This window comes from Sceloporus occidentalis, unplaced genomic scaffold (assembly GCF_023333645.1).
Source record: "Sceloporus occidentalis isolate IW3139 unplaced genomic scaffold, rSceOcc1.0.p SCAF_1, whole genome shotgun sequence".
NCBI classification, from domain to species: Eukaryota; Metazoa; Chordata; class Lepidosauria; order Squamata; family Phrynosomatidae; genus Sceloporus; species Sceloporus occidentalis.
Genome location: NW_028316981.1, coordinates 300,569,732 through 300,713,910, shown reverse-complemented (window position 1 = coordinate 300,713,910; position 144,179 = coordinate 300,569,732). Strand labels below are relative to the sequence as shown.

Genomic DNA, 144,179 nt, shown 5'->3' with positions numbered 1-144,179 from the left:
GTATACTAAAGATCTTCGCCAGATGAAGCGGGCTGCGCAACGACTAGAGTGCTACTGGCGGAAACACCAGAACTTATCCGACAGAACACTCCATGAGAACATGTTACATTCCTATGGAGTGGCAATCGATGCAGCAAGGAATTGCATCAACAGAGTCCCGTCCAGCAGAGCTGTTCAGGATGGTTAGGGAATTAACCCAAACCCTGGCCACCCTGAACCCTTTATTAGAACCAACGATAGCCTGCTGTGACGCTTTTAACGACTTCTTTGCTGATAAAGTCTCTCAGATAAGGGCTGATCTTGACACCGGCTTTCTGACAGAACCTATAGTAGAGGCATCCAGTGACTCTGGCAGCAAGGTTATTCTGGATCATTTTGAGTTTGTGAGTACCGAGGACGTAGACAAGCTCCTTGGTTGCGTGAAGAAGACGACAGGCCCTCTCGACCCTTGCCCTTCTTGGTTGACCGCTCAGGGAGGAGATGCTATAAAAACCGCACTCCATCTAATAATAAATGCATCTCTTCAGGAAGGTATAGTTCCATCATCTTTGAAACAGGCAATAGTAAAGCCTCTTTTGCAGAAATCTTCTCTTGATCCCCTTTTAATGTGTAATTACAGAACGGTCTCCTTATTACCATTCTTGGGCAAGGTGATCAAGAGGGCAGTCGCTTTTCAACTCCAAGCTGTCTTGGATGACACCGATTATCTGGACCCATTTCAAACTGGCTTCAGGGCGGGCTACAGAGTTGAGACTGCCATGGTCGCCTTAGTCGATGATCTCCGTCTGGCCACTGACAGGGGAAGTGTAAACCTGTTGGTGCTCTTGGACATCTCAGCGGCCTTTGATACCATTGACCATGGTATCCTTCTGGAACGTCTGAGAGATTTGGGTATTGGGGGCACTGCGCTCCAGTGGTTCCGGTCCTATCTCTCGGGGAGATTCCAGATGGTGAGGCTTTGGGACAGTTGCTCTCGTAAAAGAGAGCTTACATCAGGCGTCCCTCAGGGCACCATCCTGTCCCCCATGCTATTTAACATTTACATGAAGCCGCTGGGAGAGATCATCCGGAACCATGGAGCTCGGTGTTATCAGTACGCTGATGACACCCAGATCTATCTCTCCATGTCTCCGACTGATATAGTGACTAAGGTTGGCACCTCTCCTCTGGATGCCTGCCTGGGGTCAGTAATGGGCTGGATGAGGAAAAACAAACTCAAGCTGAATCCAGAGAAAACAGAGGTACTCATGATAGGTCCTCCGAAACCAGATAGGGAAATTTGCCATCCTGTCCTGGATGGGGTTACACTTCCCCTAAAGGACAACGTTAGCAGTTTGGGAGTACTCCTGGATCTATCTCTACAGTTATCATCTCAAGTAGATGTGATGGCCAAGAGTGCTTGGTACCAGCGTCGGCTGATATGCCAACTGCGTCCCTGTCTGGATCGAAAGGACCTAGAAACTGTAGTACACGCACTGGTAACCTCTTGTTTGGATTTCTGTAATGAGCTCTACATGGGGCTACCTTTGTATCAGGTTCGGAAGCTTCAGTTGGTTCAAAATGCTGCAGCCAGATTGGTCACGGGTACAACTAGGTCGGATCATATAACCCCCGTGTTAAAATCTCTTCATTGGCTGCCAATTCGCTTCCAGACCCAGTACAAAGTGTTGGTCATTACCTTTAAAGCCCTACATGGCTTGGGCCCGAGTTACTTGAGGGAACACCTCTCCCTATATAATCCGCCCCTCACCCTTAGAACAACGGGGAAACTCCTACTTGAACATCCTAAAATGAGACTGGCAACAACCCACCAAAGAGCTTACACAGCGACAGCGCCTACTCTTTGGAACGCTCTCCCGGAAAAGATCCGCTCTAGTGGTACATTGGAAGCCTTTAAAAAGGCTTTAAAAACCTATCTCTTCCACAAGCATACCCTCCCAACTCTTTTTAGAGAAATATTCCCCAATTAGATTAAGATACTTGATAGCCTATAATTTTGACTACTTAATTTCTTATTTTAGATAATTTTATTGAATATTTATTATTGTAATTGAATGTTTTAACTGTTTTTATACTGTATTATGACATTTGCCATAATTTTACCTGATGTGAACCGCTTTGATCTCGAGGAAAAGCAGTATATAAATAAACAGTTTATTATTATTATTATTACTCAAATTGGTGGTCCCTAAACCAGAGCCAGTTCTTGAGCAGTTAGCTGCTAGTCCCTCGCAAGTTTCCAAGCATGGAAAATCAGTTATACCCAATGAACACAAATTTTATAATAATTAATAATTTGTTTTATTTATATACCGCTATTCCAAAGATCATAGTGGTGAACAGCAAGTAAGCTAATTATGCTGGTCCTTGGCACACTGGGGGGAAATAACAACCTGTCCCTCACATCAGATATCTGAGAAGTAATATTCTACACAACATCCATTCAGATACTTAAAGATGATTGTCCCAGTCTTCTATTCTCCAAGCTAAACACACCCTGCTCCCTTAGCTGCTTCTCACAGAACTTGATTTTCAGACTTTTTACTCCTCCTCTCAGTTTCCTGCTCCAGAGAAAAGACATAACACTTAACTCATAGAATTGTAGAACTGGAATCTGAGATTCAATCCATTGCTCAATGTAGAATCCACAAGGCAGGATGTAAGTACAGCATCCCAGAATGATGGCCATCCAACTTCTACTCAGATGCCTCCAGTGAAGGACAGTCCACCAGGTTGTGTAGTAGGGTGTTCCACTGTTCAACAGGTTTTGTGGTAAGAAAGTTCTTCCTATTTCCAAATTAAAATCTGCTTCCTGACAGTTTCTACCTACTGGTTCCAGTTCTCCTTCCTTCTGGAACAAGCAGGATCATCACTTTTGTTTGTATCCTTTCCTAACCAGAGCATGGAAAAATTATTTTTGGGGATCACCACTCCTTTCTAGTTTGCCTGGTGGTGCAGTGCCCTGGTGGCACCATGGTTAAATGCTGGTACTGCAGCCACAGGGTTGTGAGTTCAGTCCCAGGTGACTCTTAAAGTTCATTCAGCCTTCCATCCTTTCATAGGCTGGTAAAATGAGTACCCAGCTTGTTGAGGGTAATTAGTTCGCAGATTGCAAATGGCTTAGAGAGTACTGAGTTCACTGATAAGTGGTATATAAATACACATGTTAGTGCAATAGCTATTCTTTAGTTCACAGACAGCTGTCCAGCTTTGGTACCAGTGGAAGGTGGGACAGTCTTTTCTGTTTCATAGACTTCACTGGCCAAACTAGACTTGGTAATAATTTTATGAACAGAATTAATATAAACATTTGAAAATATTTTATTATACCTAAGTGACTTCAGTATCACAGGGAAAGAGGGAGTAAGAATGTAACCTTCCCCTCTATACCTTGGAAGAGCATCGGTGGTTTGGGTGTTGGGCTATGACTCTGAAGACCAGGATTCAAATCCTCACTCAGCCATGAAAACCCACTGGGTGACCTTGGGCAAGTCACATTTTCTCAGCCTCCGAGGAAGGCAAAAAAACAGCAACACCTGAACAAATCTTGCCAAGAAAACTGTGATAGGTCAGAAATTACTTGAAGGCATACTACCATAATCACAACTATTCCTATACCAAAGATTGCAAAATTATTTTAAAGTAATTTGTTACAGTTATAGGCCTGTTATCTGAAGTATCATCAGGATTTTCAGACCCTTCCATTTGCAGTTTTCTCTCCTGCCAGAGAAACCTGCTCTCAAGAGATCCTGGCACTTGGATGCTGGCTTTTCAAGAGATAGAGGAGATTGTCTGCCATCTGCTTCCATTCTTCATTGGCTACTGGCCATAGTACCAAGACACCAACAACTTGTTAATTACTGTTCAAATGTATAATTTTTTTAAAAAAAATAACTTTTTATGTTTCTGTTTCTCAAAAATAACTAAAATAGTTACTTTTAATTGTTTTGAATGATCTGGATGCTGGAATGTACTGGTCTGTGCAGAAAATACACCTCCTATCCATCTCACAGTCACTTCAACACCCACAACAGAGCATTAAGCCAGCAAAAACAGGCAGCGCTGGAACCACGTGGTGCTCTTCCTCCACCATTTTGTGAGGCTTTATAACATTGAATGTAACCTTAAGAACTTGCATCTTCAAATCCAGCAAACATATTCATGGGTAGCCATGTTGGCCATGCAGCAAAATACAACAAAATACAAAATGCACAAAAAAGCGATACTTTTATTGGACAACCAAAAATCCACAAATATATCATGCAAGCTTTTGAAGATTCTCTGGCTTCTTCTTCAGGCAAAAAATGTTTAAAAACATACAAGAGAAGAAAAGTGACCATGTTAGAGTTGCAAGCTTACATTTCATCTCGGGGGTTCTGTTGTCACTTAAGATGGAGAGAAATCTTGATGCAAACAAAAGCCATTCCCTTTATTGACCATGTGGGGACTAGAGCCAAAGGGTAACAAAAGACAGGTAATAGCATTTCATTAGCAACAGAAAAGGAACTTCCCTTGAGACCCAGATTGACCCTGTCCTGTGTGAAGCTACCTGCCCCTTTCTTAGACAGAGAACACTTAATTTCTCAAGAAGACTCTGTATTGCTACATCTGGGAAAATGTAGGTGCTGTGTTGGAAAACTTGCCAATTCTTTGTTGAAATTCAGTGTTGAAAGGCAACCTTAAGGCACACTTTGCAAGCATGAGTAAGGGAATCTGAAAGGACAGGTTACAAAAAATATAAGGTGTCATGACAGACAAAGAGTTTCAATAAAGGGGAAAGCCAATGTGAGGTAATGGTCTGAGCATTGCACTATTACTCTGTAATAGTGCACTATTACTCAAATCCCCACTCAGCCACGGAAACCCATTGATTGACTTTGGGGCAGTCACATGCTCTCAGCCTTAGAAAACTCCATGGGACGTTTGACTACGGTCACTATACATCAGAAATGACTTGGAGACACACATCAAGCAAGCATTGTTGCTGTCGCTGTTGTTGTTTCACAGCATCCCAAATATTGAGATCCAGGACTTTTAGAGATTTGTTGGGATATAATTTTTTGTCACCTTTACAAAAAATAATTATACTGTATGTTTCCAAGTGTTACAGAATTTCAAACAGATCTGCCTATTGATCAGGCTTACCACATCTGGAATCTAAAATCAAATAATATCCATTTTTCAAAAACAAACTACTTGCCACTTCCAGTGTTGTTGGGCAGGGGGGAGGGATTTGTGTGGTTTTTTTGTTGTTTCATCACTTTCAACAGTCTATTGACACCCCTAGAAAAGGCCTGAACAACATGGTGGTAGGTAGGGGTCAAAATTAAAATAAAATAAACTTCATTGGGCCATGGATATTAATTAAAACCTATATAATAAAGGAGGAGGCCAAGCAGTGGAAGAGCCTTGAAATCTTTTCACATCCCTGCAGGCCTCCCAAAATCCTTTGGCAAGCCACATGCAGCCCCTAGGCCATATGTTGTGCAGGCCTGTCCTAGAAGTTCCTGGGAGCCTATGAAGCCCTTAGAAGGTCCTTCAAACCCACTGTAGCGGCCCAATCCACCTTTGCAGTGATAGGTACATTATAAAATTGGAAAGAGCATGGAGAAGCGTCCAGTAGAGATCAGGTTCAATTGTTTACTAGGATTTATTTACATATTATACCTCAGCAACAACAAATATAAAGTCTTACACAATTCAAAGATATATCACAACAAATATATATTAAAAATAGTAAAATATCCAGTTCAGCATATATGGTTCTGACAAGAGTTACTAGCATCATCCTCAACCAGCAAAAAATTAATCTCTGTATATTATTTATTACATTATTAATAAAATTAATGTTAATAATGATGTAATAATAATACATTATGAGTGCATAATCTTGTTGTGATGTTGTAATCAAATACATTACAATGGGTCCTTGGTATCTGCTGGAGTTTGGTTCCAAGACCAAAAGTAAATACCAAAATCCATGGATGCTGAAGTCCTATTATATACAATGGTGTAGTAAAATGGCATCCCTTATATAAAATGGCAAAATCAAGGTTTGTTTTTTTATCTTCCCCCCCTCCCCCAATATTTTCAAGATATGGATGGTTGGATCATGGATGCAGCATCCATGAATACGGAAGGCTGACTGTATATCATGTCACTGGTGACAATGGAAGGAAAGAAAGGCAAAAGGGCTATGGGTGGTTGAATCCATGGGTGCAGAATTCATTAATACAGAGGGGAAACCGTATTTTCAGCACTGAACAATGGATGAATATGTACTGCAGAAATAATGCAGTTTGGCATTGCTTTAACTGTCATGGCTCAGTGCTATGGAATCCTGGGAATTGTAGTTTCTTGTGGCACCAGAGCTCTTTGAGAGAGAAGGCTAAATATCTAACAAAACTACAAATCCCAGAATTCCATAGCATTGAGCCAAAGCAGTTAAAGCAGTACCAGTCTGCATTATTTCTGCAGTGCAGATTCAACCAATATCTCACAGGCAGCATTTGTACGGTATGCACACACACACACACACACACACACACACGTATGAAAACAACCACAAACCTATATATATGTTTCAGGAATGACACATCTGCAACCCTAATCTGGAAGCTTGAATGACTAGTTGCTAAATATTTTAAAACAGAACATCAATGCATCTCTGTTTTCCTCTATTTAGAACTGACATGCCTTCTCATTGAAGCATATGTTAGACAAAAAGGAACCATTTCTGGACCCATAGACTTTAGACCTTTAGCACTGCAAGGTCTACTTGAAAGTGTTAACAACATAGTTTTCTAAACTACCACCCTAATTACAAGCTCACCTTTATATTAAACTTTTGAGAAGGTGGAAGCCTGAACATTTTGCTTATTAACTGAAATATTCAGTCCTGTTTCTTAATAACTCTAATAAATATTAAAATACAAATAGAGAGCCTACATGGCATAGTAGTATGAGTATTGGACTATCACTCAGACGACCAGGTATCAAATCTCTGTTTGGCCATGATATTGCTACAAGTTTGGGGACCACTCTGTTTGGGGACCACTGCTTTAAAGCAGTGAAGAAATGGGGTGAGTGGAGTGAGGCTTGGTGGAAAGAGAAACAAGAGGCCCCAGGTTTTCTTTTTAAATGTTCTTTAAAAAAATTCTTTAAAAATGTCAAATTTTACCAAATTTTCAGTTTAACCACATGAAACTACATTTATATGTACATGTAAATAAATTAGAATAGTAGAGTTGGAAGAGACCACAAGGGCCATCCAGTCCAACCCTCTGCCCTGCAGGAACTCTCAATCAAAGCATCCCTGACAGATGGCCATCCAGCCTCTGCTTAAAGACCTCCAAGGAAGGAGACTCCACTACACTCCGAGGGAGTGTGTTCCACTGTCGAACAGCCCTTACTGTCAGGAAGTTCCTCCTAATGTTGAGGTGGAATCGCTTTTCCTGGAGCTTGTATCCATTGCTCCAGGTCCGGTTCCCTGGAGCAGCAGAAAACAAGCTTGCTCCTTCCTCAATATGACATCCCTTCAAATATTTAAACAGGGCTATCATATCACCTCTTAACCTTCTTTTCTCCAGGCTAAACATACCCAGCTTGTTTCTCATAGGGCATGGTTTCCAGACTCTTCACCATTTTAGTCGCCCTCCTTTGGACACGCTCCAGTTTCTCAATGTCCTTTTTGAATTGTGGTGTCCAGAACAGGGACACAATATTCCAGGTGGGTCCTGATCAAAGCAAAATAGAGTGGCACTATTACTTCTCTTGATTTAGGCTATCTGTATGACAGTGTAATTTAAAGATGTAATAATTTTAATTTTGCTAGTTGTTTATGTCACAACTATCACTCTTACATTCAGTGATATATGGGAATTTCAATTAATGCATAACATTAGTACAAAAACCATTACTAAGGGTTCTGTACAGTACAGTATGGAAGAAGGTCAATGGGTGGGCAACACCATGTATTACCTGACCACATGAAACCAACACTAGTGATGCCACTGCACCTTACCAACCTAGGCCACCCAGGCACCAATCAAACACAGATGCATGTTGTTGTTGTTGTTGTTGTTGTTGTTGCTGCTGCTGCTGTTATTTCTTACCTGCCTCTCCCCATGGGTCATTAGTGTTGCTTGGCACCAGTTTCTTCTTTATGACTGAAATAGGTAGCCCACAGAAGCAACCCAAAATATTGTGTTCTGGTATGTTTTTTTCTCTCCATCTTTAAAAAGTGTGTGTGTGTGTGTGTGTGTGTGTGTGTGTGTGTGTGTATATATATATATATATATTGCCAAAACCATCTCTGACTATTCCTTTCCTAAGAAAACTCTATAAAATTCAAGAGGTCACCATAAATCAAGAGGCAATTTGAAGACACATACACACCCAAGAGCATCCTGTTTAATGTTCCATACACACATACAGTATATATATGATAATACATTCAATGCAATATTTAATGCATTATATTTACTGTGTGTGTGTGTGTGTTTGTGTGTATAATTGATAATACATTCAATGCAATATTCAATGCATTATATTTACTATATTATATATACACACACATACACACACACACACACACACAGTATATATGTGTATATATAAAAGTGATAATACATTCAGTGTATTACAGTGCTACAGTGACTAAGGACGGCATCTCTCCTCTGAATGCCTGCCTTGAGTCGGTAATGGGCTGGATGAGGGAAAACAAACTCAGGTTGAATCTAGAGAAAATGGAGACACTTGCCATAGCATCCTTAGGTCTGGGGAAGGAAATTTGCCAACCTGTCCTGGATGGGGCCACACTTCCCCTGAAGGATGAAGTTCACAGTTTGGGAGTACTTCTGGAACCGTCTCTACAGTTGTCATCTCAAGTGGATGCCACTGCCAGAAGTGCTTGGTACCAACTTCGGTTGATATGCCAACTGTGTCCCTACCTTGACCGAGGGGAGCTTGAAGCAGTGGTACATGCTCTGATAATTTCTCATCTTGATTTCTGTAATGCGCTCTACACGGGGCTACCCTTGTATCAAGTTCGGAAGCTGCAACTAGTGCAGAACATGGCAGCCAGATTGGTTACCAGATCTCGAGGTTTGACCATATTTTGAAAGACCAATTTTGAAAGATCTTCACTGGCTCCCAATCTGCTTCCAGGCGCAATATAAGGTGTTGGTTATTACCTTTAAAGCCCTACATGGCCTGGGCCCAAGTTACTTACGGGAAGGCATCTCCCTATATAATCCGCCCCGCACTCTTAGAACAATGGGGAAGAATTTGCTAGAGCTAACAACACCTAAATTTACTTCAACGTCCCAAAGAGCAACATCCCAAGATTGTGGAATGATCTCCTGGAAGAGATCCGTCTTACCACCTCCCTGGAAACCCACCGGATCTCCTGTGAAATATAGATCTCCTTCCCTGTACAGGATGAGAGCATTCTGCCCCACCATTGCTTGTGAAACTCTGTTTTTATTGTTGTGTTAATTGCTGTTTTTGCATTTTATGAACTTGTTTGTATTATTGTATTTTAACTGTATTATATTTGATATTATGTTGTAATCCTGCTTAGATCCACCCAGGAGAGGCAGGAAAATATTATTATTATTATTATTATTATTATTATTATTATTATTATTATTAGCATTATATTTACTATATTAAATATTATATATATATAATTGATAATATAATCAATGCAATATTTAAAGCAGTATATTTCTATATTAAATATCATATATATACACACACACACACAATTTAAATATATCAATATATGTGTGTATATAGTCAGATAGATAGATATTAAAATAATATATATTTTAATAATATTAAAATAATTAACTTTGGAAACGTATTTTTCATTTGATGAGCAGCTTCAAATTGGCCAAAAGGCTATTAAATGGTTAACCGCCACCTTTAACCAAGGAAACATTGCAGTGTGTGTGTGTGTGTGTGTGTGTGTGTGATTGAGAGAGAGAGAGAGAGAGAGAGGCTAGTAAGCTCTCCCTTCCCTCACCCTGAATGAGATCATGCCATTTGTTTTCTCTGGACCCACAGCTCTTCCAAACAAGAGGCCTATGCTAATAGAAAGGCCATGGCTTGGCCAGGCCTGAAGGTGCTGACCTTTGCTTCCTTGTGCCCTGGGAGGCAAAGGGTGAGGTGGACACAGGCTGCCTATGGATAAAGGCAGCTCATTAGATCATCACCTCAGAGATGCGCCATTGAGAGTGCAGCAAGATGCACTGGGGAGACTTCCTAGAATGCCAGTCTTCACAGCCAGACCAACACCAACACCACTACCCCCCCCCCCCCCACACCTCCAACTGAATCTAATGGCAGTGGGAGTGCTCTTCTTGAAAACATCAGTCCCAAGTAGGGTTGCCAAATCACTATCAAGCAAGGACTGAGCCAGTCAAGTATAAGTGGGGTCACCTAATGCCACAAGCAGCTGTTTGAAAATTGGCAACATGCACTTCAGCCTTTCCAGACTGCAACTCCCATCACATAGCATGCTTGCTAAGGCTGATGGGAGATGTAGGTGAACACACCTGAGGGTTGCAGGGTCAGGAAAGGTTACTGTATTTTGAAAGGGCAAAGAGCTAGGAGGAGGAAAAAAGAAAAGGCCCCAGTGAAAGGCCCACACTAGTACAGCGCATATATATACACACACATAAGCATACACATATGCAAACATGGAAGCATGACAAACTGAGAATCCTTCTGAGAGCCTCCTTTTGCATAGTTAACTGTGCTGCTGCATTATCCATGCAAACAATGCAAAAAAGAAAGAGTTCTTCCTTCAGTTTCATTTTGATCTCTGTTCACTTTTATTGGTACCTGTCTTTATTTTTGTGAGTGACCTGAGTGAATGGCTGAATATATATATTTTTATTATTATTTAAAAAACCCAAAACACTCAGAACCTAAGACATGGCCTTTATTTCCTCCCTAAATCAAGACCATGAATTTCTGATCAGGAAAGAATCTTTGCAAAGCGTTCTGTTTTCAGGATTTGAATGGGGGAATGAGAAATTGCATTTGGGTGCTTCAGCAATCAATTTGATAGAAATGAACTGGATTTGAGAAAAGAGATGCCAGGCAGAGAGCAACAGTAGTCAACATTCATAAAACACACTTGTTCAGAGGGCTTCAAACTACAAATCCCAGGATTCTGTAGGATGGAACCGTGACAGTTAACGTGGTTTCAAACTGCATTATTTCTGCAGTATAGATGGACCCTAAGATTGTCCAAACATTGTAAGGGCTGAGAGGAAATAGATATGTTCCAAACCCACTTCACTTTCTAACCTGAGTAATTATTTGTTGTCCCAAATAAATTAAATAAATAAATTCCTAGTTCCTACCTCATAAACAGACTGACTCCATGCATCTGAGGAAGTAGCTACAGTCTAATCTGCACTGCAGAATATAATCCAGGTTGACACCACTTTATCTGCCATGGCTCAATACTGTGGAATTCTGGGATTTCTCCTTTTGTGAGGTATTTAGCCTTCCCTGACAGAGAACTCTGGTGCCACAACAAAAAAGCATTGACCCATGGCAGTTGAAGTGGTGTCAACCTGGATTATTTCTGCAGTGCAGTTTAGGCCTAAATCTACCAAAGTTTATGCTACAACTTCTTTCACTCAGTCCCTTTGCACACTGATATCCCAGACTGGATTGGGTGATTCCTGCTGGGCCAGGAAACTCACTGGGTGACCTTAGGGCAAGTCTCACTCTCTCAGCCTCTTGCCAAGAAAACCCACTTATGGTCTCCATAAATCAGAAAGGACTTGAAGGCACACAGCAGCAGCAACAACAACAACAACATGTCCCAGACTAACAGGGCTAATGTCTCTGAAGCCAGGCTGCCTGTTTTGGAAAGAGCTATCTCTAAATTAAGGACTAGCCCTTATTTTAAGAAGAGCAACAATTCTGTCAAGATAGCCACTGCACCAAAGATTCAAAACACACTGCAGAAATCATCCATTTTGAGACCTGGCTCAAGGCTAGGAAATTCTAGGGACTGCGGTTTTGTGAGACACTTAGCCTTCTCTGTCAGAGAGCTCTTGTGCCACAATAAACCACAATTCCCAGGATTCCCTAGCACTCAACTAGGGCAGTTAAAGCAATCTCAAAGTGAGTGATTTCTGCAGTGTGTTTTGGACCCTAGTTAAATCTGGAGAGATCTTGCCACTTGAGAAAGTAAATCTGACCCTTGATGAACACCACACCTAGCATCCTGCTACATACAAGTACAATTTTAGAAAAGAATTGGGGGCAGGCTGATTCCCAAACCCCCCAGTCTGACATACTCAGAACAGTTGGAACACAAACCTACTCCGATCCATGAAGTAAAAGGGTAGCTTTATGCCTCTGCCTTTCTCTCAAAAGATCTATATATTCAGCCAGCTCTTCTATTTGGCTGAACTATCTACACAGGCTCAGCAAAGACCTCGATGGAGAGATGCAGATATATTGGAAGCACCATTGAGCAAGCAGATCTGTGCAAGCCAAGCGGGGGAGAAGGTGTGCTCTCTTGGCAACTCTTTGGACAAGTCACACTCTCTCAGCCTCAAAGGGATAGCCATGGCAAAGCCCCTCTGAAGAACCTGGGCAAGGAAACCCCAGGATAGGGTCGCCATAAATTGTAAAGGACTTGAAGGCACACAACAAGAAGAACAACAACAAGGCTTGATTTCTGGAAGGTTTACTCCAAAAGAAGCTCCAGTAGATTCCGTTTCTTGCACCAGATCAAGGCCTGTTTGTGTGTGTGTGTGTGCGCGCGCCACCCACTTCGCTTCGCCTTTAATCCGGATCCTACAAGCAGGGCCCCCGATTCTCTTTCCAGAGCCAGCTAACCTGAAACCAATGTGGAGAGATCTTGTAGCACCTTTTTGAGACTACTAACTGAAAGAAAGAAGTTGGCAGCATGGAGCTTTTTCTAGACTTCAGTCTACTTCCTCAGATGCATTTGGTGACACCAGCATGTTCTTTCTTAGCTTTCTGGAGAACCACCTGACATTTTCTTTTTTCCCTTTCTGGATTTCGCCGTGGTTCCCAGAAGTCGGGGGTCGTCCCCTTGTCCTCGGGCGGCTTTAAAATGCAACTGCGGTGCGCAGAGAGGAACAGTTGCTTCATCCTCCGAAATATAGGACCCTTGGTCTCTTTTCTACAGCTCCTTTCTTTCTTCCATCTGGACCGAGGACAACAACCACAACATCTGAATAAATGTAGATGGGTCCAAAAACACAGTTCCAGACCGCTTTAACTGCCCTGGCTCAATGCTAGGGAAAATCTAGTGTTTGTGAGACACTGAGCCTTGCTTTCGTGCCACAATTGCCTGCAGTTCCCAGGATTCCCTAGCACTGAGTCAGGACAGTTAAAGCGGTCTGGAACTGGATTATTTCTGCAGTGTGTTTTGGACCCCTGTCATATATATGTGTGTGTGAGAGCGAGAGAGAGTGTGAGTGTGTATGGTTTTTAACACCTTTCCTGTGGGGTTTTGAACTGATGAAGAAGCCAGTGGAGCCTGGAAAGTGTATTTTGTGCACTTTGCTTGGCCCCATAAAGGTATCACTGTTTGGTGGGTTTGGTTTGTTGTTGGACTTCCCTCTTCTTTGTTAGGCGAGGAGGAGGAAGAAGAAGAAGAGGGAAAACTCCATCTCTGAGGGAGGCCTCCATCCACAAGGAGCAATTGTGAGTTTGGGAGACTTAGTTCAGAGGATGGCACAGACATTCAGAGGATGGGGCAGGCAGTCGTCCTCTCTGGCCCTTCAAGGGGGAGGGTGTCCCTTTTCTTTCCTAGCTGCCACTCAAATAATAATAATAATAATAATAATAATAATAATAATTCCTAACACCTTCATTTCTGATTCTTTCGGGAAATCTGACTTTTAACAGACAGCTGGTAGCTTCCTAGGTTCAGCTCTCCAGCAAACTTTGGTCCTGGATCTCTTTCACTCTTAGTCAGATCCATTTGTGGCTCCTTTAAGGCTCCCCCCCCCCAAAAAAAAAAAGAAGAACAAGAACTTACAAAGCAAAAGAGCTTCGATGCGCACTTGAAGCGCTGCTTTCTACAGAAATATTTCCTATTGAGATCCAGGAAGACAGATCTGAATAGAAACGTGTCCAGCCTGAATTCAACTCCAGATTGTTCTTTTAAAAACGTCCCATAGGAATAAATCCCAGTCTTCTTCACTGGAATCTGAAATTTGGTACAGAATCCCTTTTTGTTTTTAAGTGAAATTACCTTTTTCGGCTTTGCTTTTCCATCATCCTTTGTCCACTTATTAAGGCAAAACTCTGGGACTCAGGTACCAAATATAGATAGATCTGAGGATTGCTTAAGAGGTTTAGGGAGAGATCTGAGGATTGGTCTGAGGCCGGTTTAAGAGGTTTAGGGATCGAGTTGAAAGAAAAAAAGGGAGCAGAGATCGAGGAGGAAAAGCCGCCGCAGCTCCGTTTTTTCCAAACGCGTTTAAATTAGACATCTAATAATTCCGTCAAAAGTTACTATCGTTCCATTAAAAGTTACACGTTCTTTTGTGGAAGGTCAACACTTTTGAAATACTGACGTTAGAAATTTTGAAATGTTGAAGTTCCAACTTTTTTAAAAAAAATCCTGACTTTAAAAATAATAGAAAGGAATATGTGGGTTTTTCTGTCTCTCCGAAGATGGAGGCAGCTCTTCAAAGGCGGCTCTTTCTCCCACAAGAACAAAACATTTCCCTAAAAGAATGAAGGGGGGGGGGGGGTAAAAGAAAACATTTAAAAAGTTCAAGAACTATGGACTTGGGGGGGAAATTAAAGTATTTAAAGTAAAAGAATAAGAAGTTTAAGAACTAGGGACCTGGAAAAAATTGTAGCATTTAAAGTAAAAATTAAAAAAACAGTTCAAAAACTTGGACCTGAAAAAAGAATTGAAGTATTTAAAGTAAAAATTTAAAAACTTCAAGAACCTGGGACCTGGAAATTTTGTTTAAGTATTTAAAGTAAAAATAAAAAAGTTCGAGAACTTTGGACTTGGAAAAAAGAATTAAAGTATTTAAAATAAAAAAATTTAAAGTTCAAGAACTTTGGACCTGGAAAAAAAAATCAAAGAATTTAAAAAAAAATTCCAGGTCCAAAGTTCTTGAACTTTTTATTTTTATTTTTATTGGTGAAGATAAATCTTTATTTATTCTGTTTCTGATTTTCCTTCTTTCTTCTGGGACAGGACGAAGAAATAGAGGAATCGGTTAAATTTAGTCATGTATGGGTTTTAGGGTGTTTGGGAGGGTTCCCCCCCCCCCAAAAAAAAAGGCCTTCCACCGGGAAATTTCTTTTCCAAAGGAGCAATAAATTTAAAAAGAGAGAGAGAAAAAGAGAGAGAGGGAGAGAGAGAAATAACACTTCCGTTTTGGAGAGTTAAATTTGTCCCTTTGACAATCGACAGCAACTTTTGCCTCCCTTTTGAAAAAGGCAACAAAAAAGATTTCACGCCCAACTTGAGCTGAACAAAGAGATCGTGCCTCGGTTTGCTTCACACAAACACACACACATATATATATATATATATTAAACTGGAGGTGGGTCGGTTGGAAGCCAGAGAACTCAATTTGATACACACTTTAAAAAATATTAAAATTAAAACTAGAGAGAGGGGTTAGGAATGTCTACTGAGATCCGAAAAGATTTCCAGGAAGAAAGTTAAGAGAAGAAGGATCTCTTTATCTCTGGCTGCAAGGAGAAAGAAGGGAGTGTGAAAGAGAAGGCAAAAATTAGGGTAGCCATAAAATATGTTAGATGGTATAACTCTATACTACAGTTCCTGAAATTCCATAGTATTGAATGAAAGTGGTGTCAAACCGGATTCTTTCTGCAGTGTGGACGCAGCCACAGTGGCTTAATAAGATACAGGTTAAAATCCGACTAGTCGTAAAATTAATGCTTTTGATGCGAAGTGCTGGGTGGGATCTAAGAATCCAGCATCTAACTTTGGGTTAGGATGGTCTCCAAATTAAAACATTCAAGACTCATTTGTCTTACGTTGCGTTATATGAAGTGTCATCCACCGAAAGGAGTCTCTGTGGTGCCCAGTATGCTTATTTATATGTATTAATGTCACACCTGGTGATAGGAAACCTTTGCCAGCTTCCTAAAGCCGCCTCCCTAGCCTTGGCTTTTTAAAAATAATAATAATTTAAAAAACAGACTCTGATCCTTTTTTAAAGGAGTCACTCGGAAATATAAAACATAAAAAAATACAAAATATAAATATAAAAGAGACTGGAACCAACCGGTAGAAGAAATACGCCGGAGAGATGCCAAATGGCTTGAGACTCTGGATGGCTTCAGTTTTGTGGGGATGAGTTAAAAGAGACAACATTTCTTCAAAGATTTCTGTCTTTTTTCCCCTTTTCCTTTCTTTCTTTCCTCCCTTCTTCCCTTCCTTACGTTCTTCGCTTCAGATCTGGAGGTCCTAACAGAATTGCCTGCAAAGGGAAACCGCATTTCGCGACATTTCCCTGGAAAGTGAAACTACAACTCCCAGGCTATATTCCCTCCCAATCTTTTTTTTTCTTCCTTTCTTTTCTTTTCCCCCTCCCTTCTTTCCTTCCTTCCTTCGTTCCTTCCTTCAGAAATCCTAACATTTTCTTTCCTGGAAAGTTAGGATCTGGAAATCCTAACAGATTCTCCTCCGTGTATGCAAAGGGAAACCACATCTCGCGACATCTCCCTGGAAAGAGAAACTACATCTCCCAGGCTGTTCCTGCCTAATCTTTTTTCCCTTTCCTTTCTTTACTCCCTCCCTCCCTTCTTCTTTTCCTTTCCTTTAAATCTGGAAGTCCTAACAAATTCTTGCCTGCAAAGGGAAACCGCATTTCCCGACATCGCCCTGGGAAGGGAAACTACACCTCCCAGGCTGTTCCCTCCAAGTCCCAAGTCTTGTAGGCCGCCTTGCCTGGCCTCTTTCCAAGGATATGTACATCTTTACTTGTCTCTCCCTTTGCTCCAGCCTTCCACTTTCACTTCGTATGTATTTTATTGTGGTGCGAATACCAAAAAATGGTGTAATTTTGTTATCTGGCGGCTGCGGCGTTGCGCTGCTCCCTTTCCTGTCTTTCTCTGTTCTTTCTTTCTGTGTCTTTCTTTCTCTCTTTCTGTCTCTCTTCCCCACATTAAGCATTTCCAACTCTCCCCGAAGTCCTCTTCGGTGGGTTAGAATAGAAACAGGATTAACTTTCTCTGACCTTAAGAGAAGGTGACATTTTCATCTAGCGATTCCCAGCAACAGCCGCGGCGGCAATGGCTGCAGCAGCAAGAAAACAAGAGTCCTGGAAAAAAATGAAATAAAAAGAAGAAGAAAAGAAGAAAGGAGGGAGGAGGAGGGGGATCCTGGGCTTTGGGAGTCGAAGCGCTTTCGCAAAACAAAAGGTGGCCATCGGGTTGCGACAGATAAGATTGCCCCCGACACACAAGGAGAAAGAGAAAGACTGAAAAGGAAGAAGAGATGCCTTTCCAGGAGGAGGAAAAGAAAGGGGGCCAAAGGGAGAGACACCCCAATAAAAGGCCTTTGTAAAAATGGGGTGACTCCCAGAGTTATTGCAAATCTCCTAGGATCTTGGAAAGTAGATCTTGCAGCACTTGCGAGGCTCAACGCACTGCAGAATTAATCCAGTCTGGTTTCGCTTTAACTGCCCTGGCTCAAGGCTAGAGAGTCCTGGGAACTGTGAGGCACTGAGGTTTCTCTATCAGAGAGAGCTCTGGTGCCACAATAAAGTACCATTCCCAGGATTCCCTAGCCCTGAGCCAGTTAAAGCGGTCTCAAACTGGATTATTTCTGCAGGGTGTTTTGGGCCGGTGACTCAGAAAAGGCTCAATGTCTCACAAAACTACCATTCCCAGGATTCCCTAGCCAGGGGCAGTTAAAGCGGTTTCGAATTGGATTATGTCTGCAGTGTGGTTTGGACTTTTAGTCTCAAAAGTATTACAATGTCTGGTTTTACAGATTAAAACGGCTATATCTTTGAATTCAACCTCGATAGTACGTTGTTGTTGTGCGCCTTCAAGTCCCTTCCGACTTCTGGCGACCCTATCATGGGTTTTCTTGGCAGGTTTCTTCGGAAGGGGGTTTGCCATGGCCATCCTTTGAGGCTGAGAGAGTGTGACTTGATGTGTGTGTGTGTGTGTGTGTGTGTGAGAGAGAGAGAGAGAGAGAGAGAGAGAGACTTGCCCAAAGTCACCTCCTAGGTATATATTTATTTGCAGGCAGGTAAGCTAATTCCAGCCACCTTTTTTCCTTCTGTGCCAAGTCCTGTCCTCCTGGCTCCATTCAGTGGGAGCAAAAGCCTTGTCCCAGCAAGAGAGGGGCCCTGTCTACCACTCCCCCTCTCTTTCCTTGGTGGGTCACATCTAAGTCTCACCCCTTCCCGCCCCAACCCTTCCTCTCCAGATCCACCAAGTCTACAAACTGTGGCTCTGGGTCCTTCTACTTGGAAGGGGGTCCCTCAGATGTATTCCTCATCCGCATCCTTCCTCTCCAGTATAAGTCTTCTCTGGGCCCATCATCTCTGAACGACCCTCCCCATCGTCCCCACCACCACCAAGAAAGCCTTCTCCTCCTCTTCATTCTTCTTCTCCTTCTCCTCCTCCTTTCTTCTTCTTCTTCTTTCTCCTCCTCCTCCTATTCTCCTCCTTTGTTTCTTCCTCCTCCTCCTCCTCTCCTTGTTCTTTCTTTTCCTCCTCCTGCTCCTCCTCTTCCTCCTCCTCCTCATTCTCCTTTTACTTCTTCCCCTTCCTCTCCTGCTCCTCCTCCTCCCTTCTTCTTTCTCTTCCTCTTCCGTTTCTTCCTCTTCCTCTTTCTCCTCCTCTTCCTACCCCTCCTTTCTTCTTCTTTCTCTTCCTCCTCCTCTTTCTGCTCCTTCTCCTCCTCACTCTTCTTATTATTTTCTTCCTCCTCCTTTCTCCTCCTCCACCTCTCTCCTCCTTCTTCTTCTTCTTCTTCTTCTTCTTCTTCTTCTTCTTCTTCTTCTTCTTCTTTCTCTTCCTCCTCTTCCTCCTCCTCCTCCTTTCACAACCAGGATCTCAAAGCCTTTGGAAGGTTTCTGACTCTCTCTTGTCGTGGGACTAGAAAGCTCTTCCTTTTCCCCTTCTCCTTCCTCCTCTCTTGGAGGCACACTCTAAGAAAGCCTTCCTCTGGGCTGAATGCCTGAATGAAGGCAGGGAAAGCAAAGGCAGGCCACTTTCTCTCTGTGGGTCTCTGGTTACTTTTCTCTGCAGGGGCTCCAGGTCTTCCTTTGGGGGCTCCTCTGGGCCTCCCTGCCCGGCTGGGGATGCTGGGTCGGTGCTGAAGGGGCCCTTGAGCAAAAGCCAGCCACTCCTCAGGGCCAAGACCCCCCACGCAGGGCCTGCCTGCCTGCCTGCCTGCCTGCCTTCCTTCCCGATTCCCACTCCTCCTCTCCTGTCCCTGAAAAGCAAAGGAGCAGGACTTACCTGGCAGAGGGGGGCCTGGGGCCAGAGGGGCTGGGGGCTGCTCTTGTTGCTTCCAGGCCGGCAAAGAAGCAGGGCAGCCCAGGCAGGGTCCGGGCCAAAGGCTGGGCTCGCTTAGCCCGGCGAGGTCAGCCGCACCCTCCGAAGGGATCAATACCCGGCACAGATGGCCGGACTCAAGGAGAAGGAGAAGGAGGAGAAGGAGGACCAGAAGGATCAGAAGGAGCGGGGAGGGGCGGGGGGCGGGGGGAATAGCTCCCCAAACTTCAGGCAGGCCTGGGCTGCAAGCAGGAGCCCAAAATCATCCCAGAGGGTCTCCACTGCCAAAAGGAGAAACAGAGAGAGAGAGAGAGAGAGAGAGAGAGAGACCCCCAAAGAAATAATAATGGTAGCATTTTTCCTCTTCCCTTTCACTTTATTCTGGAAAGATAACGATTTGTACCTCGCTGGGTTAAACTGGGAGGTGGGCTTCTTCCTATAAACATACGCACACTTGTTTATAAGCACACAGGTGTACTTCTCATATATATATATATATATATATATATATATGCACCTCTCATTCCATAACGTATTTTCATATAATATATATATATACATTTATATATGTAAGCACTTCTCAATCATCTATATATGCACTTCTCATTCATAATATATATTCATATATATAGTACCTATATAGGTACTTCTCATAATATATATTTATATGGTCGTGTGGGTGTAAGCACATATACAGATGCACTTCTCACTCATAATATATATTCTCATATATATATATATATATATATATATATATACACACACACACACACACACACACACACACACACACATTACTTATATATAGAATCATAGAATCATAGAGTTGGAAGAGACCACTAGGGCCATCCAGTCCAACCCCCTGCCATGCAGGAAATCCAAATCAAAGCATCCCTGACAGATGGCCATCCAGCCTCTGTTTAAAGACCTCCAAGGAAGGAGACTCCACTACACTCCAAGGAAGAGTGTTCCACTGTCGGACAGCCCTTACTGTTGAGGTGGAATCTCTTTTCCTGTAGCTTGCATCCATTGCTCCGGGTCCTGTATAGGTACTACTTATAACATATATTCGTGTGTGTGTGTGTGTGTGTGTGTAAGCACACATATGTACTCACTTCTCGTTCATAATATATATTCATATGTATGTATCTGCATATATACACATGAATATATAGTATGAGAGGTACCTATGCATAGGTGTATATGCAAATATGCTGCGATAAATACACATACATATGCCTAGGTACATCTCATAATATATATTCACATGTGTGTATGTATATAAGCACATATATGTATGCATTTCTCATTCATAATATATTTTCGTGTGTGTGTGTGTATGTGTGTGTGTGTAGCACACACATATATATGATCTACTCATTCATAATGTGTATTAAAATGTGTGTGTAGACACTTTAGATATAGCTATAGCTATAGGTGTAGATATAGTGCATACGTATTGAAAGGGGTGCAGCTCAGGTTGAAGCCCTTGCAGACACAGGAGGGGCATCGATCCTCTGAAGGGGCTGCTGCTGCTGTTGTTTTCTACGTGGGGCTCCGCAGAGAAGAGGCAATGGCCTTTCAGTACAACCTTGGCTCCTCCGACGAAGGCACAGAAATTCAGCCAAGGTTTGAGAAGGGTTTACACTGGGATGTCTCCCTCAGCATCTCCCTCAGCAAGCAAGCAAGGCAGCCAGCAAAAAGGCAGAACTAGATATTTCTCATTCAATATATATATATATATATATATATATATATATGTATATTCATGTGTGTGTGTGTATCTATATATCTAGAGAGAGAGAGAGAGCCAGCGTTCGTGTGTATATAGATGGGTGTTTGCACACACATACACAGATCTACACTATATACCTTTACAGCTTTACACCTTTACCGGGTTTTGCTATATTATTGTTGTTGTTGTTATGCTTTATGAGGTGGTTGCGAGAAGATGGAAGAGCCTTTCCTTTGTTGTTGTTGTTGTTGTTGTTTCCATTCTTTCTCTGCAAGTTTCCTCTTACAAGAAAATCTTTGCTTTTTAGGCTGCGTCCGCACTGCAGAAACAACCCGGTTTGACACCGCTTCGACTGCCCTGGCTGAATGGGACGAAAATCCTGGGCACTGAGAGTGGAGTTTGTTGTGGCTCTGGGTGCCACGACAAACTACAGTCCCTAGGAGTTTCGTACCATTCAGCCAGGGCAGCCGAAGTGACGTCGTTGTAAGCCCCACAGAGTGAACAGGCTTCCCGCCTCGGTTTATTCTTTCCTAAGGATCTGCCTTAAGTCGAGTCATAATTATTTATATATTGGGGGGATATATATATGCATACTTGATTCGAAGGAGGAAACGGTTGAGTTTAACTCGCTCCTACTGAAACCAAAGGGATTTCGGGCAGCTTAATAATAATAATAATACTTCTACGGGGAACAGAAAAGTGAAAAAGCAAAAAAAAAACACACACACACACACACACGCTTCTCATTCATATGTATATATTCTCATATATAAATAGACACTTCACATTCATTTTATATATATATATATATATATATATACACACACACATCCATATATATTCTGATTCATTATATATATATATATATATATTCTAATTCATTATATATATATATATATATATATACACACACAGACATCCATATACTGATTCATAATATATATGCATATATATTCTAATTCATAATACATACATATATATACATCCATATATTCTAATTCATTTTAGCCACACACACACACACACACACATACACACACATATATATATTCTAATTCATAATATGTGTGTGTGTGTGTGTGTGTGTGTGTACAATATACATATCTCTGCCATCTCTGCCACTTTTCTGCCCAAGATCTATACGCACACACACACACACACACGCAGGGAGACTCTGAAGGCTCTCTTTGGGAATCGACTGCTTGCAAAAGGGATGCTGCAGATGGGTTTCAATTTTTTTAAATAATAATAATAATAATAATAATAATAATAATAATAATAATAATAATGCCAATATAATAAAAATCCAATCCAATCCAGAGAGGGCTTCCTAACTCCCCGATGGACTGTGTTTCCAAAGGGAAAAAAGCTTTGGTCCGGGCACTGCTTTGCTGCAACACAAAGAGAGAAGCTGGCCTGGTTTTCGCCTAGAAACCGATTATTGATCCGGAGGTGGGAACAGGCAACACACACACACCACACACACACCACACACCTCACCTTTAAACCCTGGCCCACGTGATCCAGGATGGCCGGGGACGGAAAACAGGTTTCTTTCTGCTGCTGAAACTCTTGCCTCCCAATCCTCTTATTATGAGGAAACCTATGGAGGAGGAGGAGGATCACCTCTCCCTCTGACCCTTGGCTTTCTCACCCCAAAGAAAGAGGGAGGCAAAAAGGGGGCCATGGAAGTAATAGGACCCAGCGTTTCCCAGACCTCTGGTTGGTGGATAATCCTTATTTGATTATATATAATAGGCAATATGTTCCATATATATATATATATATATATAAAATTAAAAAACGCTACCCACCAACCACAGCTCTGTAATATAATATAACATAACACATATAATATATTTCAGAGCTGTGGTTGATGGGTAGTGTTTATTTAATGTTATATAGCTCTGCAATATATATATATATGGGTGTGTGTAAAATATATATATATATATATATATATATATAGGCAATATGTTCCCAACCCACCAACCACAGCTCTGCAATATATAATACATATCTATATCTATATCTATATCTATATGTTCTTCATATATATATATATATATATATATATTAAATAAACACTACATATACAGTATATTCCAGATCCAAAGTAGCTTTCCGTTTCCCTCCTTCAAAGACAGAGTTTCAGGTTGTAAAAGTTTCAGCCGTGCTTCAATTTTTTTTTTTTTTTATATTTTAATGTGATTTTATAGGGTTTTTAGACGATTTGAATTGTTTTACACGTTATTGTAATTATTATTTTTTTAACGTGTTTACTCTGTGAGCCGCCTTGGGTCCCTTCTGGGAGAAAGGCGGCATGGAAATGCAGTAAATAAATACCTAAAGAAGGGGTTCAAAGAAGGGGGGCGGGGGGGGGGCGAGGTGTGTGTGTGTGTGTGTGTGTGTGTGTGTATATATGAATACATTGTACATTAAAGTTTATACATTAATATGGCCTCACACACACACATGTATAGTTTTATATTTATACAATTGTGTGTGTGTGTATAAACTTATATAAATAAAATGTATAAATATAAAACATTATATATATATATATATATATATATATATATAGTATGTGTGTGTGAGAGAGAAGCCATATTAATGTCATATGTAGCCATATGTGTCAGAGCTCTTGAGATCATTTGGAATTACTTATATATAATATATAACATGTAAAGTAAAATCTATGAATAAAATGTATATATATATATATATATATATATATATATATATATATTGTGTGTGTATATATATATATATATGAGAAGCCATATTAATGTCGTATGTAGCCATGTGTCAGAGCTCTTGAGATCAGTTTGATATATATATATATATATATAGTGTGTGTGTGTGTAAAGGAAGCCATATTAATGTCATAGGTAACCATCTTGAGATCAGTTGGAGTTACCTATATATAATATATAATATATAAAATAACATATATAAATAAATGTGTGTGTGTGTGTGTGTGTGCATCAATGGGAAGCCCTCTTAATGTCATCTGTAGCCATGTGTCAGAGTTCTTGAGATCAGTTCAAGCTACTTTATATAATATAATATAATATAATATGTCTAAATATATAAATATAAAACGAGAGAGAGAGAGGATCTATGGGAAGCCGTCTTACTGTCCTCTGTAGCCACGTGTCAGAGCCCTTGAGATCAGTCGGAGTTACTTTCCAGGAAACGGGTTTAGGATGGCCAAGCGTTACTAATCCTAGTTAATCGTTTCCCTCCGCTGGCGTTGGCTCCCAGCCTCCCTTCTGTCTCCTTCGGCAGGGACTGCATTCTAAAGGGCTGATGAAATAGCCAGGGACGGGGAATGAGGGTGCGGGGCCACATTGGGGTCGGCCCTCCTCATCCACGGTGTCTTTAGCCACGGATCCAAGCATCCACGACTTGGATCAGTGTATGGGACTTCAGTTAAGGAAAGGCCAAAAGGACCCACTCATTCTGGAAAGGTGGCCTGAACTAATGCTACCCCCCCCCCAAAAAAAAAAATCCACAGGGAAGGAAACCCATTGAGGCCAATGGACCCTCTTTTTTTTGCCCTATTAAAGTTTCAAAAAAACCTTTCCATTTGCTCTAGAGACTTTTTCTTGGGGTGGATGGCTAGATAGATGGATGGATGGAGGGATGGAGGGATGGATGGATGGATAGATAGATGGATAGAGGGATGGATGGATGGATGGACGGACGGATAGCTAGGTAGATAGACAGATAGACAGATGCACAGATAGACAGACAGACAGACAGACCGATAGATGGATGGATGGACGGACGGACAGACGGATAGCTCGATAGAAAGATACACAGATGCACAGATAGACAGACAGACAGACTGATAGATGGACGGACAGACAGACAGACAGCTAGATAGGTAGACAGATGCACAGATAGACAGACAGATATAGGTCCAAAACCCATTGCATCAATAATCCAGCCTGAGGCCGCTTTAACTGCTCTGGCTCAGTGCTAGGGAATCCTGGGAATTGTAGCTGCGTGTGGCACCAGAGCTCTCTAACACCAAAGGCTAAATGTCTCACAAAACTACAGCTCCCAGGATTCCCTAGCATTGAGCCAGGGGCAGCCAAAGCATTCCCAAACTAAATTATTTCTGCAGTATGTTGGGGCCCTTAGGTTGCATCTGCACTGCAGAAATAACCCAGTTTGATGCCACTTTAGCTGCCATGGCTCAGTGCTATGGAATTCTGGGAAGTGTAGTTTTGTGAGACATTTCTCCTTCTCTGTCAGAGAGCTCTGGGGCCACAACAGTTCTCAGAATTCCCTAGCATTTGAGCCTTGGCAGTGAAAGCGATCTCAAACTGGATTATTTCTGCAGTGTGAATGCAGCTGCAGTCTCTTCCGAAGCCACATGAGCAGCCTAACAGAATGGAGTTTATAGGTCTGCTTCTGGATTCATGTCTCAACCGAGTCAAACCTCTCTGATTTCCTTCAGTTTTTGTTTTTAAGAAGAGGACGAAAAATAGATCCATATGAAAATTAGATCCAAAACACACTGCAGAAGTAATCCAGTTTGATACTGCTTCATCTGCCCTGGGGCTCAATGCTAGGGAATCCTAGGGACTAGAATTTGGGGAGTCATTGAGCCTTCTCTGTCAGAGAGCTCTGGTGCTACAATAAACTACAATTCCCAGAATCCCCCAGCATTGAGCCAGGGCAGTTAAAGAGGTCTCAGACTGGATGGTTTCTGCAGTGTGTTTTGTTTTTGGACCCCTGAGAAGCAAGTGGTCTGAGGACTAGTTGCTTGAGGATTTAAACTGACAACTTGGGGGAGTCCAACTGCAATGAAGTCCAAAATCCTTGCAGCCTGATCCTAACCATATTCTCACAGAGAGACCAGGAATTGTGTTTTGAGTTCCAGAGGAGGGCTTACTCCGCCACCCAGTTCTTTGGGAAACCTCGGTTTACAAAGAAGGAAACCTTTTTCCATCTATTGATCTTTGGAGATGGATCCTTGTTCTTTCAGCCTCCAACCTTGCAAATCCTTTCCCTCCAAGGATCTGATCTCCCTGCTGTTGCATCCCATTGAGCTCAATGGCAGTGACTCCAGAGCAAAGGTTTGGCACTTCAAAAAGTCCTGTTTCAGGACCAGGAGTGGAAAGATTGTCGAAGGTCTTGGGATGCAAGGAAGAGAGGTCTTGCCGTTTTGGTGGTTCATCCTTGTCTTTCCCTCTGGCCTTCCCCAGCGCCCCCAAAAGTGGGGCTCCCCCCCCCGCATCCCTGCCCCCTCCCCGCCCAGGAGGGCTTTCTGAGCCAAGTTTTCCCGAACAGCTGGAAGTGGTTGGAAGGGCCGGTCTTAAGGAGACCCCCCGCTCTTCCTTTGACAGCTGATCAAAAGAAAATAGGTCACGCTTTCCCAACTTAGGTCCCCCTCCTGCCCTTAATTACTGTCTCTTTAAACAAAGGCAACATCTGCGCAACCTCCGCCTCCCTCCGCTTGGCAGGCAGCCCCTCTCTGCTCCCAGGGAAGGAAGGAAGGAAGGAAGGAAGGAAGGAAGGAAGGAAGGAACCTGGGGGGAAACGCAAAGGAAGGAAGGAAGGAAGGAAGGAACAAATCTGGGGGGTATACACGAAGTAAGGAATGAATCTGGGGGAGACACAAAGAAAGGAAGGAAGGAAGGAACAAATCTGGGGGGAAACACACAAACCCACACTTTGTTGGGCTTATATGTGTGTGTGATCCAGAAATGGGGAGAGAAGAAATATGTTATGTGTGTGTACCAGAAATGGGATCAATAGATAGATATTCTCCCCTGATCATTTCTGTCACGCACACATGTATACATATAAATAAATCTGGGTGTACACACACAAACACAGACGCACACACTTTGTTGTGTGTGTGTGTGATTGTGTGTGTGTGGCAGAAATGGGGTGGGAAGATGATAGACAGACAGATATTCTCTCCTGGTCATTTCTGACACACACACACACGGACACGGACACACATAAATAAATGCATCTAGGTGTACACACACAAACACAGGCACACACGTCTTGTTGTTCTTATATATGTGCGCGTGTGTGTGTGTGTGCGCGCGCGCCAAAAAATCCAATGGAAGAATATGTGTGTGTATGCATACACACACAAATACACACATATATATTCTCTCGTCATTTCTGGCACACACACACACACACACACACACACACACACCCCTATATAAGAGCCAAACAAATAAGGATCTCTCTGCTTCCCATTCCCTCCTTTCCCTGTTTGCATTCATTCCCTTTCCCGCCTCCCCCGGGGGCTTAACGGTAACGCCCTTAATAGCAACGCCGTTCCTCGTTATTCCAAAGGGAACTATCTCAGAGTTAAGGGTCCCCCTGATCTCGCTTCGGCCCAGCCAGAGGCATTGAAATCTCGCCTGTCTGGGGAGGACAAGGCCCTGCAAAACGGAGAACGAATGGAGGACGTTCCCAAATAAAATAAATAACCCCCATTTTGGTGTGGTGTGCTTCAAGTCGATTCCTAATTATGGAGACCCTATTGGGGTTTCCTTGGCAAGATTTGTTCAGATGAGGTTTGCCCTGGCCTTCCCCTGAGGCTGAGAGAGTGTGACTTTTGCCCAAGGTCACCCAATGGGTTTCCATGGCTGAGCTGGGGATCAAACCCTGGTCGTCGTCCGATGCTCAAACCACTCTCTCCAAATGATGATAATGATAATGATAATCTAAAATGCATGCTTCTTAGTCAGGCTCCAGTTGGAGGACATTTTGGAATTCCTCCTGGACAGAAGGAGGAAATGGAGGACGGGTCCTGGGACAGGAGGACATGTCTAGTCACCTTGTCCTTCCTGTGGTTTGCAACCAGGCAATGGCATCAATAGGGGAAGAGAGGTGTATGGACCACACCAGGTGACACTTTAAGTGGGGTGACACCACTGCTCCCCAAAACATCTGCCCTTTGGGCAGAAACTGGCTGTGGCATCCACCTGCGACCCATTAAAATGCTGAAGAGATGAAGGGAGTGGGGGGGGGGGACTCAGCAGGAGGAGAAAGGAGCTTGTCTTTTTAATTTGAAAAATGTCAATTTTAAAAAATATTTAAATATTTTTAATTCATTTTTAAAATTTTATTTTTTTAAAAAATCACACTTTAGCAGCACGAAACGATACATGGGCAACGTACATACCCAACTATACGTCAACCTCCTGTATAAGTCAAGGGCAGGTTTTGAGGCCCAGATGATGGATTTTGACAAGGCCCATGGATAAATCGAGGGTCGAAATATAAGTTAGTAGAACACACCCTTACCCACTCACCCACACACCACACATATGGAATGGTCTGTGCCTAGTCTCATCCATGTCAACAACCTGTGAGAAAGGAAAGGGGAACTCTGCTAATCATGAGCCTGGAAAAAAGGTATGTAACATCTAGTCTAGCTGTATCAATGGAGGAAGTTAGCAAACTTTATAAATCGAGGGTCAAACTTAGGGGCATGCAAGAAAGGATCTAAAGGATGAAGCAAAGGAAAACAGTGCCAAAGAACTTGCAAAATTCCAGCCAGTGTCACTGTTTGTGCTCTCACTAAAGGCTGGATGGATGAGAGAGAAAAGGAGGTATCAGTGCTTCCAGGACAGATTATATTCTTGCCTTTCACCCCTTTTTAAATAAATAAATAAATAAATAAATAAATAGGTTCCTTTTTTAAAAAAAGAGTTAAAGTACAGTACTTACACTGACCCGTGGATAAGTCGAGTCAGGTTTTTGGGGTCGGTTTTTGGACTAACATTCATCGACTTATACATGAGTATATACAGCAAGTATATTTAGGCTGTGCATCTAATATTGCAGTTATTATAATATTATTATATTATTATTCTAGAACATGGCCACATAGCCTGAAAAACCCACAAAAAACTATGGAGGCCGACCATGAACGCCTTCAACTTCACATTATTATTATTATTGCTATTATTGTTTTCTTATAGCCCACCTTTCTCCCAATATATGGACTCAAGGCAGTGGTACAAGGTATCATTGTTGGGATATATAGCAACTTTGCATGCTGAGACCTTCTTCTAGGAATATAAACGCATGCCCATGGTAGTTTTTATTGCTTACTAACAGCCTCTCCTCATTCCCTGTTTTTACTAAGAGCACACCTTACCATTTGTCCCTTGGGGGAACTCTCTCATCTCTTTGTCTTGCCTGGAGAAGCATGCTCTCTCTCTCTTGCATGCTCAAGGGAACTTTCTTAGGAAGCATGTAGGTCCAAAACACACTGCAGAAATAACCCAGTTTGAGACTCCTTTAACTGCTCCGACTCAGTGCTAGGGGATACTGGGGAGTTTCTTGTGGTACCAGAGCTCTCTCTGACAGAAGGCTAAATGTCTTACAAAACTAGAGTCCCCAGTATCCCTTAGCACTGAGCCAGGGCAGTTAAAGCAGTCTCAAACTGGAGTATTTCTGCAGTGTGTTTTGGACCGTAGTCTACTTTTCTACCTTATATCTTCTTTGCAACATGAAGTTAGACCTGTGCATGTCTTCTTACACATGATTTTTGTAAGTAAACTTGTTTTGTTTCACTCTAACTAGAGACTCTGTTTTGATTTGGGGACCTAGTGACCTGCTCAACTATTCACTGCTGTGTTTGCTTTGCTGGTGAGATTAAACCATCTCTTCTATTTCCAACCAATCTCAAAACATAAAAATCCCAACAATCCTTTTAATTTGGGTGGTCACTGACCTTCAGTGATATCTGGGGATTATGATTTAGGAGTAATATTAATACAAAACACAACAACAACTTCACTATGGATTGCAAGGTGTGGGATGGAAGGAGATTGGTCAATGACACCCGGAGTTACTGCATGGAGTGATGCCAACCCTAGTGATGCCACTACAAAAGGATACACACACACACACACACCATAAATACTGCTTATACACTTGACTCTGCTTATCCACAGATTTTTTTTTATCCATGGATTCAAGCACCCTTGGCTTGAAAATAGTCCAAAACAAGTATCAGTTCCACCTTGATTTTTCATTCTAGATAAGGGACACCATTTTGCTGGGACTTGAGCATCCACGGATTTTGTTATCCACTGGAACCAAACCCCAGCAGTTAATAAGGACCCACAGTATTATAGTGCATCTCTTCTAGTGTAAGAACTACTGAGATGCTCTAATGAAGCCACGTTTTCCAAAATTGGGAGGAATTCCCTAAAGAAGGAGGGAGGTTTCAAGGAAAGGAATGGAAGAGGATCCCCCAATCTTTAAATAATTCCTTTATTTGGGGGGGAGGGGGGAGGAGAAGAGGACAAAGTAGAGGGCATTGCCCCCTCCAGAGAAGCCTCCTTCTTCTCTAAAGGACATTTTCCTTCAATCCTTGCATTACTAGCCTTGCAGATAGAAATAATCAAGATATGACCCCACCTTGAAAAGCCTGAGATCTCTTCTGTGTGTTTGCATCTCTTCTGTCCCTTTGGCTTGGCCCTTTAGGGACTTAGGATGCCTAGACAGTTATTTCTCAATACTGTTTGTAAGGTACCACAAAATGCTGGAAATGTGTCAACTAAAGGAACCTTTCCCAGCTGTTAGACCCTTAAAAAGGAACCATTTCATTTCCCCCCATCCCTTTTCTCCCTGGATGGGTGAGGCGAGGAATGCAACTGGCTTCCTCCTCCCTCCAAGTGGGGAGACCTTGACACGAGCCTTATTTATTGACAGGTGTTTTGGTTTGCCATTCCCAGACCCGGGCAGGAGGGAACCCGACATTTGCAGCCCAGATCTCATCGGTCAGAAGTGTTTGGCAAACGCTGATCTTGGACTTTGGGAAGAAACCAAACCTCTGTGTGTGTGTTGTGTGTCTGTGTGTGTGCTACACAAAGCTCGATCCAGAGGCAACGCTTAAGGAGTGAGGACTGGTTTGAAAGAGGAGGAGGAGAGAAAGGTCTGGGCTCATGTCACCCCCTTTGGGGAAGGAGGACGCCCCCTCCTTGCTTAGGAGCATCTCTTGGAAGGGAATAACAGACCCCTTCAGGGCTGTGTGTCCTTTTTACTCCCCAGGGTGAGACCCAGAGACCAGGCTGACTAGGCGAGTCCTCCTTTTCCAGGACCTGTCCTCCACTCCAGCCTGTGGTCCAAGAGGAAGGCCCAGATGTCCTCCCTTTGGAGCAGGGCGCTAAGAAGGAGACGTTTTACGTTCACGTCTCTCGCTTTTGGGTTGTTGTTGTTATTATTATTATTATTATTAGCCCGCCTCGCCCTGCGGATTGAAGAGGGTTACAGTACATAATGTATTTGGTAATGTCCTCCATTTTCGCCCTGGAAGTTCCTCCATCGTGCCCGGCCTTTGCGGTTCATGGACAGGAGGGAGGGGGGAAAGAGAGAGAGGTGGAGAGAGAGAGAGCGAGAGAACGAGAGAGAGAGAGGCCATGCTGGACATCTTCCTCCATCCCCACCTCTTGCACCCAGATCTCTGCCTCACTTCTGTCCCGGGTTTGGTGGCCATTCCCACCAGCCCTTTTTTCCAGTATGTAGGATTTCGGTGGTTGTTATTGTGTGTGTGTGTGGGGGGGGGGGGGGTCCTGGGTGCGGATTTCCCCACCCAAACCACCCCAGGATCGCCTTCCCACTCATAGCAAAGGAGAGAGATCTGCTCCAAGGGAGTAGTAGCATCTCTCCAGGGGGGTGCGGAGCGCAGCAGGTGACACCCTAAAGGCTGGGTTTAGCACTGCACCTCAAACACCTGCCTTTTGGCAGAGACGAGCATTCCTCTGCTTCCCTTTCAAATGCTTTAAGAGATGGTGCGAATGGGGTACAGTTCAGTAGGAGGAGAAAGGAGAGGTCCCAGAATTTTTAAAAATTAAAATTTCAAATTTTTCAAATTTTTAATTTTTTTTTTAAAAAATTGATTTTTTGACATTTTGATTCCCCCCCCCCCATTTTCTTTCAACCACCTGACATGTGAACCAGATCTTCACTGTGCTGATGTAAATTACATTTAGGTTGAGACAACGAGATTGTGATTTGAAGGTCTCCTTTTCATTTGGCTAGTTGTTGATGGAGTTTTATTGCACGAAGGAGATCGGGAGCTTATCCCAGGAATATCCCGGGAATTACACCAAACGATTTCAAACCTGCCATTAAAGTGATCACAAAGAAGCATTAATGCGGTTTTTTGTTTTTGTTTTTTACTTTCAGGATTTTGGAGATGATGCACTGAGTGATAGATATCGCTTCATTTGCACGGTTGCATGTGGTCACCATTTGCGCTATTCCTCGCCATTTCCGGTTCATTTGCGGGAAGCTTTAAAAGCACTTTAGTCTCTCTTTAATGCCGAAACCAGCCCCAGTGTGATACTCCTTAGTCAGAATTATTAGGGGTATACGGGAATTACGACTTACGAGTAACATTACTGTAAAAACAAAGCATTACTAAGGGTTCTGTCCGGTGCAAAATGGGAGGAAAAGGAGGAGGAGGAGGTCAATGGAGAGAAGGGGGGGTGACCCCATGAGTAGCCACACAGGGTGACACCAACCCTAAGGAGCCTTAAGGAGGAGGCGTCTTTAAATCCTCTGTCCTTTCTCTCTCTCTTTCTCTGGCTCGTGCTGCCTGGGAAGCTTCAGACTGGCCACAAGTCTCTCCCCTCTCCCTCTCCCTCTCTTCCATTGGCCTATCTCCTCCACCTGCTTGGCGAGGCCTCTCCTGAGTGGTCCAGCGCCTGGTCCATCTCCCCGGGCCACGCCCTGCCTCTATTCCCCCCATCTGCTTCCTCTTTTTTCCAATCCCGGGGCTGGGCTTGAAGGAGGGAGGAGGAGGAGGAGGAGGAGGCGAGGCTGGGACAACTCTGGACAGCTCCCGAGGACGGCCCCCACCAGAAGCCGGGCGAGCGGGCAAGGGCCAGGACATGGCGAGGAGGCAGCAGCGGCAGCGGCAGAGGCAGCAGCAGGAGGCCCAGGAGGAGGAGCAGCAGCCCCAGCAGCAGAAGAGGCGGCCGGGCTGAGCAGCCCCACAGGCCGGGGCCTCCTTCCCTCCTTCCCCCTAGATCTCCCCCCCCCCCAACACCTTCACACACCCGCCCCACCGCAGCCTTCTCTAGATAGCATCGCCCTCTCTTTAAAGGGGGGGAGGAAGGAAAAAAGGAAGGAAGGAAGGAAGGAAGGAAGGAAGGAAGGAAGAGGGAGGGAGGGAGGGAAGAGGAAGGAAGGAAGGAAGGAAGGAAAAGAGGGAAGGGGAGGGAGGAGGGAAGGGAGGTGGGGAAGGAAAGGAGGAAGGAAGGGAGGGAGGGAGGGAGGGAGGGAGGTTGGGAAGGGGGAGGAAGGGGCCTCCTGTGTCCCAAAGCCAAGGACCCCCCAAGAGCCGATCTGCCTCCCTTCCTCCTCCCCCCAAGGATCCAAATCCGAGCCGAGGATCCTCCTCCTGCTGCAGAGAAGCCGAGCTGCCTTCTTCCCTTCCTTCCTTCTTCCCTTCCTTCCTTCCTCCCTCCCTCCCTCCCTCCCCAGCCGGGCTCCTTCCCAGCCCCGGCGGGCCTCCCTCCTTTCTCTTTCTCCATGGACTGAATGAAGACCTCCTCCTCCTCCTATCGATGCCTGACCAAAGAGCCGCCGCCGGAGAGCTGCGCCGCCATGAACCCTCCGGAGCTGAGCATGGAGACGCTGGGGCCCTTGCATGAGGCGGCGGCCGAGCTCCTGGGCCCCAGCCCCAACCACCCGACCTCGGCCGGACGCAGCCGGGTCCCTCCTCCGGGCCCTCCTCCTCCTCCGCCGGAGCTGTCCTCGGCCTCGTCGCGCTCGGCGATGGTGAGCAGCATGGCCTCGCTGCTGGAGGGGGCCGGCGAGTACCGCCCGGAGCTCTCCATCCCGCTGCACCACGCCATGAGCATGCCCTGCGACTCCTCGCCGCCCGGGCTGGGCATGGCCAGCACCTACACCACCCTGACGCCGCTCCAGCCCCTGCCGCCCATCTCCACCGTCTCCGACAAGTTCCACCACCCGCACGCCCACCACCCGCACCACCACCACCACCACCACCACCCCCATCATCCCCACCCGGCCGTGGCCCACCACCCGCACCACCACCCCCACCATCACCCCCACCCCCACCAGCGCCTCTCGGCCGCCAACGTCAGCGGCAGCTTCACCTTGATGCGGGACGATCGCGGGCTGCCGGCCATGAACAACCTCTACGGGCCTTACAAGGAGATGGCCGGCATGGGCCAGAGCCTCTCGCCGCTGGGCAACGGACTGGGCGCCCTCCACCACAATCCTCAGCCCGGAGCGGCAGGGGCGGCCGGAGGGGGCCTCCACAACTACGGCAGCCCCACCGGCGGAGGAGGAGGAGGAGGAGGCGGAGGAGGGGGCTCCGGAGGGTCCGGGGCCCAGGAGAAGATGCTCGGGGGGCCCTTCGAGGCCCACGGCGCCATGCAGCACCTGCCCCGGGGCCTGGCCACCCCGCCGGCCCCCATGATGGCCCACCTCAACGGCCTGCACCACCCGAGCCACCCGGCGGCAGGGAACGGAGGCGCCGGCCTGGGGCACCCTCAGGGCCACCTGGGCCTGGCCTCGCTCCGCGAGCAGCGCCCGCCTTCCTCCTCCTCCGCCTCGGGACCCGGAGGCCCAGGCGGCGGCGGCGGCGGACCCGGCGGAGGGCAGCTGGAGGAGATCAACACCAAAGAAGTGGCCCAGCGGATCACGGCCGAGCTGAAGCGCTACAGCATCCCCCAGGCCATCTTCGCCCAGCGGGTCCTCTGCCGCTCCCAGGGCACCCTCTCCGACCTCCTGCGGAACCCCAAGCCTTGGAGTAAGCTCAAGTCCGGACGGGAGACCTTCCGGCGCATGTGGAAGTGGCTGCAGGAGCCCGAGTTCCAGAGGATGTCCGCCCTCCGCCTGGCTGGTGAGTCCCGCCACCCCAGGCCGCTCCCCTGCCCTTTCCGTCGTCCCTTCCTTCCCCTTCCCTTCCCTTCCTGTCTTCCTTCCTTCCCTCCCTTCCTCCCTCCTTCCCTCCCTCTCCCCCTTCCTTCTTTCCCTTCCCTCCTTCCCTTCCCTTCCTTCCTTCCTTCCCTCCCTCCCTCCCTCCCTCTCTGTCTTGTGACTATGGAAAGGGACCTTGTAGTAGCACCTTAGAGACCACAAGTGAAGGGAAGAATCCAAAGAGGCAAGCGTAGTAATGTGCGGGATGGGTATCTAGAGAGATCTTCAGGACCTTGGAGACCGAGTGAAAGAAAGAATTCAATAGCTGGGTGAGTCTGTCGGGTGGGTGTCGAGAGAGATCTTTGCGACGAAGTGAAAGAAAGAATTCAGAAACACACAGCTGCGTTGGTCTGTCGGATCGGTGTCTAGAGAGATCTTGCAGGACCTTGGCTACCGAATGAAAGAAAGCATTCGATAGCTGTGTCAGTCTGTGGGGTCGGTATCCAGAGAGATCTTGCAGGACCTTGGAGACCAAGTGAAAGAAAGAATTCAATAGATGTGTCAGTCTGTCGATCGGTGTCTAGAGAGATCTGGTAGGCCCTTGGAGACTAATTCAAAGACATATAGCCGTGTTGGTCTGCAGGATATGGAGAGAGCTTGGACCTTTGAGACTAGAAATAAAAGAATTCAAAGATCGTGGCCCTGTCAGTCTGTAGGATCCTTACCCAGAGAGATCTTGTAAAACCACGGAGGCTAAATGAAGGAAAGAATCCCAAAGAGAGAGCCCTGTTAGTCTGCAAGATCACTAGGTAAAGAGATCTAATAGGACCGTCGAGGCTAACGGAAAGAAAGCGAAGAAGTCCAAGAGAGAGCTGTGTTCGTCTGTAGGATTGGTATCGAAATAAAGAAATAACAGCCTTCCTAGCCGTGTCAGTCTATAGGATCGGTGTATAGAGAGACCTTGTAGGACCCCCTGAGACTAACTGGAAGAAAAGATTCCTAAAGAGAGAGCCCTATTATAGTCTGTGGAATCAACATGTAGAGAGATTTTTGAAAGAAAGAGGTGGGCACCATGAGCTTTCACACTTCCTCAGATGGGTTGTGTATGTGTGTTTGTGTGTTTTTTCTCCTCCGTGGGTCACTCCTCTCATCCTCCCAAGCAGAGAGAGAGACCCTGGTCTTGAGTTTTAGTCCTGTGTGTTTGTGTGGATCTGGATTTGTCGGAGGCATCGGTGCGTGCCTTGCATCCCTCCCTCTCCCTCCATATTATTTGTACACACACACATATTGTATGTGGTTTTTTTTCTCCTTCATGGGCCTACTCAAAACCGTCATCTCACTCCTCTCATCATCCCAAGGAGAGAGAGAGAGAGAGAGAGAGAGAGAGACCGACCCCAGTGCCCTTTAGTCCCGGTTTCCGTGTGTTTGTGTGAATTTGTTGGAGGCGTCAGTGCCTGCGTTTTCCTTTTGTGAATAGATGACCGGGAGTCCTTGCTTCAGATCTTCCATCTAAGCTTTAGAACTTGTTCCAGATGTTGCTCTTTTGCTACTCAAAGGTGGTGGTCCTCTCAAGACAATGAATGTCTGGGTCAACCTCGCACTTCTTTATTTTTCTTGACAAATCAGTTTCTGAGCAAGGTTTGGGGTTGTCTTTCGGATGCTTCTGGGTTCCTTACTTTGCAAAAGAAATTTTAAAAAGAAAACCCAAATCCCTGAGGAGTGGTCTGAATCAAAACGTTGAGAAACCTTGGAAAAGCTAGGTTTCTTTGCCTCTAGGGAAACTTCCAAGAGGAGAGGAGCTTTGCTTTCTCCTCTTGGGCTTTTGGAGCACGAAGTGTGTGTGTGTGTGTGTGTGTGTTTTGGTGGTGGTGGTGGTGTGTGTGTGTGTGTGAAACAAGGGTTGCAGCCCCCAGCTGTCACCCTCCCAGCTTCGGGGTGTTGATTTTTGTCACTCCTCTATGACAGGTTAATGCACAAGCCGCCCCTCTTTGCTGGCAAATGGAGGGGATGTATTGAGGGAGGTAGTTGTGCAGAGATGGAAATATGGATTACTTTTTTCTTCCCCTTCCGTTCTCTTTGTCCAAGGTCTGCCTCCCTCCTTTCAGAGCCACCCTCATCACAGAGGGGACAAATAAATAAAACGTAATCCTCCATTTAAGTAGAAGGAAATGAGAATTCAAGCTACCAGAGGAGTGTGTTCAGAAAGGGGTCTTCTGGAAGGGAAAGAGGGAGGGAGAAAATAAATAAAATAAAGGCCTTTCCTCCTTTATTATTTTCATTTTTGCAAGAACAGATTGGATATATTGGGGGGGGGGGGGGAGAGGGGGGTTGGGGAAGAAAGAACAATCACTTTTTTTGGCATATTGTTCTTTTTGATGTTTGCGGGCGCCCCCTAGCGGCCTCCGGGGGAAAGCCTCCTTCCCTTTCTATTGTTCTTCTCTAAAAGATGGCCAAGAAGAAGCTGTGGGTTTGTGTGCATTTGTCTGGAAACACACAGTATATAATGTCTTGCACACCTACCTACGTGTGACACGACGCTGGCACGTCTATTTCTGAGAGAGATCTGGACATCTTGTACCAGTGGTGCCAAGGCTGGAGGCTTCGAGAGGAATGAATCGTGGTGTGTGTGTGTGTTTGTGTGGTGTGATGAATTATTATATATCTATACATCCCCTGGAGACATTGACTGCAACCTGGAGGGATGGACTGCAGGCTTCATTCGAGCAAAAGGAGTGGAAAAGACGAATACAACCCCTCCCATCATCCACACCATCCCAAGGTGATCGTAGCTACTCCAGGTTGCTGCTGATCTCTAGGATCTTTTGTTTCCATTGCTCAAGCTAAACCTTGTTGTTATTGTTTTTCCTCCTCCAGCCCATTCACACGTGCATTAAGACTGTTTACAAATGCATTTTTTTCCCGGAGCAGGAGGAATTTCCCTGACAATTTGCCTCCTTCACCTGGAGTTTGATTGATGCAGGGCGGGAGCAATTAATCGAAGGCTGGTATCGATTAGGAAAGGGGAGGGAGGGGGACACGACACAGCAATACCCTGTGTATCCCAGATCTCCCCCCCCCCTTTTTTTTTTTTTAGCCCTCTTCCTTCCTAGGAACCTAGAACCACCGTAGTACATATTATTTGTCTGGATCTTTCACAAAAAGAAAAAAAGGAAGAAGGTGGGATCTTCTCATTGTGTTTGTGGCTGTGTGTTGGGTGCCTTCAGGTAACCTATGGCGACCCTATCCTGGGTTTTTCTTGGCCAGGTTCGTTGGGAGGTGCTTTGCCTTTCCTTTTCCCCTGAGGCTGACTCGACCAAGGTCACGCAGTGGGTTTGTGTGGCCATCCCAGTGGACAAACTGGTTGCTGTTGTTGTTGTTGTGGGCCTTCCAGACCTTCTGGCTTATGGCAACCCTCCTGAGGGCTTTTTGGGACATGTTTCTTGGGGGGGGGGGGTTTGCCCTGGCCATCCCCTCAGGCTGTGACTTGCCCAACCTGGGGTTTTCCAGGGCTGAGTCGGGATTCGAACCCTGGTCTCCAAACTGCATAGTTGTTACACTCCAACGCTACAGCAGGCTGTCTCTCCAGATAAAAATATATCATCATCATCATCATCATCAAACTTTATTGATAAAGTGCTGCAAAGTTACACAGCGCTGTACATTCGACCAGTTTTTTTAAAAAAAATCAGAATAGAATAAAATAAAATAAAGCTGCATCTGGCGTATATTCTACAAAAAACAATTAAGCACGATGCACAGTGATGCATATTAGCATTTAAGTAATAAAATATGTCAAACAACAAATAAAAACAGGCCTAGGATGGCAATCGTGTGATGTCTGATCATCATCATCATCATCTCAGTAGTAGTAGTAGTAGTACCCCTCTCTTTCCCCAGAACTGGGACTCAGAGCCGCTTCACACCATTAAAAGAACAATGCAATCACAAACATAAAACGCGGGCTTCTTAGCCTTGCTCCAAATGGAGGCCATTTTGGATTTCCTCCTGGACAGACAGACAGAAGGTGGGAAATGGAGGGGGAGACCAGCCCTAGAGAGGCAGCCTGGCCTAGTGGTTGGAGTGTGGGGCTCCCACTGCGGACCAGGGTTCGGTTCAGGGGGAACAGAGGTCCTCCTTCTCCAGGACGAAGTCTCTGCTCCCCCTGAACCGAACCCTGGTCCGCAGAGTGGGAGCCCCACACTCCAACCACTAGGCCAGGCTGCCTCTCTGAGGCTGATTGGTTAGAGTTGATGAGCACGCCTTGGATTTGATTGATTAGGAATGGGCATTTCTGCTTCCCTAACAACAACAACAACAACAACAACAACAACAACAAGAAGAGTATTTGGCTGGAAAGCTGAGCCTCCTCTTTCTTTCTTTCTTTCTTTCTTTCTTTCTTTCTTTCTTTCTTTCCTCCCTCCCTCCCTCCCTGCTCTTGGTTCCTTTCGGTCTTAGCCCTGATAATTAACGTGAGAAAAAACAAAAAGGCCTCTGAATTGGTCTATCGACCGGGCTTTTTGCCTGGTCTTCCCCTGGTTAATAGCCCCCTTGTTTGCACTAATAAAACAGGGAAGCGTCGGGAAAGGCTGGACGTTGGGGAGGGGGGGTTGCCTTTCCATCTTGGAACTGGGGGCACTGGGAGGCTTGGATCCTTGTCCCAGTTTTGGAGGACAGGTAGAGGAGGACATTTCCATAAGGATGCGTTCACACACTCACACTCCAATGCATCACTCACAGCAAATGCATCTGAGGAAGGAGACCTAAGGTGACCCTGTCCTAGGGTTTTCTTGGCCTGATTTGTTCAGAGGAGGTTTGCCTTTGCCTGCCTCTGAGGCTGAGAGAGTGTGACTTGCCCCAGGTCATCCAGTAGGCTTCCATGGCTTAGCAGGGATTCGAACCCTGGTCTCCCGAGTCATAGTCCAACCTTCAAACCACTACAGTACACTGGAGTTGACGCGATACGTGAGGAAATCCTATGGTTCCAATGGGACTGTAGTACAGTTTCTGGTGGCAGGGAAAGCAGGTACCTTTATTGGCGGGAGCTTTATTGGCCGACCAAAAAGCACAGTGATATATCTTTATGGGGCCAACCAAAATGCACAAAATACCAGGACGTACTAAAACAAAATACACTGCTTGCCCATAAGGAGACCATACTTGCCCATAGAGAATCATAAGGGAATACTTGCCCATGGGGACAAATAGAGGAATACTTGCCCATAGGAAATCACTGGGGAATACTTGCCCATAGGGAAACCATTCTTGCCCATAGGGAATCTTTGGCTTCTACAGTACACTGGGGAGTCGCTGGGGAATCACTGGACTACTATTCCCCAATGATTCCCTATAAGGGGCAAGTATCCCCAATGTTTCACTATGGGCAAGTATTCCCTAATGATTCTCTATGGGCAAGTATTCCTCAATGGCTCCATATGGGCAAGTATAGTTTCTCTATGGGCAAGTCCTGTCATTTGGGAGCTCCCTTGGCTTCGTCCTCAGGGAAAGGTGTTTTTAAAAATCATACAGGAGGAAAAATAAAACGATGATGATGATGATGATGATGATGATGATGATGATGATGCAAAACAGGTTTCCCTTCTTTTCCTAGCCTGCCATCACCCCCCCCCCCCACACACACACACCATATGACACAACCTCCAGGCTCTATCTGCACTGGAGAAATAATCCGGTTTGACCCCGCTTTGACTGCCTTGCCTCAATGGTATGGAATTCTGGGATTTGGAGTTTTGTTAGCTGTTTAGCTCCCTCTGGTCCAAAACGCACTGCAGAATTAATGTAGTCTGAGACCGCTTTAACTGCTAGGGAATCCTGGGGACTGGAGTTTATTGCGGCCCCAGAGCTCTCTGACAGGGAAGGCGCCATGCCTCCCAGTGCTACAGATCCCAGAGTCCCCTAACACTGAGCCAGGGCAGTTAAAGTGGTCTCAAACTGGATGATTTCTGCAGTGTGTTCTGGGTCCCTGTCAAAGAGCTCTGGTGCCACAACAAACTATCTTCCCTTGAAATGCAGCCTCCAGGGGCTGGTGTTGGTCGGCGGTCTCCCATCCAAGTCTTAACCAGGGCTGACCCTGCTTAGCCCCTGAGTCAGGATGTCTGGGGTTACTGGGCTAGTGCCTTCTGGGATCCCTGACCTCTAGCATTCCTGGCAGGGAAGGAAGGCCCACTGAAAGCAATGGGGCCCCCTTCCAGTCAATGGGTCGAAAGGAGGAAGAAGGAACAAGCCTTGATCCTTTGAAGTAGATCGTTTCGTGCAGCAGCTCAGCAGCCATGGCTTCTCTCTTGTCGGCTTCGATCTGTGTGTGAGTGTGAGTGTGTGTGGAGAGGCGAAAATAGGTCCCCAGGGTCCTGGGTGCGAATCCAGCGTTGCATCCGACCGGCGCCCTGGTTGCCAAACAGCTTCTTGGGTTTGCATTTATTATCAGAATAGTCTATTGAGCAGTCTATTGAACAGTCTATCGAATAGTATGTTATATAATACTTATATATTAGTATATCTATCCCATTCTTCTTCTTCTTGGGTTTGCTCTTTTTTTGCATTTAATATAATAATATTATAGAAAGAATATTACAAGGATATTATATTACTTCGATATTTATATTATAGTCTTCTTGGATTTGCATTTTTATGCATTTATTATAAGAATATTATGTAAAGGATATTATTAGAATATTTTATTCCATCATATTTATATATTATTATATTACATTCTTCTTCCTCTTGGGTATGCATTTTTTTTGGCATTTACTATAACATTATAGGAGCCCTGGTGGCGCAGTTGGTAAATGCCTGTACTGCAGCCATTCACTCAAAACCACAAGGTTGCGAGTTCAAGACCAGCAAAAGGGCCCAAGCTTGACTCAGGCTTGCATCCTTCTGAGGTCGCTAAAATGAGTACCCAGACTGTTGGGGGCTAATTAGCTTACTTGCTAATTAGCTTACTTGCTGTTCACCGCTATGATCTTTGGAATAGCGGTATATAAATAAAGCAAATTATTAATTATTATTATTGTATAAAGAATAATATAAGAATATTATAATATATAATATTTATAATATTCTTTGGTTTGCATTTTTTGCATTTATTGTAATAATATTATCTAAAGAATATTATAAGAATATTATATTGCATAATATTTATATTATATTCTTGGGTTTGCATTTGTTTGCATTTATTATAAGAATATTCTATTGAAGAGTATATTGAATATTATATTATATTATATTATATTATAGTTGTATATTATGATAAAGATTACATTCTGTTTCTTGCATTTTTTGCATTTATTATAATATTAAATAAATATTATTTACACAATATTTATATATTATATATTATACTTCTTGGGTTTGCATTTTTGAATTTATTATAAGAATATTCTAATGAATAGTATATTGAATATTATATTACATAATATTTATATATTATTATATAGATTACAACCTTCTTAGGTTTGAATTTTTGCATTTATTATAATAATATTCTATTGAACATTATATTATATCACATTTATATATTCTATATTCTATTGAATATTCTATTGAATGTTCTACATTATTGTTATATATTATATTCTTCTTAGTGGGTTTGCATTTTCTGCATTTATTATAAGAATATTATATTGAATATTATATTATACTTATATATTATTATATTATATTATTTTTCTTCTTGGGTTTGCATATCTTTTGCATTTATTGTAAGGCTATTGTATAAAGAATATTATATTTATTAGTATATCGAGAGCCAACGTGACATAGTGGTTTGACTCTGGGAGACTAGGGTTCGAATCCTGGCTCAGCCATGGAAACATGAGCAAGTCACACTCTCTCAACCTTAGAGGATGGCCAGGCAAGTCCCCTCTGAACAAATCCTGCCAAGGAAACCCTATGATAGGTTCACCTTAGATTCGCCATAAGTCACAAAGGACTGGAAGACACACCACAACAAACAATTGTGTATTATTTTTTCCTCCAAGGGGTTAAAAGAGGGCAAAAGGGGGGGGTTTGATTCTGGCCTTGCAAAGACCTCCAAAGGGGATCTGGGGGGCAGAGAAAGAGAGAAAGGAGGGAGGAATGGGAGAGAGAGAAAGAACAAAAGCCCTCTCCCTATGAATTATTAAAAGAAAGCTGGGTGGTGAGGGATTGCTGGGAGCATAGGGAATCTTTGCCTTGGTGTGTGTGTGTTTGTGTGTGTGTCAAGCAAACACTGTGATTTGAGTGGAGAAGACAGCGGGCGGGGAGGGGGAGAGAACATAGGGGGAGATGTGGGGGAGAGCTACTGCGGGCCTTGGATGAAATCTACCAGGGAGGCTTCAGGTTCCACCTCTTTCCGGATGGAGAAGAAATAGGCCAAGGCACACATTTCATCCCATCTTGATATAGTATTGATTACCAATGTTAGGCTTGTCCATGGCATCCCATTTCCAATTTTGGTTGCATCCTTACTACAGAAATAATCCATTTTGAGACTACTTTAACTGCCCTGGCTCAGTGCTAGGCAATTCTGGGAGTTGTAGAATTCAAAGATATAGCTGTGGGAGTCTGTAGAATCAGTATCAGTATGTAGGAATCAGTATGTAGAGAGATCTTGCAGCATCTTTGAGACTAACTAAAAAAAGAAATTGGCAGCATGAGCATAGACCAAAGTCTATGAAAGCGCATGCTGCCAACTTCTTTCTTTAGTTGGTCTCAAAGGTGCTACAAGATCTCTGGGAGTAGCTGGTCGTGGCAGCAGAGCTCTCTGACAGAGAAGGCTAAAGGTCTTACCAAACTACAGTTCCCTGGATTCCAGAGCATTAAGCCAGGGCAGTTAAAGCAGCATCAAACTGGATTGTTTAAGCAGTGTGGATGTGGTTTTCCAGGTATGTTTTATGGAAGCTGGGCGGTGAAGAAAGCAGATGTAGGAAAGCAATAATTTCATCTGAGATGTGTGGCCCTAGACTGTCAAGAAAACAAATGAATGGGTCTGAAAACCAGGCCTAGGAAGCCAAGGGGACAACACTAAGGCTGTCTTACTTTGGAGATAGCATGAGGTGATGTGACTCACCAGAAAAGGCCGTCATACTTGGTAAGACAGGAGCCAAGCATGGTTTTGTTGAACTCTGGAGACCAGGATTCGAATCCCAGCTCTGATATAGAAGCCCACTCTCAGCCTCAGAGGATGGCCAGGGCAAACCCCTTTCTGAAGTAACTTGCCAAGAAAACCCTATGATAGGGTTTTCATAAACCGGAAAAGACTTGAAGGCACACAACAACAACAACAACAACAACAACAAAGGCAGAAGGGGGAAAGAGGAAGACTCTATTCCAGATGGATGGATCAAGGAACCCACAGCTCATAGTTTTGCGTGGCCTGAGCAGGGCTGGCGATTACTTGCCAAGAAAACTGCTTTAGGGCAGTGATGCCTGAACCTTGGTCCTCCAGATATTTTGGGCTTCAGCTCTTGAAAGTTGTGACTGTTGGCCAAACTGGCTGGGGTTTCTGGGAGTTGTAGTGCAAAACACTTAGAGGATCTGAGTTTGGGAATCACTGCTTTCAGGTCTCCATAAGTTGGAAAGGACTTGAAGGCACACAACAAGAACAACAACAGGAACAACAAAGGCAGAAGGGGAAAAGAAGAAGACCGTACCAGAAACCACAGCTCTTAGTTTTTGCAAGACCTCAGCAGGGCTGGTGCTGACAGTGGGACTCTGAGGTCTCTCATTCACAAGGTCACTCTGAGTCAAAAGAGATGAAGACAGCTCACAATCACCACCACCACCCTTTGCTTTGGCCTAGTGCATTTTAGAGCCACCTTGGTAATGATAATAGAAGAAGGAGGAGGAGGAGGAGGAGGAGGAGGGGTTGTGGTGTGTGTGTGTTTGTGATCCCCATTCCTTCCCCCTCCCTTTGAGTTGATGAAAAATTCATGCTCAACCCCCACAGGGCGAGCTGGGCCACTGGGCTGGGCTTTTTTCTTTACATATTTAATGTCTCTTTGGGCTGTTTGCCCAAGCAGAAACCCTGGAAAAGAAAAAATGAAAGGAACAGAGAGAGAGAGGCTTTTTCCCCTCTAAAAAATGCACAGTGAAATGAAAATGACAGGCTGAAAAAAAAGAAAAAATAATAATACATATCATATATTTATAATAATACTCATAAAAGGTCCAAAAGCAATTTGTCGGCCCTCTCTGGAGGCCAGGTGGGGACTTGGCCTTCTTTCCTTGGCTTCCCAGGGAAAGAAAACCTGGCAGTTAATTGTTTTCACCTTTGCGATAAATATCACTTATGCAAAACCAGCCCCCGCTACGTCTCTCATCCTCCCCTAGCCTGAAATTTAATGATTTTTCAATTAAAAGGAGAGAAAGAGAAAGAGACAAACATCACAAGAGGCGCCACGGGGAGGAGGAAAGGGCTGGATGATTTTGTATCCGAACTGCAGAAATAATCAGGTTTGACATCACTTTAACTACCTTGACTCAATGCTATGCAGTTCTGAGAACTGTAGTGGGTTGTGGCACCAGAGCTCCACTACAATTCCCAGAATTGCATAGCACTGAGTCAAGGCAGTTAAAGTGGTGTCAAACCCAATTATTTCTGCAGTGTGGATGCAGCCAAGAAAGTATGTGTGCATTGTACACACATACCCCAATTTTGCAGCCTAGCTATGCAAACATTTGTAAGGCAAAATTCGCAGAATAGTGTTACTTTTATTGGACAACCAAAATGCCCAAAATACATGTTGCAAGCCTTGGAAGCTCGACTGGCTTCTTCCTCAGGCAAACATGTTAAATATCATACCGGATGGGGCAATATTACAATAATGCCAAGCAGGTTTCCCCTCTCATCCCTGCTTTCCTTCTTAGCCTGCCATCAAACCACCCACCCCTATGTGACACAATCTTTTTTTCAATATAATTGATTTTTATAAAATTATAGATCAACATTATTTTATTTCATTTTATTTTATTTCTTGACATTTGGTGGTGGTAGTGCTGGTTTGACTATCCTGCAATCTTAAGGCCTCTTAAGGCTCAGCCCATCCTAAAGAGTAAAGACAAACTACTGAGCACTAAAGTTAGAATGGTCCAATCCATTGTATTCCCCATCAGCATGTAGGGATGGGAGAGCTGGACAGTAAAGAAAGTGGATAAGAAGAGAATCCATTTATTTTGGACATGGAGAAGACTGCTGAGAATACTGTGGACAGCCAAAAACACCAATAAATGGGTTCTTGAATAGTTCAAGCCTGAAGCCAAGACAATTAAACTGAGCCTGTCGTACTTTGGCCACATCATGAGTAGATATGATGTTAGAAAAGACTATAATGCTTTGGAAAGGTAGAAGGTAGTGGAAAGAGAGAAAGACCAAAGGCCAGATGTATAGACTCATTCAGGGAGGTCATGGGTTTGAGTCTGCTGGACCTAAGCAGAGTAGTGGAGGACAGGAGGGCTTGGGGATGTCTCGTCCACAGGGTCACCATATGTTGAGGACCATTGGAGGGCAGTTAATAATAACAACAAAGTCTTGGTCCAGGGAGGAATAGGGAGGGGATTTGTATACAAGGAGCCCTAGCTGGAAATAAAGTTGGGTGTGTTGCATTTTTGTCTAAAACAATTTAACATCCAGATGTTAAAAAGTCACCCTAATCCCAAAGCAACCAGATGATGATGCCATGCTAATTAATGACGGAATAGTCAGACCTGGCTCTGCCATAATGTATGGCACCACTAGAGTCACAATTAAGCACCTTTAAGCCCCATTGTTTGTGGTGGGAAGATTTAAAGACAAGCTTCAGCCCTTCCACTATTGGAATCAATTGGACTTGCAAATGTTTAAACAGAGGGTGAATCTGCCTCTGTTTGCTCATGGCACTTGTTTCATTGAATACATGCCCTTTTATAGATCTCTGCTATTTGTTTTCTTCTTTAAAAAAAGGTTTCCTTGTAATATTTTGCATTACATTGCAATTTTCATACCATTAGCTAGCTCCAAGAACCTTGGGGCTGTGGAAACATACATTAGAATGTGCTCTAGGCATAAAATACACCGAAGTCTGTTTCTGTGCAGATCACTTTGCCAGAGAAAAGGAGATGCAGATGAGTGATGCAAGAATAGTCATGAACCACACAAGATTCAAGTGTAAAGATATGTCATTGAATGCTAAAGTCAGGACTCTCCATTCCTTGGTATTTAAAGTTGTATGGTTGTGAACACTAGACAGTGAAGAAAGCTGATAGGTGGAGAATCAACTCATTTGAAATGTGGTGCTGGAAGAGAGTTCTGCCCATACCATGGACTGCCAAAATGACCAATAAATGGTCCTACATGCAAATCAAGAACTCTCCCTACAAGCCAACATGACTAAACTGAGTCTGTCATACTTTGGACATATCATTAGAAAACAGGAATCATTAGAAAAGACAATAATGCTTGGTAAGGTAGAAAACAAGGCCTAAATAGTCCAAAGGCACCAGATCCTGTCTGATCTTGGAAGCTAAGTGGGATCAGCTCTGGTTAGTACTTGGATGGGAGACCACCAATGAATACCATGTGCTGTAGGCTATATTTCAGAGGAAGGAACTGACAAAACCATTTCTGAGTAGTCCCTGTCTAAGAAAACTATGAAATTCATGAGGTCACCAGAAGTCAACAGGCAGCTTGAAGGCACAAACACACACAAACACAAGCTAGAAGACAGTAGGAAAAGAGGAAGACAGCATTATAGTCTTCCTACAGTCTTGATTGAATAGATTCAGTCAAAGAAGTCATGGCCCTGAGTTTGCAAGACCTCAGCAGGGCTGTTGATATGGTGAATCTGTCATTCAAAGGGTTGCCTTAATTTGAAATCAGTTTAGTGGCAACTAATAATCACCACCACTAAGATCAGTATCTTAATGCAACCTGTGAATGAAATGTTGTCTGGAAACATCTCCACACTCATCACTGAAACTGTTGAGTTACTCAAGGGCTTAGCAAAGTCCTTACATGCATATTCTGGAAGAGGAATCCACAGTAGATAATCTCCATATATTTTGTGATCATATTTACAAAATAATCTAACGGTCCAGTATAGGCCAGTGTGGCTACCATAGGCAGAATCTAGATATTTCTCTCATTTAAATGTTTATATTATTTAAGCTGCAATTTACACATCACATTGCTGTCAGTTATTAAACACTATTGCTCTTACAATAAAGTTTAGCTGTTACAACAGTTAAGTTTGGAAAGGTATGTATGTCATTTGAGAACAAGTGCTGTTGAAGTCATGGCTACCTGCTTCTGAATGATTTGAGTAGTAGCCAGACATCGGTGTCAATGGACAGACACCAATAGATTGTTAAACATATTTTAAATAAATGGATTTAAAGGTGCTTAATGGCTATTGTTCAATCATTTAGAAGTGTTTTCAAAGCAAAATTCTGCTGTAATATTAATAGGTGAAAGAAATAGCAAGAATTAACATACAAGAGTAATGCCATATTCTTGTGTATTTTTTTGCATGCATTATATAATTTGTAATTTGCTTTATGATCTGGGATACTAAGCAGTCCATACATATTTGGACTAACAGGGCAATGGATTATCCTTCCTCGGAGGTCTTTAAATTGAGGTTAGATTGCTGTCTTTCAGGGGTGCTTTAGTTGTGTATTCCTGCATGGCAGGGGGTTGAACTAGATGGCCCTTGCTGTCTTTTCCAACTCTATGATTCTGATTTGACACTCCCAACTTGGTAAATACAATAACACTCATTCTGAGTATAAGACTTTTAAAAATGCACTTCTTTTGAATTAGATATCTGTATCTGCATGCATGCATGCCATCCTAGACTAGAGTGATTCACATGTGGAAATGTGCGTACATTATTGTTCTGAATACAATTATGCCATTTAAAAGGATGCTGTGCCGAAGATGCTCATCAAAAATCAGGGCAAACCATGATTGCCTAAAGCTGATCAATGTACTTATCACATATTGATTTCCAGACGTGATCCAAAAGGTGATGAAAACTGTTTACAGTGATATGTCTTTAATGGAGGGTCCCTTTAGTGCAGCAATGTGTGTGCAAGATTGCTGAGGTGCTTCTGTTTATACTACATGTGCATATATATTTTAATGCATTCCCTCTCTTTAGTGAATTCCAAATTATGCCTGGGTTTTTATATACACCAGACTCTCACTCTTATTCATTCTACAAACTATTGCTACAACATAAGCAATGCAAATATTATCAGCAGATGACTCTTGGAGCATATATTCACACTTAAGAATATTTATGTGTTTATATGCATGCTTGCACACAGCTTCCCCACCTTCCACAGGGTGTTATCATAGCATCCAATATTATATTGAGTATTATGGATAAGATACCCAAAATTAATTTTCATTCATTACATTATTTGGTGCATGTAATTCCTGATTGCTTAATACATGAAAGAATAACACCAGAACATGGAGCCAAGAATGGGACAAATGGTTCAAATAAAATGTGAACTTTCCAAAACTGGATAGGGACTGTAAATATTACCAAAATATTGTCAAAAATATATAATATATGCAATACACATGTGTATCTGTATGTGCGTGCACATGCACGTGCTTTCGAATCTCCTCTTGATTTATGACAACTCTGTGAATTTACTAAGTATAAAGGTCTTTATTTCCATATATTCTAATGAGTAAAGAATTTTAATCAGTGAATTGCATAAATCTAATTAGCACATTAACAAGAAATTCAATATACGACTGAAAATCTAATAACTAACCCCATCTAATCCAAACCCATTGAATCCGTTCTTGAAATTTAAGTCTACAAAGGGGTAAATCCATTTGATTCAATGGGTCTATTCTAGGACCAACAATACAATTTAGGCCAAGTAGTTGCTTTTGGAGGCTTTGAAATATCTGATAGCTTTATCTTGAAAAGCTACTGCTGTTTATAATAAACAAAGGAGCAAGACATATTGCTGCCTCTGAAGAAATCTGTAATGAAATCTTAAAAATATATCTATCCCTTCTTATCTTCCAGTGTGAGTACTTTTAAAATACAACCCTCAGTCTCTCATATTTATGATAATGTTGGACTACATCACTGGCACTATAAAAAATGTCCAAAAAGAAGGGCATAGCTCAGCTTTAGAGCAGCCATTTTGTATGAAGGAAATCCATTATGCAAGAATTTTTTTCTATGAAAGAAATCCAGAGCTTCATAGGTAGGAAACCCAGAGCTTGTGCATGAGCATGGATCTGTGGACTACTACTCGGAGTAGCACTCCTGTACACAGTCTAATATAAAATCCTTTCTGCTACATAGTTAGACATAATGTGAGGGAAATAAATATACAAACACTTGGTTTCAATCCTTTTATTCCTCAGTCTAAAATAAACCACTGCATAACCCATTTCTGCCAATTTGTCTGGGAAAATGATGCTTTGGGAAGAAAAGGGGCACCATGGATAGCTCCCTTAAAGTCTGCTTAAAACCCACCAGCTGCCCTTGGTGACCTGATGATGCTATATGGATGCCAACGTGTGCATTTGTGCATTTCACACACTTGAATGTTTCCCATTTAAAACAGCAGAAGTGTAAATATCCTTAAACATGGCTTTGTCAGGCCCCACATATAGCAATGATGAATGCTGTGTGCTTGATCCATTATAGAAACTAGTAACATGCGAAGACTAAGCAGTTAACTCAATTTGTAGTTATTTCAAACAAACAAAAAAAAAAAGGGGGGGGGGAACCTCCCTTTTTAGTTGAAAGAATGTGAGGATTATTAATCCACACAGGCAAGCTTCCTCTTGGTCCACACTGCAACCCTCCTGGGTAGGTCAGTTGTGTTCATACTATTCCAATTTCAAAGATAGGTAAATCAAAAGAACAGCTTGTCCAGGCCTGACTAATAGATCCCTGAAGTAGAATTGAATGCACAATATCTATTACCCTCTGAGCCCTGCTCCTTAGTGCTTTGGATGCTTGTATTTATAAAATGCATTTAATGGAGGGAAGATTTAGTGCAGGGTGTCATGGCTCTTGATAAAATAGAAGCATAACCTAGAAAGCAGGGCTGGATGGGAACCCTTTGGCCCTCCAGTTGTTTTAAACTACACCTCCACCATCCCTTGCCATTCCCTATGCTGGCAATTGGCATCCAAAACATGTGGAGGGTTTAAAAAAATCCCTACCTCATTATGTAATTCCTTATGCCACATTAGACCATTGGTCCTTCTCAGCTGGGGTGAAGATTGACAGGACCTCTAGATATTGCTGGACCATACCTCCCAGCATCCCTACACAGGATAGGCAATAGGGCGGAGCGGGGGGAGCCCCAATACCATCTAGACAGGTTCATGATTCTCATCCTAATCCTGTTCTGTCTGTTGGTAGCTTTCCTAAAGTTCTAGTTGAAATTGTTCCTAGAACTGAGACCTGATTAACTAAAGAAGTGGAAGCCCACTGAACATCTGGAAATATTCCACTCAGTAGCCATGTGGTGGATTGTATTGTATAGGCATATTGGAATAAAAAGAGTGAAAGATACTTTTCACATCAGTTCAATCAGAAAGGGCATTTGCACTTGTTTCTCAGTATGTGAGTGCGTTTTTAGGATCACAAGCTTTTTTTTTTTTAAAGCCTATAGGCATAAATGTGAATAACAGTGCAAACACAGTTTTTAAAATCATTTTCTGATCATTTCAGTCCTGCTTTAACATGTAAAGAATACAAGCCAATTGCATTTAATTTATGATCACATCAATTCTGGTTTGAACATGATTTCACTTGTCCCATTTAGGACATGGGTGAGGAAAGAAGTTATATGGAACTTGTTTGTGCGCTTCCAGTCTCCCAAATTCTCAACCTCTCTAAAAATTGGGCAAAAATTATCCTCCTAAACACCTTTAAATTATCTGCAGGAGTATCAGTTACCTCCCATAGGAAGGTGCAATCTCTCAGATGCTCTTAACCCAAATTGTGTAGGCTTTTATAAGTTACAGCCAACAGCTGTTATATTTAAATGCTCTGTTAATGATGTTTAGTAATTGTCTGACAGACACAAATTTTGAAGCATAGAGATAGAAGAAGACCTCAAAAACAAGGTTTGGAGGAAGTGTGCACTTTGTTTTAAAAGCAATATACAGTAGATATATAGAGAAGGGGGGTGGGGGTGCTGTCACCATACTACTGAAATTTGAAAGATGTCTTTTTGCATCGGATCCCCAAAATTCAGAAATAACAGAGTGCATTCCTCAGTGGATGGAAGAGTACTAAGTGGAAAGAAGCAACTCAGAATCTCATGATAATATCTCAAGTAGATTCCTACAAGCACCATTGCCACAACCACAGTTCCTGCTATATATTTTCCTTGCCTCCGAGTTGGAAATTAGAAAGGCTGATAGGAATTCTTTGGTGGGGAAGAGGTGGTTTGGCCCAAAGGCTGTGAGTTGCTGATCCTCCTGATATAAGCTTACACTCATACATACAAAAGTGAAGTAGTATTTATGTGACCTTCCATATGTTGTGGGACTGTAGTTCCCAGCAGCCTGTATTAGTACACCAATGATAAGGACTGCTAGATGCTGCAGTTCAGCATATCTAGAGAGCCAAAGAATTCTCACTCCTGCTATTGCATATTGCTAAATTTCATTTTAATGTGAAATTCATGCCTCTATTTCAAGGGATTTAATATTATCTATCTGTTGGTCCGATTTGCTGGGCCTGTTGCATCTCTCAGTACAAATGCATAGGGTTGAGACATGTGTCACCATTCCTGCATGACTTCTTTGCAATAAACCAGGTATGAAATCATCCAGCTCTTTAGATGTTTTGTACTATGTTTCCCAGCACTGCTTATCATTGGCTTTGCTGGCTAGGGATGATAGAAGTTGCAATCTGACATCTGGAAGGCCACATGCTTCCCAGCTCTGCACTAAAGTGAACTTAAAGAAATGTGTGTTTGCATGTCTATGCACTATTTTAAAATGTTCAGCCTTCTTTGGCCTGACAGTCAATTTCATTCTCCTGATGCACTATTTCTAAATGGGTCTTGTATTTGTGCAAAGTAGAAAAAGAGGCCTCCCTGAATTGTTTAGTACACATTTCCAGGAATATGCTGATGTTTGAATTAGAGTCATAGGTCAGCAGGACAGCATAGGTGCGTCAGAAGGTTATTTTGTCTGTACACCAGTGAAAAAAGGATCTTGGCTAACAGTAATACATCTGAGAAAGACCAGCAGTTTCAAACTGCTGCCAACCAAAACAGACAATAATGGGCAAACAAGACCCCATGGTTTAAGAAAAGGATGCAAAACTTTGGTGGGTGCAGAAATCAGGCTTTTTGCCCCACTCTTTTCATCCCTCTGTTGCTCTGATCTGCTGCACCTGTGATCCTCAGTACAAATGTTCTGGATTGAGATATGTGTCTGCTGTCCTGCATCACATTGTTGTTGTTGTTGTTGTTGTGTACCTTGAAATCATTTCTGACCTATGTTGACCCTAAGGCGAATCTATCACAGGGTTTTCTCGGGAACATTTGTTGTGGGGGGGGGGATGCCTTTGCCTTCCTCTGAGGCTTCATATGAAAACTGAAAATGATTATGCTAACACAAAACATCTTATCTGGGAGCATCTCCACTGAAGGCACTTTACTTTCACATCATAGCCATGATTTGGCAAGCACACTATGAAGTTTATCGCATGGGGCATAAACCGTTCCCCAGCGCGTTCTAACGGGGACGAGCGTGGGCGCGCATGGAGCGCGATGGGCACCGGTTGGGGCCCAAAACGTGACTTTCTCGCACGGAGGAACGCCGCCGCCGCCGCCGCACGTTCCCATTGCGTCCCAATTCTGTTCCAGAGGGCGCCATTTCTGGGGACTGTTTCAAAGCGTCCCCAGAAATGGCGCCCTCTGGAACAGAATTGGGACGCAATGGGAACGCGCGGCGACGGCGGCGGTGTTCCTCCGTGCGATAAAGTCACGTTTTGGGCCCCAACCGGTGCCCATCGCGCTCCATGCGCGCCCACGCTCGTCCCCGTTAGAACGCGCTGGGGAACGGTTTATGCCCCATGCGATAAACTTCGATATTTTGGCTTGTGCTTTTGTGTGGTTGGATGTTTTCATTTTCCAGAATGAGGTTTACCTGCCCAAGTCACCTGCACCTCTGTGAATCAGGCTGAGCTCATTAGCTAAGCTAACCATTATTGGCCTCAACTTTTAACATACACATTGGTGTTGTTGTTGTTATGCATAGAACATAAAACATTTTGCTGCCTCAGGTAGAGCAGCAAATAGTGGTACCCCCCGTCCAAGGCAGGTAGTGCTTCTGATGTCACCTGAGTGATGAATCTGCTCCATGTTTCAGTATGAACTTTATAGAGCCATCCAGGAGGTACATCTATCTTCTGTAAAGTTCAGACTGAAAATCTGGAGCAGATTTTTCAGGATAGGGTTTAGCACCACCAATAGCTCCTTTAAAATCTGGACTGAAATGTACAATTCAGCATCCCATTGACATCAGAATTATGCACCACCATGGTCCCCACCTACCTACAAGCACCCCAAAATAACATAAAGAACATACCTTAGTTCTGATGCCTGCAGTGCCTGCCTCGGTTCACTAGTTATGATGTCAATAATACTGGTTTTCCTTAATGGGTATTATCAGTGGAGTCCCTAGGGTTGGTATCACCCAGTGTGGTAACTCATGGTGTCATTGACCTCCTCCCTTACCACACCATACACAATCCTTAGTCATGTTTTTTGTATTAACATTACTCATAAAGTGCACTGCTTTGCAGTGGTTCCGGCCCTATCTCTCGGACAGGTTCCAGATGGTGTCGCTTGGCGACAGTTGTTCGGCCAAAAGGGAGCTCAGTTCGGGTGTCCCTCAAGGCACGATACTGTCACCAATACTATTCAACATTTACATGAAGCCACTGGGTGAGATCATCTGGAGACATGGGGTGGGGTGTTATCAGTACACTGATGACACCCAAATCTATTTCTCTATGTCTCGGACTGTTTCAGTGACCAAGGAGGGCATCTCTCCTCTGAATGACTGCCTGAGGTCGGGAATGGATTGGATGAGGGAAAATAGACTTGTTGAATCCAAACAAAACAGAGGTACTCGTGATAGGTAACCCCAACCCGGGTTTGGAAATATGTTCACCAGTTCTAGATGGGGTCACACTTTCCCTGAAGGACTACGTCCGCAGCTTGGGGCTGCTCATGGATTCGTCGCTTCATCTGTCCTCTCAGATGATGTGGCAGCCAGGAGCGCCTGTTATCAGCTTCAGCTGATATGCCAGTTGCACCCCTACCTGGAACAGCAAGACCTAGAAACAGTTGTACATGCTCTAGTAACCTCTCGTCTTGATTTCTGTAATGCGCTCTACATGGGGCAACCCTTGTGCCATGTCCAGAAGCTTCAACTGATATAAAACATGGCAGCCAGACTGGTCACCGGAAAATCTAGGTTTGCCCAAATTACACCTATTCTAAAGTCATTACACTGGCTGCCTATTAGCTTCCGGGTTCAGTACAAGGTGTTGGTTATTACCTACAAAGCCCTGCATGGCCTGGGTCCAGTCTACTTGAAGGAATGCCTCCTCCCATATAATCCTTCCCGTACACTCTGTTCCTCTGGGGAAAACCTTTTACATCCAAAAAAGACCAGATTGGCGGTGACCTCCCGGAGGTCTTATTCTGCTATGGCTCCAAAAGCTTGGAATGACCTGCCGGAAGAGATTTGCCAATTATCCTCATTGGAGGCTTTTAAAAAAGCGACAAAAACCCTTCTCTTCCGGCAGGCCTTCCCTGAGCGATAACCGCCCAGAACCGATTCTATCCGTCCTTCCTACTATATCTCCTCATCATTTGCGGATTGTAAAATAATCTTGTAATGTTGTATTGCATTGTTATATATTTTAATCATGTTTTATGTTAATTTTATAGTTTGGGAGGGAGGGTTAGGTCAGGGTTTTGTGGGTTTTATTGTTTTTATATTGTGTATTATAAACTCTGTTGTTACCTGCCTCGATCCCCAAACGGAAGAGGCAGGATATAAATAAATATTCTATTATTGTTATTATTATTAATCCTAATTCCCTTATATCACTGAATGTAATGTTAATAGTTGTAACATAAACAGATAGCGCAATTAAAATTATACTTTTCAGTTGCAATATCATACAAATAGCCTAAAAGTATTTACATAGACATAGTGTCATGTGCTTTAAGTGAAAATTTGGTAAAATGTCATCTCTTTTAAAAACATTTTTTAAAAAAATAATTAAAAATTATTTTTTCAAAAATCTATTTTAAAAAAAAGTCTCCTTTCTCCTCCCACTGAGCCTCACTCCATTCACACAAACTGTTCAGCATTTTAATGGGTCACGTGAATGCCATAGCCTGTTTCTGTCCAAAGGCAGATATTTGGGGAGTAGTGAGTCACCTCCGTAAGGTGTCACCTGTTGTGGTCCACATCTCCATGCCCTCTGCACCCCTCTTGTGACGCCACTGGGTATTATCAATACTAAAGGCAGGAGCTAGCCAAAGCTGAGTTCTTCTTGAAGCAGTAACCTTAGGCAACTGTGAATGAGACTGGGGTAATTCCCCTCCACCCACCCATAGGCCACACCATAATTCCTGGCAAGACCAGAAGTGATGCTGTAGCACTTCCATTTCTGAGATACATCCTTAAAAGACCTGAGCTATTGTGTGTTTTTTATCATTCTTTGGGGTTAGTTTGTGGAACCATTTTATGTCCAAAATGTGGCCATTAAAAAAAATGAACGGGAGTGCAGGAATATTGGGAGCCATATCATGAGGACTTAGGGACATGTGTCACACAGGCTAATTTATATTTATATTTATTTACTTATACATCAACAATATAGGGACTGAAGGGGACTCACTTCCAACTTTTCTCACATTATTTCCTGATAATTAAATAGGATGAAAACAACATATGACTGCATTGCAATTTCAACCTGATTTAGTGGCACTCTGCTAAATCCTATGTAAATAAAATATAAATATAAATATTTAGATTGATAAATATGAGTTAATTCCTACCGGATTCACACAATGATGCTGCAGAGTCAAGCCAAAGTTAAGCATGCTAAGATCAGAAGCAATTCTAGGTTCACAAATATAAGATTTGTGGTTGTATATCACATTCTCTTTTCTGGGATAAATGCTTGGTTGGATGTTTTTTAACTTTCCCCTTGAAATCAATGTTGCTCCAAAGGAGTCCTCTAGAGTTGAGCAGTGCTCATAATTTACCAGGTCTCACTTGGTTCCAGAATGTTTGTACATCAACAAGACCAACTGTGGGCCTTGAGTTGTTGGGAAAAGCCCAGGTCTCAGTAGTAGAGCACCTGCTTTGCCTGGAAACAGTCTTGTGTTTGGCCCCTGCTGGCTTCCAGCTGAATCAAAAAGGACCAGATGGCAGGTGATGTGAAAGAGCAACTAAATCCTAGAGAGCAGCTGTCAGCCCTATGCTTTTATATAAATCGGGCAAAGCTTGGGAAATTACTTTTTGGACTCCTTAAACCCCTGACCAGCATTGCCATGGGCTGGCTGGAGTTTCTGGGTCTTATAGTCCAAAATATTAATTTGTTCACACTCTGTCCTGAGTAGACAAGACATGGACAAACCTCTGTGTTTGTACGATCAACTCCTTTACCAAATTGTGTAGGGGAGGGTCTAGGTGTAAACTGAGATGGTGTTGTGGAGTCAATGACCCCATGCACAAGTTCAAACCTATCTTTGCATTATCACAGACCACTTTCCAAAAGGGTCGACAAGTCAATCTGCTGCTACCAAAACAATCAATTTATCACACCATATGTGTTCTCAGATCCATTTCTTCAGAGGGATGGAATATAAACTAGTGTGTTGAAGTGGTTTGAGCGTTGGACTATGACTCCAGAGAGCAAGGTTCAAATCCTGGCATGGCCATATAAACCCACTGGTGACCTTGGGCTAGTCAGAGTTTCTCAGCCTCAGAGGATGGCAATGACAACCCCTCTCTAAAGTAACTTGAGAAGAAGAAAAGACATGACCGGTTCACCTTAGGCTCACCATAGTCTGGAAATGACTTGAAGGCACACAACAGCAACATAGAAAATAATCCATTCAGGTTCGAACACAAAATTTTCAAAACAGTTGGTGGAGCTGCCTACTTTCCTACATTATTACTATAATTTACTAGTCGTTTAAAAACTTAGGTTTAATGGTATTTTGTTTTACTGGTATTATGTCTTGGGTCCTGTATGGGGGAAATGTGGAATATAAATTAATGTAAACCCACTTTGGGCAAGTCACACTCTCTCAGCCTCAGAGGATTGCAATGGCAAACCTCCTTTGAAGAAACTTGACAAGAAAACCCAGTGATAGGTTCACCTTAGGGTCGCTATACGCCAGAAAGAACTTGAAGGCACACAACAATAATAACTTGGTTTGTTATCATATTTGGCACACAAGAACAACAATAAGGAAGTCCTGAGATAAGCACCAGAGATATGAGCTGTTTTACAGCTGGCTCATAGTGCAGTGGAGTTTCCCTTGGAAGTTTTTAAACAGAGGCTGGATGTCCATCTGTCAGGAGTGCTTTCACTGTATTTCTCAAAGGCAGGGGGTTAGATTGGATAGCCTTTGGGGTCCCTTCTAATTCTATGATTCTATGAACTGGGCCATTGTCAGCCATGGGGAGGGCGAGTCCTTTATTTTTTGTGATTGTTCAACTCCAGATACTCAGCTGTACCCATTATACTACACTGTTATAACACTATTCCACTTTAACTGCAATGGCTGCCTCCTGTGGAGTACTGGGATTTGCCGTTTAGGGAGGAACATTTAGAATTCCAAAGAAACCACTGGGTGACCTTGGGCAAGTCACATGTTCTCAGCTTCAGCGAAGGTAATGGCAAACTGAACAAATCTTGCCAAGAAAATCCCATGATAGGGTTGCCATAAGTTGGAAATGACTTGAAGGCACACAACAACAACAACAATTTAGAATTCTTGGCCAGAGAGGTTTTAGATGTCACTAAACCACACACCCCAGAATTCCAGAGGATGCCACCATAGCATTTAGAATGGAATAATAGCACTAGATCTCATCCACAGCACTCAGAGATCGCGTGAAAGTTGGCCTTACCACTGCCAGGTAAGTCAGGCTGGGAGAGAAGCAGTGGCCCAGTATCACCCTTGGAGTTTCATGGGGCTGGAGACTTCCTAAAGGCTACCATCTACCAGCTGATCCCCAGAGCTGATCATACTGGGACTAACTTGGCCAATAGTCTCCTCCAGAATGGTTTGTAAATTGTGGGGATGGAGATCTAGGCAGTTTGTTATTCATTTTGACTACTTGCAGGGGGAGCACAAATTACTTTTTCCATCCATTGTCACTGAAACATTCTTAAATATGAAAAAAGTGTAATGGCTACATAGAAGTGCTCTCCGTGTGTTCAGTGTTTCTTACTCCCAAGGAGGAGTACATCAAATAGACTGCAGGGAACAATTATTTATTTCTTCTTCTTCTTCTTCTTCTTCTTCTTATTATTATTATTATTATTATTATTATTATTATTCCTGGGAGGGCTCAAGCATTGGACTCTGGATTCCAGGGTTCAAAACCTCTCTGGGCCATGGAAACCCACTGTTTATATCGAGCAGGACATGAATTGATATGGATATGAGTGGAGCTTTGATTGGCTCATGTCCTACACGCTTCTTGAATGTCTTCCATTTTGAGCATGTCTAAGAAGGATGAATTTCTTTTGATAATGAGTTTTTAAAGCTTTTATTTGGGCATGTCCTGCTAGATTTACCCAGAGGGTTTCCATGGCCCAGAGAGTGCTTGAGCCCTCCCAGGAATAAGAAGAAGAAGGAGAAGGAGAAGGAGAAGAAGACAAGTGTAGAACATGACCAAAGAAAAGCTTGACACACTCATACCAGTGTAAATTCATCCTTCTTAATGATGCTCAAAATGGATGACATATATAAGAAAAGTGCAGGACATCAACAAATAACCATATCACTGTCAATTCAGGCTCCTTAGTGATGCTCAAAATGGAGGACATTCAAGGCAAGGACAGGGCATGACCCAAGAAAAGCCCAAAACACTCATATCAAGGTAAATTCATTCTTCTTAGCAATGCTCAAAATGAAAGACATGTATAAGAAAAATGCAGGACGTGAACAAATAATCGTATCACTGTCAATTCAGCCTTCTTAGTGATGTTCCAAATGGAGGACATTTGGAAGCCCCTCCTGGAGAGGAAGGTAGAAATGTAGAATGTGTGTTGGAAAAGGAGGATGGCTGGGGACCCTGGGAGGCAAGGAAGAGGGAGACCCTTTTTTGGTCTTGCATCCTTTCCTCCTGCCTTGGGGAGGCTATGTTTCTGTGGATGCCCTCCTCCTCCTCCTCCTCCCTCCTTGCGGTTGTGTCCCTTTCTCCAGCCACTGTATGTCTATGGAGCCGGATCGATGGTGCTAATGTTGTGAAGATTAAAAGCGCATTAATGTGGGCCACAACAGAAGGAAGGTGTACAGCTAGGCCCTCATTGATCGGCAGACAGAGAGAGAGAGAGAGAGAGAGAAAGGCGCCTTTCCAGGAAGAGTGTGCCTTTCCCAGCACTCCTCCATCACTCTCTCATTTGCATTCTGTCTTTCCAAGGCTGGGGGAAGGGAGGGAAGGGGGATGAACCCTAGGTTTCGGGGAATCAAGGCCCCAGGGCCCCAAGAGAGCCAACCACTGAGTTGGGGGGGGGGGAGAGAGAAGCAGGACTACAATGCCCATCACCCCCAAGAGTGACCAAACTTCCTCCTTTTCCAGGGCATGACCTCCATTTGCATGCAGGACTGGAGGAGGCCTCTTCCAACTCTCTGATTCTAGGCTCTGGAACACACTGCAGAAATAATCCAGTTTGAGACCACTTTTGTTTTCACTGGCTCAGTGCTAGGGGATGATAGGAATTGTAGCTTATTGTGGCACCACCCCCGAGCTGCCTGATAGAGAAGGCTTACAGAACTACAGAATTCCTTAGCCAGGGCAGTTAACGTGGTCTCAAACTGGATTATTTTCCAGTGGGTTCTGGAGCAGTGATTTCACCCTTCTGTCCAGGAGGCATTCCAAAAGGTCCACTATTTGGAGCAGGACAAAGAGGTTTATCACACCCGGGCTCATTTCAGCATTAAAGAGAGATTAAAGCACATTTAAAGAACACCACAAATAAAGTGAAAATGGCGAGTAATTGCACGAACGATTAGCACATGCCATTACGCAAATAAAGCAATATCGGAAATGCATCGTTGCTGAAATCCCCAAAGTAAAAAGATGCATGTTAATGTTTCTTTGTGACCACTGTAATGGCGGGTTTTGTGCAACGCCGTGTGAAACTGTTTCATGTAATTATGAATATCCTATAATTATTTCCAGGATATTCATGGGATATACTCCCAATCTCCTTCATGTGAGGAACTTCAAAGAAGCAGGAATTGATATTTCTAGGAGTGTGTTGAGTTTGTCTTTGGTCATGTCACACATTTTTTTTGAAAGCCCTGCATTTTACAGCGTACTGTCCTTCTTGGCGGTTAGGTCATCTGGTCACCCTGGGCCATGTGTCCTCCTTTTCCAAAGTTAAGCATGCTAATGCCAGAAACAAATCTAGGCCCCCAGATGTAAAATTTGGGGCTGTACATCACATCCTCTTTACTGGGGAGTTTTGCTTTCCCATCCCAGGAACTTGAATTTTGTGGCTTTGCATTGACGAACTTCCCTTAAATCACGCTGGCTTCTTTGGAAGGCAAATGTTGTGGAAAGCCATGGGGAAAGGTGAGTGCAACCTACAGGGAAGTAAGCCCCACTCAGGCTGCATCTACACTATGCCAATAATTTAGTTTGATTCCAGTTCTAAGTGCTGTAGCTCAATCTGAGTGGAATCATGGGATCTGTAGTTTTACAGGGTCTTAGCTTTTTCTGCTCAAAAGTTCTGGTGTCTCACAAAGCTACAGATCCTAGGATTCTGTGGGTTGGAACTACGGCTGTTAAAGTGGTGCCAAATTGCTGATTCCCTTGTGTCAGGACACCCTTGGCTTTGAAGCAGTGGTTTCAGAGTGTTCCAGTCCCACTTCTTTTCCCCTTAACTGCTGCTGGCTAAGATGCTAGTCCCTCTGAAGCCTTGTTAAACCTTCCCTTCTTTTGACATTCTTTTCAATGGGAAAGATAATTTGGAAGTTAATGCCATGGCAATCAATGGAATTGATCTATTGGGGAGTATAGCCCTGATTTGGTTTGTTTTTTCAAAAACCATCTAACAGCAAAACTGCTTTCCTTGGAAATATAAGTCTCATTGATTTGAGGCAACTAATTTCCATGTTTACATGTTTGTTTTGGGACCATCACTTGGGGAAAATATATGAACATGTTTGTAGTGTATGTTTTATGGATCACACTATAATGCTGAGCAGCAGGAATCCAAGCTCTTAAAGTTGCTATCCTATGTGCTTTACTTGAGAAAAAGTCCCACTGACATAATTGGAACATTGTTGTTGCTGTTGCGTGCCTTCAAGTTGTTTCCAATGTGTGGTGACCCTATCGGGGGTTTTCTTAGAAAGATTAGTTAAGAGGTTTGCCATTGCTTTCTTCTGAGGCTGGGAGAGTGTGACTGGTCCAGGGTTACCCAGCAGGTTTCCATGGCTGAGCAGGTTCAGATCCTGCTCTCCCACAATCTCAGTCCAATACTCAAACCACTATATCATGCTGGCTGTAAATGGAACTTAGGCCCAGTACATACTGCCAAGAAGTGGCATCCAGACAGCGATTCTAGTGTTAGGGACCGCACACAACCACACGGTCCCTAACCCTAAGATGTCACAGCGGCGGCATAATGGCAACTTCCCATCCATACAGGGGCCGCCATCATGACATAAGCAACGCACAGCATATAGACGTCGCTGCACATCGCTTACGTCACAAGTGCACCAATGGCGCACACATGATGTCTGTGTGGTGTCAGAAGAAGAACATGATTTTTCCAGGTTTTTTTGGGGGGTGGAGGGACGCTGCACAGTTTAGCTGCTGCGGCGTCACTTCAGAAGAAAACCAGCCGCCTCCAGCCCACCCTTCGGGGCAGTATGTATCAGGCCTTAGTTCCATGTAATCATGCATACAATACATCATCTGTTATACATAAAAATAATCAGAATTGAGATGGTTGGAGCATGAGTTTCTTCTATTGGCCTTCCCCATCCCAGTCATATAATGACTACAGTTCTGTCTTCTCCAGGAACATCCTTCTAGCTTAGTTATTGTTGTTACATACTTTCAAGTCAACATTATCCTAGAATTTTCTTGGCAAGATTTATTCAGAAGAGGTTTGCCTTCTTCTGAAACTGAGAGAATGTGATTTGCCCAAGTCAACCAATGGGTCTTCATGGATGAGTGGGGATTTGAACCCTGGTCTCCTGGTGCAGCATTAAAACCACTGCACCTAGGAGGTTGTATAATTATTGGATGAATGTGCATTGCAAGTTGCACACCTTAGCTTGCATGGCTCCATCCTGCAGAATCCTTTGTAGATGTAGTTTGGTCACTGAGAATGACCTGCTAGAGAGCTCTTGTCCATTCCTCTACAAATCCCAAGACTCCTTAGGATGGAGAGATGAAAATTAAAGAGATATGGAAGTGATATAAACATGTAGCAGAAACACCCATAATACATACACATGTTTGTTTTGGAAATGGGGAGCCATCTAATTGATGGATGGATTAAATATTCTCTGGGTCCATCAGAAAGGGATTTCCCACCTTTAACTAAGCAGGTAGCAGCTTTTCTTTTTAAAATGTTTTGACTGCATAGTCCATAAATATAGCTTGTATAAATGGCATAGGCCAAGAATTTTAAATGTCACCTCTTGTATCTTGAGAAGTCTGAAAAGCTTAGAAGCACAATAATTGAAAGAGCACCTTTACCTATACACAGCAGACCAGGAATTAAGGGCTGCATCCACACTATAGAAATAATCCAGCTTGACACCACTTTAACTGCCCTAGCTCAGTGCTATGGAATTCTGGGAATTGTAGTTGGTTGTCATCCCAGATCAGAGTCCAGTGCTCAAACCACTATACCACACTGGCCCTCTAAGTCAAAACATTTTTTAATTAACTGATTTTACCCCATATATTTACAGGCTATGCTTTACATTTTTATTGTTTTAACTAGTTTTAAATTGTCTTATGTGGGAAAAGATTCAATATACTTTTAGTCTAACATGGTTGCTGTTGTTTTAAATTGTTCTAAATTGCTCTCTTTTTTTGGTATGCCATTCTGAAACCTTCAGATATCATATGGGTTATAAATATTCTAATAAGTAAGTAGGTTTGCCTTGCTTCAGAGGGAGAATCCTGCCTCTTACCAAAATGGTGCCTCAATTTTTATCTGCATCCTCTCGAAAAGGATAATGTTGCTTTATCCCTATGCAGATCTGTGGTCAAAACCCATCCAAAGAGCAGGGATGAATATTGACAGGTCTTCTAGATGTTGGGGTGTTATAACTCTCAGCAGCCTAACTGGTCCAGCCAGTGGTAAGGAATGCTGGGACTTGCAATCCAACAGTATCCTAAGGACCACACAAGTCAGCAAGTGACTTGAAGGCACAGACACACAATTTGAAAACAGGCTGCAGTACTATATACATTTACCTGATCCTAAGTCTGAATCTGCATTGCAGAAATGACATTGCTTTAACTGCTATGGCACCATATGAAATCCTAGGATTTGTAGATCTGGAGATCAGGATTCGATTACCTGCTTGGCCATAAAACCCACTGGGTGACCTTGGGTAAGTCACACTCTCTCGGCCTCAAGGGAAGCTAAGGGCAAACCTCATCTGAACAAATCTTGCCAAGAAAACCCCATGATAGCTTTGCCTTAGAGTCGCCATAAGTCAGAGGACTTGAAGGTGCACAACAACAAGGAAAGGGAAGAGTGCCTCAGGGCATGTACAGAAAGCTCGTCACAACCCAGACACCCACATCAAGCATGGGGGATGTGGCTTCTGGATGCCAACCCGTTTCACCCAATAAACACGGACACCATGGCCCAACCTTTCTCCAACCGAGGACTGATTTAAAAATAATAATTTAAAAACTTTTATTTATTAAACAAATTAAATATTATCACACTGGAAACAAAAGGAATAGGGACAGAAATGTTGTTAAAGAAAACCCCAAAATATAAATTTCCCATGCAAACATATCCCCTCTGTTGTAAGCCACCCAGATTCCCAGTGATTGGGCGGCATATAAATAAATCCTATTATTATTATTATTATTATTATTATTTTGTACTTCATCCTAAGAATTTTCCCACTGTGCTGAGTTGAAACTAAATATTTCAGTTTTCAAGAATTGGAAGTGCGCTGCTTTACACAGGAGGATGGTAGCAAGCTCAACCTTCCCCCCTCCCAACCCTTTGGGAGGTCAAATAAGTTGAGAAAGAGCTCCTAAACAAGCAAGCTTTTTAAAATTTCATCGTCCCTTGGGAATTGATTTCTATCATGTGTTGTGTCCAGTGTTAAGCCAAGAGGGCTCAGATCAAGCCTTGGAAACAGTCTGTGTCACTTTAATACATTTGCAGAGCTTGGGAAATCTTGCTTTCTTAGACTACAACCCCCAGAATCCCCCATTCTGAGGGTTGTAGTCCAAGAAAAGCAAGATTTCCCCAAGCTGTGGAAATGTACGATGGCGATTAAGAAAAAGGGCCCTCCCTCCAGTCCATCTGCCTTGGTCCAGGCCTCAGAGGGAGAGAAGAATGCTGGACCTGATCCCCCCCCTCACCATTCCCTTCTCCTTTTGTGTTGTGTCTTTTTAGATTGTAAGCCTGAGGGCAGGGAACTGTCTATTGTCCCCTCTGTTGTAAGCCGCCCGGATTCCCAGTGATTGGGTGGCATATAAATAAATCCTATTATTATTATTATTATTATTATTATTATTATTATTTATACAAAGAATAAGGCTGGAGTGTTTTCAAAGTGTGGAAAGAAAGCATTTAAATGCAGAAAGTAGTGACAGTCACAATGATGTAATTAAAACTTGGCCATCTACAAAACACTTGTTGCTGACACCATATATCTCTGGGGACTGTGTTGTTAACTGCCGTCAAGTCAATTTCAACTTACCACAGCCCTATGAACGAGACCTTCAAGGTGGCGTCTGCACTGCAGAAATAACGGGTTGATACCATATGGCTCGGTGCTGTGGAATTTTGGGAACTGTAGCTTTGTGAGACATTTAGCCTCCTCTGTCAGAGAGTTCTGGTGCCACAATAAACTACAAATCCCAGAATTCCATAGCATTGAGCCATCAGTTAAAGTAGTAACAACCTGGTTTGTTTGTGCAGTGTAGATGCAGCCAAAAGTCACATTGTCACCCCTAAAGCAAACCTATCGTGAGGTTATCTTGGCAAGATTTCTTACCAGTAAGTTTGCCATTGCTTTCCCCTGAAGCCAAGAGCATTTGACTTGCCCAAGGTCATAAAGTAGGTTTTATGGTTGAGCTGGGAATGGAACTCTGGTCTCCAGAGTTGTAGTCCAGCAGTCAAGCCAGTATGCCACACTGATTTACTCTAGGACAAATTATTCTAGGACCCATTTATTTGTCTTCTTAGCAGTCCGTGGTGTCCATTTTTTAGAGTCCCAGTATATGTGTTTTAAGAAACAGCCCAGCAAAGAAAAATCTAGCTTATAAAGGAAAAAAAATTGCCCAAAACATTTCCTGTTGGACTAAATTTCTACTTGCAGGTTGTGCATGTGTGTATTTAACAGAGAGAGAGATGTAAGGCAATAATCCTGCAAGCACTCACCTAGAAGTAAGCCTCATTGAAATGAATAGGACTTACTCAATAGTAGACCTCTGTAGAACTATTCTATGAGCCAATTGGCATCTACACATCTAGTCAATATGAATGCATCCTTTTCTTCTATCCCAGGACTGTACATGTGCAGGATACCACCCAGATTTCATGCAAGTTTGGATAGCAGTTCTAAAGGTATTCACTGGAAAGGTCATTTTCCTTTGAAAGTCAATGGAATTTATTTCTGAATAAAGATATCTAGGATTCGATTGCCAGTTTAACCAAAGATATAAGAGGCAACACCCAATAAAGGGAAATTATGTTTTATTAGGTAATTTCCATTTGCATCCAAACTATCCTCATTTGGTGGATTTATTGAGTATGTTGGTAATATTTAGAGAAACTGCAATTCCAATCCCATTTGTTGTATTGGAAAGGCACATAGCATTGTGTCTTTTAAACTAACTGTTGAATAAATCCCCATGCTGAAGACAGGCCAAAATGATTCAGAAATGAGCTGTCTATTACTAACTGTACTCTTTTCCTCCTCCATCTTTTATTGTATTTGCTTGCAAGTTTAACTGAGCCACAGTGAAGTCAAGCTTGCATTCCCAGCACTGCATTTATGGGTAGAGGAGGAGGGACATTCATGCAATGGAGAGCTGCAGTTTTCAACAGCATGCCAGGGTTAGTCTTTATCTCAGTTCTGCCCTAACCTCAGGTATTAAGAAAAGTAATGTTATCAGTTTGTCTTGATTATTGTGATTGGGACAATTGCTGTGAACTTGCCTGCCTAGCAACTAATGTGATCAATGGCTTAACAAAGGGAACTTAATATTCCTTAATGGTCTTGAATCTCTCTCTCTCTCTCTCTCTCTTTCCCCCTCTCTACCTCCCTCCTCCATCCTACTATACCCCACCACTTTGGGTTGTCACACTTGCTAGAATCTGGGAAGGACTGTGGCATTAGCTAGAAACAGTCAGACACAAACAGAACTGGGCATGTTAGTTGTAGTTTGCTAGAACAGAAGCAACTTTGGGGAACCCAACTATTCTTTTGAAAGCAACTGCACAAATAGACCCTGTTTGCTTCCACTGTGTTCCGCCTGCATATTAGTAAATAAACAGATATTACAAAGGTGCCATTAGCTTTCATTATTCTCTCATTCAATGTAAATAAAACCTTACATATTGCTGCTCCTGGACTCTTCACCATATAGAGGCTTGGGAAACATAGTTCAGTACTGTCAAGGGAGCATGCCATATGTGTATGCCTTCATGTTATGCCAAGATTTGTGGAGGAAAATAAGAGTGAAGTGGCTTTTATTTGTATTCTAGAACAGTTAGTAATGGGATTTCCATTCATGAATATCAACTAAAGTGCCAATATGCAATGCAGATGACAGCATGGTGTAGTGGTTAGAGTTTTAGACTGGGACTTGGGAGCCTCCTTTTCCTCTCTTCAACCATGACCAAAACTTGTGAGAAGGCCAATTCTCCATTGTTTGGCCCCAAATCCGGCTTTGTCTGGTATTGTTAACACCTCCATTGGTATCGTCTTTGTGTGTGTGTGATGTGTGCCTTCAAGTTATTTCTGATTTATGGTGACCCAAAGGTGAACCTATCATGGGGTATCCCAAATTCTTAAGATGCGGTGGACTGACTCAAAGTCGCAAAGCAAAATGCTGCTGCATCCATAAGTATATTTTGGAAGAGGTAAACCTCAAAATTTACCCATCCTGAGGAAATGCTATGAATCATGATTCAGAAAGAATGCTGAACCATACTTTTAGTAACTTTTTAGGTTGTAAAGACAGGTCAGCAATGTCCCACATTTCAGAGCCAGAGCAGAGTCATCAGAACTGTTTTTATCTTTTCTCTTAAGTCATTTCTTTATATGCCTTTCCTTCTTCATCTTAGCAATGAGCAAATGAGTTTAAATATTTTCTACTGCTGTTTTTTTTACAAACTCAGTAATAAAACTCACCCCATGTGCACAGATCCTCAAGTCAGAATGTCATGTGCAAGAAATTCACACTAGTAGACTTTTTACGTGGACTTTCCCTTGTCAGTCCTGCACAAAATAGTTGTGAATGATAGGATCCTTGTTTTCCTGAATCCACATGTTATAGGCTAGCTACAAATGTACTGTAAAAGAAAAAAATGTATTTTTCAATTATGCATTGAGGACAAGCACACCATATTCAAGTCATGGGGAGGAATGTGCATATAACTTGGAAAATGTGCATTGAAATGCACATTCCTTTTATAAGAAATAAATAAATAAATATCCACACAGCACAATTATAACAGTCTGATACCACTTTAACAACCATGGTTCCATGCTATGAAATTCTGGGATTTGTGGTCTGGTGAGGTTCTAAGAATTCTATGCAAGAGAGTTCTATCCCACTCATAAGAGCTCTCTAGCAGAGAATTGTATGTACATCATTTTCCTGAAGGCATCAGATCCCATCTGATGTTGGAAGCTAGGTAGAGTCAGGCTTGGTTAGTACTTGGAAAGGGGACTGCTGAAAAATACAGGTGCCATAGAGGAATGAATTGGCGAAACCATCTCTAAGTGTATTCCTTGCCTAAGAAAACTCTATGCAATTCCTGGTGTCACCAAAAACCAAAAGAGAATTTGAAGATGCACAAACACAAATATCGGGAGATACAATCCAGAAAAGCATATTTTCCAAACTCTGTTATGGACTATGCAGTCTCTTGGTTTGATCCAGCAGGGCTCTTTTTAGGATCTTATTTAGCATGTGTTTGCCTAAATTGTGATCATGATGGAAGAGCCCAAGAAAGAGTTTCAAAATGAAGGTCTAATGGGAGACTAGCAAAACCTCTAATGCTTTATATACCAAACTTTCCTGATTCTGTATCCTCCGGGTTTTCTGACCTAAAGCTCCCATCATCTCACACTGTTTGGAAATTATGAGAATAATCATCTTTAGGCATATCTGCAGGGTGCTAGATTGCAGAAAGCTGCATCTATAAAATTCACCATGCAGAGCCTGAGCCAAATATTACTGTGTTCTACATCAGTATTTCCCCCAGGCACTGGAGGCAGTGGGCAAAATACTAATGTGGTGGAAAAAATATTAGCATTCATGCCTTGGTGCTCTATATCATTTTAAAGATGAATTATTCTCACAGAAACAGGCAGGCTTTGTCGGGGTTATAAGTATACCTCAACTGTAATTTAATCACATTTGGACTTTGGCTCCAGTAATCGAATATACATACACGTTCTCCTTCAGGAAGAGAATAATTTAAATGTATATAGCCAGTATTGACTTTGGAGCATGTCGTAAGTACTAATCATATGAAATCAGGATGAAGCAAAGTTACATTAAGAGGAAAGAATAATTGGAGACATTTTGCAGAGGACAAATGGACTTAGATATATGGATATATAGCTATCTGTTTAATAAGGCAGTAGTGGGTATATCTTGGCACGTCTCATCCAAACAGTTTATACCACCATCTTTTATAAGTTGATGTCTGGTGGCTCCCATGTCAGTGGCATGGTAAATCTGTTTTGGGTTTGAACCCCAATCCTAGAGGAGCTATCCAAAGTGTTTAACGAGTCAAATGCAACTCCTCCTTCTAGAACTGGAAATATAGTGACCAAGGTACAAAGTGTAAATCTACACTCATGTAGCTACACAGTGGTTGCACTACACCATCCTTTTAAAGGATTGTAATTTTTTAACCATATGTAATGTTTTTAACCTTATGTGTTTGTATTGTAATTCTCTCTATTTTATAAGATGCCCTGTGTCCCAGTTTGGGGGAAAGGTAGAAGTATAAATAAAAGGATGGATGGATGGATGGATGGATGGATGGATGGATGGCATCCTTCTGTTGAATACCAACATAGTATAATCAATTATTTATCTGCTAATGTGCTTGCTTATTGTACCATTGTGCAATGGAAAAGGTGTTTTACCTGTTTCTGCAATCTAGTGAATAAAGTGGTACACTGAAGGCACTGAAGAACAGTTATGAACCATCCAAGAATGCACATTTACATGGCTGGAATCCTGGTTAGTCCCAAACTACAGTAGATCAATTGAATCACTTGTTGAATGGTGGTATGTTAACACATAATAGGTCCATGTGATGCAATGGCTCTGCTGCAATCAAGACTAAAATAATATTTAACCTCACGCAAGATAGTTACACTTGTGGAACTCTGTTTATGCAATCATGAATTGATATATCTGTTTCACGGAGGGCAAAACATTATACAACTGCATGTGTAAGGGAACTTACACATGTGTCGGACACCAACAGGATTCCAGCCATTGTTTTCAGTTGTGTGCATGGGCGTATGGTACCAGGAAACTTTGAAATGTTTGACTCTAAAACTTCTGTGAATAGAACTAGATTTGTGATTTGCTCTAAGGTAACAAAGAACTGTGGATAGCTCGTAATATTCAGGGGATGTCCCTCTGTGGAACTTTTGTCATTATAGTGTGCCTTCAAGTAATTTGAACTTAAACTGTACCTATTACAACCTTAAACTGAATCTATTACAGGGTTTTCTTGGCAAGATTACTTCAGTGGAAGTTTTCCATTGCCTGAGAGAGTGTGACTAGTTGCTGATGTCACTCAGAGGCTATGCAGACAGCCCCAAAGACCGTAATCTAATCCGGGACATGAAAAGGAGCTGCAAAAAGTGGCTCCTTTTTGCACCCTGGAAAGGACATGATAACCATGCTGCTGCTGCTTTATGGTGCTCGTTCAGCACTGCATCATGTGGACGCAGCACCAGAGGAGCACTGTGATGCTGCATGCCATACGTCATATGAACACTAAGCCCTGACTCAGCCCTCAACCCAGCCTTTAAGGCCAGTATGCACAGCACTTCAGTGAGTTTCCATGGCTGAGCAGGGATTCAAACTTTGGTCCCCCATGGTCCCCCATATTCCTAGTCCAACACTTAAACCGCTACATCAGGCTGGTTCTCATTGGAGATAATATGGCCTTAAAAACCATAGAACAAAGATTAGAACTTTGTGGCTTGCAGGCATAAATAGACTAGAGCTGTGCTGTGCTTCTTGGACCACCTAAGATTCCTGTAAGACCAGTTTTCTAAAAAAAAGTTCAGCCAAAAATGCAATTTATGCCACCCCCCTCCAAAAAAAAAAAATCCTCTTGTAAGTGGATGCAGTTTGGAGCTTGAACATGTATTCCCTTTCTTCTTAAATAGCCTCAGAATTGCAAAAAAACATGAGAAGAATGTCACTCTTGGCTTTAGGCAATTGTGTGCATGTGGCCCTTGTGATGGTAGAAAGACCTAAAAGTGCCTGCTGACACTCTACAGCTGGACTCCAGTTGATTAGTCCAACTATTGTAGCCCTATTGAATCAGTTGTTGAATGGTGAGTTAACACAAAGGTAATGCCACTGATTCAATGGATCTACTCTAGTTAGACATAGGAACAGGATTTAGGCCTATGTGTGTCCACTCCTGGCAAAGGAAATGGGCAGGACCATTTTAACTTTATTCTCTCTATTGGAAGCTGGGGTACAGGAAAACATAAGCAGGAAACCATTGGAGGATCCAGCAATTTGAGGATGAGACAGGAGATAAATAAGAGATGGGGAGAAGCCAACAGAATCCTTTACCATTGTAAGAATGTGAGAGTTCTCCTGAATTTTTTGTCACAATAAAAGTACCAAATATAGGGAGAAAGAGAGGGAAGAAAAAGTACAAAAATTAGATAAATTGTTGTGGCTGTGAAACCTGCATCTCTGTGGTTGCATCTGTGATCTATAGCTCAGCCCCAAGAAGGAGACTATAGACTTAATGAATTACTAGTAGATGTACAAAGAGCCAATGTAATGATTTCATCCCTGGACTGCCACTGCAGGTCAGGATTCAAATCCTTTCAGCCATGGTAACCCAGTGGGTGACCTTGGGCAAGTCCCATGCTCTCAGCCTCAGAGGAAGGCAAAGGCAAACCTCCATCTGAATAAATCTTGCTAAGAAAACCCTGTGGTAGGTTCACCTTTGGTTTGCCATAAGTCAGAAATGACTTGAAGGCACACAACAACAGCAACAACAACAAAGGAAATCCAAATCCAGATATTACTCCTGGGTAGATGTCACTCCTTGGCCAACCTAGAGCAGAACAATATGTATTACTGCATAATGAGAAATGTCAACTCTTATTTTGTTTGCTAAGAAGCTTGAGAGAGATGCTCTTCCCGGAAGAAAATCAAGCTAGAAATGACTTGGCAAAGTGCATGTTCATTTACTAATGAATTCTCTAATAGGTTTTTCTGATGGCATTCTCTTCAGAAGACCTTGAACCAATGTAAATATTTTAAAAACATGTGCAAATTCCCACTTGCGGTGCCTTTTTAAGCATAAGACAGGGAAAGGGCAGGATAAAATTAAACAACTGTACGGAATAATTAGAGAAAAAGTAGGGGGGAGTCCATAAGAAACAGGAGTGCAGATAGTGACAGAATAAAAGGTAATAAAGAGAGTTGATTGGGAAAGTTACTTTTTTAAAGTGGACATGCTGGCAGGGATATTGCCTTCCAGGGAGTTGGACTGGATGGCCCTAGTGGTCTCTTTCAATTCTATGATTCTATAATTCTAAATTGTAATCCAAAACAATAAAATTACCAAGATTTGATATGGCCTAAAGGAGAAGTAGAAGGTCTCTCCTGTGTAGGGTTGCCATAGCTGAGGACCTCCAAACCGGGACAAATGTAGGACTAGGTTTAAAAATGTAGGACCTTTTTTTTAAAAATTTCCTAGCCAGGAAATTTTAAAAAAAGTCCTACATTTTTAAACCTTGTCCTCCTTCTCCTTCCCGGCTTAGGAGGAAGCCTCGGCCTGCTCCCAGGCCGGGAAGGAGTGTGGGGGCCGCCTGTCATCGCGGCAATCGCCGCAATGGCAAGTGGCCTCTTCCTCCTCCCCGGCCTCGCAGAGGCCTTGGAGGACCCCGCAGCTGGAGCTCCGACCGCGGAGCCTTCCAAGAATTCTCTGGGGCTTGGGAGACGCTGTCTCCCAGGCCCCAGAGAGGCCTCAGAAGTGGCTCTGCGATTGCGAAGCCTTCCAAGGCCCCTCTCGGGTTTGGGAGACGCTGTCTCGCAGGCCCCAGAGAGGCCTTGGAAGGCTCCGTGATCACGGAGCCGCCTCCAGGGCCTGGCTGGGGGGGGAATCCCGGGGGCGGGGCCAAACCAGGGCGGGACCGTGCGAACCCGCCCCAAACTGGGAAAGTCCCGCCCCCAGCTGCATTGAACATAGTACGATAGAAGCTATTTAATTATGAAGCATTGCTTTACATTTGAAAGGAACAACTACCATGTTATCATGGGCAATGACAGAACTGTCCAGTGGTCTCCATTTGCATCTCATCTACTTGATTCTCCTTTCATCAGGCTGAACTGTTGCAGTGATTCTCAATCTTTGCTCCCCCAAATGCTTAGGACTTCTGTTCCCAGAATTCCTAAGCATTGGCCATACTGGCTGAGACTTCTTGGCAATGAAGTCCAAAGCATCTGGAAGACCAAAGGTTGAAAGCCATGGGCCTGAGAGTCTGCAGGTTTTAAGAAGTTGTGTGACCAAACTAAACTGGGTAGATAGATTGTTCTTGTGTACCTTCAGGTCACCTCCATCTTATGGAGACCTTTGCTTGGCAAGATTTATTCAGAAGAAGTTTAACATTGCCTCCTTCTAAGGCTGACTGAAATTTGTCCAAGATCACTCAGTGGGTTTCTATGCCTAAATCGGATTTGATTTAGGTCTCCTGGAGTCCTAGTTCAGCACTCAAGCCTCTACACCGCATCATTTCTTTTCACTTTATTTTTATATTGCACTTATTGTTGGAGCACATAGCAGGAATGCCACTGTAAATGGAGTTCCTGTGACAAATGATTCCCTATTCCTAGCCCTGTGGTGTTTCCAAACACTTCCAAGTCATCCTCACACAGAAATCAAATGTTTTGATTTTTTTAAAAAAATACCAGTATTGGTGAAGGACTTATGTCCTTCAGACACTGTTAGATTTCAACTCCTACCAGCCTGGGCAATGAAGAAAACATTATGGGAAGTGGAGTTCAGCAAGATCTGCATGGCTTGGGTCCTATTCCTTCCAGTATGAATTAACAGTCTAGTTTCATTCAGCAGCAAATCATACCATCAAACTCCCCAAATGTGTCAGGAAGACTCCCAATTAATCCTCTGCTGTTCCACATTTTCAACTGCTTGTCAAATGTCCTGGTTTCTTTCTCTCCTCCTCCCAGGTTCCCCCCTTGTTCTCATTTTACTTCAGTAGCTGCAAACATATTCCAAGTATAAAAAGTAGTTTGCACTCAGTTAACGCAGAAGCAGGAAGAAGAAAGGAGGGTTATGTAAGAATTATTTATTGTTATGTAAGGATTATTATGAAGTTGTTTTAGGAAGGAGGGGATAATGAGATTTATTTTTACATTATTTGTATTTTATTACTGTTGTAAGCCACCTCGATTTTGCAGGAGAGGTGCAATGCAAATAAAAGTTTATTATTATTACTATTTATTATAAAATGCCATTAATGGAATAGAAAATGGAAAAGAACGGAAAATGCCATTCCATTTTCCTTGTGTGTTGTGTCTTGTTTAGATTGTAAGCCTGAGGGCAAGAAACTGTCAAGTTACCAACTCATAAGCCCTTTTTGGCTGAAGATAGGGGTATAAACACTCTAAATAAATAAAGGAGGGGCAGAATCTTGCCCATCCCAGTAAGCCTAGGCAAAAGCAAATTGCTGCAGCCTCTCCCTAGCTTGGGTGGCCTTCATCAATTATAATTTTTGCTATCTTAACTACACTCTGATGTTGTTTGGGCACACGTGTCCTCATTTTCATATATGAAAAGTTAGAATGTATGAGTAAACCAGTAATGGAAATGCTCAGAAGAGAATTTTGGAGGGTTCATTCTTTCTAGACATTTTGGCATTACTCCTAGTGAGCTGAAGAATCCCACCCTATCCCCCAGGAATATATTCAGTAAACTTCCCAAGTGTCCCACCCCTGAGCCCATTACATGGTCTGAAAATAAAGCTTTACTTTGAAGCATACCACCACTTCAGCCTTCCACAGACTTTGGAGATGAATAGGAAGGCCTATATATAGTATATTCTACCAGATCCTCAGAGCTTGCATCCACTTTAAATATAAGGGCAACTTTGATGCTTTGCTTTTTATGACCATTGGCTGTGACCCAAAAGCTTTTGGCAGCTGTCCAGCAAAAATCCTTCCTTCCTTCCTTCCTTCCTTCCTTCCTTCCTTCCTTCCTTCCTCATTGGATTATGTGAAGACATTCTCCAAGCTGAGTCTGTTCTTGGGATCTGCCATAAACACACATCCATTGATTTGCATTTGTCAGAGAAGTTAAACCAGGGAGAGAAAAGAAGGCTTCTGCCTCCTCCCTCCCCCCTTCTTTTTATGCAGAGCCAGGGAAACCTTTTCTATTGATCCTATTGATCCAATCTTTCCCTTTAAGGAAACCGCATAGTTAAAAAGGAGCCCTTCCCCCCCACCTCCACCTCACATGCATACACCCATTTGATAGATTTATCCTTTATGCCTGCAATATTCTTTTAAGTGGTTTTGTCTAGGTAACAACAGATGGTATTTAAACAAGCGAACCAAGCTCAAAGCCAGCTACGTCTACCAAAGAAGGAGATCTTGGAATTACTAGGCAAAAGCTCCCTGAAAATATCAGCACAGTGTATAATGCATATCAACATGTCAAGAAGGGCATTCGGAAAGAAATGAAAAATAATAGCCAGTCTCCCGACCCCATTCCCATACATTAGGTGTTTCTTTGCATTGTGATTTTTCACATCTACTCTGGCTTTTCCCTCTGAATCATTGTTCACTTTTATTGTCAAGTGGTTTGATTGCATATTGCTCTGAAGGACAAACACACACACATACACACATACACACACACGTCTCCACAAAAAAGTAAATACGTATCTCTTTCAATGGGATTTACTCATCAGTAAGAGCTGATGCGTTTAAGTTTATATGTATGAGACATTCATTTTTATCACCCAACAATCTTATGTGGTAGGTTAGGCTGAAGGAGATAGCTTGGCCCAATGTCATCCAGAATGTTTCAGAGGAATTTGAACCTTGGTCTTCCACTGCATGTTCATCCCTCCAGCTACTGTCCCATACATTGGGTGTGTTTACAGGGTTGAAATAATGCAGTTTGACACCACATTAGCTGCCATGGCTCCATCCTACAGAAAATCCTGGACTTTTTAGTTTTGTGAGGCACCAGTAGCAATAGCAAGTATACAGCCCTCCTTATCTACTGATTTTTTTATCTATGGATTCAAGCATCCATGGCTTGAAAATATTCCAAAAGAAGTATGAATTTCAAATAGCAAGTCTTGATTTTCCATTTTATATAAGGGGCACCATTTTGCTCTGCCTTTATATTTAATGGGACTTAAGCATTCACGGATTTTGTTATCCATGGGCAATCCTGGAACCAAACCCCAGCAAATAACAAGGTTGCACTGTACATTTCTATACAGCTTATCAGTGAACTAGCTCTCCCTAAGCAGTTTACAATGTGTAAGCTAATTGCTCCCAACAAGTTGGGTAATCATTTTGCAAAACTATGGCGAGTTACAAACCGCCACTTGGGACATCCTCAGGACGTCCCAGTTTAAAAAAGGGGCGTCTCTTCCAGATGCCCCTCTTCCTGTTACGGACTCTGTCCATAACAAATGGCGGCGGCCGTTCCACACGGCCACTGCCATCTTGACGTAACGGATGCTGTGCGTCCACATGTCGCGCGGCACTAATGATGTCGCGAGTGCGCCATTGGCGCCTTGCGGCATCATGAGCGCGATGCCAGAAGAAGCTCCATTTTGGAGCTTCTTTTTTGCTCCGTAAGGGAACCACGCGGTTTGGCTGCGGCGGCTCCCTTGCGGAGCAAACAGCAGCGCCGGGAGGTTTGTAACGCCTCTATGAAAGGATGGCAGCCTGAGTGGACCTTGGAGCCCTGCAGGATCAAACTCATAAACTTGTGGCTGTGAGTGGCTGCAGTACTGGCATTTAGCTACTGTGCTGCCAGGGCTACCCAGTGAGAAAGCTAAAGAATTTATAAAACTACAAATCCCAGGATTCCACAGGATGGAGCTACAGTACTTAAGATGATGTTAATCTGCATTATTTCTGCAGCGTAGATGTACCCACTGGCTTAACCCCATTTCTGAGAGCATAGGTGAGTATGCTCTGGAGTCCGGAGAGTTTTACCACCTTATTTTCAGCTCTTCTAAAGGGCTGAAGGGCACAGTTGTGGCTTCCATTTGGGGCAACCTGAAGTGGCATGTATGTTGCTTCTTGGGCATAGAGTTGGCTGTTTGGGTGTGGGCCCCATGGCACATAATAGCCCTAAAAGGGGTACGTGTTAAGCACATTTTTGGCTGAACCCTTTAGGGGCTCAGTAAGGTTGCCAAGGGCCAGACGCCACATATATTGTATACATACACCCCCACCCCCAGGACAGCCTGTAGTCGCATTTCTGCCTTAGAGTGAAGGAAGGAGAGTCTTCTTATTCAAGTTGTTGTTGTTGTTGTTGTTGTTGTTGTTGTTGTGTGCATTCAAGGTTTTTCCGACTTTTGGCGCTTAATTACAGTGTACAAACGTCATATGCTGAAATCTGCATGCCACACTACAGGCATGAGCCCCATTGTTTTCAATGGGGCTCCACCACATGCAGTATTTCTCTTATGTGTGTGTATCCAGAATGGATCTCCTGCATAAGGGAAGGACACACTGTATTTAGGGCAAGGTAACCAGATGTCATAACTGCAAAGGAGGGCGAGGCTCAGTAAAATGTAAAACGTTCAAGAAAAATGTAGCACATTACAAAATGAAAGCTAAAATCACTAATATTAATATATACACATGCTTCTTAGTAATGCTCAAAATGGAAGATATTTTGGAACTCCTTCCTGGACAGAAGGTTGAAATGTCCTGGAAAAGAAGGATATGTGATCACTCTGATTTAGGGTTCCCAAATTTCAGTGCCTGGCTCTGAGTCTCAATGCCTGCCCCCTCTTTTTCACTCCTCAGGACAAGGAGGAGGAATCTCACGGCAAGAATGTTTTCTTGAGAAGTGTGCATATTTAGGTAATCCTCTTGTGCAGTATGTTTGAGTACTCTGTGTTGATGCTTCATGTTTCATGCTTAATACCACTTGTAACACTACTCTTGTTAACATCACCAGACCCAATGGGGCATAAACCGTTCCCCAGCGCGTTCTAACGGGGACGAGCGTGGGCGCGCATGGAGCGTGATGGGCACCGGATGGGGCCCAAAACGCAACTTTATCGCACGGAGGAACGCCGCCGCTGCCGCCACGCATTCCCATTGCGTCCCAATTCTGTTCCAGAGGGCGCCATTTCTGGGGACTGTTTCAAAGCGTCCCCAGAAATGGCGCCCTCTGGAACAGAATTGGGATGCAATGGGAACGCGCGGCGGCGGCGTTCCTCCGTGCGATAAAGTCACGTTTTGGGTCCCAACCGGTGCCCATCGCGCTCCATGCGCGCCCACGCTCGTCCCCGTTAGAACGCGCTGGGGAACGGTTTATGCCCCATGTGATAAACTTACCAGTCCCAGACAAGGGATCATCCCTGGGTCTCTCTGAAATCTCAGGGCCTGGGACAGACTTGACCTGGCAACCCATTAACTACAGAGTTGCCCAGTCATTGTTGTTCTTAACTATGAACACTCTGCAAAGCCTGTTTACTACATATGAAAGTGTGGCATGTAATATGCTACCTCTTTTGGGGCTCTGCCACAATGATGGCTTCCCTGTTCTGTTTCATGTGAGGCTGTTGACTCTATATTTGTTTTATGTTATTACGGTCTTTTCAGAAAGGACAAAATATGGATGCTCTCTGCATTGGTTAATGCATCACTTGTATCTGTCTAAAGAGTTCAGAGACCAGGGTTCAACCATGGTTCAGGTGAATTTCACATGAAGCTACATTCTATGGTCTTTAAGCTGTCCCTGGAACACAGAAATACATTTTTAGTTATAGTCACTGCTCCAAATCCAGGATGAGCACACAGTTCCAGTGTTGGGCAATGCCATGAGGAATCCTGTTTACAGTGCACTGCATTGTAAAATTGGCAAGCCAGGTTTGTTCTGTTCGGTTGCAACATCAATGCCTTGTTATGTTGGTTAAATACTTCTTGTTTTTGGGGAAACCTTGAAACAAGAAATAGGATGATTATGTACTTGTCTCCATGTCTGGTTTTAGTGGTACCACCTGCTTGCAGAGCAGAAGCAGAAACTGGAAAGGAACCCTCCCAAAAAAGGAATTCAACCAGATCAATAAAATAGGATTTGGAAGAAACATGTCAGAAATAACAAATTAATTGTAGTTAATCCCTTCTACAATAACTAGCATGTAGCAAAGTAACACTATGAGTGTAATTTTACAGGAAATAACTTCACCCTCCATAAGATGTATATGTAACTGTTAGTTATTTTTATAGTTACGTGGGGAGCAGTGTATAGCCTTATTACTAAGGCTTCATCTGCACTGCAGAAACAATGCAGTTTGACAATGCTTTAACTACCATGGCTCAATGCTATGGCATCCTGGGATCTGTAGTTTGCTTAGCACCAGAGCTTTCTGACAGAGACAGTTAAATATCTCACAGAACTACACATCTCAGAATTCCATAGCATTGAACCATAGCAGTTAAAACAATGTCAGACTGCATTATTTCTGAAGTGCAGATACAGCCACAGAAATGTTTAGTGCCACAGATCAGTGGTTTACAGTGTTCTGTTGTTGTTTTTAACAATGAGAAAATTAAAAATTATTTTTTAATATTTGAAACTCTAGAGGCAAGTAACTACTTTTGCAGCAATAGGACTGTAACTGTGAATAACTGCATCTTGAAAACAAAGTTGCAGACTCTGGAACTTACATGAAGAGTGTTTATTGTTTACACAAGCCAGTTAAACTAGACCCCATTTGTAGGCTGCTTGCAGTAGTCAAACGTCAAGGGTCAAGCAAACAGATAGTCCACCATAACAGCCAAAGACAGCAAGATTATTCTGCAATCGACAAACACTGCCCTCTGTCTGTTTTGAGGTTTTTCAGGGTTGACGAGCAAAATGCTTGCATAACTTGTTTACATATCCTGATTGCTGGATCATGTTTTCGATGTCTGAAGAACACCTCTGTTGATGCCAACACTGAGTGAGCTAATGCTGCACAGTATCCAAGATTGTGAGCCAGGGGACACTGTGCTGGATTTTAGTAATACATTGGGAACATAGAATCCCACAAGTGCTTCTCTTCGTCCTTGGCAATAAAAATATGGTAATAAATAAATATCTAACATTGCCTTCTTCATCAGGGGTGTCATTAGGGGTGTGTGGGGAGTGCAAGCTGCACCAGGTGACACCCTAACTATCTCCCTTTGGGCAGAAATGGGCTGTAGTGTTTGCCTGTGTCCCTTTAAAATGTTGAAGAGATGGTGTAAGTGGGGTGAAGCACAGTAGGAAGAGAAAGGAGAGGCCCCAGGGTTTATATATATAAATTAATTAAATTTATTTTTAATTTTTTTAAAAATCATCACATCTTACCAACTTTTCACTTTAGCTTCATGAAACAATGTACATGCAAATACATTTAGGCTGTGTCTAAGTTATTTGAATTTAAAGATATAATTGTAATTTTATTACAGTTACATCTTCAGAGAATGCTGGCATGGAAGTGAGTGGGGTATATATATACTGTGTGACCCTTGGTTGAGAGGAAGTGATTTACATGTTGATCTGTGTGTTGGTCTGTTGTTGAACGTGCTGGGTCTTGATTTTGGTGTTTTTCAGGACTGATAGCCAAACTTTGTTTACTTTAAGGGCTTCTTCTTTCCTGTTGAAGTTGTCTAGGTGTTTGTAGATTTCAATGACTTCCCTGTGCATTCTGACCTGAAACATCATTCAAATATGTGTCAATCATTGGCACAATGGACCTCCTTCTCCTCATGCAGATGAAACCCAGCAAAGTAGTTCAGGGGAGGGAGGTTACAATCATGGCAATAGTGTCAGAATCATGACTAACAAACATGAATATGAAACAGTTAGAGATGAGTAAGTATAGGCAACTCTTTTGTATTGATGATCACTACTATAGTGGCATTATTGTCTAGATTATAACTCCCCCAAAACTGACTACCAGGCATCAGCTGCATGGGGGAGAAATCCATTCTGCCAGTGACTGAAGTACAGTTGAATTACTTTTCTGCCAGGTTGGGGTTTGGCCAGGAGAAGTTATTTAGTAAGTAGCTGATACAGAATTCCAGCCTGTAACTAATTGTTTTAAAGTAACGTTTCCATTTCTCTTCTCACATCACAATTCAAGTTTGGAGTTCTCTTGCCCTGGCCATGAAAGGTAAAGTGGATAGAATTATGAAGGCAAGACCTGCATCCAGAAACTTTAGGCAAGGTCTGATCCCACCAGAACTCTGGAAAGACCCACAGCTGATGGCTGGCCTTCACACCTAGCTTTTCCTCCCTGCATCCTCATGCTCTGAGAACCACCAGATAGCTGCGTTTGACTGCCATTTTAGCTTGCCGACAATGGCCTAGGTAGCCTGCCATTCTCAGGCATTGTGGGAAACTAAAAAGGAGGCAATCATCCACCTCCTGTTACCTTGACTGTCACTACTGGTGGGTAAACCGCATCAGGAGAGGAAAGAGCCCACCAGTATGAAGTGTGTGCAGGGTCCTTTCAAACCTGGAGATGCAGAGAAGGCATCTTGGACTGCCGCATCCATTTTCTGGAACTCTCTCCCAGGAGACCTGTCTGGTTTCTATGCAGTCATCACCAGCAGAGTCTTCAGATCTGTTTTTTAATGCAGCTTTTAACACCCATCTCAGCTCTTATTATTACATTTTGTTTACTTTAAACCTGGAAACCTATGCTGAAGTGTGGTATTAAACTACAGTAGGTCCTTGGAGTGATACCAAAATCCATGGATGCTCAAATCCCATTAAATACAATGACATGGTAAAATGGTGTCCTTTTTATTAAATGGCAAAATTAAGCTTTTCTTTTTGGAATTTATATATTTTTGAATATTTTCAAGGTGTGGATCCTTGAATCTGTGGATACAGAGGGCCAATTGTATAAAAATAACGCAAAGGCAACAGACAGAAGATATTTAGAATAACACAAAACCTCTTGGATTACATGGTGACAGTGTGTCCAGATAACAGGTCACTTTGGTCCATCTAGAAAAAGAGCATTTGCTTGCTTGTTTGTTTGTTTAAAACAGCTACAACCCTGCCTTTTAATCTCAGGAAATAATGAGGCAGCTCACTGATATAAAATATAAGATTGCAATAAAGCCTTTAAAACAGCTTCAAAAAACCCAGCTTCAAATAAAGCAATCAGTGTGTGCACTTCAGAAATAGCAGCAGTATCTTAAAGGAAAATTGAACATCGGTATAGGAACAAAGAAAGTGGTTAGCTACACAGTCAGACCATGGGCCACTCTGCCTAGGTCAAAACTGTGTACTCTGGGAGTGGATTTCACACAGTGTTCTTCCCCTGCTCTATCTGGACATATAGGGAACTGAACCTGTGATCTGTATGCAAAACCTCTGCTCTTTCACCGAACTATCACCCTTTCCATCTTTTGAATCTTTCAGAGAGATGGGGCCCAGAGAGCAAACATAGACAGAGCATGCCAAGACGAGGAGGCATAATGAAAAGGTTTATTTATTTATTTTATATGTCACCTAAGGTAGCTCACCAAAAGAGAGAGAGAGAGAGACAGAGACAGAGAGGCTGAAACAAGATAATGGAAAGACCTTATAATAAAAAGTTAAAACACAGTTAAACAAGTCAACATCTTCAAATGCCATACAAAAATTTAAAGTGCAAAATAATTTGAAAACACAATGGTTGGAGTTACAAATATATAACCTGGAGTTACACCGTTGTGACTAGTTTGTATTCATGAGCCCTGTGTATTCAATAGTGTAGTGAATATGCAGGGATCATAAAGGTTCCTCAGTCCTGACTTACCTGGCATCACCTGCTGCAAACGATGGGAGGGGGGTCTCTTCTCCTTGAAATTGAGGTGCAGAAGATTGACCTTTCCACACGCCCTCCTATTAGTGATCTCTGGTGTGACAATCAGAAGCAGTATTTCTATCACAATTCTTCCTTGCACCAGAGACAGCTTACAGGAGTGGGGTGGAAATAGTCTGCTACACCCTTAGTGAATGGTGACCAGAACCTTGTTGCTTTCAGTGCTACTGCACAGTTAATCGGGATTGGAAGAGTCAGAGTGGGAGCTGCTACCTTTGTTGTTGTTGTGAGCCGTTAAGTTGTTTCCAGTGTGTATGGTGACCCTATCATCATGGGGTTTTTAACCCCATGTAGGATCTCAGCCAACAATGTAGGATGTAGGATCTCAGCCAACATAAAGTAAAATGGTAGCATCCCCACCATAAAAGACTCACTGCATCCATCCTTAAATCCTTGTTTGAATGAAAACACCTTTGCCTGCCGATGAGAGGAGAGCAGAAAAGGATACTGAATAGTCTTCTGTGGTTGGGAATACGGTTGCCATAATCTCCTACCACCAAACTGGGACAAAACGTAGATAAAATGTAGGACAAAATTTGCCCAAAATGTAGGACATTCAAGATAAATGGAGGGCACATATGGAGGGCATTTTGACATTCTTACTAGACAGAGGGCACAAAACAACAGACATAATAAGATACATCTCAGGAAGTAGAATTCAAAGATAAAGATAAAGAGATGTAGTTGTACCTGTGACGAGACTAAATGCATCTGAGGAAGCAGTCTAGGAAAGCTAAAGCTGCCAACTTCTTTCTGTTTTCATGGGGGCTCATCCAGCTGGCTAGGCCCCGCACTGCTTTGCCGCTTCTGGAGGAGGCCGCTGGAGGCCGCTGGAGGACTGTGGCCATGGTGGCCTCTCTCCAGAGGGCCCAACTGGCCCGCTAGGCCCTGCGCGGTGCTGCCACAGCTGGAGAAAACGGCTGGAAGAATCCTCCATGGCGGCCTTTCTCCAGAGGGCCCAGCTGGCCAGCTAGGCCCCGCACAGTGCTGCCGTTTCTGGAGGAGGCCGTTGGAGGAATCCCCCATGGCAACCTCTCTTCAGAGGGCCCAGCCAGCCGGCTAGGCCCTGCATGGCAATGCTGCAGCTGGAGGAGGCCGCTGGAGGACTCCTCCATGGCGGCCTCCTTAGAGCCCAGACTAAACCCACCCCTAGCCTCTCCTTCAGCCCAGCAAGGCCTAGCAAGGCAGCTAGGCCTTGCATCATGCTGCCGCTGCTGCTCTAAAAACGCGGCACGAAAGCAGCAATAGAGGAGGCAAAGGAGGGAGCCGGGAGATGGGACTGGCTCCAAACTCAGGCCGGGACATTTAGAACAATTAAAAACCATGAATGTTCTGGCAGAAACCAGGATATGGCAACCCTAGTTGGGAATTGCACAGTCTGGGAACAGCCACCGAGAAGGCTCTGTCATGCATCCTCAGCTGATGGTCCTGTGGTAATGGTGAGGCAGAGAGAAAGCCCTCTTCTAAGGTTCTTAAAATGTCAGGTTCATCAAGAGAGATACAACCTGTCCTGTCGTCAGGACCTACGCCTAAGGTTCTGTTCTTCACCTAAGTAGGTAAAGTTATAAGCAAGAACTAAATAAGGGTGTATCTCTGTTGTAGAAATAATGCAGTTTGACACTACTTTAATCGCTGTTGCTGCAGCCTATGAAATTCTGGGATTTGTAGTTTTACAAGGTCTTTAGTCTTCTCTGCCAACCCGTACTGGTGCTCCCATAAAACTTATAAACCCTAGGATTCTGTAGGATGAAGCCACAGCAGTTAAAGTGGTGTCAAATTGCATAATTTCTACAGTGTAGATGCACTGTAAATCAGAATCTTCTTTTTTGCCTGAGTCATAGGACTGCAAAACAGGGATGAAGTGCAGAACCTGGAAATATTACTTTTATAACATAGCTACCACATGGAGCCTTAAGAGGGGAAAGATGGAGAGGAATTTTCCTAAGATTTGGTTTCTCACAATGACCCACCTTGCTTCACAAGATAAGGAACACATCACCTGTGTGTTTGAGGTCCCCACACACACACACACACATTTTCCCTACTGAAAATGTACAACAAATGCCTAACATCAATGTCTGATACAAATGTCTAACATGGTAATTTGTGGATGGACAGATGAGTGATCATTTTTATGGGCTAAACAAGGAATGTCCCAAATTCTCTCAAATCTTAACATGGTAAATGGTCATGAATTCTGGGAGTTGAAATCTCCAGAGTGAGAGCCATTGCTTTGAGGGATATACAGTGGACCCTTGTTATATGCTGGGGTTTGGTTCCAAGATCCCCTGTCTGTAACAAAATCCGTGTATGGTCAAGTCCCATTAAATATAATGGCATAGCAAAATGGTGTCCCTTATAAAAAATGGAAAATCAATGTTTGATATTTGAAATTTATACTTTTTTTGAACAATTTCAAACCACGTATGCTTGAATCCATGTATAAAAAAATCTGTGTATAAGAAGGGCCGACTGTACTCTCTTTGTATAAACAGTCAAATCAATATTCTTTTGCTTGGAGTCTATCTAGACTCAGTTTTATGATAATCATGGTGTGGGTCTTTAGCAATACCTCCTTCTAGTGTTTTTGCACTGAGACAGAACAGTTTGTCTAATGTAGCCCACTGTTGGCAGCTCCGAGGGACAGGGGTTCTTCAGAGTTTCATGCAAGATTCTTTCCTAGCTCTCTCCTGGGCTGCATACACGCTGCAGAAAAAATCCTGTATGACACTGCATTAACTGCCATGGCTTCATCCTGTGGAATCCTGGGATTTGTAGTTTGTTGTAGCATCAGAGGATACATATCTGACAAAACTACAGTTCCCATATTTCCATAGCATTGAACCATTGCAGTTAGAGGGGTGCCAAACTGCATTATTTTTGCAGTGTGGATGGTCTCCTGGCCTAGTACTAATCAGACCTAACTCTGTTTAGCTTCTAGATAGGTTTTGCAGCAATAGCAGAATCCATTCATCTCTCTTGGGAGGATGGAAGGTGGGGTGTACCACAGAGTCTGTGGAGATTATCACATGGGGATGGGATAAGCACGGGATCACTCCCCCGTCCTTATCCTATCTTTGATTGCAATCCTGCAAAAGGCTTTCAGATCGCAGCAGTATTATTCCATTATTGAAGTGGCAGTGCATTAACACAAACTCCCGTTAATGCAAAATGTCGGGCAATGCTGCTTCAGTGATAGGACAATGACAGGATGATGACCGGATCTGTGCAATATCGTTTCAAAGTCTTTTGCGTGATCACAGTCATTCACACTTTTTGGATGGGATAACGTCCACATAAGATGATAAGTTAAGTTGTATGAAAATCTTCTCATGATCATGCTATGAGAACCGGTAAAGGATGGGACAAGGATGTTTCATCCCCTGTCTGATGATCTCCTCTCTAAGGAATGTAAGAGTTGTTTCACTCTTGCAGTGTGAAATGTGAAAAATGACACATCTTTTTCTCCACTGGGTGAAATTAGTAGAGATTTGGTTCTTTTTCCCCTCTTCTTCCTCCTCTTCTTCCTCCTCCTCCTCTCTTCTTTTGCATTTCAAGATATTGACCAAAATCTATTTATGGGGGTAAATGGTATTTGCATACCTCCTTCTAGTGTTTTTGCACAAGAAACATGAGCTTTTTCATAAAACACAGTTAAAACACTATTTTTTATATTCAACCCACCAAAAGCCATGAATTGGGGGGGGGGTGCTGTTCACTTTGTTCTTACTGAAAGGTGGGGGGAAATCACAGCAGTGAGAATTCTGTTCGAGGGGCTTGTTTTAATACATCTTTCTTTGATGAGAGTAAGAAAAATTGCAAATCTTTTTTACTTTTCTAATCTCCTGCACCCATTTTAAGGGTGTCCTGTTGCCCTCCAGCCCTGCCTCATTACCAATGTTAAAATAAAGCTCAACTGTCTGTCCCATCAACATCTGTTGATGGATTGGAGAGGCTGCTGCCATCTTGTCCTTTGCTTCAGGCAGCAAAACATCTTGAGTGAACCCTGCTCTCTAGATGTAGCCTTGCCTTTTATTTTTCTTCTTTTATTTTTTCTTGAAAAGTCTTTCCTGATACAAGGGAATGTCATTCAGGCCCTGGGAACAAAACAGTCTTGAGTGCTGAAGTGAAGGGTCCTTTGTCTATGCCTGTTCTTGTCAGTTTCCCCCTCCCCTCTCGCTTTCATCGATTTCTGGCTGGGATTTGCATGTGAAGAGTGTCTGGGATTGCACTCTTATCTCAAATAGCTCCAGTAATAAGGCAAAATATTCAATAGTCAACTAGACTTTCATTGATTTGTACTGTAAGAAGAAGGATGGCCAGCTGGTTGGTAGAGAGCAAGAGATATGGAACCGAAGCTGCTAGGTTGTAAAAATATAGGATTGCAACCACGTCAGACCATGCCTGATATGACTGTTTTGGAGACAGAGAGAGAGAGAGAGAGATTAAACAGCTCTCTTTTGGGGCAACTGAAGTTCCTCAATAGTTCAAAGGCCACTTTGAAAAGTTTGGCAAGTTTCTTAAGAGCGAGTTTGCTATTGCCATCCTCTGAGGCTGAGAGAGTGTGACTTGCCCACAAAAAGTGTTAGGTATTCTAAAAAGGAGATGGAAGAGGAAGCACAATCTACATGAAGCATGCACAGAATTGCTTTGCTACTCAAGGCTATAAATCTCTCTATGACAGAGCCCAGGCATTGTATGCAAAAGGTCTTCATGGCCTGTTACAGACAGCCAAAATAAAGCTGCTTCGAGTCACAGTGGAGGTATGGTGTTTCAATGATGCATGTGTCCTAAGAGTCCAGAAGTCGCACCAAAGCCACGCTCCAGCCTGGAGTGTGGCTTTAGTGTGGCTTCTGGACTCTTAGGATGCATGCATCATTGAAACACCATACCTCCACTGTGACTCGAAGCAGCTTTATTTTGGCTGTCTGTAACAGGCCATAGTTTATCTCCATCTGTTCCAGGTAAATCTGGGAAAGAGTTCTATCTGAAACACAGGAAGGCTGCCACCTGCATTGGTCTCTAGACCAAAAATTCATGAGGCTTCTTATTAGAAAACCTACCTGCCATTTCTTGTGCATGATAGTGCTACTGAATTAGATCAAACCACTATGGCATATTGTCAAGCATGAGCATATGAAACAAAGAAACAGTGAGAGGGAAAAAATCCAATCCCCAAGCAAAAGATAAATAATAAATAAATAATAAATAATAAATAAAATTTTTATTTCTATACCGCTCCTTCCAAAGATCAGGGCGGTTCACAACAAGATAAAATACAAATGTACAACATACTTTAACAAAAAATACACACAGCAAAAATAAAATACATAGCTAAAAGCCCCGTTAGCCGATCCTCTTGCCCTTAAAGAGGGATGGAGGTCTGGTTGGACTTTATTCGGGGAATGCCGACTGAAATAGAAAGGTTTTCAAGTCCTTTCTAAATTGGGCCAGGGAGGTGGCCGAGCGGAGCTCTGTGGGTAGCGTGTTCCAAAGGGCCGGGGCGGCGATGGAAAAAGTCCTCCTCGTAGTGGAGGTGAGCCTAGCCCCCGGTACCCTAAGTAATTGCTGCCCAGATGTTCTGAGGGTGCGGGGCGGAATATACGGGGAGAGGCGGTCCTTCAGGTATCCCGGGCCCAAGCCATTTAGGGCTTTATAGGTAATCACCAACACCTTATATTGTGCCCGGAAGCGAATGGGCAACCAATGGAGATCTTTTAACACCGATGTTATATGGCTGGCCCTGGAAGTACCAGGAAAGAGGAAAACTTTTCAAGGCAGTGTGATGCAGTGGTTACAGTACTGGTCTGGAGATTGAGGTTCTAGACCCAACTGAACCAAGAAGCTCCTTGGGTGATGCTGAGCCAGTTGCTCTGTCTCTTTCTCAGCAGCAATGTAGTGAGGAGTATGAAGTGAGGGAGGAGGAGACCCATGTACGTCACCTTGCTCTCATTGGAAGAAAGGCGAGACTAACTGTTAAATAAATCTATTTTCCAATATATTACTAGCCAATTGCCCTCTTGGTTCTTAAACTGTTTGGGAAGGGAGAGGCAAGAAGCTACTCAGATATTGTATGGTGTAAACAAAATTGATTAATTGATTTTATTTAGAGTATTTTTATACCTCTCCTTAGCTGAAAGTCTCCCGGAGAGGCTTATGCGCAATCAATAAGCAAGACAGGCCCTACCCACAGGCTTGTGATCTAAAAGAAGAAGCTGCACCAAATAGCAGCTGGAAAAAAGCCACCTTCAGTGGCTAATTGGAAGGGAAGAGATTCTTGGTGTCAGAAAAAGGGAGAGCATAACCTCTCTGCATTATGTAATGCATTTAGATTGCATGGATTCTTGCCATGCCCACAGAGAGAGAGAAATGCAAGAAGCACTTTTCTGTAGCTTGTTTTGTTTGGCTCATTTTTCTCCTCTCTTTCTTTTCTTATTGGTGATGGTTCAGTATGTTCTTTCTTTCTTTCTTTCTTTGCCCCATTGTATTTTATTCATCTCCAAGTGGGATCTGCAACAAAAATTGGCAGTGTAGTTTCCCCCCAAATATAAACACTTCTGTTCCTTCTTCAAAGCAGACACACTGTTCTCCAGCAGCTCATTCCGCCATCTTGAGCGCCATGTTTCTTCTTCAGTGTAACACTCAACCTTCCATTACTGGCAGGAATATAAGTTAATACTATGACACCGGGGACAAAGAGTACAAACTGGAAGATACTGGAAGTAGACTCCATTGGCTGGAGGCCATGTGCAATGGTAGCTACATTTCCATTTCTGAGCAGGCTGTGCTCAATCGAACTCTTTGGGGGAAGAGAGGAGAAGTTTTTTTTAATTGTATAATTGTACACATTAGTGCTTTCTCAAGGATATTAATATACATCCTCCCTTTTCCCCTTGGTGCTTCTGTTTTGACTTCATTTTTGTCAACACTAGACACCTGTGTTTGCTGTTAGAGGAGGGGTTAAATATAAATCACCCTGAGAGAGCTTTTTCCCTGGAAAGATGGGAAATATATTTTAATAGTTATTAATTAATTAATTAATTAATTAATTAATTAATTGCTCATACCCACACTTCAAAGCTGTGAGGGAATTTGTCATTTTTTAATCTGTCTTTGAAATGAAATTTTCCTTCATCTGCCCTGTCCAAATCCAATTGCTACAGAGAGGACCATATTGTATTTGACTGCCATACAGGTATTATTGATGAAGTACCTCTCAAAAGAAGGGAACCACAACCCCAATTGAGCCCTCTCCTTGAATGGGCAATTGATCAGATTTGGTTTCTTCAACTTTTGAAATTTTTCAGTTCTGAATTATAAAGGAATGATTTCGATAAAAATTCCAACCCAAAACAGCTAAACCAATTTTCACTCATCTTTGTGATCCTAATGGCAATATATGAATCAGAGATTTGGAAGGCATACTAAGGACCATCCACTGACAGGTGGCCATTTTAACCCCTGTTTTAAAAAAAAACCTACAGCAAAGTAGAGTCCAACATGTCCAAGGTAGTCTCTTCCACTGTCAAAGTTCTTTCTGATGTTTGGTCAAAATATCCTTCCCTCTAATTTAGATCCACTGTTTCACACCATATCCTTTGGAGAAGCCCAGAACAAGGCTATTCTGCCTCCTTCATGAAATACTAATGTAATCTGAGTGACCTAAATTTTGATGAGGAATTAGATAAATTCAGGGAAGATGAAGCTACTATTCTGGTCGACGATATATCACCTGTAATATTAGAGGGAGGATGCCTGTTTGTATGTCAGTGGTGAAGAATGCAAGATCAAAGGCAATATTATACTCACATCCTGCTTGTGGGCTTCACGTAGGTAACTGGACAGCCTCTTGTGGGAACAGAAAGGTGGACTCAACACCATGATTCTTCTTGTGTTACAGATGTAACATGAGTTGAACTTGAGGTACATGCAACCATACTGCAATAACAATGTTTGAACTAGAACTACAGCTGTGAGAGTTCAGTGATGTCACTAGGGTTGGTGTCACCCCAATGCAGTAACTCATGGTGTCACAGATAGACAGCCAACCTGCAGCTGTAGTGCATGGAGGAATCTGATCTTGGTTGCTTCTCCTTGCCCCCGGTGCAAAGACAGGTGTGGGAAGGGGCCCAGACTGGGGGCCCAGGGACCACCTCCAGCTCTGCAGAAGGAGAATAGGAGTGTCTGAAGGAGGAGCAGACAGAGGATGCCACTGCCATTCTTGCACCAGCTCCACCTAGCTTGATGCCCCAACCCACCCACCCCAAGCAGGCAGTGCCAGGTGCTGAGCATTCCTCTCCCCCAAGGTCAGGATGCAAAAGCCTGGGAATGAGTTGGAGGAGGCAGTGGAAGGAGAAGCAGCAGTAGCAGCAGGCGGGGAGGCATTCATCGATTACCCTCCCTCTCCTGCCCACCTTCCCCTGCATCTTAGCCTGGCTGCCTGGAACACTGCTGTCTGCTTTACCCTCTCTTCCCTCCCATTGCCCTTTCCTGCACATCATTCTGGAGAAGAGGAGAAGTATTTATGCAATTTTTCTCTCTTAGAATAAGTTGATCAGCCCAGGATAATGTGCACTTTGACCTTTGAGGGGAAGGGTACACAATTCCTTGTGATCCCTCAGGCAGCAAAATGTCTTGGGCCAGCCCTGTCTGCTAGGATGGGGACTTCCAGCTTCAATTATTAGCATCTGAATGCCTATTTATATTGTTCCAGGAGAGACTTGGGAGGGTATTCCTAAGGTTAAAAATAACAGGCACACTTAATGTGCAACTAGTTGACGGAAATAAGCAGATAAATATGTTTACCATCCTAACCTCCCCCTTATACTATGTTTATTTGTGTCTTCATTCCAATTGTTTCTTGTTACATAATGGTTTTGTACACAGCGGAGTACTTAAACTAATTTATATCGATCTCAATTGCTCTCATTTGTGCATACTTAATTCAGAGAGGTAATCAAATTGATTTCTGGGGCCTACTTTTTAAGAGATTGTACTAACACAGATATACAAGAGGTTGCTGTAACTAAATTAGAGGGGAAAGAAAAACATTTTAAACCTCTGGAAGCCCTTTTTGACAGTCATTTCATTGTGCTCAGCATTACTGACGTAATTGAATTTCCCTTTGTATTGAGGTCTGTTTGAAATCAGATTGAGAAACTGGGGTGTTTTTTCTTTTCTTTTCAGTTCCATTGCACTGTCACTAAAATCACTCAACACACATATAAAATAATGTGGAATAAATCAATATGCAAGATTTTTCCCTGACCAAAAAAATATAAAGTGAATTACAAATGTATTGACTCTGGATGTGAGGCAGCCATATTTCAATGGGGGATATCACTGTATGAGTGCGGCTGTGCTCTTGATCCTACTTATGAAGGAGGAAGAAAGCACAAATCTTGACTTTTTTCTGAGTCTAGGTGGGACTTGCTCCCAGGTAACTGGGTTCTGTCCAGTAGCTGGGCAAGCCCACTAAGGGTGGGCAACCTATGCCTACTTTCAAAAACTATCCAAAAGGGATCAGCTGAAAAGAGCAGTCTCTCCCTCCTTCTGAGAATGGGGAGAGAGAAGAAAGGAGAAGAAATGTATGTGTGTGCATGAGAGAGCAAGGAATAATCTCACCCAGTTTTGTCTTTGACTCTCACCCACTGTGTGGAGTCTTTAAAAGAGTAGTAAACATCTTACATTTTGTGTGTTTCAGAAACAGTACACATCGACATTAATGGTCCTCTACAGTGGTAGGAACAGGTACTTTATATAATAATATGTATTATTATTTGTTGTTGTTGTTATTGTTTCCAACTTATCGCGACCCAAAGGCAAACCTATCATGGGGTTTTCTTGACAAGATTTGTTCAGAGAAGGGTTGCCATTGTCTTCCTCTGAGGCTGAGAGCATGGGACTTACCACAGGTCACTCAGTGATTTTCATGGCTGAGCAGGAAATCAAACCCTGATCTCCAGAGATATAGTCCGATGCTCAAACAACTATGCCACTCTGGCTCTCATGTATTATTTACCTTAATTCAAATAGGATATGCCAGTCCTACTCTGTTTGGGTGTTTTCCTCCTGATTCCATTCAGTGGATCCCTGGATTCATATCCCCAAATATTGCCTATTGCTCCCATTTACACTAATGATGCTTGGAGATACCTAGTTTTGGATGGCACAAGCAATCATGGAGTTGGAAGACACCCCATGGCCATCTATCCCAACTCCCTCCCAATGCAGGAACCTACCATCATCTTCCAAGGAAGTCTTTTCCACTGTTCTGTGCTCACTTGTCCTGTTGTTGTTGTTGTTGTTGTTGTTCTTCTTCTTCTTCTTCTTCTTCTTCTTCTTCTTCTTCTTCTTCTTTCCATCTTCTTTCTCATCTAGTTCTTCCTTTGTGTACTATGACTGCACCCACTTTTATTTATTGCTGTTAAAATAAGTACCTTGCTCTCCCCTCCAGACAGAGATCTCAGAAGCAGTTAATATCAGCTAAGAGCAGATGGGAATAATATTAAAATAAATAGGTCAAAGCAACAGATAAAAACTTAATTACAAAACTAAAAACAATTCCAAAGAAATATAAGTAGGGGCCTTTTTTATTAAAAAGAAATCCTGCTGGAGAGGGGAAAGTGTTTAGAAAGCGACAAAACATTTGCAAGGAAGGAGGCAGGTTGATTTCTTGGAGCAGGGAGCCCCACACACTAGAGATAATGGCAGAAAAGGTCCTGCCATCTGTTGTCAGATATTAGTGAAAATTATAGTGGCACATGCAAAGGGGTCTCCTGTATTATTTATTTATTTATTTATTTATTTATTTATTTATTTATTTATTTATTGTGTTTACATTCTGTTTTATTCAAGCATAAGGACATATAGTTAAATACCATAGCCAGAATCATTAAGGCCATAGTATTTCTGATTTCTGTGTATAGTTGTGAAACCTTGACAGTGAAAAAAGCTGTCAGGAAGAAAGCTAACTCACTTTAAATGTGGGGTTGGAGGAGGGTTCAAAGGATACCATGAACTGCTAACAAGAGAAATGAATAGGTCTTAGAATATATCAGGACTAAACTCTCACTAGACATGAAGATGATTAAACTGTGGCTGTCATAATTTGGACACATCATGAGACAATATGATTTCACAGGAAAAGATGATAATGCTTGGTAAAGTGGAGTACAGTAGGAAAAGAGGGAGACCACACTACAAGTGGATTGATTCAGTCAAGAAAGCCATAGCCCTGAGCTTGCAAGACTGGGACTATTCATAGGGTCACCATAAGTCCAAGTCAACTAGTTGGCAAATAACAACAGCAAAACTTTTTTTAAAGCTAGAAAGGCACTCAGTGTGATATTTTTATCAATAAAAACATGATAAGAGGCAGTAATTCCACACTGGATTTTAGATGGAATTTTAAAGGAGGCATCGCCTAATCTGTCAGGAGGATCTGTTTCAACACCTTGGATTAGCTCCCTTTGCCTGAAGCAGAAGCAACACTGCACTCACGGTGAAGCTACTAGCCACTATTGGTTCTGATTTATATAAGGCAAGCTTCTAGATCCCCAACCCAATATCACAAATAATTTAAATTCCAGAATTTTTACCTATGCCTTCACTCTTCCTCACCATCTCTAATTTTACTAATTCTTCCCACTCCCTCTGATTCCACCATCATTTAGTCACACTGTTGTCAATTATTCTTCCACCTCTTAAAATAATAGAATCTTAGAGTTGGAAGGGATCCAACCCTCTGCCATGTAAGAATACACAACTAAAGCACTCCTGAAAGATGTCCATACAACCTCTGTGTAAAGAGCTTCAAAGATGGAGAACCCACCGCCTTCCAAGGCAGTCTTCTCTGCTGTCAAACAGCTCTTAGAGTTGGGAAAAAACCTTCTTCCTAATATTTAGGTGGATTCTCTTTGCTTGTACAGTAATTTGAATCCGTTGGTTCATGTTCTGGTCTCTGAAGGAGCAGAAAGCAAGCTATTTTCTTCTTCTTGACATCCCTTCAGATAGTTTAAGATAACTATGTTTCCTCTCCATCTTCTCCAGGCTAAACACATCCAGTTTCCTAAGGAATTCCTCAGAGGCTTTGGTTTGCAGACCTTTGATCATCTTGGTCACCTTTCGCTGGATGCAATCTAGCTAGTCAATAGGTTTCTTTAATTGTGGTATCTAGCCTTGGATACAGTATTAGATTGTGCCCCATAGGCAGGTCTGCTCTTCTATATTTATTGTTTTTATGTACAGCGCTGTGCAAATCTACAGTGCTATATAAATAATAATAATAATAATAATAATCCTCAGTTGGGATCTATACTCCTGTAGATGCAGTCCAGAATTACATTGCCTTTTGGGCTGTTGCATCACAGTGCTGATGATGCAAGTTTATGATCTATTAAGACCCCATCTCCTTTTCATATGTACTGCTTTCAAACCAGGTGTCATCCATCCTATAGTTGTGCATTCCTGTGGCATGCTTGGGGATTTATTTAGCTTCTTAGGGCACTGACTTTTCAGACTGTTTTACAGTGGGTGCACTGGGATTATTCTTCACAACCAGAATAAAAGGATAGTTTTGGGGGTGTTCTAGACTGCACTCTTTTCGTATGGGGCAAGAGAGCAGGTCAACAGGCAATACAAAGTGAATATGTAGAATCATAGAGTTAGAAGAGACCCCAAGGGCCATCAAGTTCAAACTCTCCCCAAACTCCACTGCAATATGTCCAAAGTTGATGTAAAAAGGTTCCCCATAGGACAAAACCTGTAGACACTTATTGCTGTGCCATGGTTGTGAACTGCTTTATGTGCCTGTATGTTTTCAACTGGTCTGGAATGGTGTTGATAGTTTAATTCCATTTTGACTTCATTTATAGCCCATATTTTCTACACACACACACACACACACACACACACACACACACTTGAACTATTAACAATATTAAAACAATTTAAAACATCTGAAAAGCTTTCTTTAAAAACTTGCAGTTCTAAAAGTCTGCTAGAATTTTTTTTTAATAAAGTTTTTCCTACTAGTAGGACAGCAAAAGGGGCCATTCTAGCCCTATATAGGGAAGAGGTTTCAGAGGCTAGGGGCAGCCACTGAGAAGGCCCTATCTCATATCTCCACCAATCACACCTGTGAAGATGGTGGGACTTAAATAAGTGCCCCTCCAGAGCATCTCAGGGCCTGGGCAGGCCCAAAGAAGGAGACATGGGCTTAGCAAGGAACAAGGAATATATATGCCTATTAAAAAATACACTTCAATGATGCAAGAGGTTCTAAAGGGTACAAATAATGTAGATCTTTGAATGTTTTGTTGTTGTTGTTGTTGTTGTGTGCCTTCAAATTGTTTGAGTTATGGTGACCCTAAGGTGACCCTATCAGAGGGATTTCTTGGCATGTTTCTTCAGAGGGGGTTTGCCATTGCCAACTTCTGAGGCTGAGAGAGTGTGGCTTGGCCAAGGTCACCCACTGGATTTGTATGGCTGAGCCAGGATTCAAACCTTGTTTTCCAGAGTCATAGTCTAGTGATCAAACCACCACGCCATGCTGGCTCTCTTGAATTTTTTAGCTGAGTTGTATTTTAGTTGCACTGTATTTTAATTTGTAACCGGTCTTGAGTCCCAGTCTTGGTAGATAAACAGCTATGCTGATTATCATCTGGGAGGGACTCTCCAGACTGCAAAAAGGGGAGCAAGGTCTATGGACCATATACAAATACTTTCAGCAGTATTTGCTGATCTACTGAAGAGTTTGTGTGTGCAGGGAAAGCAGTTTTCTCTTCTCTTCTCCCTTTATCTATTCACAGAGCTTATGTATAGCTGAGCAATGATACACACGTCAGAATCTCTCTCTGTGCAGGGTACCACTGCAGATGGAATGGAGGGCTCTGAAATAAATTCTGGAAAGGGTTATAGTTCAGTAATGGAACTAATGCTTTTGCATGCAGAAAGCTCCAGACTTTCAGATTCCGTTCCTCAGTATAATTACATAATCTCCTTTCAAAGAGACAGGTGCTGCTGACAGTTTGATAGACCTTGGCCTTGGAGCACTGTGGCCAATATCATCAAATTCAAAAGGATCAACTTATCTGAATTGGTGTAAGCCAGTGTTATATGCTTGGTTGAGAAAAGTTTCCAAGCAAAGTTTTAAAGTTTTCTGTTGGATATGATCAATATATGGTTGTTGTTGTGTGCCTTCAAGTCATTTCTGACTTATGGTGTCCTTAAGGCAAACCTATCATAGGGGTTTCTTTACAGAATTTGTTCAGAGGGGATTTGCCCTTGTCCCTCTGAGGCTAAGAGAGTGTGACTTGCCCAATGTCATCCAGTGGGTTTCCATGACCAAGTGGGGATTCAAACCCTATTTTTCACATGCCCTAGCCCAACACTCAAACCATTACACCATGCTGGCTCTCTGTATAACATATTACTGTAACATTACTTCATGATGCAGCATTGCTTTGTAAGTGGTTGAAAAAGTGCCATCAACACTACCTTAAATGTTATAAGCCACTTTCCCCCAAACTGGTACCCTCCAGGTGTACAGGACTACATCCTCCATCATCCCTAGTGGCCAGCCTGTCAGTGAGTGATAAGATGTGCAGTTTAGCACATCAGGAGGTCATTAGGTTGAAGAAACATGCCTAAAGCATATGAGAGATGTTAAATACCATATGTAATACAACAACAACAGCAGCAATAATATCACCACAACCACAATGGAACAATGTTAAAAACAGGAGATGGATATTAGCAAGTACCATATGCATACTAGCCATAGTAGAATGCTACAGTATAGCCCACACAAAGTAGTTTGACTGTTGGACTAGGGTCCTGGAAGACCATGCACAGCCGTGGAAAACTACTGCATGACTGTAGGCAAATCACACACTCTCAGTCTTACAAAAAGTCAATGACGAATCTCCTCTGAGTAAGTCTTGACCTGAAAACCCTAGGATAGGGTCACCTTGAAGTTGGAATTGGTTTGAAGGTACATACCAACTAGAACAAACAACAAAGAATCCTAACTCAGTTATAAGCCAAGGTAAATAGGCAAGTTTTAGAGCTCAACTGAAGGCCTGCATTGGTGAGGGTTGCTAGAGGTAGTAGTACAAGAAAAGAACTATTGAACGAGCACAGGAGGTTGTGTCTTGGGCATGTGTACAAAATACACAGAAGACCATTGTGGTGTAATGGCTAGGGTGTTGGACTAAGAGCCTGGAAGACCAGTGTGATGTAATGACTGGGACTTGGGAGATCCAGGTTCACATCCTCTTTGTTTTGTGAAATTCACTGGGTGATATCACGATAGTCACTCACTCACTCAATATTGCCTACCTGACAGGGTTGTTGTGAGGATGAAACAAACAGAAAGAGTATTTATGTCATCCTTGAGCTCACTGGAGGAAAGTCAGGATATAAATCTAACTAATAACTAAAATAATTAATGAAGAGGCCAATTGAACTGTTTGTAGTAAGAATCCCCTCTCATAGTGAACTGGCCAGAAATCTAAGTGTTGCTGAGGAATAATAATTTTAGTCTGAATTAGTGTTGCCAGGCTTTCAAAACAGCAGTAAAGGATACTTGGAATTCATGGCATGCAGGCTTGACAATCAGGAAACAGCTATTAACTAGTTTGTGTTCTACCTAAATACTAAATGAAAGTATTGATTTTATTTAACACAGCCATGTATTTCTCTGTACAATTAACATATCATCCACGTTCATAAATTGCATGATGCACACATTGCTGCTTTTATGAAAGGCCTACATCCTAAAAATATGGGATTTATTTTTAGGGGGGGCGTTTCATCTGGTCAATATAAAAGGGAAAACGTTTCAGCCCGCAAATAGGAAAAATCCTTTGTAATAAAGGACACCTGCCAGTCCTACAAGGGACAAGGTTTCTTTCCCTTAGATAAGGGACATCCCTTATAATACAGGACACCTGGCAACCCTAGTCTGAATCACAAGGAAGGAAGCATATCATTCCCTTTTGTCTTCTTTCAGTGGTGCCTCAGTTTCCATAAAGCATGCTCTCCAACTGTCCTAATTTGGCAGGGAGAGTCCTGATTTTTCTGTCATCTCACTTTTTCCAACTGTTTATAAAATATCCCAGTTTCTACTTTCTTCTCCCACTTCCCTGCTTTGTCCTCTGTATATTTCAGTTACTGCAAACTGAGTTTCACATGCAAAAGTAGTTTCACTCAACTCAGCAGAGGGGAAGAGGAGAGGAAGTAAAGGAAACGTGCATTTCCCAGTAAGGTCAGGCAAAAGCAAACTGCTGCAGCCTCTCCTACCTTGTGTGTCCTTTCTCATTAATACTTTTTGCTCTCTTGACCACACTCTGATGTTACTTGGCCACACATTCCCTGTTTTCATCTGTGAAATGTTGGAGGGTATGCATACAGTGATTTTTCACTGGATTGGAGAAAATTGTGGCTGGAATCTTGGTGGCTATTCCTAAATAGAGTAGACCAGTGATGGTGAACCTTTTAGAGGCCGAGTGCCCAAACTGCAACCCAAAAGGCACTTATTTATTGCAAAGTGCCATGTCCCTCTGGCTTTCTAGTAACAAACTGTGGCAAACTCTATGCTGGGGCGATGGCACATGTGCCCACAGAGAGGGCACTGAGTGCCACTTCTGGCACACGTGCCATAGGTTCGCCATCACTGGAGTAGACTCACTGAATCAATTGTTGATGGTAAGTGAGTAAATCCCATCGATTCAATGACTCTACTTTAGTCTCATGACTAATAATAGGGCTGATGCCCCTATGGATGCAAGATCATAGACTTCAGGGACAACTCAGAAAGATAGCTTAAAGAAGCATGAACTTCCCTGACCTCCATTAATCTCACAACAGGATCGGCTAATATGCTAACACTTTTAATGTCAGTATTAAGTGTGAATTTTTTTTAGTATTCTGCAGTGGCTAGGCTTGCAAGCCTGTTTCATTAAAGCTCTCACACTAATTGAACTAGCTTTCCAGTTCATACATATAGAGTGATTCATTAATCACTCGTCCTCATTACACATCTGATCACTTCTCCATAATGCGTCCAAGGGGGACATTATGATGCTTTGCCTAGAGTTAAGGCATGGATTGTACAATTAGTTGAACATTGTCACCCTGATTGTTGCAAAGAGATATGCAATGCTTTCCTGTTGTGCATTGGGCAAGTCTGAATCAACAGAGGTTTTGCCACATATTCTGGGCTTCTACATTCACACCTATAGCCATCCAACAACTATAGAATCAACTTGCAGCTTGTACAAGAGAATGGCCCACAATAGATATAAGTAGAGCTTGAACAAATTCATTTTGGGGATGAAAATTTAAAGAATACTCCATGTTTCTAGAGAGTTGTCTAAAAAAGCCAATCTAGTGTAATGGTTTGAATCTTGGACTGGGACTCTGGGAAACTAGTGTTCAAATCCCTACTCAGGTGATCTTGAGTAAGTCACACTCTAGAAACTAAGAGAAAGGCAATGGCAAAGCTCTTATGAACAATTCTTGCCAAGAAACCCCTAGTTGGACATACGTTGGACTTGACTTGAAGGCACATATCAACAATGACATTTTAATAAACAAGCAAAAATCCTAACGAAAATGGTTTTATATAACGATACTGCAGGTAGCATACCCAGACATGTGGGAGCTCAGTTCTCACAATTAAACACCTACTTATGAGTGAGGCCCTGCTTCTGAGCAGGACACTCTCTCGTGCAATAACAACAAAATGGATGCAGCTTGCAGGACGACCTGTATGAGACAGCTAGGCAAACTGCTGAAGGTCCTTGGTTTGGTTTGAGCAGTTTGAGCCAGCATGATGCAGTGGAGGCTCGGGATTCCTACTCACCTATGAAACCCTTGGGCAGTTCACATGTTCTCAGCCACAGGGGAAGGCAATGGCAAACCTCCTCTGAAGAAATCTTGCCAAGAAAACCCCATGATAGGTTTGCCTTAGGGTCTCAGTGTGTTAGAAATTACTTGAATGCACACAATACACATAGATATCTGCTAGGCATGATCTGTCCTCTCTAGAAAACCTACTGGAGTAGATGGTGGAGGAGAAAGAGGGGGACTGGCAGAAATGGAGAAAAAGAGCAGGCAAAAAAAAAAGGGGGGGGGAGGGATAGACAGGAGCAGGCAGAAAGAGAGAGAGAGAAGGGGAAAGAAAACAAGGAGACAGAAGAAAAGAAGTGGGGTTTGCATGGGGAGGGGCAATATCAGAAAGAGACAGAATGAGTGGCAAGTGACTTATGGCAGATTACCTCCAAGAGATTGCTGCCTTTGACAGAAAATAATTCCACCCAGAACACACATGATCACATCTGATTTCAAAAGCTAAGCAGGATTGGGTTTGGTCAGTTGTTGGACTGATCAGAGCCAGGAGAACAGTAGGGCAGGAATCTCAACTGTGGCTAGGAAAGAATCATATCCAAAACCTCGGCAAGCTGCTGCTGCCTGTCAGTATTGACCAGATTATTATTATTATTATTATTATTATTATTAACCTTTATTTATAAAGCGCTGTAAATTTACACAGCGCTGTACATACAATCTTTTTAATTAGATGGTTCCCTGCCCTCAGGCTTATAATCTAAAAAGACATGACATAAAAGGAGAAGGAAAAGGTGGTGGGGCTAGTAGGCTAATACATATAAAGTACATAGCAATACAGGAAATGGTTCGATAAAACAGGCATCGAAAGAACATCAAATAGCAAGCGACAATTATGCAATGCCTGGGAACACTTCTCTGAACAGGATGGTCTTCAACTCTGTTTTGAAGCTGGTTAAAGAAATGATGGCTCTTGCTCGCGGGGGAAGAAGGTTCCAGGAGTGAGGGGCAGCAAGTGAAAAGGGGCGAATCCGAGATGGGGCAGAGGAAATCCTGTGCTGGGACAGCAGACCTTGACTACCAGAACGGTAGTCAAGCCCATAATGGGCTAGACTTTCAAGCTATACAATAACAGAGCTGTGATTCTTAACTGTCATGCCAATATCCCATGGAATCTTTATATCTGTAGTTGTGGGATGAACAAGAGCTCTCTGGCTGAAAATGCTAAATACTCTCCACCAAACTGCAAATCCCAGGAGTCCACAGGGTAAAACCAAGGCAATTAAAATGGAATCACGGTGCTTTAAAGTTGTGATGTGCAAAGGGGCCTTTAATACAAGGCAGCTTCCTATGTTGCTTAGTAAAATACATTTCCTTGCTGTGTTAGTTTAATACAAAGACCCCAGACAAGTGATGGGGCAAGGATAAAAAAAACACTTCCCACCAGGTATGTCTAAGAAACACAGGATCCACCATCTTGCACAGATTCTAAAACCATCCTTATGCCATTGGACTTAGATTCTTCATTTGTATTTGCAGCCAGCCTCATGTACTCTAGTTACCATGGCCTGAGTTGCTAAATGTCTAGTAAGAACTGAAAATATTCTTGTTTGACATGGCTTTTCCTCTCCCCCTGCCTTTCTCTCAAGGCTTTTTCTTCTGAGAAATGGCCTGATGCTGTGGCAGTTTTCTTCCCTGGCTGTGAATGCTAATTATTTTGCAAAATACCTCTCCCAGAGCTTCGATATCAGTCTTTTAGATTTCTGATTTTATCTATTTCCAGCTATTCTCCCTATTTCTTAACTTTAGGCTGAGGCCAAGATCCTAAAAGACTTAGTGTAGTATAAGAGTTCTGTATGTGGGACTCAGCTAAGGCTCCTCACCCCAGAACTCACTGATGCCCTGCAACAATCATCCCTATGGCCATTCTACACTTTTCAAAATGTCACAGATGAAAATCAGGACATGTGTAACCAAACAATATTAGAATGTGGTCAAGAGGCTAAAAGCTATTAATGAGGAAGAACACACAAGCTAGGAGAGATTGCAGCAGTTTGTTTTTGCCAGGGCCTACTGGGAAGGACAAGACTCTGCCTCCTGCTTTCCTCTCCCCCCACTTTCACTTTCAATTTAGTTTGCAGCAATTATAGTGGGCAATAAGGACAAAGGGGGGAAGTGGGAGAAGAAGAGAGAAACTGGGACATTTTAAAAGCAGCTGAAAAAGTGGGATGGCAGAGGATTAAGTGAGACTCCCCCTGCTGATTCAGTACAGTTGGAGGGTATGTCATTCCATTGTTGACACAGAGATGGTGGGAAGGGGAGTACATCTGCTGCCAAATTCTGCTGGGCCCTTTGGAGGTCTCAGCAAATGAGATCTGTATCTGGCTATGGGGATGTTGCAGTTGTGTGCCTTTAAGTCATTTCTGACTTATCACAGGGTTTTCTTGCCAATTTTTTTCAGAGGGTGTTTGCCATTGCCATCCTCTGAGGATAAGAGAGTGTGGTTGACCCAAGGTCACCCAGTGGGTTTACATGGCCAAACCAGGATTCAAACCCTGGTCTCCAGAATCATAGTCCAACACTCAAACCACTTTACCATGCTGGCTCCATTGGGATGTAGCTAGACACTTTTCCAATACCCTCCTCTCTCAACTAACAATGAAATGGCTGTGGGGGAAGCCTTTGAAGGCCAATGGTGAGTCCGAGCAGGTTTTGTATGCTGCAGAGGGTGAAAGAAAGTACCAGCTTCCTCAATGACCAAAAGAAGAGAGACAGGGTGAACTTACTCCCTATGCCTGTAAATACCTAAATCTTTAGGATCCAAAATTGTCTCTTTCCACTCACACATCCACAAGATGAACTCTGGAGCTGGCGTGGTTACAGCACTGGCACAAGAATTTAATTCTTGTCAATTTTCATGTTGAAGGATGCAATTACAGTAGTAATTTTAGTAATTCAGTTCCTTCTGCAAAAAACATTGGGACCTATTCAGCCCAAAATTCTTGCATGGGATTTTTGTACAGAAAACCACATTTGCTACATGGAAAATTATTTTTCTGTGCAGAAGTATTATTCATTGTGCAGAAAAATGCTGTTTCCCGCACAGAAAATGTTGTTTTCTGGGCAAAACAACCATGTGCAGAATAAAACCTCATCTACAGCTGTTTTCTGCACACACACACACAAGCATCCATACTTTACACAGAATAAATCTCAAACTACAAAGATTCTTGTCAGTCCAGGATTTTTCTCCTTAGTGTTTCTTGACACTTGAGAAATAAACTTTTTGACCATTTTAAAAAATATTTCCACATATTCTTACATTCCCTGGAGCAAGTCCTCTTCTTTAGATTAAATGGGAAATCTTGTTGTTGTGTGCCTTCAATTCGTTTCCGACTTAGTGACCCTAAGGCGAACATATCACAGGGTTTTCTTGGCAAGTTTTGTTCAGAGCAGGTTTGCCATTGCCTTTCGCCTGAAGCTGAGAGAGTGTGACTTGTCCAAGATCACCCAGTTTTATGAGTCCCATGGCTGAGCTGGGAATTGACCCTTGTCTCCATATTCATAGTTCAACACTCAAACCACAACACCACGCTGGCTCTCCTTTTTCAAAACTGGTGGGCAGAAGTGCAGGAGAGGGAAGCTAATTCTCTCTTGCTCTGGCAACAGGGAGCCAGAAGTGCTTTGGATGCGGTAGCCCAACTGCCATGGATTTTCTGCCCTCTCCCTCCCTTCCTGGCAAGGACCCTATTAGCAATCTTTTACACTTATTCAGTTTGTTAAGATATCTTATGTAAGGCTGCATCCCTTCCGAGTGCCTGGTCTGATCCAAGCCTTTTCATAAAAGGATTGAATAGATTGTATTTGCTGCCAACTACATTTCTTCTAGGTATTTATGCATATGAATGGATTTGTAGCACTGATGGCTTTGCAGTGAGCAATCTTTCTGAGCTTTAGGATGTGCGCCTATATCCACTTACCGTGGAGTAAACATCAATGAACTCAACGAGAGATGCTTTTAGGTAGACCTATGTGCACCAAGCATCCTTCTTCTTATCTCTTAGATGCCAGAAAAGGCCAACCTATTCTTGCAAGCTTTTAATAGCAATTTAATTGCTTTTATGGTTTTGTTCTCTTCTCCCTCCCTTGGCAATTCTGCTCCGCTACTGCTGTTCTTGCTTTTATCTGCTGTTTTTTTTTAAGAGGAAGTGTTTGTTTTTGTTTACTATTCTTAGCCACCTTGAGGCTTCAACTATATGGCAGGATACATATTTTAGAAAATACAGAGCCATGGCTCCTTAGTTGTCCTTCCATGAACAGAAAGGACATGGCTCCAATGAAGGATGCTTGGGAGAAAGGGTATTTCTTGTAAATAAGCCACATACAATAGCATCCAAGCTTGAAAACAATTATTTGAACTACACTTTCCAGAACTCTCTTTCAAGCTGGGTTGCTAAACAAGTGCTGGAAAAGCATTGGACGAGTCTTACTCTCTCAGCCTTTGTTTTTGTTGCCTTCAAGTCATTTCCAACACTAAGGTGACCCTATCACAAGGTTTTCTTGCAAGATTTGTTCACAGAGGGGTTACCTTTGCCTTCCTTTGAGGCTGAGAGCCTCATCCAATGGGTTTCCATGGCCAAGCAGGGATTCAAACCATACCTTAGAGGTAGATAATGGCAAAACCTTTCTGAATAAATCTTGCCAAGAATACTCAATGATAGGGTCAGAGTTGACTTGAAGGCACATAACAACAACAATTTAAACACTCACATAAATATAAATTTTAGTGTGGATTTAAAAAACAAAAACAATAACAGATTCAGGCAGAAACAGGACTTAAGGATGAATAGATGCAAATGCAGACAGATTAGACACAGGACTTCCCACTCCCCCTAGGATACCAAAACCCATGGATATTCAAGACCCATTATATTCAGTGGCATAGTAAAGTGGTTTCCCTTATATAAAATAGCAAAATTAAGGTTTGCTTTTTGGAATTTATATATTTTGGGAATATTTTCAAGCCATAGATAGTTAAATCTGTGGCTAAACAAACTGTGGGTACGAATGGCTGACTGTGTTCATGGTAATTATATTTGTAGCCATGAGATCTCACTGAAAAATTACCAGGCCTTGGATGCAGTTGGGAGCTCAGTGGTGGAAGGAAGGGAATAGGCTGGAATATCAAATGTGCTATCAAAATGATCCCTTGCAACCCCCAGCTGAACTTCTTCCATCATCCAGTATTTCGCCACAGAAAGCTTTCCATTTTTCCCCCTTTTAGAGAGAGATGAACATCTGAGGCAAGCGGGAGTGGATGAGGAATAAGACCTCTACAATTTCTTTTCCAGAGCAAACTTAACAGCTGGAGGAAAGTATTTACCGAATTGCACTGAGAGGCATGCAGCCTTTGCATTATTTATTATGAGCTACTGATAAGTCTAAGATGCAGGATGCCTCAAGCCATGAATTAGTGATGTTATAAAATAACCTCCCCAAAAAACCTTTTAGGAACTACAGCGAATAGGTAAGAGCTCCCGATCATATTCCATAACTTCTCTTGGTTTATCTTGGACCCCTATTGAAGACAAGCATCATAAATAAATAAACTAAAATGAAGAAAGATGAAATGTATGTGCTGGGGGGTAGAGATGGGTCTCCTACGGCCCAATTAAACATGTAATAATTCCACAGACACCCAGTATAAAAGGGTGGGAAATTTACTGGAAACCAAACAGTGGATTCTCTGGGCTCCAGCCCCATCAAAAGCACAACTAGGGAAAAGAAGATTGAAAAGTGAAAGTAGATAAAACCAACTACTTTGCTACTTAGGGGATGTCTCCTGCCCACATTGCCAGGAGTCATCATCAAATTCACTTTTTTTCTCCACAAAAAATACTTCCCATGACCCTAGTATGGAGATTCTCCAATTTACACATCTTATGGCCTGCAAGACTCAAAGAAACTAGGTCCCACCATGATAGAAACAAAAAGTCCACTTTTTCCAAGTAGAACATTTAGGCGGGATACAGACGGGCAGGGGAAGACGTCTTGGATGTGTATTCTGCTGAATACGGAGCCTCCAGACCGCCCGCCCCGGGGGCGTGGCTCAGAAGATGGGGCTTCCACATGGGGGGCAGTGAAGACGCGTCACCTGGGGCCGTTTCTGACCCGCAGTTTCCAAACCGCCGCCTCGCAGGATGCTGCAAAGAGAGAGGCAGCTTCCTCACGGGCGGCCAAAAACGGGGCTTTTTTTTTTCCTTTGCCGGCTGGCGGATGCGCAGCTGCGCAGCTGCAGCGCTAAGCAGCGGCGGCAGAAAGCCTATGGGCACATTTAAAGTGCCCAAGCCCCTTTAAAACTTTTCCCCCTGCTCTGCCCAAGAACAATGGTGGTCTCCTGCCAGCTGGTGATCAGCTGGTGTTGGCATCCTTGTCCGCTTGCACTTTGCCAGTGTCACCAGCATCATGGATGCCTCCTCTCCTTTGGTCCCCGCGCTCTTGCTGAATCTGCAATGCACAGCCACAGCTGTCGCCGCTGCCACCGCTGTCCCCCTGCCATCCCCCATCACCTCCCTTGTATATATGTAAATATTTACAGTTTTAGCGGTTTTTATTGTTAGGTGAAAATGGCACAGGAATGTGTGTAGGGGCTCACTTTAAAGTCCAAACTTTCCAAGCAGCGCATGCGTACATGTTGCTCTAGGGTTAGGGTTAGGGTTAGGGTTAGGGTTAGGGTTACGAGTCTTAAAATGCGCTGCAGCTGTGCTGCAGCTTCCACACCTGCATGGCAGCTGACGCTGCAATTAAAGCCTGACTGCAAACTGCGCATGTTCCAGGACCCCGACTCATTATGCGACGCAGCTGACTCGGAGCTTTTAAATGGGCAACTTAAATTAGCGGCGTAGCAATTCTGACGTACCGGTGCAGCAGCTTACAGACGGAGCTGCGCAGCTGCGCATCAAACGGAAAAGAAGCGGAGAAAAGCAGCATCTTTTTAATGCCGCCTCTTCCCGCTTGGGGCGTGCGGGGGGCGTGTTCATGGCGGCATTCAGGTAAGGCCCTTCTGAAGGCTCTACCTTCATGACGTCATGAATACACCCCTTTTTGCCCGTCTGTATCCCGCCATTGTTAGTTATTTACAGTCATGGCCTTACCATATTTATCACTTTTTATGGGTTTTATGGATATAAAATGCAGTTATATAGTTAGAAGAAAACAAAAAGAAAGATAAAGCAGTCTTCCATTATGATTGTAAATTATGACATATAATTTTTAACGCTAAGGTAACTATAACACATGAAGAATATAAATTTTAAAAATGCAGCAATATTACTGGGATAATTTCTTATTGCTATAATTAAAAGTGCCTGTATCTAGAGTAGTACTAAATCTTAACTGTGGTATGTAAAATGCCACTGCTAGAGTACTACTATGCCTCAGTGGTAATACATTTGCCAATGGTTGAGAACCACTGATCTAGGATCTAGCAACTGATCAAGGAAAACTGACCTTGGACCTTATCACATGTGGTGGGGTTTGCAGCTGAGATCCACAGTCATTCCTGTTCTAGTAATGCAAAGTGTGATGTTTTTTCACACCAGATCCAGAGTCACTCCTGTCTAGCAATGCGAACTGAGGTAAAAACGTGATGTTTTACCATACCTGGCTGCCTTTCTGTTGTCCTTCCGAAGTGAGGGGCAAGCAAAGTCAGTTCGATTCCAAGCAAGTCACGTGATGTGGATTCAGGCAAAGGGGAGTGAGTGCACATTGTATTACCACACCGGAGGGTTCAATGATTCGAATCGTCCCCATGAGGAGAAGGAGTTGGGGGCGGGGTTCCCTCCTCCTCCCTCCTTTCCCACGGGCGACAGAGACCCCTGGAAGGAAAGGACTGGGTGGGCTGCCTCCTCTGGCTCCCTTCCTTCACGGGGATGATGGGCATCATCCCCAGGAAGGAAGGGACTGGGGGGGCTGCCTCCTCCTCCTCCTCCCTCCCTTCCCGGGGATGATGGGCATCATCCCCAGGAAGAAAGGGACTGGGGGGGCTGCCTCCTCCTCCTCCCTCCCTTCCCATGGGTGCCAGGCACCCGCAGGAAGGAAGGGACGGGGGCTGCCTCCTCCTCCCGGGGCGCTTGCGGTGGAGTACCAGAGCAGTAGCAAAGCTGCATTCCAGACCAGACCAATCCGCAGTGCAACCGAAGGGAGCCTGTAAGCGAATTCTGTGAAGTCACTTTTTTACTGGTTTTACCAAAATCAGGGGTCACTTTGGAATCACTGCTGAAGCACCTCGCAATGAGCTCCCATAGAAATCAAAGGCGTCTGATAACACAGTCATTTTACGACCTGAAACCGCATTGTTGGAAGTGCAGTCACTTCGGAAGTGACCCTGAACTGACCCAGAAAACCACCCAAAAGCTCTGTGTGATATTCATCTTAGAACCAATGTGATATAGTGGTTTGCATGTCAGATGAAGACTCTGTGAGACAAGGGTTCAAATCCCTACATAGCCATGGAAACTCACTAGGTAACCTTGGACAAGTAACATTCAGCCTTAGAGGAAGGTATTTGCAAATCTTCTCTAAATAAATCTTGCTAACTAAACCCTATGTCAATAGCAAACCACAAATACTCCTGGTAAAGCAAGCATTTTCTACTTAGTTTAAAGGACTTCCAGTGGTTTGCTCCTAAATTACAACATTGTGACTCACCACTAAATTTTAGAAGCACAGCTTCAGAGGCGTGAAGTTTTTGGGACAGTATGCATATTGTGGCCTGGGTATTGTTCATCCTACCCTACTAGATTACCTACAACTGGACATAAACAAGGGGAATATATCCCTTTGCTATTGGATCTTCCAATGACTTCTGATACCACCAGCCATATTATCCTTTCGGCTAACTTTGGTGGGGTGAGACTGGGAAAAACTATTTGTGATGGCTTTAATCCTTTCCTCTAGGTTAGTATCAGAAGACAATGCTAGGAGAATCATGCTTGACCTCTTGGCCTTTAGACTATCGGATCCCATTGGGTGCCCCATGTGATTTTTAATATCTATGTGAAACAGCTAGGAGCGACCATTCAGGAATGGGACATGTGTTTTCAGCAGTATGCTCATGATATTTACCTTCATTTCTCATTTTTATCATATGCTATAGGGTGATAAGCCTATTTGAGAAGAAGCTGCATTTACTTAAAACATCAGGTTTATAACTTGAGAGCAAGACCACATTATCAGTGGTGGAAGTGGTGCAAATGCTGCTGCTACACACAATTACTGTGCTGTTTTCCATTTTAACTTTTAAAATTTCTTGTATGCACTGTTCGTTGAGTTGCTAAGCATGGGATAAGGCTGCATCACTAAAGTTGCAGGGGTGAAAATCAGTTTGCATAAGAGACTGCTTGTGTTGCTGTCTACTGTACTTTGTATATTGTATTTCGCCAACCTTTCTTGCATCATTCATTAATGTCCTTAGCTTCTATGCAATGCCTCCTAGAATAGTTCACACAAGCAGAGAAAAGGGTCCCTATTATTGGAACTGCTCCAGGGCCTCAACCACCTTAGTCCGGGCCCCTTTCCTACTACACAACTATATGCAAAGGAATATTGCAGCACCTTTGAAACTAACTGAAAGAAAGAAGCTGGTAGCATGAGCTTTTGTAGACTTAAGCCTACTTCCTCAGAAGCATGTTTGGAGGGGAGAATCCAGAGACTGACCAATATCAGCTGTTTGAGTGTGAGAATGTCATTCAGATTCAAAAGTTCAGTTTTAATGATGACCATTGCTGTGATATAATAATAATAATAATAATAATAATAATAATAATAATAATAAAACTTTATTTATATACCACTTTCCCAATGATCAAAGCGGTGTACAACAAGAATATAGGTACATACAGGTTAAAAATATAAAATCTACATATCTCAATATACATAAAAACACACAGCCAAAAATCTTTCAGTCAATGATGTGCAAGTCTATCAAGAATAGTGACTACAGAGAGTCAGACGGATATGCTAGTTGGAATAAATGTGTCTTCAGAGCCTTTTTAAAGGCATCCAAAGTGGAGCAAGCTCGGATTTCGTCAGGAAGATTATTCCAGAGAGTAGGTGCTGTCGATGTGTATGACCTCTTGTGAGTTGTTGGCAACCTCACTCTCGGACATTCAAATAAAAATTTCCCTGATGTTCTGAGAGTGTGGGGCGGATTGTGTGGGAGGAGGCGGTCTTTCAAGTAGCTCGGGCCCAAGCCATGTAGGGCTTTATAGGTAATAACCAACACTTTGTATTGAGCCTGGAAGCTAATGGGCAGCCAGCAAAGAGATTTTAGTACCGGGGTTATATGGTCTGCCCTGGATGTTCCAGTGACCAGCCTGGCGGTTGCTCTTTGAACTAACTGAAGCTTCCAGACCTGGTACAAAGGTAGCCCCATGTAGAGCACATTACAGAAATCTAACTGAGAGGTTACCAGTGCGTGTACTACTGTTTCAAGGTCCTTTTGGTCCAAACAGGGACGCAGCTGGTGTATCAGCCGAAGCTGGTACCAAGCACTCTTGGCCATCGCATCCACCTTGGATGACAGTTGTAGGGATGAGTCCAAGAGTACTCCCAAACTGCGAACTTTGTCCTTTAGGGGGAGAATAACCCTGTCTAGGACTGGATGACAAATTTCCCTGCTTGGACTTGGGGTACCTATCACAAGTACCTCTGTTTTCTCCGGATTCAGCCTGAGTCTGTTTTCCCTCATCCAGCCCATTACTGCCCCCAGGCAGGCATCCAGAGGAGAGGTGCCATCCTTAGTCACTGTATCAGTTGGAGACATGGAGAGATAGATCTGGGTGTCATCAGCATACTGATAACACCGAGCCCAGATGATCTCTCCCAGCGGTTTCATGTAAATGTTAAACAGCATGGGGGATAAAATGGCGCCCTGTGGGACGCCAGATGTTCGCTCCCTTTTACGGGAGCAGCAATCCCCCAGCCTCACCATCTGGGACCTTCCCGAGAGATAGGATCGGAACCACTGGAGCACAGTGCCTCCGATACCCAGTTCCCCCAGGCGTCCCAGAAGTATACCATGGTCAATGGTATCGAAAGCCGCCGAGATGTCCAAGAGCACCAACAAGGTCACATCTGTAACGGAGAACACTCCCAGCTGACCAATCAGAAGGCAGCTGAGGGCCAGCCAATAGCCTGTAGGCTGGAACTTTTGAAGATTCCGAACTGACAGTTGGGGAGTCAGTTGGAACTGGGACTGTTTAGAACGGCAGCTAGGGTTTAGAATCTTGGGGAGAGAGGACTGAGGTCCAGGAGTTCCTGCGGGAATGTGTTAGTTAGGGGCTGGAATCCTGAGAGGGAGGGTTCCAGGGCTCGAGAAGGATGGTTAGGGGTAGAGTCTGTGTAGAAAGGGCTCCCTACCGTTGCACTGCCAGACCTCTAGGAGAGGGAGGGACTGGAGTGTAATATCCTGCGGGATATGGTTAGCCTTGGTGGCTGAGTTAAGAGAACAAACTGTCTAAAGAGAGGCAGGAAAGTCTCTAGGTGATAGAGGGATATCTAGGGGAAAGTAAAGTGACAGTAGCTGAGTCAAATAATACAAGTGTAACTAAGTAACCTGTGCCTGAACTAGCTGTTACATAATATCATTCAGTTCAAGAAAGAGATGGTCAACCGTTTTGTTTAATAAAGTTTATATTTTGGTTTACATAAAAGTTTGTCAGTCATACATCTCAGCTCCACGCTACTATATTAAATAAGGTGAACCTGCCAGAGGGAAGGGGGTTCATATTACAGAATTGGGTGGCAGCGGTGGGATAACAGAAGTCCCAGGTGCTTGCCATAAAAAATGAAGGCTTGTGGTTTGGACATCCGGTACATAAATGGTGGCAGCGTAATTAGGTGGCAACGGTGGGATAAGTAAAGCCCAAGCACCTGCCATCTTTAAGAGGGTAACCGTTACAACATCTCCCCTGTCGATGCCCAGACGAAGATCATCGACTAAGGCGACCATAGCAGTCTCAACTCCGTATCCCGACCTGAAGCCAGTTGGAAATGGGTCTAGATAATCGGTTTCCTCCAAGACAACTTGGAGTTGGGAGGCAACTGCCCTCTCAATCACCTTGCCCAAAAATGGTAAGAGAGAAACTGGTCTATAATTATTTCTCAGCAGGGGATCAAGGGAGGGTTTTTTCAAGATCGGTTTTACTATTGCCTGCTTCAAGGCAGTTGGAAATATACCCTCCCGAAGAGATGCATTAATGATAAGATGTAACGGTGTTTTCATTGCATCTCCTCCCTGAACAATCAACCAAGAAGGGCAAGGGTCGAGAGCGCACGTTGTCCTCCTTACACTTCCAAGGAGATTGCCCACGTCATCGGTACTTACAGACTCAAAGTGATCCAGAATTACCTTGTTTCCAGAGTCACTGGATACCTCTCTTATTGATTCTGTCAAAAAAACGGCATCAAGATCAGCCCTTATCTGAGAGATTTTATCGGCAAAGAAATCGTTAAAAGCATCACAGCAGGCTGTAGTTGGTTCTAATAAAGGGTTCAGGGTGGTCGGTACTTGAGTTAATTCCCTGACCACTCTGAACAGCTTTGCTGGACGAGACTCCGCCGACGCAATCCGTGCAGCATTGAATGAATTCTTTGCTGCATTGATTGCCACTCCGTAGGAACGTAACATGTTCTCATGGAGTGTCTTATCAGATATTATGATTGTACTTCAGCTACTATGACTTTGTCCTATGGAATCCTGAGGCCTGTAGTTTGTTTGAGGCACTAGTGCTCTTTGGCTGAGAATTCTAAATATTCTTCCCTAAATTGTTAATCCTATGGAGTCAAAGTGGAACCATAGTGTTATAATTATGTGGTGTGAAAGGGTTGTGCTTGATGACCATGCACTGGTTGTGGTGAGGAGTGCTTTTGCCCAACTTCAGCAGATGCACTGGGCTGCATTCTTTCCTAGTATGGTTGGTCTCAATCATATGCAATCAATACAACTCAACTGGACTGCTGCAATATCCTTTACATGGGTCTGCCCATGTAAGGTTGTATACATCAATTAATGCAGAATATTGCTGCTATAATTTTGACTGTAGTCATGAACTGGGATCATGTGACTCCTTCAATAATGCCATACTGGAAGGACTGCCTCTTCTCATATGAACCTGCTTGTACTTTAAGTCCAGCTGGTGCATCAGCTTTGTGTCCACCCTTTCCTTCAGAGACATAGTGGGTGAGCAGTATGTGACATTATTTTCTCAGTGATAGTGTCCAGAGCCAGTGTAGTGTAGTGGTTTGAGTGTTGGACTATGACTCTGGAGACTAGGGTTCAAATCCAGGCTTAGCGATAGAAATCTATTGAGTGACCTTAGGTGAGACACACTCTCTCAGCCTCAGAAGATGGCAATGGCAATGGCAATGGCAACCCCTCTCTGAAGAAACTTCCAAGAAAACCACATAATAGAGTTGTCTTAGGGTCACCATAAGTCAGAAGTGACTTGGAGGCACACAACAACAACATACACTATAGTTAGAACATCCTGTCCAAAGAGCTGAAATCATCTTCTTTGACTGTATTTCTAGCCAGTGAAGACTTTTCTTTTGAAACAAGTGTTAAACTCTTGTGATTGCTTAATTTTATTGATGACCAATTTTTGGCTGGCCTAAATATCCTAAAAGCAGGAGGTCCACTTTGACCTTGGCAGCTAAGCAGGGTCAGCTCTGATTAGCACTTGGATGGGAAACCACCAATGAATACCAAGTGCTGTAGGCTATATTTCAGAGGAAGGTACTGGCTAAACCACCTCTGAGTATTTCTTGTCTATGAAAACCCTATGATAGTGGTGGCGAACCTATGGCACGTGTGCCAGAGGTGGCACTCAGAGCCCTCTCTGTGAGCACATGTGCCGTCGCCCCAGCACAGTTTGCCAGAGCTTGTTACTAGAAAGCCAGAGGGACATGGCACTTTGCAATAAATAAGTGGGTTTTGGGTTGCAGTTTGGGCACTCGGCCTCTAAAAGGTTCACCATCACTGCCCTATGAAATTCATAGGATCTCCATAAGTTGACAGGCGACTTGAAGGCAAATACATACATAAACACACAGAGTGCAGTTCAGTTGAAGGTGGGAAAAACATGGAGATTGGTTTGCCTAAAGGTGCGTAATAGAATTTGTTAGTGTAGTTTATTACTTTTATGAGCCTAAAACCAATGGCTAGTCACAACTAGTATGGCAACAAGCAACAAGCAACATGCACACACAGTTTTGGCTCTCTGTGGGACTTGAAGACACACAGCAGCAATAGTTTGAGTCTGAGTTACTGTTTTCAGTTTTTAATAATAATGACTTACTATTGTTTATATATTTTTTCAGCTTTGGTAAGAAGCTTTGAGTGACTCTCTTTTTGGATAAGGAAAGAGGATATACATTATTTAAATAAACAGGAAATCGCCTTTGAGTAGCAGCAGATCTGCTATGCATTGTGTATACACATTCTGCTGATGACCCTGCCAGAAATATTTTGAAAGCTTTAATATTATTAAATTTTATAATACTATTAAATTTCCCTAGATTTCAAAACTCAGATTTGCATACTATTGTAACAAACTGGCATTTTTATTAAATTTTAAAGCATTACATCAAATGACAGTAACAATAACCCCTTTCCTTATTACTTGTCTCCCTTGCCCCACTCAGTAATTCATACTACAACAAAGAAGAAGGAAACAAAAGAATGGAATAAAATGGCTAATCAACAAGTTGGCACATTATAATTGGCATTCACGCTGGTCTGTCAGAGACCTCTGGTGCCTCACCAAACTCCAAATCCCAGGTTTCTGAAGAATAGGCTCATGGCATTTAAAATGGTGTCAAACTACTTTGTTTCTGTGGTGTGGATACACCACATAAGACACAACTGACTTGAAGACAGATACCAATAACTAATTTCCTTCAGCCCAAATATTCTGATGTTTAGTATTCTGTGCAAATACTGGAAGTAGTCACATTGATTAATTCATCTTCCCATTCATCACAATGGTATCCCACTTACCCTGGAAATTGCTCCCCAACAAAGAAGAATGAAGGTTAATTTTTTTGAACTAAAATTCTCAGATTCCTCTAGCTACTGGCCAAAGTGGTGGTGGGTTTGGAGAAGGTTGTAGTTCAAAATAAGCAACTTTTTCCATGCTCTGCTGCTATGCTACTCTTTTACATCTTCTACACTCAGGGCTGATGAGTCGGTATGCCAGAGGTTTGACTCTGACTCCTTTATTTTTCTACTGTCCGAGTCCAGTTCCAAGTCTTTCACAAATGGAATGTTTATACAGTGAGCCCTTCACTTCTGCATGCAAGACCTGCCCTGCATACCAAAATCAGGGGATGCTCAAGTCCCTTTATATACAATAAGATAGTAAAATGGTGTCCCTTATATAAAAAAGCAAAATCAAGGAGTGCTTTTTGGATTATTTTTTAAAGATTATTTTTCAAGCTGCAGATGGCTGAATTTGTGGGTGGAGAATCTGTGGATACAGAGGGCCCACTGTATTAAATAGTAACAGCAGTCTCGCTGTAGTAAAATGGTATTACAATGCATTTCATCATGATCAGGCTACTCAGATTGAGAGAACATAAATTATATTTATTTGATTAAAGTTTCAGAACAAAACAAATTCCAAAATTTCCTATGTATAGAATCATAGAAAAGAATCATAGAATTGTAGAGTTGGAAGAAACCACAAGGCCATCTAGCCCAACCTCCTGCCATGCAGGAACTCTCAATAAAAGCTTCCCAACAGATGCAAGTAAATATGCAACTAACTGGGCAGTTGATTTTTTTTTTTTACAAAGCAAAATGTAAGTATAAAATGATATATTTACCATATAATATTATAAATCTTTATTTTCAAGCCATAGTCAGTACCCAGTATACTTCTACTGACTCTGAGCAAAATGGCTTCCAGCTCCACAACTCTGATTCCACAAGCCCTGCCTACACCAGTGTAATTTCAGCAGATGATAGTATTTTGGCCATTGCTCTTTAAACTGTGCAGGATGAGAGTGCAGTTTGCTGCCCTGTCTTAGGCAGCAGCATGTGTCAGGCCAGCTACGTCCACTAACAACACACGGAGTGGGTTCCAGTCTGCTAAGGCCAGACATTGTTCTTTGAACTATATTTCTCTCTTGTTAAGAAAATGTTACCTGGTTTCCTCCCCGCCTGTTGACATTTGAGGGCCTCTGGGAGGCCACCCAGTCCTCTCGACTTCGAACTCTCTCCCAATGTTCAAACATCTCAGCTGGGATTTTCTGGGATGCTGTAGAGATCACAGGAATCTATGTACATTGAAAGCAGGGATGATGTAAAACACAGAGGTTTTTACACAATTATTATTCTTTGTATTGCCTGAATGTTTTGTGAACCTTTGAAGCCCAAAGTACACTTGGCCCTTCTTACACACAGATTTTTTATACATGCATTCAAACATACATGGTTTGAAAGTGTTCAAAAAAAGTATAAATTTCAAATATCAAACCTTGATTTTCCATTTTTTTTTATAAGGGACACCATTTTGCTGTGTCATTATATCTAATGGGACTTGAGCATACACAGATTTTGTTATACACGGGGGATCTTGGAACCAAACTCCAGCATATAACAAGGGTCCGCTGTACACATAAAGGGTTGATGTGGGACATGTCACCTCCTGCTTTTCTTCTCTCTTGCTGATGCTGTTGTTGTTGTTGCTGCTGCTGTTGTGTGCCTTCAAGTCATTTCTGGCTTATGGTGACCCTATCATGGGCTTTTCTTGGCAAGATTTATTCAGAGGAGGTATGCCATTGCCTTCCCCTGAGGCTGAGAGCATGTGACTCGACCAAGGTCACCCAGTGGGTTTCATGGCTGAGCTGGGAATCAAACTGTGGTCCCCAGAGTTGTACCCCAGTGTTCAAACCACTACACCATGCTGGTTCTCCTTCTCTCTTTCCTTTTCCTTCCCTTCCCTCTACCCTTTAAGAAAAACAAATATCACACTAGCATTCCTACACTCTCTCTGTAGTCACCTCATTGACTGCCATCACTGAGTTATAGCCCTTGCCTGCTCCACTGTTTAGTGAGCATCTTGTTATTATCTGTTTAACATTTGAAACAGAGGCTATACACTATGCACTTCTGTTTGGTAGCGGGAAGGATGTAGGAGTCAAACCCAAGCCTGCCTGTTCTGCAATTCAATTTATTTGGGCCCAGGGAGTTGGATCCCACACAGATCCAGACTACCTGGTGCCATCCCTAGTTGGATGGGGAACAGCACATTTATACAGGTCTTGCAAACATGATTCCAGTTACTGGGAAGTATGGGAGGGGAATGTCCTTGTAATTTTGTCCTGTTGTTGTTGTGTAGCCTCAAGTCATTTCCTACTTATGGCAACCCTAAAGCAAACCTATCATGGGGGTTTTCTTGGCAAGATTTGTTCAGAAGAGGTTTGCCATCACCTTCGTACTATGACTTGCACAAGTGAGTTTCTATGGCCAAGCCAGGAATTGAACCCTGGTCTCCAGAGTGATTGTCCAACACCCAACCACTATGCCATGCTGGCTCTTGTCCTACTTGTTGCCTTTCCATTTGCAATGTGTTGGCCACCGTATGAACTGGATAATGGGCCAGATAATAATAATAATAATAATAATAATAATAATAATAATAATTTGTTTTATTTATATACCGCTATTCCAAAGATCATAGCGGTGAACAGCAAGTAAGCTAATTAGCAAGTAAGATAGGCTTGATAGGTTTAATCTATCAGGATTCTTTTCATGTCATAACTTATTCAGGTCATTACATCCTTTCTTTGAGAGGTTTTCATCCTAGTGAATCTATACTGGTATTTGCCATAATGATTACAAACTAACGGAAAAGCCATCTCCTGATTTGAGGCGGACTTTTCCAAAATGCCTCCAGGTGGGCTCCTGTTTCTTCTGTAGACACACTCTTAGGTGTGAGTGGCCATTTATAATTTCTCACAGTGCCCCCAATGTTGTATTGTACTAAGACATTGTGGGAAAATGTTAATGGTGGGATGTCTCTGGTCAACTCATTACTGAAAGGGAAAGGGGCCTGAGAGTCTAGCCTCCAAACTTCCAGGTCCACCCAAAGGAGCTAGAAAGCAAGTATGTAGCTGAACTCCTCAGGCAGGTTACTCCAAATATCTTATAATGCATCTGAAATTAGGAAGCCATGCGCCTGCTGGTAACCCTACATGCTCCTTCAGCAATTGCACAGAATCCACTAAAACTCTGACCCAAAACCTCAATTGCAGCACTTTTTGGAATGTTCAGGGATAATGGTTTTTTATTGGATGCAGATAACAGGCTTGTAAAAGGATGATGTTCCACCCTGCCCGTCTCCGTTTCAAACCAAAGAACCTCAGATTTTTAATTGTGTTTTTGGCGAGGCTTTTGCATGCTCAAGATTTTTGGGGGGGAGGGCACAGGAGGAGAAATTATGTTGGCTCAGCTTTGTCCCTCTAACCATGTGCATTAATTTAGCAGATTAATGTTGCATTTACTCTGCACAATATAGCAGAGCTGAGCAGGAAATAGAGCACTGTGAAGTTCATAGGAGTAGATATAAAATATTAGGTCAAGAATGTCTGACCCATTATGCTAAAAGAGTTATCCGTTCTGAATTAATTTTAGTGTACTCTTAATTTGTATTCATTTGCTTCAAGGATATATTTGCTACATACTGCATAAATGATTATGGACCAAGGAAAGGCCATTTCAGGGTTTGAACTGACCCTTGGCATAATGACTTATAGTAGGCCCCAGCTGATTCATAGGGTGTATCCGCACTACAGAATTAAAGCAGTTTGACACCACTTTAACTGCCATGATGCTACCCTGTGGAATCCTAGGATTTGTAGTTTGGTGAGGCACTGGATCTGTCTGACAGACCAGGCAGAATACCTCCCCAAACTACAGATCCCAAGATTCCATAGGATGGAGCAATGACAGTGAATGTGTTGTCAGACTGCTTTAATTGTGCAGTTGGATACATCCATAAAGTCACTGAACTGTACCATTGGAGAGAACCCCAGGGACATCTGCTCCAACCCTACACTGGAAATCCACAGCTAAAGTATCTCTAACAGAAGCCTGTCCTACCTCTGTTTGAAATCGTCCATCAAAGGATAGTCTCCCACTTTCCAAGGCAATCTGTTTCACTGTCCAACAGCTCTTCAATAGATTCTTCAGCTGTAGGGCACCATTGGGAACCACTGGTCTAGTCCATTCAGTAGTGGTGTCAGTCAGGTGCAATTCTAATGAAACAATTCTGTGCATGCTTACAAGGAAATATATTCCACTGAATTTGATAGCAAATATGCTTAGGACTGCATTGCAAATTACTTAAAGCAATATGCACAGAGTACAGTGACTGAGTTCATCCCACCAAACTTTTTACTGTGCTAGAAAGTAAATCTCACCTTATTACATTGCTGCATGCAAGTATGAGTAAATTCAGTGATGTTTTCTTGGTTCCGTGAGAAAGAGTATTCCTGCATTTTTTTCAGCCAGTGTTCCTACTTTTGGAATTTATTGTTGCAAAAATACACAAGAGTTTGGACATAAAATGTGATCTTGGGCAGATAACTTGTTTTATGCATAAAAAGCAGTTTGTGCAAATACACTAATCTCTGTTCAAAAATATCACTTTTTGTGCAGGAAAACTGTTACCTGCCCCAGGTGAAGAAAAGCCACATGTATATTTGTGCAAATGACCAAAATATTGAAGTGGAAAAAATCTTGCAGTAGTTCTTCCTCAGACAAAGTGCCTTGACTGATGGGATACACTTTTTTTCATCAGGGATGTGAATATTTACCACATTCTTAGTGAAGAACATGGACTAGGTTGTTACGGGATGTTCCGATGATGATGATGATGATGATGATGATGATGATGATGATGATGATGTATATCATTCCATTGCTAACAATGGAGGGAAAGACAAGAAAGAGGTGTAAGAGCCAAGTGTGAACAAATGCAGCTTAATTCTTAGTTTGGGATGAGGACAGAAGATGAGGTCAGAAGTACCAAAAATGGATTTGGATGGAAAATTTGTAATACAAAAGAGAGAGTACACCTTATAATATAGAGTATGCAAAAGGTTCTTGTAGCACCTTTGAGACTAACTGCACAAAAGAAGTTATAGCATAGACTAGGTCTACTTCATCATATGCATGGAGTGAACTGTGCTCAGGAAGGATCTTTATCATCAGACTGCATGAAAAGCCATAGAAAGGCAAAACTTGTGGGTATGGTGATCAGGTGAGAAGTTCAGTTGAAGAACAAAGGCAGAAGAAAAGATGTTGCCTGAGGCCAGCATGGGCGGATGACCATATGAATCATAGAGAGAAATTTGGAATTGGTGTGTGCAAGTTGTGAACCAGAAATACCAGTGATAAACAGGCCAAGTGCATCCTCATGAGACTGGGATGTTAACCAGTATTATAAGATGTGTAGTGAATAGGTATAGAAGAGAGTTCCAAACATCAGGAGGAACAAGGAAAAAAAGATCACAGATATTTATGAGAACAAGAGATTTTGGGTTATGAATGTTTGAACACCTCTTAAGTCCATTCCAAAAGGTGTTCCCACCTATATGCATATTGATGCTTTGGTAAATATCCATATCCCGCCTGGAAGCGGGACTTTCCCAGTTTGGAGCGGGTCCGCATGGTCCCACCCCGGTTTGCCCCCGCCCCCGGGCTGAGAGGAGGATTCCCTTCCCCGCCTGTGCTCCGCCGCTGTGGCGAGAACGGGGCCCAGGCGGGGAAGGAAAGCCTCCCCTCAGCGAGGCTCCTTTTCAAATGTAGGACACAAAAAATGTGTCCTACATTTGAAAATTTTGTCCTACATTTGTCCCGCTTTGGAGGTCCTGACTTATGGCAACCCTATGCTTTGGGCAAATCCCAAACAAGCATGCACAGAATGCTCATGGTTACATTTGAAGTGCTCACCTCCTCCTCCAAGAAGACCAGAGGTGGTAGAAATCAGCAGCAGTAACTGCTAGGAATAGCTTATTCCTGTCTGAGGAAAAGACTGGGGAGGCTACATATCCCAGCATCCCCAACAGGAAAATGATGGCATCACCAGCAGAATGTGGCACCTCAATTTCCTGCCTGGGGAAAGGGAAGGAGACAGCAACAGTGGAGGGCATTTGAAAGGTGAAATGGGCAGAGCCTGCTCATCCCAAATCTATTGTCATTTGATTGGTCTCATTTGTACTTGAGAGGTTGAAAGTAATTAAGCTGGAGAAGCAAAAGCCATGAACAGATAAGCAGACAACCAGGGTGGGTACGTTTATAGAACAGACTCCCACAATCTGGTGCCCTCAAATCATACTGAACTATAACTCCCAGAATAGATTGTTGATGGTTTTGGGGAATTGTAATCCATCAGGCTGAGGAAGGATGCCACAGGGAGTACTTAAAGGAAGACTGAGGCTCCAAACTGGGAAAGTCCTGCCTCCAGGTGGGATATGGATATTTACCAAAGCATCAATATGCATATAGGTGGGAACACCTTTGGAGTGGACTTCTTTCCTGGCATTTAGACAAAATGGAAGCAAGGTATCCCTGTACAAAGAGAGAGCGTGCCTCTGAACCTCATGCATCCTCCAGCAGGGCATTAGTTGTGCCAGGAAGCTGATGTGCTGCTTCCAGCATGGCAGACACCCCTTGATTTATGCCACCAGGCAGTTGCCTACTCTGCTTGTATGGTAATGCCAGTCTTGTTAATTACACACTTGGTACAAACTGAAAAGGTGCACACAGTCTGCATTAGTCACTCGGAGTCAGAGGAGATGGGCCTGAGTGGGCTGGATATTGACGTTTCTGCAATTTGCACAATAAAGTTTAACAGTTTACATCTATTCTACAGTTTCATCAATGTTTTCAATGTATCACTTGTTCTGTTGATTGGTACTTATGCATGCATTGATTCTTCCTTTCTTTTCTCTCTCTGTTTCTCTCTCTCGCAAGCATGCAAACGCAAAGAACAAGAACCAAATAAAGACAGGAACAACTCCCAGAAGAAATCTCGTCTGGTTTTCACCGATCTCCAACGCAGAACACTTTTTGCCATCTTCAAAGAGAACAAACGTCCATCCAAAGAAATGCAGATCACCATCTCTCAACAGCTGGGCTTGGAACTTACCACTGTCAGTAATTTCTTCATGAATGCTCGGAGGCGGAGTCTCGAGAAATGGCAGGATGATTTGAGCACCGGGGGATCTTCCACAACCTCCAGCACTTGTACCAAAGCATGATCAAAGAACAGAATCTAAATTGGGCACAACTCAACTAAAGATATATGAAAAGGAATGGATTCTTAATGGGGCCCTTCACTGGTGATTTGAAAGCACAATCCTCTTAAACAGTAACGCCAATTTACAACATGGGACATTTAATTTAATTTAAAAGACTATTAGGTTTTGGGGAGGGGTTGTTTTAATGTGCAGGTCAACAATACACTCAAGGCAGACTAAGCATGTCTGAAATACAAGTAAGTCATTCATGACCCAAATTCATCCAGGGCCAGCATGACAGAGCCAAGCAGAACTGTAAGAAAATTATTTGTTTTGAGGTCAAAGGGATCCGCCAACAAAATGGCACCCAGCTTAGCAGATTATTTACAAATGAAATCAAAACACATCTGACCTAATTTGTTTTCAGGATGCTTAGATTCTCCACACTATTATATCAAAATTCACAAACATAGAAACACACAGGTTCTGAGCACAAATTTTAATAGACCTAAGAACATAGGGTTTTTGTTTTAGAAACTCAGGCATTGTTACATTCAACTTTTTCAGTATGATCTGACTTAACATGTTTGGCTTTATTTAAAAAAAACCCTAATTGTCTATGAACATATGGTCTTGGATCAGTACAATTTGGTTCCCTTGAACCCAAACGATCAAGCACAAAGACAATAGATTTAGTAAACAGGACCAGCTCTGGACTCTTTGCCTGTTCTTTCAAGACGTGCTCAGAGTTAGGGGGTGTTAGTAAACATTTTGGTTTCAAGCACACTTTTGCAGGTCACAATTTCTATTTGTACATAGTGCTGATACACACTCAGGAAGCCAGTCATAATGTTACCACACATAGAGCAAATGCAACACTTCTACAGCTCTAGATTTTTTTTAAAAAAGAAAAGTCTTTATTACTTATGAGCCATCTAACTTCATCATGTCATCATCATTATCCTAAGGATGCTCTTTTCTTTGCCACATCAATTCCGTATTCGAGTTAGTTGGTGTTTTCAGGCAGGAGAATAAAGCAGATGCCTTGGAGATATCACTCACTGACCACTGGAGCACTTAGTTAAATATGCTCTCCCAGTCTTCTTCCATGGACAAAACCATCACCACCTCTCACTTCATCTAAGTATGCAACACACCAAAGATGCAGGATACTGCAAGCCAAAGACCATTATACCTTCGCCCTTTTTCCTAACATCATTGTCTTCACCATCGTTGCCATCATTGTCAAGGCAGTCTGATTTTGAGTATGTTAAGAATCAATGTGAGTCAGAAGTACAGCTCTCTTTCAGTTCACCCTTCCAGCGAGCTGAAAAAGATGTTCTCAAATGAAGTAGCTGTTGCTCACTGTTAACTGCATTAGGGTACAGTGTTCACACACACAGAAACACACCATTTTGCTCATCAGAATCGCTATGGTCACACAATGTGCATATTTACCAGTGAATAGCCCCCTTCCTTGGAACACCACTTGAGTGTTCAATAGCAAGCCAAATGCTGTAATGATCCTTTAAAGACACTTGAGACTCTTTTATGTACTACTTAATCGAAACCAAAGAAACTTTTTCTGCACCTACTTCTGCAACAAACTGTTCCATTTAGGGGAAAAAAATAAAGAAATGAATAATAATTAAAAAAATACCAAAATAAGCAAGCACGTCAGGAAATAAACCAAATGATAACACACTGTGTTTTGACAGACATCTTGGGACATTTTTAGGAAGCAGAGTTCAAAGAAAGGGTTAACAAGAAAGGAAAACGATTGGAAAAGCCAACGGGATTGCTGCTTCATTTGACAACTCAGTAATCTTAAAGTTGAAGATTGTCTTTAATTTGTGCCTATGCAGTTTTTTCAAAAGAACAAGGAACAGAGCAACCGAGACCTCAACAGCTACAATACCAAAGAATGAGGATTTCGCATGACTTTACGTTCAGTTCATTATCTCCCCTTGCACAGCTAATATGCTTATAGCACCATTGATCTGTGTAAAGGTAAATTGATTCTGTTTCTTTTGAGCAACAAAAAACAAACACAGAGAAAGGATATTTTTTCTAAGTTATTTTCTTTTTTTTCCAGTTTCTGCTCCCACATGGAATCTCGCTAAAGGATTCCATGGGCTCCAAGTATAAGATGTTGGGATACTAAGCTAAGCAGGCTCCTCTAACCAGAAGTGGTGTGTGAGGAAGTATCTTACCAGTTAAGCATGGATTTTTGTTGAATGGGTTGTGTGTATTTCACACTTTTTCAGTGATAAATCTAAGCAGCAGGGGGTTGGGAAAAAAACATTTTGTGAATGCAAATGAAATGACATTTTGTTGGTTCATATATGGAATAATCTTATGTTTCTGGAAAAGAGCCCATGCCATATCATTTGTTTAATCCAGGGAATAATTGTTTTTTCCATCCGATCCTTGGGCAGCTTGTCTTTGTGACTTTATAATCAGTGAATTTTTACCACCTTAGTCCATTTATCCCCACTAGATCTGTACTTACCAATGTAATCAATCATGCCAAAAGGTAGACCTTTTATCATCCCTCCGCACCACAAACTTACATCCCTGTATCTATCTAGGACCTACACTTTCCACCATCAAACTGCATCTTCCCCATGACACTTTCACACCCCTTCTCTCTGGGACACCCTTTACCCATCTCTATGGCCTCAGGAATTGGACCTGTAGCAGACAGGTACATAAGACCCTCTGCCATTCCTCTCATTTTGTTGATAATAATGGAATTAGATTTTTGGCTCTGAAGAAACCTGTTTCAATCAGTAATAATATACTCACAGCATGCTTTCTGTTAATACTATGAGGGCTAGAAATGAAGTTTATTTAAAAATTACAAGCAAAAGGCACCTCAAGGGACCAACAACATTGTAAACCACCTAAGCATTTGAAAACTTTATGGTGGCAGGGGTACAGATTGGCCATTTAGGAATCATTCATTAGATAGAAGAAGAAGCTGACATACTGGTATAATCCACGATCGTTCAAATCAATGTAGCCATTGTTATCAAATACAGGGATATCAATGGCAAACTACACACTGGTTTCAATGGTTCTGGACTACGATCTCAGCTGAGTTTAGTTCCTACCTATAGCGATTGTTTTTTCCCTTATGGGCTGCTAAAATAAAGGACATAGAAAAGCAAAGCAAGAAGCAAACTTTTCCAAAAGGTAACTTTGGGAAATAATTTGGAATTCTACTGCTGATAGTGCAAAGATGATTCCTTCATGGTAAAGAGGATATCCAAAAGAAAGTGGCTGCAAAATCTGTCCTGAAGACACACAAAAAAGAGGTGAATACAGAGGTGTTTTGGTGTGAAAAGTTATCAAAACATGTAATGTTTTTGAGCCAAAAATCTAAGTTTTCCCTTCTACTGATCTCATCTTAAGAATTGTCCCAGCAGAAATCCTCTGCTTAGAGTCAAGTCCACACATTTCTTCAGAACTCATCAGAAAACAGAACACAGCACTTATTTTGGTCTTGCAGATAGACACTCTTATATACACCTGGATATGATTACACTGTGTTTAAATCAAGTATTGTCACATGTGGGTATCTGCAGGGCTATCAATGTGGCCTGTCCGTACATACCTATTTTGTATCTTTGGTGTCTAGGAGGTCTTCTTCTTGGCAATATTTATTTATGTTATGCTCAGGATTAGTCTTGGTTGTTGTTTTTAATGTTAGGTGCTTCTCAGACATTTCATCATCCCTTATCGTGGTACTTCAGTTAAAGAATGAAATGTTTTCTTATTTTTCATAGATGACCTGCTGTTTCCCCTTTTCTTTGAAAGTACACACACACACACACACACAGAGTCTTTACAGGTATGAAGAAGTAAAGCTCTCATAATCATAAGACATACAAAGAGACCCCTCCCCAATAAAGCCAGGATATTGGAGTGTCCTCCCATGCCTTGAGCAACAATCACCAGATGAAACATTGCCAGAGCACATCTTACAAACCCCTCCAACATAATTGACTTCAAAAGATGTAGATAAGGTCCAGTCAGCCCCATAGTATCCAAACATGCACACATAAAATGAAAGTTTTCATGGTTGTGATAAAGCATAATTATCTAAAAAAAATTTTTTTTAAAAGCTACTCAGTAAAAATGATTCACTGAAAGTAGGATCATTTCATTTTTAACCAGCTAACCACTTATTTTACTCTTATGAATTAAGACTTCACTTAGAACACATTTCACACAAACAGAAAGTGCACAGCTGTGTGGCATAACTACAAAGAGACAGTGAACGTTTACCCCAAGAATCCTACAGATTGCTTGGAAAGTTACTTGGCAGAAGAATAAATATAATTACACTTTGAAGCCCATCATAATTGAGCAGTGACACAGTGATGCTCTGAGTGCCAAAGCATCATCCTACCACTGCTGAGTTATGTATACCTTTAGCGTGACACTATATTCATTGCCTTATTGAAAATAATTTGCCAAGATTGTAGTATAATGAAACTGTGGAGAAATTTCAATTAGAGATTCCACTCACGGTTCCAAAGATTCCTGGGGGAAGCTACATTGAATCTGTAGTGTAGTTATGACCTTAATGTCCTATGACTATTTTGTGGCTTTTTACATTCTTCTGTTTTTGTTTAATAGCTTCAAACAGGAGTGCAATTTTGACAAGAATCATTTATCATTATGCATTAGGTCTACCCATTTCCTATTTTACTCTGTAATCCTTCTTGTTAAAAATAATAATTTATGGCTCAGAATAGTAAGGAGCACAAAGTCTCACTGGGATTTGTCACCTAGAGATGTCCTTGTATAAGCAAATGCTCCAGCATCATTCCCTTCACCAGCATTGAATCATGGCCTTCAGAGCCACATTATTGTTGTGCAGGCACTCATAATAACAGTGAATACAGGAAGACAGTAGGCCACTGCAAGATTCCCTAGGAACAGGGAGAAAGGAGGGCATAATACATTTCATCCACTTTGTTACACTACAGGTAAAGAATAATGAAGAGAAATGGCTGCAGCTATAGTTTCAGGTCTTTTCCAATAACTGTGTTTTGCCTAAGATTGGAGGATGCATATATGAAAGGAACATGCTATGTGTACAAATACAACTTTCCATGGATGCATACATCCCTACACTGAATCTTGTCATTGCCTCTGGGCCATCTAACCCATACTGGAAACCAGGGATAGTTCCAAATTGTCCTCATCAAAATCCAAACATCCGACACATATGGTCAGTCATGGGAAACATACTTTATTTTAATGATACCAGCATGAAAGGAAGCATTAACCAGAAAGATTTTCCAAGCTTCTGTATCCCCTCTATAGACAATGCTCAACAGCCTTTTCTGTCCCTGATCTCATGTACTTCTATTTTCTCTTGCCCCAGTCTAATTTCTTTTGTTGCATCTGCACTGTTGGTACACACTGTTTCCTTTTGCTTTCCCATCAGCCACTGGCAAAGTGCAAATATATTACACAGCAGATTGGCAGCCATTTTAACCCTGGTTTGTGTACATACTGACTGACGCTTCTGTCTATTTGCATTGAGTACTGTCTGTTCTATGTGCGCCGTTTCATAAAGAAATGATAGTGGACTAGTATCCCAACATCTTTCTTACTTGTATACTTGGAGTTATTTTTCATGGGCACATCCAAGATGAATTCAACTTTCAAGAAACCTTGGATATTGTTTAATCATCTGTGGAGGAACAAAGAATGTGCTTGATTACTTCGGTTGAATAGCTTTATTCTGGATCTCTCTTAACTAAAGCTAAATCCAAAGACCTATGAAGGACAAAAACCAGCAAAACGTAAAGCTCAGACCGACTTATGGGAATAGCAACCTCCTTTTTTTTAACCCAAAAATGAAACAAAAAAAGAGGAGATGTGGCAATGACATAGCTATGGGGGAACAAAAATTCTGAAGTTTTTTTTTTTCTTGCTTGTCACCATATTTAAGTATTTTGTGATTTTATAGATTTTGCTTGGCCTACTCTATATTTATTATGGAATTATTTTTCTTTGTTATTGTTTAAAAGTTACACAGTCATCTTCAAAGATTTATTTCTTTCCTGATATGTTTGGGCTGTAATGTGTTACACTGATTATCAATCATGAGATTTATTTTAATTAGATAGAGAACCAAGCCATTGTCTTAGCTCTACTTAAATATGTGTTCTAAGTCAAGCTCCTATTGATTCCAGTGGAGCAAGGATACAATCTTGAGAGCTAAAACAAGAGTTTAGCTGGTGCTAAAACTGCAGGGCCAGGCTTCTACTGATTACTTTCTGTGATGATTTTGATGACATTCCTGATTATTTTGGTTGCAGTCCACCCGATTTGGTCCTAAACACATCCCATTGAAATGAATGGAGACGGTACCAGAATACAGAGCTGTGCTACCGTTACCAGTTTCAATGGGGTATGTGAGAGATCATCTCCTGCTGGGTTGTGACTTTTATTTGCTAGTGTTAATTTTTGCTTATTTATCAATCTTAGAGTGGTAGTGCATCCTAGATGCAAATCTGAGGTAGCACATACATTTAATGTTTGGGAGAGGTATTGGTACACTTTCCAGATTCTGGTACAGAAACAAGGTAAAAGATGGCAAGCCACCAAAAATTATTAAAGATTCCCCCACCCTTTATTCCCAAACAAGGATATGTTTTATATATTATAATCACTTTCAATGGTTTATAAAATGATCAGTCTTAAGTTATTTAAGTTAATTCCTCCTCACCTCACTAAAAAAAAAAACCCAAACCAAAAAAAAGTGAGGCATACCTTTTAATTATTATTATGGCACATAAAAGCCTTCATAATATAACTTATTTATTTAACTTATTCAGCATCTACTAAAGGTGCCCTTGTATAGTTTATATTTTTTTTATAAAATCAGCGTAAAGCGCTACAGTTTATTTGCTGTCAGAACAACAGAGTGATTTTTTTTTATTTTTGGACAAGCAAGGAATATTTTGTCTAAAACCATGCATTCAGGAACAACAGGGGATTTTTTTAAAAAAAAAAACCAAGACACTACAACACTTTGCCTGAACTTTGTGGCTTTTTAAAAACCTAAACCTAAGCTGGGGGAAAAAATATAAAATAACAACAAGCAAAAAATAAATAAGTAAATAATTTTTAAAAAAAGAGAGAAACCCTTAAAGTAGCTGCTTCCAAGAATGAACTTCGTGTGTGTGTAAAAATAAAAATAAAAGGATTTAAAAAAAAAACAGGAAAAAAAGGAAAAAAAACTTTCTATTTCTAGTGAGAACCAAAGAGGCTACCTCACTGACTTTTTCCATTTGTAATTTTAATCGTGTTGATGATACCAAAGATACCAAAGATTTCTTTCTCTGTGCGGTCTGCATTTTGCTTGTGCTCTTTATAGTTTTAACTTTTTCTCTTTTACACCCACTATGTACAGCTGCAACTCAGATATCCCCAACCACCCCAAGAAAGACTGTTAAAGGAAACTGCTAATTCTGACAAGGTCCCTTTCTGTGTTTTACTTTCTGACAACACTCTTCCTTCTCTCTGCCTCCTGAAAGGAGGAATCTCTAACAACATGATCTGAAGCACTTACTGTCCTGATGCTACAAGGGAGTTCCATGTACAGAAAGAGGATTGTATTTGGAGGCGCATAGTGGCATGTGCCTCTCTCAAGTGGCCTGAACCACATGGGAAGGGATGCACATTTAATTCTAGAGGAGCCTCAACTGGGTGGCCAAAGGGTGGCCAGAATCCAGAATCATAGCAAAAAAACTCAAACCACTATACCACATTGTCTGTCAATTATGTTGATAGAATTACATCAGCAGAGGCTGGGGTGGCAGGTGTGAAAAGGCCATAGATACTGCAGATGTGAAAAAAGAAAGTATATTTTATTTTCTCAAACAACCTGAACTGGGATGGATGAAGATGCCCATTCCTTTTCAGAGCAGTCTGAACTGGATGGATTGGGATGACCATTGCTTTCTGGCATGACACACAGCATCATGTTTACTGTGTTGTTGTGTGCCTTCAAGTTGTTTGTGACATGACAACCACAAGGTGAACCTATCATATGGTTTTCTTGGCAGGATATGTTCAGAGGAAGTTTGCCATTGCCTTCCCCTCAGGTTGTGAGTGTGTGATTTGCCTAAGATCACCCCATGGATTTCACGCGCAAGCTGGCTCCTTTTAGCACCACTGCAAACTGCCTGCAGCAGCGCGAGCACATCACTACTGCGCAGGTCCATCTGGATGCTGCGCAGCAGTGACGTCATCACTACACACGCCGTGTATACGGCACCATGCAGCGATGAAATCCTGGTGATGTGCTATGGTTGCGGGGCATCTGGAAACTGTGCCCCGAGGCAACCCGACCACATCGCCAGAATGTGCTAAAGGGCCCATCTGGACCGGGCCATAATTTCTTTTTGCAGCCTAATCTTCCATAACAAGGCACTTTTGAAACATAGTTTTAAAAAGCAGATTGTGATATGATGTGGGGAAGATCTGATGCTTAATAAGGTGGAGGAAGATAACAACTCCCAAACGGTCTTGTCTAAATTAGTTTTTTAGGATGTGGATCACCATCCAGCAAAGAGGAGAAAGGGGCTGTACAGATTGGGGGAAAGAGGTGGCCCGAGGCACCACTTTCTCCCCTGGATGGAGGCCGCAGCAGACAAACGTTGTGGCCTCCGCGAGGCTTAAAGAGAACCCACTTCCAGTGGGTTCTTTTTCCGCCACGTGCTGGGTGCCATTTGCACCCTCATGTGCAACAAAGACGTCCATGCGGCACAGCACTGTTTGGGCGCCGTGCCACGTGGTCATCATTATTGCGCACCCCGTATGGATGGGCGCATGCAACCATGGCGCCCGTGCAGCAATTGTGGGGCTGGCCGTGTGTGGATGCCCAGCCCTATACAACCCTAAAATCAGCCCCAGCCAGACCGGCGAAAAGTGCCAGTCTGTGGTGGGCCAAAGTGAAGCACACCCTGAACTTCCCCACTCTTACTTGGAAGTGAATCCATTAATGTTCACAGTAGGACTTAAGTCTGAACAACCACAGGTGAACAACTGACTTGTACATCTCATTGTGTTTAACAGTCCTGGGATCATTTATGTTTTTCTGGACCATACCCATCTGGAGGAGGGATTTAAGTTACATTGTTTGTACCCACATGCAAATCTGGCATGAGCTGGTCTCCTCCCATAGAAGGGAAAGCTCAATAAGCCACCCCTTTAAACACAATATATTGCCCACTGCACTGACACAAAAAGCTCCTGTATTCATTTAAGCCATGCGCACATGCATGCGCAACACACACTTCAGCTTTCTGTACATGGAACCACTGGATCAGACTATGTGCATTTGATAACATGCTGTGGGACCTAGAAAACAAAAAAAACAAAAAAAAATTGTGTTGAACATGAGTTATATCTTGTTGTCCTTTTTGTTCTTGATCCTAGAAAATTACCCATATTATGGCTTTCTCACCACTCCTGCCAGCTGCTAAATACTGTTCGGATGTTTCTGGGGGATTTCACAAAAGATATAATGTAAAAGCATTTCATCATGGAAATATATTTTACAGTTAAAAATCTAAAATTGGAACATGATTGGCTCCTCTGGGATAGAATTCCTCACCATGGTGAAGGCTAAATGGAAGCATCATTGTCCAAGATACTATTCCGTTAAATTGTAGAGGCTAGATTGTACGGCCAAGAGTGTATACAGCTTGGAAATTTAACTTCTTGGCATTATGCACCCCCATAAATCCCCCAGCCAGTATGGCTACTGTCAATACTGCCTGGGGGGATTCAGGGAGCTGTAATTTTTGGGAATGGGATATCAACTTCAGAACCTGTTTGTTCACAGCAGCATCTGTATGGTGGCTGTATGTTCTCCTTTACAGAGGCTAGGAGGGGTCCTCTGTTTGAAGACCTGTCTAGTCTAAATCCAAGTCTGGTTTAAAGATAAGCTTTGGAAAGAAAAAGTAAGACTAGCTCAACAAAAGCAGACTGAGTTGGCACGCACGTCACCCAGCCACAAGCTTCACCTTGGTGAGGTATACTGTATGTCTATCAAAAAATCAAGTGGATATGCTAAATTCATTGCTGTTGGCCAAGATCTTGCATCGCAAGATGCAGCTATGATGACAGAGTTCCATCAATATAGTTACATCTCTGTGCAAAATTTAGCCCTTCAGAGGTGCAGTGCCACCAATGAAAGGATTTCTGAGGAACAAGGAAGCAGGGCAGTGTGAAATGATGCTTCCAGCCCTTTCCCAGCAGCAACAGGCAGCTGCAGTAGTTACTTACTGCTGCGAAAGGTCTGGAGGCATCATCTCAAACCGCCCTGTTCTCTTGTTCTCCAGCAGCTGCACTACTGGAAGGATGGAGTTTGAGGGAGCACTTTTGGTTGTTGCAATGACCATGACCATGAATTCCAAAATTTATAACATCATAAGCCTCATGGCATATGATGTAAAAAAAAAAAAATCATAACATTGTAAAACATTGTAAAAATTGGGTAGAATGTCACTCCAAACTTCTAAAATTGCATCTATACATATATTTTTTAAAAAACATAATGTTAGGCAAATTTGCATCTTCTTTGGGCTTTCTTTCTTTCTTTCTGGGTGGTTAGGTGAGAAACATTGATGAACTGGAGTAAGGCATAATGAATGGTAAGGTGATAAAACAGACAGACTCTGGTTTGATTGAAAAATGCAAATAGTGTATGTCCGATCTGGTAAAAAGGAAGTCAAAGCAAACTCTAGACCTAGTATTGACATCTTGAAATGAGACAAAGCCATCCCTAATGCTTTGTTAAAGGGGGGAAATATATGAGGACAGTGAAATTTAAAACTTAACGTTATGTTTCCATATTTATTTGCCAAGTTATGTTTCCAACTTTGGAACCACAATGTGGCCTATAATAAGAACACAATTAGAATATAGCATTGAAACAATATGTATAGTTAAAATATTCTAAAGATGTAAGAAAAAAACAAGGATGGAAAGAATATTTGAAAAAAAAATAAAATGGTGGAAAAACATGTTTCCTGAGTTTTGAGAAATTCTGATGAGAAGAAACTTGGACTGACAAGAATCTTTGCAGGTTGGGATGTCTGTGCAGAATTTGTACATGGCATTTTTGCACAGGAAATAGTATTTACTGCACAGGAGATAATGATTCTGCACAGAAATGTGTGCTTTTGTGAAGAAAATGCTGTTTCCTGCTGTCTGTGCTCTCTCTCACACACACACACACATACACACAAAACCACATGAATTTTGCACAGAAAAATTCCCAGGCTGCAAATCATCTTCAGAAACTACATAGTTTTAAACTGTTTTCTAAGTGGGATGAACATTGCTCAGATTATTCATTTCTTCCTTTGAGATCAAAATCCACAATGAATTATATCCCTAGGTTTTTCCAAAAAAATAATAATAATCAGAAATAAAGTTACTGGAGGGCTCTGTAACTTATTGGTTGGTTCTAAGGAAGGTATTACCATTCCATGACTTTGGGATATCTTTCATATAAACTATGACCTATCTACCATTTTTATGGCAAGACATGAAAAACAAAGTCTAAGGTGTGTATTAGCAAACTGGACTGGTCCAGCTACAATTGTAATCCCCCAGTTTATTTCTTCCAGTAAAGTGCTAGCAGCTGAGCACCATGTTCATTCTTTTCCACAAGCAAATTGTCCCCATCAGCAGTTCAACACAACAAACTCCCACACTTTAAAATATGAATTTTTGCCTTTTTTAAAAAACTCCCCCCTTCCTTTTGTTAGAACCTACAGTGTACATTTTATGGCAATATGCCTTCAACATAGAGCTATAATGATTCTCAGGATACCTTCCATGTGTGGAAGATAATGATAGATCCTTTATGTTAACCCTTTCCCAGCCAGGCCCTCGGTACACTACGTGTCAAGGAGGACCAAAAATCTTGAACACAGAAAGCCGTCAAAATTGGCAGGATCCTTTGACAGCAACTGCATTTCCTACCAGTCTCATGCTTCACGTGCAAAGTGTGAATTTACCACAGGACGAGTGCCTTGCTTGAACCAAAGCAACGATTTTGCCAGTCTAGACCTCTCTGTGCTTTTTTTTTTAATTCTTCCTGTGAATACCTCAGCGTCAACTGGGCCACCATATTGTAACTGGTGGGCTTATTGTACTGTGGTGCTTTGCAATGCAACCCTGCAAAGAACATGATTTGTAATAATAATGATAATGATGATGATAATGATGATAATAATACCAAAGGTCCTTTCCCTCTTTTTTCTCCTCTCTTCACCTCTCTTCTCTTCTCTAATTCTTCATGGTTCCAAAGCTTTAAAATATAAAACTTGGGCATGTTGGCAACGCAGACCGCTCAATTCCTTACCGAATTTTCTCAGATATACCTCATAGATAATAGTGTTTAGAGTAATGTTATTATAGCGTATGTAATAAATTATTCACTTGTTTCATTTTGGTAAATGTGATTTAAAAGAAATTTAAAAAGCTTTATACGTTTTAGGTTGTGCTTTTGTAATAGACAGGAAAAAAAGGTGCGCTTAAAGATGTGTGTCCGTCTTTCTTCCCTTTGGATTTTTATTTATTCTGGATTGGGGAAAGTTGCAGAATGAGCCCAAAGTTTACAGTTTTCATATTTTGCTGAAGAAACAATCTGTGTTAATTTGCTCTGTTGAAAAAAAAAGTATGATTATTTTCTACATTTGTGCTACTTGGTCTGAACAATTAATTGTTCTGTGTTAACGGTGTAGTATTATAATTAGCAACTGCTATAATTTCAGTGCTATCATTTTGATGCATGAAGCAAAAGGAAAAAAACTTAGCAGTGTAATGCATTGTGGTTCTTAATAGCAACTCGTTTCTCTTCAGTTGGAAATAGATGTTTCCCTTTCATTTAATGAAATTTATTTATGCATGGGAGCCTGTTATCCGTTAGCGATTGTGGAACAGTTTTGTGTATACATGCATTTAGACTGTGAAAATGTGCACAGTTCTGTCTCATAAAGTTGAAATATCGGTTTGCAAAAAGAAGGTATTTCTGTTGGGGTATGCTTTTAGATCAGTGCACATTTAGAAAAGAAATGTACACCCAATCCAAATTGGATTCAAATTATAATATTTAATAGAAATACTAAAAACAAAAGATTAACCAATTGGTAATTCACTGTTAGTAAGACAAATATTTTAGATGTGTGAGTAGTTTGAAAATACACCTCTTATTTGAATCTATGAGTCAGCTCAGCTGTGCATTTTTTTTCCCCCAATACAAAAGCAGTTCCTTTGGCTTTATGATAAAACAAACACAGAAACAGCAATACATCTAATATCATGGCAGAAATGAGAAGCGGCATTCTCCCAACTTGCTGGGAATGAACAACTATTTTTTTTGTCTTTTGTTCATTTCAGAAGCTATCATAGTAAAGCACTCAGCACTGACACAAACCGATCAGCAGGGTCTGTTACAGTCTTGTTGTGTACTCTGATGACAACAGGATGTTTTCTTAGTTCAGTTTCAATTGCTACTCATCTATGTTTCCTATGCAACTGTATTGCACCTCTTAAGCATTTTTGAAGGATGTTTGTTTGCTTCATTTTGTAACACACGCAGAAAAGAAAATAAGAGCAGTCTTTTGGAGGCCTTCGTCGGGCAAAGTAAGGCATCACAGCCTAGAAGCTGATGATTTAGCAAAGCCATGTTTTGGAGACAAGTCAAGAATACTAACAGTATTCTAAATCAGTGCTTTCAAAATCATTGTGCTAACTCACCCAAGCAACAGAATCTTGTCCTGTCTTTGGAGGACTTCTGTTGATTCCAACTCCTAAAACAAACCCACTTAATGATTTGATCTGCCATGTTGGAATCAAAGCACAATGCTAATTCAATGATATAGACAGACCAGGCAGTTGCCTGAAGTCTTCCACAACTCTTACACCACTTCAGACACGGCTACCACCTCATGTATATTGAGGGTGTACTAAAGAGACACTGTAATTTAACAGAGGGTTGTGGGGTACACTCATTTTATGAGAGAACGCCCTTGTACCACATTGTCCTACCAAGGGCTGCCAACAATTCATGATCCAGTCTTGACAAGAACAAACAGAATTTCTCACCAGCAGCACATTGGTTGTCCTTTAATTTGTATGTTCATCACCAATACCATTTGGAGATGGTCTGCCTATACACCCATTTATCCAAGCACATCATAAAGCCAAATAAACTGCTAAGTACACTTTGCTTTCTTTAGGAGAGTGCAACTTAGGGATAGGGGTGTGTGGAAAACAGCAGTCTGCTATACAAGACAACGTCCAACATGAACATCGGTAGCGTGTTTATATGTCTTTTGTCATTAAGAATATAACTGGACGTGTGCTTACATTAGTGCAAAGGAACATATTTTTATTTGGCCTTATAATAGTAGATTGTGATAAATGAAAGCTTTGTACTATAGTCTGTTTATTTTTGTTTTCCTATTTATCTGCCAAAGATGGTAATGGATACAAGGATATTAAATAGGGTTTTTTTTTTGTAAGACAGTTAATGATTGTAATAGTGTTAAAACTTCCCAAAAGCTTTATATGTTCTTCTGCAATAAGCCAAACCAAATATTTGTTTCAAGGAAATTCCAGTCATTACGACAGAATCACAAACCATACTTAACCAAAATGCAGTTGTTATAATGTTTGCATAATGTTCAAATGCATTTTTTTTCTTTCAATCCAAAGGAAATAAGGGGTATATGAGAGAATGGCAATGCCTATCATTGTTTAAACAAGCAATGGATGGTCCAAGCTTACTAAATTTTGCCAAGAAAACTTGTAATTTAAGGTATATTTTATAATGCCGTTATATGTCTTGGGTTTTTGGTTACCTTTTCTTTTTTATTTTGTGAAGGTGATATGTTAAATCGAGTGTTCCAGACAAAATAAAGTAGCTACAGAATGAATGTTATTTTATTATTAAATGGTTTTTACTCAATTATTTGTGCCAACAGACATCCTTTACCTTAATAACAAATTACTGTATATGTGTCAAAGTCTTAATTTATAGTTCTTGATGTGAAAATAAAGAAAAAAACCACATACAGTTTGTCAACGTTGAATAAATTGAGAGAATCCTACTTTTTTTTGTGTTCTCACACAAGAAAGAGGTGCTATCATGTGTGATTTTTACGTTAAGAGCAGATTCACACCACAGACCACTGGTAGGACAAGGAACATGGGTAGTAGACCATCCTTTCTCAAATGACTACATTGCAAAGTACCCTATTTCCTATGATCAAGGTGGTGAAATGAAACCACAACAGTATTTTAGTAACCCACACACTCACCATATAATTCTACATTTGAAAGAAGAGGATTGCATGCACACACACTTCATCTGGACATACTAACATAGGCGGGATACAGACCGCCCAAAAAGGGCGGTCTCCCACTGCCCTGGTTTGCTCCGCGAGGGAGCCGCAGCGGACAAACCATGCGGCTCCATTGTGGCACCTTTGTGACGCCTCAAGGTGGCAATGGCGCACTTGCAGCGTCACAAAGGCGCTGGGATGTCCGTCGCATCAAAATGGCGGCACCCATGTGTACAGGGCACTGCCATTTTGACACCCCCATCACGTGCTAGAGGTGAGGCTGGTATGGACACTACATCCTCAGCTAACCCCTAGCACATGACGGGGGTGGCGCAAAAGCCCATTTAAATCGGGCCATAGTTAAGTCTTTAGAGATAACTGAAACCCTATCCATATATTCTCTTCCTGCAGATGTGTTGAAGACAGCATGCTATTTCTCCCATTGCCTTGCTCACATGAAAAGCAACAAGGCTACGATGGAGAGCTTCCAATATGTGTAGAAGCTTTCTACATAATTCTGAACTCTGATATCCTGAATTCTGCCTTGTGTGGAGAGCTTCCATGGTCGGAAGAGGCTTTCCTCTTCAGACTCACTGATTTTTATGTGAGCAAACTGATAAAGGAGGAGAGAACTTTGCTTATTTACACCAAAAGATAATACTTGAATACGATGGGAATGATGCAGCCTTCCAGATGTTGTTGAACTACAACTGTCAGCATCTCTAGTCAGTACAATCAAGGATGAGGGATGCTGGAAGTTGCAGTCCAACCAATGACATCTGCAGGGCCATCTGCTTCCCCACCTGGGCTAGCTAGAGTTCTCCATTTTCCCCTTGACTAACTGATTCCCTGGCAAAAGGAAGATTTGTAGCCTAGTGACAGAGCTCATCCCTTGCATGCAGAAAATGCAATCCCTTTCATCTTCAGGACAGAGAAAGACTCTTGCATGAAACTCTGGCCAAATCTCTTCCTTGCATGAAACTCACTGCCACATCACTGTGGAAAACATTACAAACAACCCTCTAATCAGGACTAAGGCAATGTTTTGTGTTCATACCACAGTGGACTGAGGTATGTATTAAAGCAAAAAGTTAGAATGGTAGTTAAAACAGCATAATAAAAGGGAAGTAACTTAATCCAGCCACCTATCCTGAGAAAGAGAATGTTATATCTAGTCAATGATTCAACCATTAGTTAAAAACAGGGATGAGATCGTGCACTTCGTAAAGAGCAGCTTTCTCCTGTTTTGTGTTCTTCTGATGTTTTGGGCTAACATTTGCAGCTTTCCATAATTAAACATGTTTGCTGGGGGAAGATGGGTGCTGCAGTCCAGCATATTTGGAGAGCACCAACTTGGGAAAACCTGCATAACAGACTCAGGACAGGAGAGCATCAGCTCTGTGACTTCAGTGGGCATATATGTAAATATGTATCAATTTACCACTCTAGAATGCATGTAAAACTCCACTTGCCCAGGGATACACCATTTTGACAACAGTCCTTCTGAAGGTCCGTTCATTGACATATCCAAGGAAAGGGAACGCGTATAATCCTACATAAGCATTGGAATCCTATAGTAGTTTGAAGTGTGCTCAGTTTTTGTAGAAAACTATCAAACAGAGCATGAAACACAAGATTTATCTTTTATGTATAAAAAACTTGTTCACAGAAAATTGGAAATGTGGACTCCAAACTAGCCCCAACTTTGAGCAGCAGTATTACATTATTGCTACCAGCAGTATTGTTACAAAAGGTTCTATTCACTGCTTGATGGGAAGTTCTGGAATGGCCACATAACTTTGCCATTCTTTGATGAGAGTGTGTGGAAGGCCAATGGTTGCCCCTGTAATGTCAGTTTATTTATAATAGATACAAGTGGGGCATGTCAGAAGTATGCAACTCTAAAAGCAGACAGCACAAGCATGTAACAAAATCACCCAAATCATTGATACCAATAATCTTCTTCAGGCTCTCAGGGCAGCTTTCAATTTACTGGCTTTGTTCAGGGATATCACTAAAGGGGTGAAGGGGGTGCAGACTACACCAGGTAACACCATAAGAGAGGTGACACAACTGTTCCCCAACATCTGCCTTTTGGCAGTAATGTGCTCTAGCGTTTGCCTGCAACCCTTTAAAAAGCTGAAGAGATAGGGTGAGTGTGAGATGGTGTGAGAAAGAGAGACCCCAAGTCTTTAAAAAATATATAATTGTTTTTTTATTTTCATAACAACAACAAATTTATTTATAGCCCGCTTCTCCCCAAAGGATTGAAGCAGGTTACAATCATAAAAGAAGACAATAGCAATTATAAAACAAACATAAGTAAAATCATATCATCCCCTTATCCACTTATTAAGAACTTAAAGCATATTTATAATTACAGTTAAATTATTAAATTAAATATGATTAAAATGAGACATCCTGGGGCAGACATATCAGCAATTACGTGATGATCAGTCAGGGAAGGCCTGCCAGAAGATATCTGTCTTGATTGCCCTTTTTAAGGCATCATGAGTCGTTATATGATATATATTATATATAATATAATAAGTATATATGGTATGAAATTTTAGTGAAATTTGGTAAGATGTGATGTTTTTTTAAAAAAAAATTATTAAAAAAACCAAAAGTCTTTTGTGGTTTTTTGGGTTAGGTGGCCATGTTCCAGAAGAGTTTGTTCCTGATGTTTTGCCAGCATCTGTGGCTGGCATCTTCAGAAAATGCTGGCATGGAAGTGAGTGGGGTATATATACACAGACACAAATCCTCTTTGTATACCCTCCCACCCTGAGGCTTTGCCATCCAACAACAGAACAATACACAGATTAACATGGAAATCACTCCTCCCAATCCAGGGTCACACAGTATATATATATACCCCACTCACTTCCATGCCAGCATTTTCTGAAGATGCAAGCCACAGATGCTGGCAAAACATCAGGAACAAACTCTTCTAGAACATGGCCACCTAACCCGAAAAACTCACAAAAAACTATGGATGACAGCCATGAAAGCATTCGACTTCACAAACTTGGGATTTGTAGTCTCTCCTTTCTCCCCCCACTGAGCCTCGCCCCACTCACACTATTTCTTCCACTGAGCTCCAGCATTTTAAAGAGACACAGGTTTCTGCCCAAAGGCAGATATCTGGGGAACAGTGATGTCAACCCACCCTTAGGGCTTGCCTGAAGAAAGAGACTCCTTCTTCCATAACTGTCATCTTCCAGCCTGTGAGGGAGTTGACCAGGCAGGCCCAGCTCCATCAGGGCTTGCCTGGAAGAGGAGACTCCTCCCTCCATAACTGTCATCCTACGGCCTATGAGGGAGTTGACCATGCCAGCCCAACTCCACCAGGGCTAGCCTGAAGAAGAAGAGCCCTCCCTCCGGTCCATCTGCCTTGGTCCAGGCCTCAGAGGGAGAGAAGAATGCTGGACCTGATCCCCTCACCCCCTCCCCATTCCCTTCTCCTTTTGTGTCGTGTCTTTTACATTGTAAGCCTGAGGGCAGGGAACCGTCTATTATCCCCTCTGTTGTAAACCGCCTGGATTCCCAGTGATTGGGCGGTATATAAATAATAATAATAATAATAATAATAATAATTATTATTATTATTATTAGAGTGTCACCTGGTGAAGCCTGAAACCCTTTATGACACCATGTCCATCTATTCTGCATTTTTTTCATGGCATTACAATTTATCATGCATACAGCTCAAGCTAGCCACAAAACATTTGTCATATCAGACATCAGGATCTTGATTAAAATGCCATATTTTTGTTAGTGGTTATTCATTATCTATTTAGTGCAGCCTAAATTTTAAAAACCATTAAAAAAAATACAGGATGGAGGAGGGAGTACTAAAACTGAGCAGTCCACAGTTGAGAAGGAGTGTGTTTGAGCTGACAGCACAGCTTGGGGAAATGACCATTGTTTAGACTACAGCTGTAGAATCTCTGCACCAGAATGGCCCCTGCAGGCTTTGAGAGCTGTAGTCCCCAAAAGGAGTTTTCCCAGTCTCTGGAGGCCTAATGTTGGTTGGTGCAGGATTGGGAATCAGGCTTGCAACCTAGAACGGTGGGGGGGCATAAGATCATTTTGGCTTTGTTCCCGCGATAGATGTGGGATGCAACTTTAAGAAAGCAGATCTTATCGCATTTCCCTGTCACCAGGGAGTATGCAGACTGTAGCAACCCAGGCTTCTCTGGACTCCTCTTGCATTTTCAAGAATGGGATTGTCACTTTCTTGAAAAGATGTGGCAGAAGCCCAGGTTGCAAATGGGCTGCATACTCCCCGGTGTCGGGGAAATGCGATAAGATCCATTTTCTTAAAGTTACATCCCATGTCTATCGCGGGATCAAAGCAAGGCGATAAACTCCTAAAACTACTCTATGGTTGAACCCCTTGAAGGCTTAAGAAGTGTCCTTGG

General features: G+C 42.4%; 1 protein-coding gene across 3 annotated transcripts; it reads left to right on the top strand.

Moving 5' to 3' along the window:
* The first annotated feature begins 33,581 nt into the window (after positions 1-33,581).
* On the top strand, positions 33,582-128,192 carry LOC149324161 (one cut domain family member 2-like). 3 transcript variants are annotated; one of them, XR_016277885.1, is made up of 3 exons: positions 33,582-35,147; positions 124,089-126,364; positions 126,450-128,192. XR_016277885.1 is itself a non-coding variant. In XM_089497244.1 (3 exons), exons 1-3 carry the CDS (start codon positions 33,815-33,817, stop codon positions 124,117-124,119), a joined length of 1,401 nt encoding a protein of 466 aa, XP_089353370.1. In that variant the 5' UTR covers positions 33,582-33,814; the 3' UTR covers positions 124,120-124,210. The 3 variants fall into 3 exon arrangements, 2 of the variants coding, with proteins under 2 accessions (XP_089353370.1, XP_089353362.1); XM_089497244.1 differs by lacking the exon at positions 126,450-128,192 and adding an exon at positions 93,894-93,930 and having other exon boundaries at positions 124,089-124,210; XM_089497236.1 differs by having other exon boundaries at positions 124,089-128,192.
* The last annotated feature ends 15,987 nt before the right edge of the window (positions 128,193-144,179 follow it).

Excerpts from the sequence above, each read along its gene's own strand:
- LOC149324161 (XM_089497236.1), top strand. The coding sequence starts at position 33,815 with ATGAAGACCTCCTCCTCCTCCTATCGATGCCTGACCAAAGAGCCGCCG. Across the intron at positions 35,148-124,088 it reads GTCCGCCCTCCGCCTGGCTG|CATGCAAACGCAAAGAACAA; the intron begins GTGAGTCCCGCC and ends CTCTCTCGCAAG.